Consider the following 133,419-nt stretch of genomic DNA (forward strand, 5'->3'; position numbering starts at 1 on the left):
CCTGTCCCCACAGACAGGCTCCCCAGCCCCTGCCTGTCCAAAGTCAGCTCCCACTGGGCACCAGAATCCATCACCTCTTCCTGCTCAAGGGAGAGCAAACAGTGATTCTTATCTTTCCACCCTACATCTTCCTGTCAGGCACCACCATTTCTTTCCTTCTCTTTGTAGCAAAATTCCTCAGAGTTGTTTGCATTCACCTTCTGCAATGGCCTCCAAGTAGATCAATCTTGCAGTCAACTCATCTGACTTAACCTATCATCATTATTTGATATTTGATAATTTTTGCCTCTTTAAGATACCGTCTTCCCTTGGCTTCCACTTCCAGGCACAGATCTCTTGGTTTTTGTCCCCCTTGGTATTCACGCCTCTCAGTCTCCTTTGCTGGCTCATCTTCTCCTTGACCTCTTATATTGACAGACTCAGTCCCTGGACCAATTCTTTTTCTTGTCTCCCTCCATTGGTAATTAGACTCAGTCCCTGGTTTAAATGCCATCTAGCTACCAACAACTCCCAATTTTATATCTTCAGTCCAGACTTCCCTCTCAAAATCCAGACTTATATATCCAGCTTCCCACTCGACACCAACCATGGAGGTCTAATAGGCATTTTAAATTCCACACATCCCCAAATATACTTGTGATCATCTTTTCCCATCACCACCCTCCAATCCCACCAAGCCTTCCCTATCTTTGTTGATTGCAACTACATTCTTCAGTTGCTCAGAGCAAAAATTTTGAGGTCTCACTCCCTCACATGCCACATCCTGCCCATCAAGAAATCCTACTGGCTTTATTTTCACATGTATCCAGAATCTAACCATCCTTGCTAACTCTGCTGCTACCACCCCATCCATGTGAGCCATCATCCTATCCGACCTTTTATCCTTGCCCTCCTGTCATCTACTCCAGACAAAAACCAACCTCCTAGAACTTGAGTCAGATCAGATTAGTGCTCTGCTCAAGACCATGTAATGATTCCTGATGGCATTCTAGAGTCAAGCCCTTCCAATGGCCTCCTGGCTCAGACAATCTGGCCTCTCTCCAAACTCCTTTCTCACTACTCTTCCCTTGGTTTTCTTCTCTCAAACCACACTGGTCCCCTTGCTGCTTCTCTGACATAATAGGTATGCTCCCCCACCCTGGAGCCTCTGCTCCAGTGTGTCCCTGTGCCAGGCATATCTTTCCCCCAAATACCCATTTAGATGATTCCTCCACCTCCTTCAAGTCTTGGTTCAAATCTCACCACCAGATGATGCCTTCAGAGAGTACCCTATTTAGTACCACAGTCTGCACCTCCCACCCCCCTTCTGCTGTTCCTTTTTTCCATAGCACGTAATACCTTTTAACATATTATATAAGCTACTTATTCCTTGTTTAGTGTCTAGCTTTCCCTGTTAGAAAATAAACTCAACAAGGGCAAAGAGTCATGTCTACTTTGCTTACTGATACATTAAAAAAAAAACAATGCCTGGCATATAGATGTTTAATATGTATTGAATGATGAACCATGCTATATAGATTAACAAAATAAACTGGATTAATAAAATTAGTAAAATGCTTTGGGAAAAAAAGTCATTGATGTTGGTATAATTCTGATTCTTTAAAAAAAAAAAAATTTCTAGTCTGAAACAAAGGGTCAATCCTCCCTCCATAGGGTCAAAGTGCGATGGGGTTAAAATAGTGGCATAAACTAGCACAGTAAAAATATCCTGTGCCACCAGACTGTCAGATGTTTTACATAACTCCTTTCACATTTTTATCATGCCTACTGCATAGATGCCCAGATTATGTTTCAGGATATTAAGTACTTAACAAAGTCACATAACTAGTCTGGGCTAGAAACAGGACTTGAAGGCAAGTCTCTTTGCCTCCACTCTTGCCATTTTATCACCCTGCCCCCTACCTCACCAAAAGACTCTTCCTAGGAAGTTTTTAAATACTTGGTTGCATGAGGATGAGAATAACTCATTGCTTTCCTATTCGATTTCCCCCCTATAAATGGTTTATCACTGACCCCATTAAACAAGCAGGACCTTAGGTTCAAACAGGGCACACACACACTGGTAAACACTTCCATTGGGCATAATGGGACATAGCCAGTGAATGTAAGCAGCAGCTGACTCGCAGACATTGTCCTAAAAACTTTAGTTATTGAGTCAGAGGAAATCCCCCATCCTCATCATTTCCTTCTTCTCTTCTCACCCAAACATTATGGCACCATGCTGATGCTGGTCATTTTCCTGGGATTTTTAAAAATATGTAGATTGATTCCTTAAAAACATTTAAGTATTGCATGGACATTTTTAAGTAGTAATAAGCGTAGCCTATATGGTAGGCAAAATAATGCCTCCTCCATGATGTCCACACCTTAATGCCCCAAACCAGTGAATATTAACCTTACATGTCAAAAAAAAAAAAAAAAAAAAAACATTGTAGATGTGATTAATTTAAGGATCCTGAAGTAGGAAGATTATTCTGGACTATCTGGATGGACCCCATGTAATCAAAAAATCCTTTTAAGAGGGAGTAGGAGAGCCTTTCAGAGGGTCTATGACAATGAAAGCAGACACTAAGTAATGTCCATGTTGTTAGGACACCACAAGCCAAAGAAGGAGAATAGCTTCCAGAAGCTGGAAAAGGCAAGGAATGGATTCTCACATGGAGCTTCCTTGCCACTACTGAGGTTTTAACTCTGTAAGACCCATTTTCAGACATCTCACCTAACATGCTCCTTTGAGCCACTAAAATTATGACCATTTGTTACAGCAGCAACAGGAAACTCATACACCCTACAAACATGATGCCACGGAAATGCTGAAATCCCTTGGTGCAATCAGTATTGAGTGTGCTTGCCCCTGCATTAGGGAAGCTACCAAAAACTGAGTCAGAGAACCACAGAAGGCTCCCAACTGACTCCAGTATTCAACTGTACACCCAGTAGAGTAAGTCTAAAAGACATCAGACTCTTCCCCACTTCGGTCCCTTCCACCCCCAGGAAGTAACGTCTTACATCATTGCTGACGTTCCACTACTGATGGGAATGAGGCGGCCCTGGTGCCCATAGAAAGAAACCCTAAAAAGAAATAAAATTAGTCACTGTCTCAAGTTACCTGTTCCACTGATGGATGAGAACCTGAAAAGGGCAGAATCAGTTTACTTGGCATTTTGCAAAAGAAAAAAGAGCCGTAAAGGGACCTCAGATTGTGAGAATAGCCTTTAATTTAAAACAACTGAAGCAATAAATCATCCATCTCTCTTTCCATCACAGGCAATGCTCTCCCCAAACAGTTGAGATATTTTAACAACAACTGTGACTAGTGCAAAATAAAATAAATACAAACTCTTTCAGGAGCCAGCATCAAAATCTGCTGGGCAGGTGGGCGCAGGCGACAGGCTCAGCCTCTGCCAAGGCCGACAGGAGTGGCAAGATTTATACCGTATGTCAACACAACCAGCTCAGAACAGACCAGACAATACCTGGGGGAGGGGAGACCACAAGAGAATGTTGCCTAAAGTGAAGCAAATATGCCCAACACTCTCCTGTTGCCAACATCCTTGGCATGTGGAAGATGCTGGAAAAATGAGTGCAAAGTTAGCAGCTTCTATGCAAAGCTGAAGGAATGAGGTTTGGGGTTCATTTGTTTCTGTTTTTTAAGTGGTGTCTTAAACATACTGGTTTTGACACAGGGAAATCTTCTGCTTTCCAGAAGGCATTCTGTGTCTCTCACAGGGCTCCTGACTCCAGCAAAAGTATGTACACTGTTTCTGTCTATCTGGATGCTTGGGAGAAGGACCTTCCACATGGAGCACCTCACTGCCTAACCCACACCATCTACAGTCCAGAGCAGTGCTGTCCAAGTGCAAAGCAAGCCACAGCATTTTTGGGTAGCCAGATTTTTAAAAAATCAAAAGTGAAATCTAATAATGCCTTATTTATCTAAAATATTATCATGTAAAAAATATAAAATATGGATGAAATATTTTATATTCCCTTTTTTTGGTACCAAGCCTTGAAAGTCTGGTGTGGTTTTGGTTTTTTTGTTTTTGTTTTTGTTTTTGTTTTTTTTACGTGAACAGCACAAATTCGATTTGGACAAGCCCAATTTCAAGAGGTCATGAGCCACACGTAGCTACTGATGACTGCACCAAATAGCACAGACCTGGAGAGGTTTAATATGATCTCTTTCAAGACATTTACAGAGTAGGGAATCTTCACCGTACTGGGTAGGTGCTCTTATACCCCGGCTTAAGAGTACGGAATCTTACTCTGTAACCTAGGATGTATGACCTAGGTGACGAGTACAATCACATTTCATCTGATCCTTTCCCCTAGTCCTTCTCGTCACCTGCCACCTCCCCAGGACTCCATAGGTGATGCGATTTAGCAACAGTAATGCCTACAAGAGGAAAGATATCCTTTCTGTGGTAGACAACTTTCTCCATACTTACTTGGGGATCCTAGCTGTAACTGAATTTGAGTAAGAACATATTCTATAAATGTTACAGGTTTAGCCGAAAGTGGTTCTGAGGTCTTTCATCGCAGAAGGTGTTCTAAACAGGTTTTTCATTTTTGAAGGGGATGGAGACAAGGTATCTCGTGGACTGAGAAGTGAAGCATTTCAAGAATGGGAAAAAAGTAGAATAATTACCCAAGAAAGTGGGCAGAGGGGTTGAGTGCAGACACTAAAAACGACACATTCTATAAGCTCGGGTGTACGAGCTGCAACGAACCAACACATTACAACAGACCCCTATGGGATCCCTCACATCCCTGCCTCTGGCCCCCGTGGTAACTGCAGGAAAATAAAAATAGAATAGAATGTTAGGGCAGTAAGGGACTTCTGAGCTTATCCAACTTAATGCATTCACTGTAAAGAAAAAAGCCCAGAGAGGTAAAGGGCCCAAGGCACTGGGGTGAGTGCGCAGCTCAGTGGGCCTTGCTGGTCTTGGAAATAAAAGATGTTGGGAGTCACAGGCTAAAGCGACTGGGGGTAGGCTTCTACAACCCAAAGTGAGCACAGGGAAATGGCAGGCACATTCTCCTATAGTTGAAAGAAAACAGCCAAGTCTGTTCAAAGCACTGAAGCAATGTTGATGTAAAGTGGCATTAAAATATGATTCTTCCACTAGTCCTTTCTGCATGCTTTTTGCCCTTAAAAAAAAAAATCCCAATCTGAACCAAACTGGATTTCTAATTAGTTATATGGGCATTTAGATGAATTGACAAAATAAAAACTTTGATACATTTTCCAAAGATACATTCATTGGGATTTGACACAAATGGATATCAAAAGATATTTACAGGAGAAAAAAAGTACACTCTTTCATACATACACCCACACACAGTGAGAATTTCACAAGGATACCACCGCACCTCACACAGAGGACTCCTCACAGGCTGATAGTTGACAAAATCTACACGTTATTCCAGTTTTCAGTCACAATTAATCTCATCAACATATGTGTGAAAATGGAGCAGTATGTTCCAGACTTTTATTCCAGGGAAACCTACCTTGTATATATGAAGGTATACATATAAATACACTTTTAAGCAAGAAAGAATCCCATTATTTGCTCTAGTTTTTCCCCAACTCTCAATCTGAAGTAAAGAATAGCACATATACAAAACTTTGCCTTGTAGAAATAGCCCTTTGTTTTGTGAGGCAGGAAAAAAAAAGGCAGCCATAGTATACTTTCTTACAATATGTTTAGGCATCGGAAGGGCTAAGTTTATTTTTCTAGTTAATGAAATTAAATAATATCTAGCCTATAGTCTTATACTGATTTTACGCCATTTTGCAAAGTTTTATACCAAAATTTTTATTTTGTTCAAAATACATATGCTATCTTCATCCACATTTCACTCCAAATCCCCAATAACCACCTCTCCCCACTCCCGTAGAAGGCCTTTGCTTTGTAAAAGTGTTGAGAACAAGTCATTGTTGACGTGTGTTTGGAGTCATTTTTCCATGACACTCAGCCCTAAGGTGACTGGATTTTGTAAGGCTGCTTAGCGTGGGGGTTTTTTACAGGAGTCAGAGATTCATGTGACAGGGAGGGGCTGTTTTAGGATATCCAAATCAACATTAAAAGAGGACATCAGTGGCCACAACCGAGTAAAGAGAGTATTACTGCACTATGAGCTCCCTCCTTATGCCAATTGTATTTGTTCCCAAATTGAAGAAAAGATCAGATGAGAGAAGGAGGGAGAACACTCTACTAGAACCCACGTGGCACGCGACGTGCTACTCTTTCGCAGGTCATTGTATCGAATCTCACCATATTCTCAAAGAGAGAGCAGGTGTCATTGTGCAGATAAGGAAAATGAGGCACAGAGAAGATGAGGGACTTGCCCATCTAGGGGCAGCACCCACATCTTGGCCCTGGGCCTCGGGCACAGCAACCCTCACAAACACACGGTGTAGCTGAACTCCCCAGAGAAGGGCCCTGATCATACCCAGAATCCTGACTCTTCACCGCTCACCATGTTGTAATCAATCGTCTGTGTGGCATTTTACCCAGCTGGTTCGACTTTATTTTCCTACAGTTTCTAGAAAGATCCTTGCTACCAATCAAATGCATGTTGAGCAGATTGCAATAGATCCTTCTTCATTTGACTGGCCAATCTGAAATAGAAACTCCAGAGACCTTGGAATTCAGTACAGCGCTGCAGGAAGACGTTAAACCACTTTTGTTGTACTTTTTCATCGCATCTGAAACTCTGATCTAATCCCAGGTTGCAATAAAAATACCAAGATACCAAAATGGAAAAGATGGTCTTTCATAATGTCCTAAAAAGTTTCTTTGCACCCGAGGCCCTTAAGGCACCCAAGATCACACTGCTATTTGGGAGGTGATTAGCCAAGAGAGGGCCAAGAGGAGACTCTAGCCCCAGGAAAACGGAGAAACGGAGGCAGGCAAAGAGTGCAGGGACAAGAAAATTACGGACAAATTTGGGGCACTTTGATTCCAGGGAGTTGTTACATGTTATGGTAAGATTAGCTATTTTAACTAAAAGTACACACTATGCCTTAGCGGGAAGGGCTGCTGAGAACCAGAATTTACCTACCTTTGTTTGGCAAAGAACAATATTGTGCTGCCGGGGGCATCTGGCCTTATTTCACCAAATGTCACATACCCCGGCAGCCCTTTTTACGCCTGAAAATCTAAGCGGGGAGCCAATTTTTAAAACTGTTCCTGAGTTATAGTTTCTTTAAAATAGTTACTCGCTTTTCCCAGCTATGCTTAATACCAACTGCTTTAACCTTTAAAAACCAGCCCGGCACAGATTTCCTGGTTGACGACAACGGTCTCACCCTCACACACTCACACAATCACGTTATGATTTTTGATATGATTAAATTAAAAATACCTTTCACTGAAGATGCTCTAATCTTCTATACATGGATAGGTCAGAAATTGTGTATAATGAAAAAATTGTGTCACAAATAAAGCCCATCCCCATTACTGATTTTCGATATGAAACAAAAATGGGCTTTTCATTTACTGTGGGGGGGGCAGGTGAGGCCACACCACTGGCCCCCAAATCATAATAGAGGGCTGGCGGCACTTCCCATTTTTTGGTGTGACAGTGGCAGATCCCCCACCAGCAATATAAATACTTTTTTTTTTTTAAATCATCCTCTCCTTGAACATTTATAAAAAGAAAAACTATCTACAGTAGTGTATCATCACTAATAGAAATTTCTTCCCAGTTCTATTTCAGAAAGCGTCAAATGATGTTCTTTAAATAAACTATAAATACCCCATGTATTCCTTCATGTCTGGTTGTCCCAACTTCTGCTTGCTTTTTTTTTTTTTATTTTTTTTTTTGGCAAATTAAAAAGGCGTGTGGCTTCCTCTCGCCGACTGACGCATCTGAGGCTCAGCGTGGCACCCTGTGGTAAAAGTACATGTAGCCCAGGTCCTTGGGGGGCCTTTCTGAGGCACACACTCTGTGGTCATTGTAGATCACCCACCTGAAAACAAAAGACAGAAGAACTCGATGGATTTCAGTCAGTCCCAGAAAGCTTTGCCGAAAACAAGTTACTGTGCCATACTTCAGCAAGTTGTTTTAAGATAACCAAACTCAAGCCTACTGTATAAAAAGAGAGAATGCTGGTGGGAAACTGTAACTGCCTTTTTTATTCTTGAGCGCCATCAAAAGGTAGTTACGAAAAGAGTCGCCAAACATTTTAAGCCCTTTGGTCTCAAAATCCCTTTTGTAGAAGTCTACAGATGGCCTCAGAAATTAAGTCAAAGAATCACGTACGGCGGTGTTTATTTCAGCCTGAGGTGTAAAACTAGGTCAAAATAAGAAGTAAAGAGCCATGCAAGTGAGCCATCCCATAACTATTAAAATGTCTTCAGAAAATATTTGGTAAAGTGAGAAAATACTCATAATATAGTATGACGTGGGAACAGGGTTAAAAAAAGTGTATGTGCCGTGTGCATACTTTAAGCTTTTAGAAAAGCTATAAATGCTTATGTACATTTGTATGTATGATATACGTGTATACAAATGTACACCCTTTCCCAGTGAAAATAATAAAAGAGAAATGTATCAAAACATAAATAATGATTATCTTTAAGTTTTCAAACGACATATTCTTTGTTCTATTTCTGAATTTTACAAATTCCTTACCATAAATTTTATTGCTTTTTGAATTATAATTAAGCATTTTTCTTAGGAAAAGTATTTTGAAAAGAGCATCATGCTTGGTAATAAAAAGAATTTACTATCAATCAGCCTGTGCTCAACTATTTCATTAATCAAGTTAAGACAACACTAAAAGACACACCAAAAGGGAGCACAACTTAAGTCCACGGTGGGAACCAGTGTCTCCCACAGTGTGTGGCATGGCGTGAGAAGTCAATGTCCCACCAGGACAGGGCAAGTTTCTAGGTTTCTCCAGCCTCAGGCTGCTCAGAGAGGAGCTCACAGAAGAGAAACCAGAGGGCTCAGTGGGGCTAGAGCCCCAAGGAGAAGGTCCTGAAGAGAGCAGCAGCCTTACATCCTGTAAATGGCTCATTCCCGGCTCACCACACATCCAGCGATTCTACCTACAGACCCAAGACACCTACTGCAAGACCACAATAGGGCAAAAGAATGGATGTGTAAGGAAGCCAGATAAAACACAGGATACCCAGTCAAGTTTATATGGCAGGGAAGTAACATTAAATAAGTTTTTGTATAAATGCATCACAGGGAATATTTAAGACATGTTTATACTAAAAAGTTATTCATTGTTTATATGAAATTCAAATTTAACAGGGCGCCTGATTTTTTTGTTTTGTGGGCTAAAACTGGCAATCCTATGGAGGTCCCAAACACACACACATTCTGCTGCAGGACGCATCTTTATTTTGGGAAGTCACTTTGGTAAGATGGTTGGGAGTGGCTTTGAATGCCAGCTCTGACATGGCTACTTCCGGGCTAAGTTATTACCGCTACTCAGCTTCTCTGAGCCTCAGGGTCTTAATGTATAAAATGGCTTTGAGAGTAAATCCTTACAAAACCATCGTGAGAACCAATGGGATATGTGCAACACCTCGCTGAGAGCCTAGCATATGTAGATGCTCAATAAAACATAGATACCATCGATTTTCTAAAAATGACTTACCTTCCTTCCTTTTTAATATGGCAAACATAATGGCCACTCATTGTAGATGTTCCCATGTGACTGATGAATGCAAATAATTCATACACTATGAAAGAGGAAACAACTCTGTTACAAGGCAGCATTTCTAGAAACCAAGAGCACTTCTGATCAGAAATGAAAGGCAACAATGGTGCAACCCAGCAACTGCTTACATTGAAAGGCAGTCTCTTTACCTTGCTATACTGAGAACACACACCCACACATACTCACCAACTTCAACCTGCAAATTCATAATAACACAGGACATAAACTATCCAAGCACAGCCGGCATTTAATTCCTATCTGGAAGAGAATTCGAAATCCCACAGTCGAGTATGGTGGCAAGCTCATGGTCTAAAGGGGCAGTCCCAGCTCTATCATTTTTAAGCAGCATGAGGATGGAGGAGCTGTTTCCTCTCTCCGAGTCCATTTCTTCACTGAGACGAAAAATCCACCCACTTCACAGGGTTGTATAAAGCGTAAATGAGCAATTCAGACTAAAATACCATACAAATGTCAGGATTATGAGGAAGACAGCAGATAACTGTTGTCATTTATAGAAAGGGATAACGCTTCAGAATAGGCTTCCTGTGGTTTCTGACTTGCTCACAATAAACTATATGGGACCAAAATTCAGACTTTGTTCTTTCTGAACAGGGAAATATATAGCCTTTGAGTGCAAGACCAATGTTTATTCTCTAACAAGTGCCTCCTGCTGTCTATCAGAGAATTCGGTACATACCCATTCCTGATTAATTTCAGCTCAGGCTCCCCTTGCCTGGGCTAGACCCACGCAACACAGAGTGGATTCCATGGACCCACAGAGTGGGTACCAGTCCACTCTGCAAACTCTTACAGGCTATGACAAGACAGGTATAGAAACTGAGCACCTTCTTGCAAACTTTCATAATAGTGTGTTTGTGAAATCTAATAAGGAAAAAATGGGCTCCCATATTCATTTTTCTAGTGCTCTATTTTTATTCCATTTTCCAAAGTATTGTTTCTGGACAGACCCTTTCCCTCAACCCTCTCTCACTCATTCCTTGTTTCCCTTGCTGTTCACCCAGGTTCTTCTACTTACTCAATGGCGAGTCCCCACCTACCCTCCCTCACCACACCACACACTGCTAATCACCTCCTTCTTCCTCAAGTATTTGCCCCCAGCCCATGACGGTCTCTTGGTTCTCTAGCTGACTCATTGGCTCCTCCTCACCTCCTTGACCTTTAAACACTGATGACCTGGAGCTCAGACCACAGACTTTTTCTTTTCTCTACGCTGATTTTTTTCGCTCTCTTTGGGTGATCTCATCTAGTCTCATGATAGTAAATGGAATGATTTTCTTAATTTCCTGAATGTTCTTTGCTAATGCACAGAAATAAAATTGGATTTTGTATATTAATCTTGTTTCTTACAATCTTGCTATACCCACTTATTAGTTCTAATAGTTTCTAGTAGATTCCTTAGGATTTTCTATATACAAAATTGTAACATCTGCAGAAAGAGATAAGTTATACTTCTTCCTTGCTAACCTGGATGCCCTTTATTTCATTTTCTTGCCTAATTGCCTTGGCTAGAAGGTCCTGTTACAAGGCTAAATAGAAATGACAAGAGTGGGGGTGGCTGGGTGGCTCAGTCAGTTAAGCATCTGACTCTTGATATCAGGTCTGGTCATGATCTCAGGGTCCTGTGATGGAGCCCCACATCAGGCTCTGTGCTCAGTAGGGAGTCTTCTTGAGATCCTCCCTCTCCTTCTGCCCCTTGCCCCCTTCCCTAAGAAAGAAAGAGAGAGAGAGAGAGAGAGAGAGAGAGAGAAGGAGGGAAGGAAGAGAAGAGGGAAAGAAAAGAAGAAAAGGAAAGAAAGAATGAAATGGAAAGAATGGACATCCCTGTCTTATTCCTGGTCTTTTGGGAAAAGCATTTAGTCTGTCACCATTCCGCATGATATGAGCTGTGGGTGTTTTGTAGATGCTGTCCAATGGAGGAAGCTCCCTTTCATTTCCAGTTTGCTGGGCATTCTCTACTCATCTATCTCAGTTAATGGGGATTCCATTCTTCCATGCAGGACACAATCTTGGCTTCTCTCTCACATACATCTTTTTTTTTTCCCCTTTCTGATACATTTTTTAAGTATAGTTGACATGCAAGTTACAACAACTTCAGGTTTTTTCATGCTCTTTACACACATCCAATCCATCAGCCAATCCTGTCAACATTTCCTTCAAAATATATCCAGAATCCAATCTCTTCTTACCACCTCCACTAGTAATGTGTGATCCTAGTTACAATCATCACTTGTCTGAATTTTTACAACACCCCCTTATCCGGGCTTTCTGCTTCCTTCCTTCCCCTCTACTGACTATTCTCAGTATGGCTGTCACAGTGGCGTTTAAATGGAAGTCAAATTATACCTCATCCTGTATCTCAGAGTAAACTCTTCCTTTTACAAAGATCTATGAAGCCCACCTCCTCCCAAATCCCCCCTCATTTCACCCCAGCTACTCCTGCTTCCCCTTCACTCCACCCCAGCTACTCCGTCTTTCCCTCTCACTCCACCCCAGCTACTCCCTCTTTACCTCTCACTCCACCTCAGCTACTCCCACTTTCTCCTTCACTGCACCCCTGCTACTCCTGCCTCCTGGCTGCTCCTCAAACACACCCAGCGTGTTCTGGCCTTCAAGCCTCTACATTCATTGTTCCCTCTCTGAAACTCTTCTTTCAGATGTCGTAAGACTTACCCCTCACTTCACTGAGGTCGTGGATGAAATGTCACCTCAGAGAGGTCTTCCTGTACCAAGTTACAAAAGAACAACTCTCCCTTCCACTCCCACCTTGACCCCTAACCTCCCCCCAACCTTGCTTTATTATTGACTGATAACATGAAGTAACTCCTGCCATGTCCAAACCCACCTGTGCATTTATTTATTGTCTATCCCCTTTATCTCTGGCTAGAATATAGCTCCATAAGGATAGGAAGTTGGTCTGTTATGTTTACTGAAATGTTCTTGGCACAGAAAATGGTGGCTCAGCATACAACAGGCATGTCATAAGTATTTGCTGAATTTATAAATAAATGTGTAAATTAGAGAATAGTTCTGTTCACTCCATTTCTTCCTGTGTTTTTATATCTTACATTGTATATATTTTATAAACCACCTACCAAAGTATAAAGTTAAAGTTAGTAAAATAATTATTAAAAAAAGAAATGACTCAGGGCATCTAGGTGCCTCAGTCGTTGAGCATCTGCCTTCAGCTTGGGTCATGATCCCAGGGTCCTGGGATCGAGCCCCACATTGGGCTCCCTGCTTGGTGGGAAGCCTGCTTCTCCCTCTCCCACTCCCCCTGCTTGTGTTCCCTCTCTCGCTGTATCTTTCTCTGTCAAATGAATGAATAAAATCTTTAAAAAAAGAAAAGAAAGATATGACTTAGAGGGGATTGTTTTTCCCATCATTAAGTTTTTGTTGCTGTCATACCAATTGATGACAAAAAACAAACAAACCCAAGTTCAAAACCAGAATCTAGGCAAAAACAACTGTGAATGACAATCGTTTTGCCTGGCACTTTGTTTCTGAGATAGTTACCAGGAACCCTATTCTGGTCTGCCCTCCCTGTTGTCCCCTAACACTAAGAACCTGCCCTACCCAGTAAGCGAGGGAGAGTGCAGGCAGAGAACTTTTCAGGTTGCTTGGCCCTGGTTGGTTTTTAAAACTCTTCTGGAATCATCTGTATCACAGCCCAATTCTTCAGCTTGAGATACAGTATTGGTCTCCCGAAATGAAGCTGCTCTCTTAGAATTTTCATGAAATAAAGGACATGACACCCCAACCAAGGCTTCCCTCCACCATGCACTGTTCCCCCAAAACAATGACTTAACTAACTGAACAGACTCTTTAATGAGCAATGTCCATGTCAAGCCAGGTCGTACAATGACACACTGCTTGGATACCAACACAGCCAATGGGTTGACAAAACAAGTAGACAAAGAAAGGGACAGATCCATACAGTCCACATGCCCAAACATGTCATTAAGCCCCCCGAGGCATTTCTCCTCTCTTTGGTTAAAAACAATTCAGTGTATACTCATAATCATAAAAATGAATTAAAGAGGGAAAAGATTAGCATAAATCTTGGTCCTAAATTAAAATTAAACATGTTTATCAATACAAGCAACCACCCCATGCATTACTCAAGATCTCCTGCTGGAACTGACAGCAAAAGAGAGCATCTCTCTCAACACATTTGCAAAAACTCAACAGGTAAGAAATCTCAATTAGTATTTGCTTCCAAAGAGAACACGAAGGTGAATAAACCTAACAGACAAGCTACTACTGATTCTTCTCCAAGTTCTCAGAGGGCCCCTTCTAAAAAAACAGCATCAGTGTACGCACTCCCAAAAGATGTGCAGACCCCTTTTCACGTAGATAGAAAAGACAGTTTGAGTCAAGGCAAATCACTTTTTTAAAAGATTTTATTTATTTATTTTAAGAGAGAGAAAGCATGTGAGCACAGGGTAGAGGGGCAGAGGGAGGAGAGAAAGTCTCAAACAGAAGCAGACAGGAGCCTGACACTGGCCAAGAGCATCTGACCCTGAGACCATCACCTGGGCCAAAACCAAGAGTCAGAAACCACCAAATGCACCACCCAGGGGCCCCTCAAATCATTTTTAAAATGCTGACCTGCATAGAAAAGTTAGACAACATTGCCTAAACCACCATGTCCCTCTAGAAAGCGAGAATTAAACATAGTCTGAAACTAGCAACTTTCCCCCTTTCCCTCTCCCAACAAAACGAGTCCTTCTTTGAACATAGGAAAATGGTTCCAACCTTTCTAATATGCAGAATTTTTTCATATCAGAATTTTACCACCCCTACCCCTACCCAACAAAACAGCAATGGTGCTCTGATTTTACTCTTTGAAAAAGTACCTTCAGAAAACGAATGTGACACTTGGAAAACAGAAGAGGCAGGCAGCCTGTCCTTTCATGTCCTATGGAGGAATGGCCACCCAAGGACTGTCTAGGGTAGGGGCCAGCATACTGCAATGACTCATAAGCCAAATCCAGCCCACAGCCTACTTTTGTACTACCCAGGAGAAAGGGGAGGAGGAGAGGGACAAAAATATGTCATGACATGACTATGGCCCACAGAGCCTGAAACATTATTAATATCTGGTCCTTTAGAGGAAAGGTATGCTGGCCCCTGGTCTAGAGGATGAAAGTTCATCTCACTGTTTACTATTTTTTTTTAACATTTGATTTATTTTTTGCATGCGCAAGGCGGGGGGCATGAACAGGAGCAGGGCAGGGGAGGAGGGGCAGAGGGAGAAGAAGACTCCCCACCTAGTAGAGAACTCAATGCGGGACTGGATCCTAGGACTCTGGGGTCATGACCTGAGCTGAAGGCAGATAACCAACTGAGCTACCCAGGCACCCTCACTGCTTACTACTGATTAAAGATACCAGAATTAGTCAAGTTACTCATTAACTTACAGATTTTTGTTTAGTAAAGGTAGAAAAATTTCTGTCCAGTAGAACATGTAACTTCAAGGATTTATAATCTGGAGACACTAATTTTATATTTAACTCAGCAATCAAATTATCTTTGATTATCCTAGCTTCTCAGATGCTTTGAACCGGTAATAACCACAGCTAGGTGGTTCCCTCATTAATTAACGAGTTGAAGAAAATCTGTGATTTGTGCTCAGTTTAGATGTACCTGAGAATCATGATTTTGCCTTCTTGAAAATTATAGTTTGACAACAAATAATGACCCACAGCAGCTCTAGATTCTGGAATGCAGTTCAATTAATTTATATTTTATAAACCCTATAGCATCTATGTATATTTGAAAAGTAGTAGTATCTCATACGGGTGTGACATTATTTAGTCAGTCTGGAGAGAGTGCACAGAATACAAAAACACCAAAAGACTCCCTGAAATGACCCCAAAACCCCAGGGGCTCCACAGCCTTCTGGTGAGAAACCCAAACTGAGTTTTCCAACTGAATCTTCCTAACTTCAATAATCTGTTCCATTACCCACCTCTAATTCCCTCTGTACAACGGAGGGGAAAATATCATTCTTAATTTACTAACGTTTAACTCACAAACACCTTCAATCTGCAAATAATTTCTACCCAGAACAGCTTGATTTCCCTTGTCCCTGCTCTGAGAAAAGACCAGTGGGAGGTAGGGAGAGAGAAATGGATGGATCTGGGTTTGGAGCTTTCAGAAAACTTCAGAATACCCTCAAAAAAGAGCAAAAGGAGCATTTGGGTAAATCAATAACAGCTTCAGGCAGCTGACAACAAGGACAGAATCCTTGTCCTCGCCTCCCCAACCCCACAAATTGCCTCCCCAACCCCACACAGCTCAAAATTACCAAAACCCTTTGACTTCTCTTTATTATACCACCTAAAACTCCAAATATCAAACAATTGCCTCCATGCTTCCTAGTTCTCAGTCACTCATACTTTAGTATAAATTAGCTTATTTCAGAGTGACTTCCACTTTACTTCTGATAACACCATGGTGGGGGGAAAGAAAAAGGAAAAGCCCATAGGAATTACAAACAGGTGCTGAAGTGGGATGAGCATTGGACCCCAAGTGCATTAGGAGGCTTTGCCCTCGAGGAAACCACTGGTGTTTAGCTCCCATGGAGCTGCACCCTCCTGCTCTGTGGATCCCATTCCTGCTGCATTCCTCAGGGAGCCTGGTGCATTAGGAGCCCCACCATTACAAAAATGAAATGTCTCTCTGCTCCCCTTCCTGGAAAATCTCTGCTGCCCTAGAAGCTCTCGGAGCCATTACAGTGATGTGGCTGAGAAGCCAGAGCAGCTTTTGAGTAATCACAGCCTAATCACATTTTAATTACACTGGCAATCAGTGAGTTCTGAACGAAAGAAAGAAAGAAAGATTAAACACTAAGTGCAACATAGAAACAGAAATAATTTTGCAAATGGCAGAAGCCCAGATAGGTCAAACTAAAGACCCAATTTTCCACTTTTACAATTTTTAAAAACTCAACAGAAAGGTGATAGCCGTCAAATGCGCAGAACGTAATGATGAAGAGAGCCTTGCGAAAAATAGTCCCACCTCCCTTGAGATTTAGCAGATCTGTGGTAAGATGAAAGAGGAAGTGCACTGCCTTCAAAATCACACAGACCTGAATTCCCAGCTGGTTCTTCCACCATCCAGGCCCCTACCGTGTTGGGGCCCATTTGCACATGTGAACACCGAGCCGCAGGAGTAAAGGAAAGCTGTCCAGGAAGTGCCTAGTGCACAACAGGCGATCAGTGAAGGACAACCACTACCTGACCCAGGGTCATTAGCACTAATTCTTCTGAGCAAACTAGACGACATGAAAATAAGTTTCATGCAATGACATTATTTCCTCATTCAAAAAACTGTAAGAGTGATTTTTAGTTAACATATTCCCTAAAGAATTTGATACAAGTGCTCCTTTAAACCGTGTACTTATAGAGTCACATTTCTTTCCCCATTCAAACTCCTATCTTGTCATTATTTTCAGTGTTAATATGGTGTAAGACGTCCCAGCAGCTACTGTCCTCCTTCTTAAGGCAATAGTAACCTCATCTGGCTTTTAGCACGGTGGCTCTCAAATTTATGCTGAATCAGAATGGCCTAGAGGGGCCTGCTGACCTCCAGATCACTGGGCCTACCCTCAAAGGCCCTGAGTGGGGCCCGACAGTTTGCATTTCTAACCAGTTCATAGGTGATGCTGTTCAAAGGGGATGCTGATTCTCCTGGTCCAGGACTACATTTGAACGAGCGTTTGAAGGGATCATGCTTCCCTTCTCTGCGCACAAGCTAGGAGGGAAGAGGTCTCCACCCTCAGGCTCCATGAGTGGGGCCAGTGACCAGGGGAGGGCTGAGCAGCCCGAGTCTCAGATTGCCAGGACCTTTGCTAGGAACTCCAGGGCGATGCTTGGCTGGATTTTCACCTGGAGAGATACATAGTAGGAGGCACTGGCAGCCAACTTGTGACCATTAGGAAGAGCCTATCTGAGACACACACCAACCCAGAGAAGTACAGCCAAGGGGAGCAACCCGGTGAAAGGGTTTCAGTCCCAGAATCAAGGGCCTGCCTCAAGTCAGGACTCCCGAGCACTGTCCAGCTCTTGTGATACAATACTTCTCTTTTTGCTTGGACACGTGTGGCTCGGCTCTCCCGCCCCTTACAGCAGAACCCAGGAAAGTGAAGTTGCTGGTTTTACTTGGTTTGACTATCTGTTTTGACTCTCCGTTTTGCTCCTAAAAAACGATTACTTAAGCTGTTAAATTGTCTTCACACACGCCAAACCAAATGCTTTCATCAACTCACCAACCCAAAAAAGAGGTCAAAAGCAGTGTTTTGGGAATGTAAACAACCTGCTTACACAGAATATACATCTCCTAGGAGAGAACCTAAATTCAATGTAATTCTAATGAAATCCTTACAGAACAGCTAATTACAAGATTAGGAACTTTCCAAAATTCAGCAGTAACAATTTAGAAAATATAATGGGAAAAATTTGTATTCATAAGTCATAGAGAAAATGTAATTCTGAGAAGAAACTCAACCAGAAATACACAGGAAGTTTATGAAGAAAAACATACAGCTTTGCAGAGGTGGGGAAAAAAAGAGAGATGAATTAAAAAAAAAAAAAAGGTAACGTGTCTCTGGCCTGAAAAATTCAGTATTATAGACTAACTACTAATGTGCAATATATGAAACTCTCATATAAATCAATAAAAAGCTGGTGAAAACCTCAAAAAAAATGGGAAAATGGACCAAACTAAATGAGGAAGTGATTAACACAAGAAGAAAAACAACAGCCAATAAATATATGAAAAATAAGGAGAGTTCTTAGCCTGACTGCACCGGTGGAGGGATGGGGAGCAAGAGAGCCAGCAAAGTTGCCTTTTGGGGGGGCAATGTAGTAATACTCATTAGTACCTCAAAATAGGTAATTTGACTCAAAAACTTCACTTGTAGAAATTTTTGCTAAGGGCCCAAGAATGTTCTTTATGGTGTCATTTTTAATAGAGAAAAAGAGAAAGAGGACAGAAAAAAAAGAAACTTATGTTTCTTATTTCTTATTCTTTTTTTTTTATTTTTTTAATTTATTTGACAGACAAAGATCACAAGCAGGCAGAGAGGCAGGCGGGGGGGGGGGGGAGGGGAAGCAGGCTCCCCGCTGTGCAGAGAGCCCTATGCAGGGCTTGATCCCAAGACCCTGGGATCATGACCTGAGCCGAAGGCAGAGGCTTCAACCCATTGAGCCACCCAGGCGCTTCTCTTATTTCTTATTCTTAATGTTTATTACTGAGATAAAGATTGAAGGAGGCATTCGTTATACTTCTGTCAACAAAATTCATCCTTTAAAAATTTATTACTTGGGGCACCTGGGTGGCTCAGTGGGTTAAGCCACTCAGGTCATGATCTCAGGGTCCTGGGATCGAGTCCCGCATCGGGCTCTCTGCTCAGCGGGGAGCCTGCTTCCTCCTCTCTCTCTGCCTTCCTCTCTGCCTACTTGTGATCTCTCTCTGTCGAATAAATAAATAAAATCTTTAAAAAAAATTGATTACTTAAAAATAATTGCTCTCAGTCATCTGGGTGGCTCAGTTGCTTAAGCGTCTGACTTCAGCTCAGGTCATCTCAGGGTCCTCAGGTGGAGCACCACGTGAGCTCCCTCCCAACTCAGTGGGGAGTCTATTTCTCTCTCTCCTTCTCCCTCTGCCATTCCCCCTCTTTCTCTCTCAAATAAGTAAATAAAATCTTTAAAAATAATAATAGTAATAATAATTGCTGTCACCTTCTGAATATAAAAATAGCCCCATTATCAGAAACTCTTTCTGTAATTGTATTTTTTTTTAAGAGTTTATTTATTTATTTGACAGAGAGTGAGAGAGAGCACAAACAGGGAGCAGCAGAGGGAGAAGGAGAAGCAGGCTCCCAGCTAAGAGAGAGCCCAATGGAGGGTTCAATCCTAGGACCCTGAGATCATGACCTGAGTCGAAGGCAAATGCTTAACCAACTGAGCCACCAGGCACCCATATAATCATCTTCTATTTAAATAACAATTAGATGACCTGTAATTAGGTATGTAAATTATGGTACGGCTATACAATGGGTATTATTAATACACATCCAGTGATCTAGACATATATATATGTGTATATATATATATATACATATATATATATATATATATATATATTCACAGTTAGGGGGAGCCAGATTATAAAATAACATTTATAAAATAGCATGTAGAGGGTTCCCTGGTGACTCAGTCGGTTAGGCGGCCCACTCTTGGCTTTGGCTCAGGTTGTGATCTAAGGGTCATGAAATCAAGCCCAGTCTCCAGCTCCGTGCTCAACATGGAGTCTGCCTGAGAGTCTTTCTCCCTCTCCCTCTGCCTCTCTTGCTCAAGCTTTCTCTCTCTCTCTCTAAAACAAATTTTAAAAAATCTTTACAAAATAGCATGTATAGAATGTTTTATTTTTATAAATATTTATATTTGCATTCATTTTATATTTGCATAGAAAGGTCTAAAGAATATACACAAGGCATTAACAGTGGTTATGACTGGGTAGTAGGGTTGGAAGTAGTTTTTATTTTCTCTTTTCATAAATCTGCATTTTCTCAAGCTCTTAAAATTATTAAATACACTTTTAATTATAAGAGAAAAAAAAGAAGTGACTGACATATGAATTCAGGTGCTAATGCAGCAAAGTACAAGAAATCACCTTTCTCTTTTCCTGTGACTTATGCAATGAACACAAAATGGTGCACTCCCAATTCCTCCATCTGACACTTGGAGGAGGCAGCACAAGACTGTTCCTGTGGCCACTACCTCCTGATCTTCAGCCATTCTTCATTTAATCATTAATTCTCTGATTACCTCTGGTGCGCAAGACACAGTGCTGGAAAGGCTACTTTAAAAACATCCATTCCTCTTAAAAATCAGATACAAAATGCATTTGATGAGTCAGGCTCTTTTGGATTTTGGTAATTAAAATTTTCACCTACCACTGCTTTTAGCTTCAGTATATCCTGTACTTGATGTCTCACAGGACATCTCTGTCTCCTTCTCTACCCTCACCCTAAATGTGGGGGACGTGAAGAGGGAGACCACTGAGCTTGGCCCGTAGTGCCTTTAAGTTAAAGGGTGCTTGAAAGCATCATCGTGACATCCCATTCAAGGGTTCAACTCAAAAACCAGCAGGGCCAGGAGTACCAGAAGATCACTCTGAGTTCAGCAAGCCCAAGGGGATGATGTGGCTGTTTCATATCATTATGACCATCTTCAAGAGAGTGGCTGGTCCCTCCACGTTCCATCAGAAAACAGGAAAACCTAATGATCAGACTCACCCTCTTTCTATAGCCATGTATCTTGGCAGCTTTACAGTGACCCCCATTGTGTGGTTTATTCCTTCCGTGAGGAGGACTCACCATCCCCAAAGAAAAGTCCATTACAGAAAATCAAGGAAGCCGTGAACCAAGACATGTAACACGTAATAAAACCCACTCATGAATAATCGAATACCATCCATTATGGCTTTTAGAATTTTAGGCAAGGCACTGATTTCCAAAAAGTAATACAAGGCCCGTTAGATGAATATGGAAGTTGGGAGAACTATATCTCATCTTTTTTTTTACCTAGTCGGGATTATGAGAGTTTCAGTAAAGAAATTCCTGTTTTATATAAAAGAAAATCTCCCTCGCACCCTCTATGTCTAGTGGCAGATCAATACATACATTTTAGATCTGGTTAAATGACTAATGCGTAGGCCATTAATGAGAGCCCACAGCTATCTGATTACTGGAACAAATGCTGCTAATGTAAAATTTAAAAAATAATTTTTTTTTTTTTTTTAGAAAGAGAGTGCGATGGGGGAGGGGCAGATGGTGAGAGAGAGAATCTCAAGCAGGGTCCATGCCCAGCACAGAGCCTGACATGGGGCTTGATCTCATGACCTTCAGATCATGCCCAGAGCTGAAATCAAGAGATGCCCAACCAACCGCACTCCCAAGCACCCCTATAAATGTGAATTTAATTAAATCCAATAATTTTTTACTTGGTACTTTCTATGTGCTAGACACCATGAGCTTTATGAAAGTAAAATAGCATCTGCCCTCTACAAGCTCCCAAATAGGAAACACAAATATTTATATAAATAATTTTATCACCAGATGAATTTGATGCTTTTTCTTTTTTAAGATTTATTTGTTTATTGAGAGAAAAAGCACAAGCACAGAAGAGGCAGAAGGAGAGAGTGAATCTCAAGCAGACTCCCTGCTGAGTGCAAAGCCCAGCACAGGGCTCAATCTCACAACCCTGAGATCATGACCTGAGCTGAAATTAAGAGTGGGATGCTTAACTGACTGAGCCACCCAGGTGCCCCTGAATTTCATACTTCTAATAACAGAAGAATAAACACTATGTCATGGGGCTTAGGGCACATGCTCTGGAGGCCAACAACCTGGGTTGGAATTCTGATTCTACCCATCACTAGCTAACTAAATGACCTTAACAAACTTAACCTTCTCTTCTACCTCAGTTTCTTCACCTATAAAAGGGAGATAATAATGATATCTACCTCATAGGATTATTGTGAGGATTAAACGTGGCACAAATGGAAGTATTGTGAATGTTGGTGTAATTATTACTAGCCCAAGATAAGGAAGAACTAATTCTGAAGGTCCTGGGAAAGCAATCCCATGAATGGAATCTGTGGCCAAGCTGTGAATAATGGTAAGGATTTTAGTGTGCCATGATGGGAGAGAAGGGCATTTCACAATCAAGAATTAACCCAAGCACAGGCCTAGAAGTAGGAAGAAGGGGGTTAGTGCCCTGACGAGGCTGGTGGTATGGCTCTAGTTCCAGGTGTCTGAGCTAGAGGTAGGGGGATACAGAAGAAATAACACTGAGAGATGAGAGATGCTGCCATCTGCCTTCAGAAGGTAACGAATGCCAGCTAACAAGCCTACACACTTTCCAGAGGTGATCACAGCCCAAAAAGCAGGGCATCACAACGGTGAAGAACATGGGATTCTAGATTTGAATTTTGGCTCCGACTCGTAAGAGCTATGTGATCTTGGGCAAGGTAATTAGCTTTTCTCTGCCTCTGTTTTCTCACACATAAAACAGATATGTTAAAGATTAAATGAGAGGTCATATGTGAAGTTCTTAGAACCAGTGCCTGGTGCATAATGACACATATGTGTTTCCTTTGAAAAGGCATAGTGCTGTGAGACCCTTGATCTTGGAGTTGTGAGTTCGAGCCCCATATTGGGTGTAGAGATTACTTAAAAAAAAAAAAAAAAAAAAAACTTAAAAAAAAAAGGTGGATGACTGGCCAATGGCATCTCTTCCACCCTCCTGATTGGTCCTTCAGAAAATTATCAGCAGTTGGTATGGTCAATGACGGTCAAGGATATAAGATTGTTTTTCGGTCATTCCAAAAAAATACTACCATGAAAGTAAATGTTCTCTTTTGGACAAAAACTTTCATGGTCCATGAAAAAAAAAAAACATCTAAAATGAATGGCAAAGTGACAGCAGGCACAAAACGTAAACATACACACTTCTAGGGGACATGACTGAATTTGTCCCAGACTTTTTCAGATCACCATGGCCATGCAAAGTGGCAAAATGCACCATTTATGAGAAGGTAGGATCTGGGTTAACTTTTGAATGACAGTGAAGGTTTTAATATGAGTAGGGGTAGGGAAGGGCGAGAACCAAATGCATGGTCATGACTGCTCAGATAATCTCTAAGGCAAGAACTTACTTCCAGATCCATCTTTGACTCTAGGTCCTTCAGGCTTGGCCTCAGAAATAATGTTTGCATTGGCGTTATTCTCCATCTCGATCACAAAGTCACTGTCCTCCTCAAACTCAGGGTGACTAAAGATCCAATCCAGTGCTCTTTCCAGGTTATTATTCTAATAAAATAAAACATTTTTACAATGTATGCAGCCCCAGGGCCTCATTATATCCTGACCACTTGAACCAGGATGTCAAGCAGATAAGACAGGAGGTCTGAATTCATTAGTCCTAAGTGCCTCTGAGAGCAAAGCTCTGACCCTGCATATGAAATGCACATTCAGCTGGCATTCTCCAAGTCTCCCGACTGAGGTCTGTAATTAGATTCACTGGGAAACAGATCTGAGCAGCAGACCAGCGTTCCAAAGTCCGTATCCATCTTAGCTCAGCATTTCTGCAGGCTGATGCTAATGATGGGGTACAGAACACCAGAGAGTCTGCCATTTGTTGGAGCCCAGCTCTTTCTTGGCCCCGCCAACTGCACACACTACATTCCCTATCAACTGTGTTTTCTGCAGAGAATGATGCCAGACAGAGGGGGCCCAGCACGAGGGCCATGTTAGTGCCTCCTCTCCCTCCTCTTCCAAGCAGAGTTGTTGAATTGCAGTAGAGATAAGATTAGCATCTTGATTAATGATGACAATACTGCTTAGTTAGGTACATTGTTTCAAACTCAACTCTGCAGTTCAAACCAATCGGCCATAAAAACATTGCCATCTTCCCCTGTTTGTGATATCACGGGCAGGTTAAAGAATTTGCTTAGACATCATCAGAATCGCCAATGAAACAGTCAGTCAAGAAAAATAAGTGGGGCAAAGCAAGTACCCTGAATGAAACTAACTCTGCTTGAGATATTTCAAGCGCATTAAAGGGAAACAGATTGTTCCAGCCACACTCCTGGAGTCAGTTGAGAGCCACTATGACAATGGACCCTTGCAGGCAACCGGTCAGGACAGGTAAGCAGGAATTAGTAGCAGACAACCCCTCAAAACTATACACAGTGTGGCAATTAAGGATGGGTTAAAAAAAAAACAAACAAACAAACAAACAAACAAAAAAACAAAAACAAGAACTTCCTTTCAATATTAAACAAATATCTACCTTGAGAAGGGAAGATTTCCACCCACCATCTAGTTTCATGGTCCCTTCTCTCCTGACAACATCAGGAAGTACATGAATACCAGAAGAATCTTCTCCCTCCACAGACACAGAAGTGGAGAATTCCCAGGAGCCTTTAGTCTTCTCTATGAGGACTTCTGAGAGACACTTCTTTAAGGTCTTGGTATCAGAAAAGCAAAATTTGTCCCAAAGAACTGCCTTATTGAATATGGACTCTCATGCATCTCTCTGTGCTCCAAGGCCACAAGGAAGCTCCAAGTCAAATCTTGGAGCCTTGCTAATAATAAACACTCAGATGATACGGAGTTTCTTTCAGTTTTGGTCTTTTGGTTGCTTTCATCTGTCCCAGCTGGCTCCCTGGGTTTTTTGTGTGTGTGTTTTGTTTTGTTTTGTTTTGTTTTTTACTCCTTATTCTTAAACTGTATCATTTCCCCCAATCATTTATTTTAGCTGTACGTAGAATATAAGCAAATAAATCTCTGTGGGCCATGGTGGGATACAGAGTGAGACAAACATAATTCAAAATGATCAAAGGACACTGGAAAGTCTCCACTGGTGCTGACAGAAAGACACACTGCCTCTAATAAGAGGAGGGTATTCACACAACCTCGGGTGCTTACTGTGGCTCGCAGCGCCTGAACAGCCTGATTTCGATGGAATCCCATGGAGGTAATGATAGCGACAATTTCCTCTGGAGGCTGGTTATCCAATCCGGTAGCACCAAAAACAGAGGCTCCAGCAGAAGCTGCTCCTCCATAACCAGGCATGGTCAGTGGTTCGGCAAAATCTGGGGAAGAGAGTCACACTCAGACCTTTTTCTTTTTTAGTCTTAAAATAAACAATACTTTTGCAGCAACGTGGGTGGAACTAGAGAGTGTTATGCTAAGTGAAAGAAGTTAATCAGAGAAAGACAGTTATCATATGATTTCACTCATATGTGGAATTTAAGAAATAAAACTGAAGATCATAGAGGAAGAAAGGAAAAGTAGAATAAGATGTAACCAGAGAAGGTGACAAACCATAAGAGACTCTTAATCATAGGAAACAAATTGAGGGTTGCTGGAGGGGAGGGTGGGTAGAAGGATAGGGTAACTGGGTGACGGACATTAAGGAGGGCATGTTAAGTAATGAGCACTGGGTTTTATATAAGAATGGTGAATCAAAGACTTGTTCCTCTGAAACCAATAATATAATATTGAATTTAAATTTTAAAAATTAATTTTAATTAATTTAATTAATTGAATTTAAATTTTTAAAATGTTTAATTTAAAAAAAGGAAATAACACCAGCTAAGAAGGAAAAATACCTAAAAAGTTATAATAATTAAGAGAGTTGGTACTGACATAAGGATAAATCTATAGATCAAGTGAATAGAATTCAGAGAGTCCAAAAATAAACCCACAGATTTATGGTCAATTGAGTTTTGACAAGGGTACCGAGACCATTCCAATGGGGACGGGACAGTCTTTTCGACAGATGGTGCTGGAACAAGTGCATGTCCACATGCAAGAGAATGAAGCTGGATGCCCATCTCAGGCGATATTCAAAAATTAACTCAAAACAGCTCCGTAAGCTCAATGGAAGAGACCTTGAGTTAGCAACATTTCTCAGAAATGATACCAAAAGCACAAGTGACAAAAGAAAAATAGATAAATTTGACTTTATCAAAATTAAAAGTTTTTGTGCTTCAAAAAATGCCATCAAGAAAGTGAAAACACTGACAGAATGAGAGAACATATTTGCACATCATATATCTGGAAAGGTGCTTGTATTCAAAATATGAAAAGAACCACTCAAAAATATAAAGACAACCTCCTTGAAAATGGGCAAACAGTTTGAATAGACATTTCTCCAAAGATACATAAATTACCCACAAACACAGGGAAAGATGCTCTACACATCATTAGTCATCAGGGAAATGCAAATAAAAACCACCGTGAGCTACCGTGTTCCCATCCACTGAAATGGCTATAATAAAAACATCAGTAACAAGGGTTGGAGAGGATGTGGAGAAACTGGAATGCTCACCCTTTGTGGCAGAATGTAAAACGGTATAGCCAAGTGAAAACCACTTTGGCAGTTCCTCAAAAAGGCAAACACAGAATTACTGTATGACATGGCAACTCCACTCAAGAGAAATTAAAACATGTTCACACAAAAATGTGTATTCAAATGTTTATAGCTACAGTATTCACAGTAGTCAAAAACTGGAAATAGCCCAAATGTCTACCAACAGATGAAAAGATAAATAGCTTGTGTGTCCCTACAGCAAAATACCCTTGTGCAACTCTAATAGTTGCACAACTCTGATAACTTACTAAAAAGCACAGAAATGTACACTTCAAATGGGTGAATTATATATGGTCTATGGTAAACTAAACCTTAATAAAGTAGACAGAGGCAAAATCTTACTAAACAGCCCCATTCCTTCATGTACATTTTTCTATTTCAAGTCCTTATCATTTATTAGCTAGTAGTATGGGCAGACCTCAATTTATTGCACTTCACCTGATTTCACTTTGCAGATAATGCACTTTTTACAAATAGGTTAGTGGCGACTCTGTGTTGAGCCAGCCTACTGGTGCCATTTTTCCAACAACGTTCACTAACTGCATGATCCTGAGTCACATTTTGGTAATTCTCACAGTATTTCAAACTTTTTCTTTATTAGTATATGATGCGATCTGTGATAGTGATCTTCGATGTTACTATTGTAATTGTTTAGGGGCACCACAAACTGCACCCATATAAAACAGCAAACTTAATCCATACGTTGTGTATCTATTGACTGCTCCACTGACCATCCATTTTCCAGTCTCCCTCTTTTTAGGCCCCCTTATTCCTGAGACACAATATTGAAATTAGGCCAGTTACTAACCGTACAACGGCTTCTAAATGTTCAAGCAAAAGAAAGAATCACACATCTTTCACTTTAACTCAAATGCTAATGTGACTAATCTTAGAGAGGAGGGGATATTGAAAATGAGATAATCCAAAAGCTAGGCCTCTTTACACCAAAGAGTCAAATTGTAAAGGCAAAGGGAGAATTCTTGAAGGAAATGAGAAGTGCTCCTCTGGTGAACACACCAATGATACAGAGCAGAGCAGCTTCATTGCTGATGGAGAAGGTTTTAGAGGTTTAGACAGAAGACCAAACCAGCCACAATATCCCCTTGAAACCAAAACCTAGTCTAGAGTAAAGCCCTCCCTGTCTTCAGTCTACGAAGGCTGGGAAGGAAGCTGCAGCAGGAAAGAATGAAGCTAGCAGAGGCTGGTTCACAAAGTTGAAGGAAAGAAGCCATCTCCATAACATAAATGAACAAGGTGAAGTAGCAAGTTACCAGCCATCTATTGGCAGAAGATGCCATCTAGGGCTTTCATAGCTAGAAAGGAGAAGTCAATGCCTGGCTTCAAAGTGTAAAAGGATTGCTGGACTCTCTTGTTAGGGGACAATGCAGCTGGTGACATTAAGTTGAAGCCAGTGCTCATAGACCATTTCACAAATCCTAGGACTCTTAAGAATTATGCTAAATCCATTCTGCCTCTGCTCTAGAAATGGAACAAAGCCTGGATGGCAGCACATCTGTTTATAACACGGTTTACTGAATATTTTAAGCCACTGTTGAGACCTACTGCGCAGGGGAAAAAAAAAAACTTTCTTTCAAAATAAGACTGCTCACTGACAATGCACCTAGTGACCCAAGATCTCTGACGCAGACAAACAGTGAGATTGATGTTGTTTTCATGAATACTATCACAACATCCATTCTTCAGCCCATGGATCCAGGAGTGATTTCAACTTTCAAGTCTTACTATTCAAGAAATACATTTTGTAAGGCTGTAGCTGCCACAGATTCCTTCGATGGATACGGCAGAGTAAACTGAAAGCCTTCTGGAAAGAATCCACCAATCTAGATGCCATTAAGAACACTTGTGATACATAGGAAAGAGCTCAAAATATCAACGTTAACAGCAGTTTGGAAGAAAATGCCACCCTTCGTGGGTGACTTAGAGGCATTCAAGACTTCAGTGGAGGAAGTCGCTGCAGACGTGGTGGAAAGAGCAAGAGAACTAGAATTAGAAGAGGAGCCTGAAGGCAGGACTGAGTTGCTGCGATCTCATGATAAAATTTTAACAGATGAGCATTTGCTGCTTATGGATGAGTAAAGAAAGCAAGCGGTTTCTTGAAATAGATCCCACTCCTGGTGAAGACGCTCTGAAGACTGTTGAAATGACAACAGAAGACCTAAAATATGACATAAACTTGGTTGACAAAACAGCAGCAGGGTTTGAGAGGATTGACTCCAATTTTCAAAGAAGTTCTACTGTAAGAGAAACTCCATCAAATAACATCACGTGTTACACAGCAACCATTTATGAAAGGAAGAATCAGTCGATGCAGCAAAAACAAAGTATTTTTCAATTAAGGTATGTACATTTTTAGACATATTGCTATTGTACACTTAATAGGCTACAGTATGGTATAAACATCACTCTTCTATGCACTGGAAACCAAAATATTCATTGGATTCACTTTATCATGATACTCACTTTACTGTGGTGGTCTGGGACTGAGCTAGCAACAACTCTGACATATGCTGGTATATCCTACATCTTTCTGGTGGTCATTGCTTGCTTTAAAAGGGTGAGTTACATTTCAAGAAAGCTAATAATTTTTTTTTTTGAGGATGCAATAAGATTTTTATTATTTTTTTTATTTTATTTTATTTTATTTTTTTCAGTGTTCCAAAATTCATTGTTTATGCACCACACCCAGTGCTCCATGTAATACGTGCCCTCCAGAATATATATTTTTTTAAGAGTAAAGACGAACATTGTGACTTTGCTCCACAAGCAAAGTGCCCCTCATTGCAGCAGAGAAAGTGAGCTGAGAGTATAAATTATGAGGGACAAAAGAAAGCGAGCTAAGAAGCTAAATTATGAGTTAAGTGTCATTTTCTGGGACCCATTCAGAGGACACCGAAGGACCAAGACTTAGCATCACTGATAACCCCATCAGATTCCAAAGCTATCCCCTCTTCCAACCACTCACCTGGCTCTTCCATGTGAACAATGATCCAGTTGAAGGCCACTTCGGCTCCCATATTTCCAGTAAAGTACACAGCCTTCCGACATGCTTCTAGAGGGAAGCCCATCTCAGCCAGCTGCATCACTGATGACTCATCAATGTCCGAGGCTACGGAGCACAACAGAACACTCTGGTGTAAAAACGTAAACTCTCTTTCTCCTCACCCTAGCTTCTCCTCATCTACCAGCACATGCTATCCAAAGAAAATGCTCTTCTGTTTGGTGTATAAATGGTGTTTTACCTCTGCTTTGTTTGAGTTCATCTAAATATTATACCATTTGAGCTTAAATGCCTTTGACCTAAATAGGAACCACAATAACCACCTAGACAATCCAAACACTGAAAAACAATTCCTTAAAAAAAAAAAAAAAGAAAGCAAAACAATTCCTTAATTTCATATGGGAGATTGGGTGTATTCCCAGAACCACTGCAGTCTCTCAGATCCTTCTCAAGACTTCTCCTACAGCCATCTCTCCTATCACTGAAAACTGAAAAGAAAAGCTTTAAATCTCGTAGGAAGTTATGCCAGGTCTTTAAGTATATCAGCAATCAAAGGAAGTAATCAGCTCTGGGAAATGGAGAGCCCAAATGCTAAGTATGGAAGGACACAATATGTTCTGTAATGGTATACATTTAAGATATTAAAAGAGATAGCTTTAGGGGGGCCTGGGTGGCTCAGTGGGTTAAAGTCTCTGCTTTCGGCTCAGGTCATGATCCCAGGGTCCTGGGATTGAGCCCCACGTCGGGCTCTCTGCTCCATGGAGAGCCTGCTTCCTCCTCTCTCTCCCTGCCTGCCTCTCTTTTCTACTTGTAATCTCTGTTTGCCAAATAAATAAATAAAATCTCAAAAGAAAGAGAGAGAGAGATAGCTTTATAAACCTAATGTGGGCTTAGACACAGAGGGTTTTTTTTTCTCATAATGACATATAGATACTGGTAAAGACGTATGTGTATGTGTCTGTATGTATGTGTGTGTATACATGGACACAGATAAGCACATGTATCTATACATAATGTATAAAACATACATAAAAACCTATAGGCATGTGTGTATATACATATATGTATGTGTACACAGATATACACAGAAATATGTGTGGTTATAATACACATGTACATGTGTATATATACATACACCTGTTACATTTTATGGAGACACTTTTGTATGTGTATATACATGTGCATGTTTATATGTATACATATACATGTATATAAACCTACACAGTGCTCTCAAATTATCCAACAACTGGAGGGGAACAGGAGCACAAAATACATCCCTTATGTTTTCTACATCCTGAGGTCTCTAATCTACTGAAAATTCTGCCAAAGATGGCAACTAGGAGAACTGAGTAGTAGCAGTGAAATGAGGATTAGAGGTATCTGTTCTATAAAAACTATATTGAAAATGTGTTTATCAGGGTGCCTGGGTAGATTAAGTGTCCAACTCTTGATTTCAGATCAGGTCATGATCTCCGGGTCGTGAGCTCAAGCCGCGCCTTGGGCTCCATGTTGGGCATGGAGACTGCTTAAGATTCTCTCTCTACAGGGTGCATGGGTGGCTCAGTTGGTGAAGCGACTGCCTTCGGCTCAGGTCGTGATCCCAGGGTGCAGGGATCGAGCCCCACATCGGGCTCCTGCTCAGTGGGGAGCCTGCTTCTCCCTCTCCCTCTGCTATTCTGTCTGCTTATGCTCTCTCACTCTATCAAATAAATAAGTAAATAAATATATTTTTTAAAAAAATAAATATCTTTAAAAAAAAAAAGATTCTCTCTCTGCTTCTCCCTCTTCCCCCTCCTTCTCACCACCATCCCACCCCCGGCACTCTCTCTTTCTAAAAAGAAAAAAGAAATGTGCTTATCAACGTTCTCTTTTACAAGAGAACATCTTTTCAATACCAGATTTTAAGAAAGCAATGATTTAGGACAGCAGTGATTCCCGAGTTGTGTTCTATGACAGCCTGATGTCCTAAGAAAGATGTCATTATTGAACCACAAAACAAGGGGTTTCCATGGCCAAAGAAGTCCTAAAATCTACATTCTCTACTCTCCCCTTAGAAATTTACAATGTGCGTTAGCACAGTGAAGACTTAAAAATCCTGTCATAAAGACTCCTGCACTTAAGGAAACTAGGAAACTCTTTCTACAGAACACCTTCCAACATCTTGAGAGACTCTAATGTTCCCTACAATGTAATTTAGGAAGTGCAGCTCAATAAGTGGTTATGGGGGTCTCTAATAACAGACTGAAAATGTATAATTCCGTTTTTGTGAAAAATAAAGTAAGTAAAGCACAGGCCAGCAGAAGGATATACACCAAGTGTTAACAATGGTTATGAATGAGTGATGAAACCATAAAGGACACTTAATGGTTAACCCACAGTTTGTAAATATCTTTTTACTCCCATAATAAGAAAACAATTAAAGTTATTCTTTAAAAATCTGAGAAAGGTGGGGTGCAAATGTTAAACAATCCCAGATAATTCTATTTTCTCCCTGTTGAGAGTACAGGTGGCTGCTGATAAGACAGCAGGCTTAGATCTGGGAGGAAATCAATGGCCAAGCCCTAAACACTAGAGACTGGCTGAGTGCTCTGGGTCAGAGACAGACTCCTCCCGCTCAGTCAGTGATAAAACCCCATCCCTTCCCCTGGGGCAAAAGCCTTACAGAACAGCTCTCTGCAGAAGCAAAAGCAGCCCGCAGACCTCTCACATTCCAGAAAAGGTCACATGGCCCGAAAAGCACACTTGACTCCCGGCCCAGATTCTGCTCCCAGCTCTGGGGTCTCTGAAGTTTCCTGAGTCTCAGTTTTATACTCTTCAAAGGTTACCTGCCCTGTCCTTCTTACTGTGATAATCAAATGAGAAGCTGGATTTTGTATGAACAGTAAAGTTATATAGGATCGGAAGGATTTGTAAAATAATAAACACAGTATGACTCATGGTAACCATTCCAGAGCAATACCAACCATTGTTATTATTATAATTAAATTATTCACAAAGGCAATGGTTTTCCCAAGACCCTCGCTAACCCTGACAGCTTATAGCAATGAGCAAATCATAATTGACCAAGGAGAGGAAATGTTGAGGTCTAAGGCACATGATCAGTCATTTGCAATGTAAAACACATGAACTTGTAAACTAACAATAGTTTGTCTCTGGAAGGTCTTTGTAGACAGAAAAATTTGGAGTATTTAGTGTTAAACATTCCCCCTTCCTCCTAATTATATCTAAATACTCATCAGAAATGGTTTATTGCATTCTTTTCAGAAAACGGAGAGTATCAACTCCTATAAGATTAAGGAACTAAAAATCTATAAAATTAACACACAATCCAATGACACTACTAACGTTGAGAGTATTAATTAATGCTACCATGTCCCATCAGTCATGAGTCATCTCTACATGTCCATCAGCAGGAATGGAAAAAAGTGCCTGGCCACTGTGCCATCACTGCATCAAGAGCCCTACTCCTGGCCAGAGTGGGAAGAAATGGCATCATGAGCCCACCTTCATACAAGTGGGCTATGGCTCAGAGACTAAGGCTCAGAGAAGTTAAGTAAATTTTTCTAGCTTGTAGTCATAAACGTCAGGGCCAAGTTTCCAGCCCAGGGCCGGTTGGCTTTCAGGCTGATGATCTTCCTCCTGAGCTACGGAGTCACTAATCACCATGTCACTGGTTTACGTGTGCTGCTAACTGAACTTGCAGACAAAGAATCCCTCCCACCGGGAAAAGCTGTGCACAACCACAGGGCAAGAACAATGCCCCTTTATTGAATTCCCACAGATAAATGTCAGACCAATGACACTGGTGTAGGACACTAAGAAAAATTTCAAAAGGTACATACGGTCTATCAGTTGGTTCATCAGGCGATCTGGAAATTAATGGAGAGGCAGAGAATGAGATCAATGCACAGCAAAGAGTTTTAGAGAAAGAAAAAGAGTCCCTGCAGGGCAATCCCTAATCCCTCACCCCTAAGGATCCCATGTTGTGGTCAACCCGCCAGCACCCCACCACACACACCACCCAGCCTGTACAACATGAAATCATTACAGTAGGGAGTAAAAATAAACAGGTTTCAAGCATTTCAACCAGATAAAACATGATGCTCTGGTTATCATCTTAGTAAACTAAATAATTTATCTTCCTGTATTTCTAAGGACTCCATATAATTACAAACCAAGGATTCTGTTAAGAACATCAGAGAAAGCAGGAACAAGGCTAATAAACCATCCTGTACTCCTCTGACACTCCTTATCTCTGCTCTCTGGCCCCTTCAGTGGACCACTCTTACCACATAACCCAGAGTGTACCACGTACAGGTCCCTTCTCTACTCTCCGTACTCTACAGTTTAACATCTGACTTAGCGTCCGAGAATAATGGAACATAGGTGCCAATCTCGAATCCTATCTTGAGTCTCCTGGATTCACCTTACCCTTCTTCTGCACCTGAACATGGTCACCAAGAATATTCAGTGCTCAACTGATAAGAAACCTTTGGAAGAGGGGCCCAGTGTGCTCTAGCACTTTTAACTGACCTAATTAACTGATTAAAAAGGTGAACAGTAAGTAAATAGGTAAGCAAATGGAAACAATGAAACTGATTTCATCAGTAACTGAGCTAAAATAAAACCAAGATTTTTTGACACTGTCCTTGGATCCACAAAAGTGAAACAATTATTATCTGCTTGTCCTTTTTCCTTAAAAAGTTAAATATTCTGAACAAAAATCTCGCTCCCTCGCTATGAAGCAGTGACAAAGCTGGGGAGGTGAAACGGGGTCAAGATGTTTAAAACCAGCACACACTACTGAATTTCCCCTTTGGGTTGTCCAGAGGACTCCCAAGATGACACAGCTCCTCAAGATTGAGAGCATACTGAAAACACGCTCCTTCTCTTCCCCACGGGCCAATTTATTTGAGGGAAGGAGAGGGGGGAAGGGAGGGGAAGCCAAAGGCTGCATAACCTAAAGACTATTTTGGAGATTTGCTGCCCTCTATTGCCAGTGATTTCTTTTTTTTTTTTTTTTTTAAAGATTTTTATTTATTTACTTGATAGAGAGAGATCACAAGTAGGCAGAGAGGCAGGCAGAGAGAGAGGGGGAAGCAGGCTCCCCGCTGAGCAGAGAGCCCGATGTGGGGCTCGATCCCAGGACCCTGAGATCACGACCCGAGCTGAAGGCAGAGGCTCAAACCACTAAGCCACCCAGGCACCCCTGCCAGTGATTTCTGCAGGTCCGTTTCAATTACCCGCGACGGGTCTGTGCATTTTCCCATGTCTACCTGAGGTTTACAGTTGCAGCCAGGCCTCCCTACTGTGCGTCTACAGTGGGTTACAACACAGGAAGATGGCCAAGGGACAACAGAGTGGAGAAAGATAAGAGACTCTTCCACTGGGGGTGGGGTGGGTAGAGGGGTAAGAGAGCAACCTCCTGGCAGACAATGGTACCTTTTGAGTCATCAGGAATGACTATAGGGGGGCTGATGTCCGGAAGTTCCTCTTCTCCTGGCTGTAACCCCCTGGCTCGGAGATGATTGATATCAAGTAGGTCTGGCATATCAATAGAAACATCTACAAAGTGAGAGAGATTACATTCACCAGACTCCCCCAAAACCCACAATTGCCCCCTAAAACCAGCACCTCTAGCTCTTATGTGCATGTGTCTAGGCAGAGCTAAGGGATGCTTTTCAGTCCCCTGGAGTAAATCCCTAGACCAGGAGACTCACTGAGATTAGTTACATTTAATGGAGAAGCAGGGGGAAGATACAGAGCATTTCACACTGAACAAGCCAGAGGTTGCAAACTGGGAGCCCAAAGACCAGTTGTAGCAAACAGAATGTCTGATGTTTCTAAAATGTTGGTGACAAATTCCAATTTTAAAATCAGAAGATTTCATTTAAAGATCCATATTTCCAGCTTATTTTGAAAAACAAATATTCTCATATGGTAACAACTGCCCTGGGGCTGATCTTCAGTTTCCACTCCAGACAATATGTGCCCTACAAGATTGTAGGGCACAGACCCCACTGCTCCCGATTGCCCCCATGGCCCTGACATCATATTTGCAATTCTGATTGTTCTGGTAAGAAAATGTCTTTCTAAGCCACGTCTTTATCCAAAGTGGAAATACCCAAGAAAGGTTAAGATAGCTAGACTACACGTTTCTTATATCCAATGTACTCTGTCATTTACCTTATCCCCCAAGCCATATGAGGCAGTGGCGTTTGCAACCCCTAGATTACACCTTTTCTCAGATCATGAAGGACCCTGTGATCATTCTCACCAAGGTAATAAAGAATGAAGTTTTAAAGAAATAAATCCAATCTTAAGTGTATTAGTCTTGGGGAATTTTTTTCTAACTTCTCGGGTCAGTTGTTACTGTGCTGACTTACTCAAATACAAAATTTAACAGTCTAAGAGCCTGTTGAAATTTAGTGTTATATTCAGATACAATAATAATGAAAAATGGGTCCAAATGTTGGTGTGGGATAGGTCTTCCAGGCTAGCAAACAGAGCTTGAAAATACTACCCCCAAAACCAGTTATGATGCCAGGTACGTAAATCTTATTTTAAAACAACAACCCGAAGAAAAAGCTTAGTTAAAAAAAATTTTTTTTTTCAATCTCAGGGAGCAGCAAAAACAAACATACTGTCTGACCCACAAAATCAATACAACTGTTCTCCACAGAGAAATTCAGGTTCATTAAAGCAGGCTTCGAGGCTCCTTTAAATTCAGCAAGTCTATGAAATCTGATCTGGAGTTTTTATCCTTTACGGAAATTCCAAGGACAGAGAAAAATAAGAATGCTGCTTCCAAAGCAGGTGAAAGCCTTTAGGAGAAAGCAGTTTTCTCTCAGGTCCTTCCTAGGTCCACAGAGGAAAGGCTGAGTGCGGAGCATGCTGGCCGCAAAATCATTCCACCAGGAACTCAAAGGTCTACTGCAGAAGCAGTCAGCACCCTCCATCCTGTCACGTGGCAAACAAGTGCCCTGACAACTGAGCGGCTGAGGTTCCCGGGGAAACCAGCCTGATTTCACATTCTTTTCACCTACACTCTCCAGAAGACCCGGTGAGTGCTTAATTAACCAGTGTAAGGCCTGAGTTTGTTTTTCAAGCACTCAGAAACACAAAATGTTTAAAAGCCTGGCAAACAGCCCGAGGTACACTAGCTTGAGAAACGTGTCCTGCCGTGGCACGGAGGACAGCCTAAAAACAACTTTGACGTTGGATCCTGATGGTGGTGAAAAGGTTCTTGTACATCCTCTGGAAAACTCAAACCTCTAACAAGGGTCGAGGGCCTTTATAATTCGCAAGAAAAAAGCCAAAGGAAGCCAAAAATCAAATTCCTTTTTTGACGATTTAAAGCACCTGGCTGTACTCATTATTAATAAAATCTGTGTGATGTAAGTGACTGCCATTAGCCACACCCACCTGCTTCAGAGGCCAAGAAGAGCTAATAAGAGGAGCATGTATCTTCAGTTACCTGCACCTCCACGTGTGGGCTTTGGACCAGCAGCACCAGCAGCATCAGTATCACCGGGGAGCTTGTAAGAAATAAAGAATCCCTGCCCCCCGCCCCCGACCTGCTGAATTAGCACCTGCATTCTGCCAAGATCCCAGGTGATTTGTATGCATGTTAAAGTTTGGAAAGTATTGTTGATTTGATAATGTGGGGATCCCATTTTGACTCTTAGAATCCAGCCATTCCAGAACGCATTTTTAGAGGGGTGGGGAACACGGGGTGATTTTTATTGTCAGTGCATATCATATACTCTTGACTTGAAAGAGAAAGGTGGAGACAATGGTAAAAGAATGAAATCGAACGATTTCTGACAGCCAATCACACGGGCCCCCTTCACATGCCATTTTTTTCCAATGGCCAATTTGATGTGTTAAGCGAAAGCATGCAAAAGATACCTACCAAATTTTTTGGGAACCCAGTCAAGACCAAAAGTGAACTTCTTTATCTGCACTACCAAGTATTCAGGGAATGAGGCAAAGCGAGATGTTCTGGGAAACACAAGGGGATTAGATCAATGAAACAAGGCAGTAAGAATCGTGACTACAGTTCATGAAGCACCACAAGCTTTGCCCGACGCATACCTGGCAGTTCCCGCGACTGCACTGAAGAGGAAGGACAGGCAAACACCATCAGCTGACCCACGCACCCACTCCCAGTCACTCACCCTGGCCTTCTCACAAGGACAAATTTTTTAACAGAGGACAACGGTGTCCTTTGAGAAGGATCTGGGGCATGTTACAAAATTACACTTTCACTTTGCTGTGGCACTTTGTATCTCTGAGAAAAGTCCTCTTCAACCATAGTCATCTGTTTTTCTCCAAAATCCTAGCTAGAATTTAGTACAGTGGGCCCTTGAACAATGCAGAGGTTAGAGGTACTGACCCCCCACCATGCAGTCAGAAATCCATATGTAACTTTTGACTCCCCAAGAACTTAATTACTTATAGTCTACTGCTGACCAGAAGCCTTACCAATAATATAGTCAATTAACACATTTTTAGGTTATATGTATTATATACTGTATTTTTACAATAATATAAGCTAGAGAAAATATAGCATTATACTGTAAAAAGCCCACTGGACCCACACAGCTCAAACCTGTGTTGTTCAAGGGTCAACTGTGTGTGTGTGTATACATACACATTACATTTGCAGGAGTGTGCAGGCATGCACTCTGTTTTTATACGTGTGGTTTGAAAAGCCCCCAAGTGATCCTGACATACCCCCAATCTCCCATCCCACAGAGAAACACTATCCTAAACCACAAAGTTGGCATGAGGAGGGTTCATTGGAACTTTGGTTGAGATTGACTATTGGAAATGCCAAAGCTTCAGGAAAATATTACTGTATCTAAAATCTATGGATCCTAAAGGGGTGTGTTTGTGTGTGTACATATGTGTATATACATATACATACATACACATACATATATATTTAATAATTTAAGGTTCAGATTTAGATATTTTAGCTAAGTATCTAAAATATCTAAATCTGAGCCTTAAATTTTTAAATTAATACATATGGTCAATATCTCGAGTTTCCCCTTCAAATGTTCAGGAATTGCCTGGACTTTGGTTTGACGATTTTATGCAGACTATTCACCTAGGACACCAAAGTCATGCCTGGTTCCGGTTCATTTTCTCCACGTTTATAACAACCATTTCTGTGTCAGTGTCAATGTGGATAGAGTAAGTACATGTAAGAAAGAAAATAAGCTGCAGGCAAATACTATATGTATCTTCTAAAATAATAGATTCTAGAACACCATCCACACGAACTCTATAAATCATTGCCTTCTACTTGGAATGTATCCGCCCAGAATTCAGAAAGCAACTACAAGTGCATTGCTGCCCCCTAGTGTACAAGAGCAGCCATAGTACAGGGACAGAGCACTATGCAGAAAAAGGGCCAAAGGATGTGGATTTGGGTCTAAGATATGCTACATGATTCACTCCAAATGCGAACAAATCACTGACCCTCCATGAGGATCACATCTACAAAACAGATTTACTAATAATAGCTACCTGCCAGGGCAATGCGATGTGAAATGATGTGAAACCACTTGGCACACTCTAGAATATACACTATGAATTCCTAGGGAATTAGTATGATGATCTGGTCATAAAAGAACTACAATCCACCAGGTGTTGGACACGGACTTGAGCTGTCAATGACCTGTTTTTTGCCCCAGGCAAGTCACTTAACCTCTCTGGATCTCAAATTCTCCATCACAAGGACAGTAGGAGGGTATAGGCAATAATGTGAGGGAGTTTTTTTCAAAATAAATAAATAAATAAAGGAGCTTAACCATCCTAAGGAATTCATCTATCATTATCCTGGTTCATTCTTTGGAAATTATCATACTATCTCTAACTAGGTTTTCCTACCTTCTGAGAGGCAATAATAAACATCATTCTTACTTAAATATAGCCAAGTCCTAATTTCCCTGAAACCCAACAAACTCCATCCAGTGTTTTCAACTAACATAAAAATACCACCTTTCTGATTGACCTCTTCCTCTTACCACATCAGCTTAAAAGCTGGAAAATATAGAACAGTGAGACCAACCAAAAGTCATCAGTAAATCAATGATCTCCAAAATGTGGTTCAGAAACCCTAAGATTCTTGCAGTTGCTCTGTGGTCCGTAACTGGGTGAGTAAAACAACTGGTGACAGCATGGGGCAAGGGGAAGTGCAGGGAACTGGAGGTGGGGTTGAATGGGAGAGAGGTGGATAATTTAACACACCCCTTTGTTATGGGTAACTCCCAACCTGAGAGTACCAGACTTCAGGTTAGAGGACACCCACATTTACATCCGCCCTGTTGGGTAAACACGCTTCATTCATTTCCATAGCCTCTACAGGGTCTCAAATTGAATCACACAGGTAGTAACTGCTCAATATATATTCGTTCAAAATAATGTCAAAAGTAGTAATTAGTGTCCATTAATTGCAGGCTTGGGACATTAACTCCTGAAATCTAACAAAGTTGTAAATGATGCACCACTTACTCTTTTATTCCTAAAATTCATTCCTGGAAATTAAAATTTTTCTTGAAAATTTCTGTATTTAATTAAGACCACTGGAGCATAAATCATTCAAAAGATCTAGGTAGACACACAACAAATTTGCCTCCAAAAACTGCTATTGGAACTAAATGAGTCAGGACACAAAGTGCTTAAAATAGTGCTTAACAATACTATTATGCTGTCTATTGACAACCCATTATCATTATCCTATCAATTGTTCACTAATTATAATTGAGGCAAAAACACCACAAATGTTTTAATAAGAAAAATACATAAGCTGTCCCTCCCCATGAAATTAAGATTGTCTATTGTCTTGAAGACCTGGCAACTAAAAAAATAGAGCACAGTTCTATCCTTTCCATTAAATATGTTGAAAATATGAAAATTAATTAACCATAAACTGTACAACCCAAGGTCAAAAAAAGGAAAGGAAAGATAAAAACAATGGCTATAACAATCACAGCACACGCTTGCTCTGCACAAGGCAGTATACAAAGCACTTTGCAAAGTTTCTCTCTCCTTACTCTTCACTCCGACCCTATGAAGAAAGTACTATTATCCCGCTTACAGTTAAGGAAACAGTGGCTTGGGATCACTTGGCCAAGATCACGTTTCAGTAAGTTCTACACTGGGGATTCAAAGCTTGTGCCCACCTAAAGCTTGTGCTCTGGAACCCCACACTGTGCTCTCCTCTTTATAAATGATAAAAGTCAAGACAAAATCTCTCCCTATTGACCTTTAACACATGAGTTGCTTGACAGCAGGACCTAGGTCTTGTTCGGCTCATTGCCTAGGATATTCCTGGTGAACAATAATACTTGCTGGGTGAATGAAATTTCCAAACACTAATATTGTTCCCAGAAACAGTCCGTTCAGGACTATTTAGGCAAGAGCCTTTATGTCTGGTCCATACTAGCCAAAACTCTATGAAAAGGACATCTTTTGCCTCTTCCTGGCCTTTCAGGCTCTGGGTCTAACACAAGAAAAATTCAAGACCCCAAACTAACATAGTGAAGAGATCTATATTGCTGGAAATAAGAAAAAGAAAAAAAAATTTTTAGGAACTCACTGAAGTGGTTTCCCCAAAACTAATATCTGAAACATGATAAGAACTAATAAGGAATATGCAAGGCTACATAAGGATTACAAGGATATGAGAATAAGCAAGCATAATCAAAAATATGGGATAATACATATAAGAGGGATTAAGGGTTTAAACGTTGAATTCAATCGATTTGAATGAATTCCAGGTCTGCCACCTACTGGCCTATTACTTCCCTTTTTATTTTCTTATCCATAAAATGGGGAGAATAGTAGCACCTACCCCTTAGTAATACCAAGAGGATTAAAGGTTAATTGATGGTAAGTGCTTAACACATGACCTGGAATGATAAATGGACAAATATGGTAGTTGCTTTATTAACCTAAAACATGTTTTCTCCTTTTCCACAAAGACCAGTTTTCAATTAACAATTGGATATATCCAATATTCATTTTTTTCATATACATAAAACCATGAGGACACATATACATATGAAAGAGGAAAAGGAAAAATCCATTGAATATCTACTGTTAAGGATTAGAGAAAGCAGAAACCCCTCTCCTAGACAGTTACATTAGCACTGCCTACAACTAAATATTTCATAGCATTTGAGGCGAAAACCAGGTAAGCAAACATCATTCCTCCAATACGGATAGAAGAAGAACATTGTGTGGTAACTTTGCCCTAGGATAGAACATACACTGGGAAGGGGACACAGGAGATGAATCCAGATCTCCCGGCCACTTGCCCCAGGGCGAGAGCCTCCGTCTCTACAAAGCCAATGTCTCCCTACTCCATTTTAATGATGGGCCTTCTGTTAGTGATGAGAAGACTCCTTCCCACAGGCCCAGAGAGTATGTCAGAACCTGCTTTCTAAGACATGAGGCTACTTTTCTGAAGAGCAGAAAAGGGCGGGTAAGTAGACAGGGAAATGAAGAACACTGCAGTTTACACCTGCTGCTGGTCACTTTCTAGGAGGTCAGGTCCCCTGATCACTTCTATGCCCCACTTGGAATCAGAATTCAAGTGCAAAGAGAGAAGAATCCAGGTTTGAGAAACCTACCTATGGTCAATAATTAAAGTAAAAAAAAATGTTGTACACCTTAATCGTACAACAATAGTATTTTCTCTCAATATGTATCAGTATATGTCAATATCTCAATACTGTCAATGATATTCAGTAAAGCTGGGGAGGGGGAATAATGAGAGAAATTGGGTCTACCACTGAGATAGTGCATAGATGTCTAACTGCCCAATGATGGCTCCAGGTTTCAGTGAAGTGAGTCTCATGCATTGAACACACCAACTCACTAACTCTTCTCTGTGAGGACACACACACACACACACACACACACACATCCCATAAATGAGCAACCCTAGGATGAAAACTTATTCCACAATGGATAATTAATAACTGAATGGACTATTATTAATCTCATTTGGATATGAACATTTTTATAAAAATTATTTTAAGAAAACATGGCCTTTTTTAACTTCTAAAATAAATTCTTTCATTTTCCCATTTTTACCATAGGAAATCGATCATCTGAAACAAAGAAGAATCCCAAGCGATGGCTATTGCTGGGAATAACTGATTTAAGTCTGACTGCGACTTGAGGTGATAAAAACATCCAGCAGTAGCTCTTCTGCCTTCACGACCCTGTGCATCAAAGTCGAGCTCAATTTTAGCTAGAAGGACAGACAGCCAAAGAATACCCAAAAAAAGTAAGATTTCCAGAGCCATACTTTCAGATCTACCTTCATTTTATGCCTCTGTGAGTAACTCTTTTTCTAATTGTATGATGTGCATTGGCTAGGACTTGACTGTATAAAATCAGTTAATCAAGTGCAGGAAAAAATGTTTTATGTGCCTGACAATGAGGCACAAGATGGGCAACAGCATTTTCTACGTCCCAAGCAGCTCATCGGAACGATCAGGAACTGTATGCCCACTTCGAGATGTCCCGAGAGCCCCGGTCACCAAATGCTAAGCCAAATCTTTAATTATGGAATTAAAATCTATCATAGGGGAGTTTAAATATTGAAGACTACCATAAGTATTTCTATACTCTCTTCATTAATAGACTCTTGCCATGTGGTGGGGGAGGAGTGGTTAGGAGGTCCTTGGCAAAAAAGAAAAAAAAAAAAAGCAAATTCCTAATAAAGGATAAACCACAACCTTCCTTAAAAAAAAAAAAAAAAAGAAAAGAGAAGAGAAGACATTCCCTTGCTAGCACACAACATAGATTATAAGCCTGGTTTCTTGGACAGGCCTCACACAAGTGAGCTCTGAAAATTAAGGTTGCACAAATCATAACCCCATATCACCACACCTGAGAAAGCGTGGGCAGACTCATACAACGCCCGCCACCTCACCCTGACCCAGTCCCAACTTCTCAAGCACCCCTCTTTACCCCACTACTGCCACACAAGCACAAACACACAAGCGCACACATATGTGTACTTACTTCACACCCGCAGATTTTGCTTGTAGGGCGCTGCTCCAGAAATCATCTACGTTTTCCGGTTCAGAAAAGGCCTGAAGGCAGGCACTAAATGGTATCTTGGCGCGAACCAACTCGGGAAGGGGTCTTCTGTTTGCTTCTGCTTCCCTTCTCGTTAACTCATAGGCAATCAGTTCATCTGAGTAAAAGAGCAAATGAATGACTCACTCTATCTTCCTGAAGTAGAAAACACCCAGTTTGGTCAATCTTCCTAAAGATGTCTGGGCCAGGCCATGATTCTAACCAACACTGCCCAGATAACTTCAGGTTGAGGTTACAAACAAGTTCAGATAGCAAAGCTACCAACCTAAAAGGACTTTCTACAGAATTCCTGCTCAAACGATTAAATACCAACGGAAAAAGAAGACAGCACACCATCAGCCTCCAAGGAGTCAGCAGATTTGCTCTTGGAAACTGCCTATAAGTCAAAATTTTATATAGTTTTGATGGGGTCTTTCTGGGAATTAATTTTGTTTACCAAAAAAAAAAAAAAAAATCACTCCTGATTTATCCGTTTTGGGGCACCCTTATGCACCTATGTATTTTCTTAAGCACATCTGAATATGGGTTTAAAATTCATTGTGCAGTCCACAACCAGTTTATGACGTACTTATATCTAGGATGCCAGTATTAGGCATCCCAATAATCAATTTCCAGGGCCTACATTATAAATCTCTCTGAAAAAGGATAGTTACTATTCATAAATTATAAACAGTGGGTTAGAGAGGATCACAGAACTGAGCAGAACATCCCCAAGGCTGGCAAGAGAAAGCAATTAAGCCTAATTCTAGAAAGGAAACAAACCACAGTCCCCTACCCTCATTTCTACCGTACATAATGGATAAGAATTTAGAAACTGGCCAAAAGCTGCAAGAGCATGTAGAAAATAGAAATCATTTCACCTTAAAATCATCATAATCATTTCTTATCTATTAGCACAACAAACTGACCCCCCTCCAAAAAAAGAGGAAGGAAGGCCACCCAGTGAGTTACTGACCTTTACAGAAATGAACAGTTCACAGACATAAGCAATATAGCATACATTTTACCTTTTTTCTGCTTTTAAATGTTAATTCTAAGAAATACCATTCACCTATTTTGCCAGGGAAGAACCAGACAGACTGACTGCAGGACTTCCCCTCAGATCCTAGCAGTTCCTGCACCTCCTTCCTGTTTCCGAAGTCCAAAGACCCTTCTAATGGGCCTCGCTCCTACAGGAGCCCTGCCGGCTGCATCTCCCACTAGGGGCGTCTCAATACTCACATGCCAAAGTCCGATTATTTCAGGAGGTCGCTGCTAGAACATCTCACCTCGAAAAATGCCGTTCTGATCATTTCCCCCAGAGTTTATGGCACAACTCATGAGTGCTAGCATTAAAGAATCTTCCACATCTATAAGTACAAATAATGTTCCCCCAGAGTAAGCTGACTCCAAGCCAACCAGCTGATCAAATTTATAGGCTCTAAAACAGGTTCTGCCCATAATCCCTCCAACAAACACCCATGATGTGTCTGACTCTTCTCACAAGAAAGGCACAGGAGGACTGGGGAAAAGAGGAAAAGAGAGGTGCGAACCAGACACCATCTGGGCTGAGTCTCCTCCTGACTCCACTGAGCAGTGAGTACACCGCGTTATCTCCGATTCGAGGGTTTGTTTGCACCTATGTGGAAGCACATTGCCAAGTTCCCAGTTTGGGACCATTACCCTTGTTCGTTGCTGCCTCCATGGCCACAGGTAACTGCATCAGGTAATCCACCCTCTCCGTGTAGCGGACTTTTCGTGTCTGACAGCACTGGATGCGTTCTTCCACCAAAAACCGAAAAACATCGCTTGGGTTTTCTGAGCCAATGCGGTTCCTCTGCAGATTCGATGAGATCAGGTCAGTAAATGCATGAATAGTAACTCATGAATAAAATTGGCACAGAAGCAAATATGTAAATCTGGAGTAAGGATCTGGCGTTACTAAGTGTTCCCTCTGGCATGGCCGTTCACCAGAGTACTTTAATAACAAGGCACGGGCATATATCCAAAAACAGGGGATTGGTTAAATAAACTATAGTTGACCATGTGAATGAACATGATGCAGCCACTAACAGTTTTGGGGGGGGGGGGGTTGCCCTGTAGAAATTAAGGCACGTATGATATGATCATAGAAATGCACTGGTATAAACTATACACAAAAAATAAATCATGCTACATTCAAATATGTCATGATATGGCAAAACATTCACAACACAGTAAGTGGAAACCGAAGCTTATAAAACAGCATGGAGAAAATCAATAAATGCACCGAGAAAGTGTCTAGTGGGTCAGACACCGAAATGTTAGCACTGCTTAATTGTAGGGGCTGTTACCACTGGCTAGTTTGATTTTCTCCTTTGTGCCTTTTTAATCTTCCACAGAGAACATTTTTGTAATCAGAAAAAAAAAGAAGTTGCTTTTTAAGAGGGAGAAGAAAGCTTTTAATCACAAATTCTCGGTAGCTTTTAAGAACTAGAGCACGGAATGTGACTCGGCTCTGCTGGGACCAAAGTGTGACCATCTCTGAGTGGTGGCACAAGGACACCAAATACCATGCTGGACTCTTAAGGGGCTTTGTCATGGAGACCAAAAAAAAGCTTTTGAATTAAATAATGGACAAACATTCCTTTAAGCACAAATTAAAAGGACGGGGAGATCCAGAAGTGCTAGAAAGGAGAACATGTGCAGCGATCACCCTAGGTGGGCTGAGAAGAGAAAGCCTCACGCTGATGCAGCACCAGCTGGGACTGTGACAGATTCAGGAAAGGGGCTGGGGATGGGCATCCCGGCCCCAGCAGAGGGGACCACCAGAGGGGACCGCCTCCAGGCGCTGGGCACCCTTCTTACAACCTTTTGAGCATTTCTGAAGACGGACTTACTCACCTCTACTAGATTCACCAGGTGCAAGAAAAACTCCTGGGCATCCTGCTGTCGGTTAGAGGAGAATTCCGGGTGGCTCTTGCTTACAAAGGCCTTAAACATGCGTGGAGAGATCCCATTCTGTTGAGGCTGAAATATAAAAGTAAAACCAACTCATCACACTTTCCTACGCGTTCACGGCACGAAGCTGCCAGCAGAGTAGGGATTACCATAAACCCCAATTTTCAGATGATACAACTGAAGCTAAACAACAAAGGCTAAACACTGTTAAGAGCCAACATTCACTGGATGTTTTCTGTGGAGCGGGCACCACACTAACAAGACATGATAAACATCTCCACTTTCTAAGGTCCGGCTTCACAAGGTTTGCTCCACAGTGGCCAAGGCAGTCTGTGACAGCCCCCTTCAGAGCAGGCTAGAGAGGCCTGAGTGGGGGTCCTGGGAAGGAAGTCAATGGAGAGGAGCACTCTCTACACCTTCCTTCCCTCCCCACAAGAGGGCAGGAGAGAAGCCCTGATAGAGACGGGGTACGGGCATACCTCATTAGATCGTGCTTTGCTTTATTGTGATTTGACCATATGGTGTTTTTTACAAATTGAAGGTTCGTGGCAGCCCTGCATCTAGCAAGTCTACTGGGGCCATTTTTCCAATGGCATTTGCTCATTTTGTGCCTGCGTGTCCAATTTTGGTTATTCTGGAAATATTTTGAACTTCATTATTATTGTATTTGTTATGGTGATCTGTAGTCAGTAATTACAACTCACTGGAAACCCAGATGATGGTTAGCAATTTTCAGCAATAAGGTGTTTTTAATTAAGGTATATACATTGTTTTTTTTTAGACATAATGCTGTTACACTCTCAATAAACCAGAGTGTCATGTAAACATCACTTTGATATGCACTGGGAAACCAAAAAACTCATTTGGCTCACTTGACTGCAACAGTCCCTTTGTTGCGGTGGCCTTGGAACGGAACCCACATTCTCTCCGAGGTATGTCTATTCTTGCAAGAGCAGGAAATGACACCCTAGTAACTGTCGTAGAGGTACGTAGGCGCCCACCTCTGCCCTGGGCTCTTTCTGGATCAGAGCATGGTTGTTCCCAGGAGCTTGCCCTTCGCCAGCAGACACTGGAGAAGCCTGGCAGCAATGACCAGGATGACAGAGTGGGAAGAGTGGGGGGCAAGGACAACTCTGGAGGACAAGGATATGTGAACTTCCTGGGGACCAGAAGCTTAGCTCAGAAGATCGTCAGGCTCCTTCAGAAAGCACACTGCCTAAGACGATGGAAGGCAGGCCGGCACAGAAGACTTGAGGATGGAGCCGAGGTGGGAGTTACAGAGGTCAGCTGCACAGAGCATCAGGGAGAGGTCCCAGGGGAGGTCCCTACGTGGACAAGCACGGAAGAGGGCTCTCTAAAGAGCCACTAATGTGCCCCTACAAAAAGGCTAGACATGGCAGCCAGGAGAGAGCCAAATGCACTAGCTCAGCAAAAGGCTCTGCCTCTTGTCTAATGTCTCCATCCCACAGAACTTGCTTGACTCTGGTGGGGCCAGAGTCGGAGGAAGCAAGGACGAAAAATGGCCAGAGAATGCCGGTGCTAACCCTTGCACACCACTGGTTTCCAAGACTCCCAAGCTAGGGAGTGGGGAAAAGCTTTCAACTGCCTTTGATGTGAACTGGACTTTTTTAAAACTGGTAATCTCCTGGAAATCTAGGCGATCCGCCTGCAATGCCCTGAAGAGGCAGAGTGGGATGAGTCCACAGGGCCACTGAGGCCAGAGATGGGCTCATGAAAAAGCTGATTCCTGAGTTCCTTCCAAGCTCATGCATCTAACAATGGTGTTACCTGTCATTCATTTCATACTCAACAATCACCATGTGGAGAAGGTACTGCCGTTATCCTCATTTTGCAGCTAGGGGAATGGAAACAGGCAAAGAAGTGCCAGAAAGGTCTTCCAACTCAAGGAGGTCCTGCAGACAGATTACCATGCAGCTAACACAGCAGAACCAGAATGAAGTCCAGGTTCTGATTCCAATTCCAGGCTCTCCCACACAAAGACGGGAATGGCAGCTGGAGCCTCTAGTAGGTCTCAGTGAGACACACCCCACCTTGGCAAACAAGCAAAGGAAGAAGTTCGTGTACCCCACAAAGTATGTAGCTGCTGCCCACACACATCTTCTCAAGACCTCCACTTGCTCAGTTCTGGGCCACATTCCCATCTAGATCCAGGAAGCCTGCTCCCTGGGCCATCACCGGGCACACAGCACAAAGTGCCCCCCACTTCCTCCAACTTTCAGTCTGCCCTGGCCCATCTCCTCAGCTTGACAGTGGGCCTTGGCAGGTGGAGGCTACATCTCACAGTCCTTCGAGATCTCCTGGACATCTAGGCAGTGCCTAGGTGTGCACAATCACACAGTCAGATGAACAGGGGATGGGAAAGCTTCCCTTATCCACCTCCCTGCAGCTCCCCACCACATGTTCTAAGAAAACTAGGGTGAAGTGTCCTGTCTTGCTGAATATATACCTGATCTTGTCATCCTGTATTTACTAACCACCTACTTCGCACAGACCCCTGGGGATTCTGCCTTCAGAGAGCTGAGAGACCATGGGGAAATGAGAGACAACACATGCATCTATGACAAACGCTGAGGGACACTGCCCAGGACCTGGAACAGTGCCAGCGGCTCTTAGAGGAGAACGCCCCGAAGTGACAGCGTGTGGGCTTCTGAGGATGCGGAAACCATACATAAATGCCCATCCTGCACACACCCCTGGCTTCTGATGAGCTTCCAGTGCTAGGTAAAGACTGCTATTTACCTGGCAATTAAATATTCCTGTATATATATACCTCCTGAAAAAGATGTAACAACTACAACTCTCTTTACTCACACTGCTGATGTCTATAACCTTCGCAGCAGCCAACACGAGCAAGCAAAAGTCATGCCTGATCTTTGCATAAGGGCTAACATTTATTCCGTTTAACAGAAATTTATGAAGTGCTCTAACATATCAGACATTATTCTAGGAACTTGGATGAACACGTACTAGGTGCCAGGCATAGTTCCGAGGACCTTATACATGTATCTTGCTTAACTCACTTAACCTAATGAGGAGGAGGAGGAGGGGGAGGAAGAGGAGGAGAAGGGAGAAGATTCTCTCCACTTGACAGATGAGGAAACTGAGGCAAAGCAGCGTTGAGTAACTGGCTTAGCACCACACAGCTACAAAAGTCAGTCACTTGCTGTCCCTCCATCTCTCTGTCTGTATGTCTGTCTGTCGGTCTCCCTTTATCCCATGTCTTAATATCACCTTCACATACTAGTTCTCATCTCTGGTGGCCCTGAGTCCATCTTACCAGTTGCTAAGAAAGGAAGACAGTATGTCTCGGCTCTGAATAAGCCCTCTTCAAACACACACACCTCACATTACAGGTCAGTCCAGCAAGTACTTCTCAGGGGCACTGCTTGGAATCCATCTTTTCACCTTGGGCATCTCTCTTTAGGTCTTCCCATAAGCACGCACTCACTGCCTACTGCAGATGGCATTTCTCCTGCCATCTGGGTTTCCACTTGATGGGATTGCCTGTCCCCATCAAAGCAGCTGCCTTGGGAAGTTCAACAAGTCAGGAAATTCAGAAAATCTGGCTGTCGCACTTCACCATTGTGTGGTCGTGTAACTGGAAGGAGTCTCAAGCAGGACTGTGGTGAAACCCCCAGAACCTTGGCCCTGCACCTGGACCGTGGTCCAGCAAACTTCACGAGCCATACCTCTACTCTTTCTCTACCAATTTCGTTTCCTTGTTTTCTCTCGACTGGCCTTTCTTTTTTTCTTTTTTCTTTTTTTTTTTTTTTATTTGACAGAGAAAGATCACAAGCAGGCAGAGAGAGAGAGAGAGGGAAGCAGGCTCCCCACCGAGTGGAGAGCCCGATGCGGGACTCAATCCCAGGACCCTGAGATCATGACCTGAGCCAAAGACAGCGGCTTAACCCACTGAGCCACCCAGGCGCCCCATCCTCCGCCAGCTATAGCTTGAGAACTGTTGATCACTGGAAAGCTATTTGAAAAGGCTTCTTAACCAGAGAGAAGCTATGTCTCCCTCTCCACGTCACACTGCAGACCAAACTCCTGACTTTCACAGCTGGGTTTGAGCCTTTTAATTCCAATTAGACTACTCCATAGTTAATGCCTTGATCATCAGCTGGGCTGGCTGCTGTTCCACGTCTATTCTACCTGATTGCAGAGGAGAAGTCCCCCCTAATTCCCTCACTCAACTAAGAGTACCTTCCCTTCATACCTAGTATAGTAGAAAATTTTCCAGATCTAGCTTCCAGCTTATCAGAGACACAAGCTGAACAAGGAAACAATCTTTAAAGTGATGCTGGGGCAAATGATTCAGCTCCTTCCACAAATCAACAGCTTGTAGAAAGAAAAGGAGGGGGAATTATAAAAGTCATTTTTGACACTGCAGGGGAAAATCCAGACCTGAACTGGGTATTAGATGATGCTGAGGAATAGTTACTAATTTTGTGGGTGTGCTTCTAACACTTGAAGCAACTTTTAACATGATTTTTATGTGGAAAAACAAAAGAAGGTATTCTAGTCACAGATGTGTGCTAACATTTACAGGTGACAAGAAGGATGCTTGGGTTTTGTGTAATACGCTGCAGGGAAGGGGAGGACAGAAGAAGGGGAAGAAAAGTTGAGCCTAGAGGGGATTGCTGAAACCAGACTGGCAGAATGGCAATTGCTAAAGCTACACAATGCTACTTGTATGCATATTGGAAAATTTTAAAAAAAGAAAAAAAATTTGAAGACCAGGCTCTGCATAAGAAACCAAAAGTCTAAATAAGAACCAAAGAACTAAGTCAAAGAAACCACATTTCCCAGTTATCAAAGCATCACTGATATCATCCCAAAGTCCCCTATGGGTCTATCACCGCACACGAGGAGAGGGAATGACCAGACTTGACCAAGAGTCAGACCTGCCTTCAGGAAGCAGGCACTCTCACCCACGAGATGGCTCTTACACAGCTGTAGCCATGGCTAGTCCCAACAACTAACTCTATTAGGAGGGAGCCCCAGGAGTCTCTAAAATAGCAACCACCTAAGGAACCTGTCATATTTATAGGATACTGTACTTACTTCCTCCATCAGCAATTGCAAAACAGATCAGCTAAAATTAGCAAGAGGACTACAGTGTTCAGAATCTTTCCCAAATGCTTACACAAGACTTTCTGTTTAGCTCTGCACTAAGAAGGTAGCCGGACACTCCTCACTCACATTCCTCTGAGCCTAATGCTTTAATTAATACGCACACAGCAAGAGTGGGGCTTTGTATCACATAGAGCAACACCTGCACAGACATTCACACAGTAAAACTCAAGGAATTAAAAGAAAGATAGACACATCCCAGCCTGCCCCTAATACACAGGTGTATGGCATCTGTTCGTTCCAACTTTTAACCTTAAATCATAAACCTTGGATCTAACCCAGTTCCTAACCAGATCCAGCTAAAGGAACAGAGTGCCTTCCCCCAGCTGTTTTTCATATTTCAAAAAGTGAGTTAGAAACGTTACATTTGGGGCACCTGGGTGGCTCAATGGGTTAAGCCTCTGCCTTCCGCTCAGGTCATGATCCCAGGGTCCTGGGATTGAGTCCCGCATCGGGGCTCTTTGCTTAGCAGGGTGTCTGCATTCCCAAAACCTCTCTCTGTCTGCCTCTCTGTCTACTTGTGATCCCTGTCAAATAAATAAATAAAATCTTTATAAAGAAAAAGAAATGCAGTTTGTTTGAAACATAGAATTGTTTTAAACATGTTCTCTTTGGAAGGAGAAATAAATTACAGAATATTCAGCATTAAAAATGTGTGAAAGCATGGTCTCAGACTGCATAAGATCAGGAGTAAATTTTTTGAAGAAATAAAAGTGTCCCTCTAGTGAGAGGTTTTATCTACTGCGGATGCAACTTAATTTTAAAAATCAATTCAACACATTTATGTAGAAACGGCAGTGCCCAAAACAAATACCACAAATCTTTTTATAGATGAAAATGTGAAGTAAGCATGCACATATAAAAACTAGATTTCACCTTGGTCTGTAGAAGACCAATTTAATACCAGGAAGCATGTAGCCTAGAAATGCAAGGCAGAGGCATTGGGAAACAAGATGACGGGCCATCTGGTAATTCTGCAGACTTTAAGGACCCCCTTTTGTCATGCGCCTATACCATCCACACACTGAGGCACTTCGACACCTGAAGTAAATGCTGGAACAACTGTGGGGTAAGCAGGATCATGTAGAGGCCAAAAGCAGACGCAGGGGCCAGCCCGCTAGGTATGAATCCCAGCCCTGTCACTCTCTGGCTGTGTAACCTCATGCAGGTTTTCTTTGCGTTAGTGAGCATACAGAAAGAGCCTGGCCCTTCATAAGCAATCTTAGTTATTAGTACCACAGCTGGCGGGGGGCCCTATAAAAAGCCACTCCCGCCACATGGCTCTGACTCCTCTCTTGCTCTCTCTCCCTTCCAACCCATATTCCTCTTGTGATCCATCCCCTTCTCTGGTCTTGTGTCCCTTCTTTCTTCTCTTAGGGTATTTCAGGCACATTACCAATCACAAATGCCACAGACCTGAGACAAAGTCACCTGACCAAAGGGCTCCTGACCCCTGAGAGAAGAAAGAGGCCCACGCACCGGTTTCTCTGAAACCAACTGCCAGTGAAAATCCTGATGCCTCAGAAAGTAATTCCCTCCGCTGTCAAGGGGAATGGAGATTTTACTGTGAATTACTTGCCTGTTCAAGTAACAGATTAAAAGTGATTCCTCCAGAGCCACAAAGAATATCATATGGTCAAGTCAAGCTCATTTTAAACACTAAAGGTACCCTATTGGTGCCTGAACCAAAGATGTATATTCCACCCAGCTAGATGGGTCTTCCCCACCACTCCCAAGATGCACACCATACTACTGGTCACATTCAAGGTTCTTCATTGAAGACCACTAGATCATGGCACCACAGAGCAGGAAAGGATTTTACAGATCATCTAGATCAAAGGTCGCACACCGAAATACAGCAGCATACCTGCCAAGTCATGAATCACAAAGGGACTAGAGCCAGCTGGGGACTGTGTGTCCTGTTTGAAGGAGGGCTGCTACTCAGCTCCAGCCATCTGCTGTCATGGGCCTGGAACTGCTACAGGGTCTGACTGTTTAAGAGAACCTGGAAGTTCTGGGGCACCTGGGTGGCTCAGTCAGTTAAGCATCCAACTCTTGGTTTCAGCTCAGGTGATGGTCTCAGGACCATGAGATTGAGCTCTGTATCAGGCTCCACACTGGGCATGGAGCCTGCTTAAGATTCTCTCTTTCCCTGTCCCTCTGCCCTCCTCCTCCCCACCCCCAACCGCCCACCAACTTGCACTCACTCTCTCTCAAAGAGAAAAAGAGAGAAGCTGGAAATTTAGATGTTTATGTGCAGGCCAAGCAAAACATACCTACAGACCAAATATGGCCCAAATGCTGCCATATTACCCACGTTGGACCACACAAAGCAGGAGTCCAGACCACATGCAGGCTTCAGACCCCAGGAGATCACAGAGCTACTGCACAACGATCACTAAGCCCAGTGGTGAGGAGGGGGCAAGGGCCTAAGCAGTCATTGTTCATAGAATGAAGAATGTGCCTTGCTCATAGAAGAACTATTCTTACTCTAATATAAAAGGACATTTTAATATTAACAAAACCAAACTTTACTTGCAAACATCACCAAATTGATGATTTTCCATTCCATATTTTCTTAAATGAGTAGATTCCAAAAACACAACCGCAGGTGTGTAATATACCGAGATTTTATTTACACTGGAGAGAGAACCTTCACACTTGCAACATTCACAACCACCACCTGGACTAATTCTGCCTGCTGGGACTGGAAGTTTATGTGACTCCTGACAGAGCCCAGAAAGGAAGTCAGAGTGCCCAAGACCCAGTCCAGGCTCCTTCTCCATCACCAAGGAAGGTGGGCTCTGACCCAAAAGCAGCCCAAGAAGTGGCACAGCAGGGATGAAAACCCAGGATAAATGTCATGAAAAGAAAATGTTGGACCAAGTTCTTTTCACCAACACCTCTTCCATGCTTCACAGGGTCTCAGAGTTAGAAGAAGCCTGGATGACCCCCAGCCCCCAGCCGCACAACCAAACATCCCTCCAGCTGCATCCCAGATGAGGGCCTTCCAGTCTTCAATGGATAAGGAACTTGGCATCTTGCCATGCTGGACAGCAATCCATCTTCCAGTCCCCATGCCACTCTATCCTCTTCAACCCCTTCCTCCTCCCCATCTCCAAACACCGCCTCTAGATGCTCCCTGCATACTCTCCCTTCTCTCAGTCACTCTATTTCCCCAACTAGCTGCGTTCATTATGAACAAGAATCTATTCCCTTTCAATTCCTGCTGTCAATCTAGTTCAGGATGACTGACTTCAGGTGGGAGCACGGAAGCCAACACTTGAGAAACAGACTTGCCCACTAAGTCAAGACAACGCCCTCTGAAGTCAGAGCAGGTGGTGGGGAAAAGGGCATGCCCTCCACGAGGCCACAGGCAATGCTCCGAACCAGGCTGCCAAATGCACAGCCAGGTAAGCTGTGCCCAGCAGAATTTCAAGGGCACCCCCTCAACAAAACCAGGTTGTGAGCAGTGCCCTCTGGAGCCATGCAACAGAGCCACCCAGGGAAAGGTCAACAGCCTATTCGCAGGCACATGGAAATGCAAGTCTGGCTATTAGGAGACGGAGTACATCTTTAAGTTATCCTACCATAAACAGTGACTGAGTGGCCAACTGAGTTTCTCATACCTGAGTGTGTTGACAAAACCCCTGGGAGCTTACCAAAAATGGGGACTGCCCAGACCTCTCCAGAACTTCAGAATCCTCAGCTCCTCAGTGGGAGTGGGGTAGAGAAGGGGGAAGAATAGGAATGTGTGTGCTGTTTTTTAACAACCAGCTTCTGGAAAAATCCTAGCAAACAAAGTCGAGGCTTAGGAGGAGACAGATATTACAAGGGCCAAGATTATGTTACCAAGGAGAAAATGTTTATATTTGTATAAAGCTTATTCCTCCCATCTCAGCTCTATGTTATATAGAACAGTGTTCTGAAAACCGTTTATGATGACACTCACTTATAATTCATAAAGCAACTGTCACTAGAAACACCAACCCTAGCGATTTCTTACCGTAAGTTTTAAGAGCACACAGACACCCTAGACTCCAAAATGAAACAGTTATTCTGACAGCTTGCTAAATTTATAGCCACCATGTGCCAAATCATAAGAAATCCACATTCTAGCTGGCAAAGGCCCCTCCTACCTGCATCTCAACATGGCAAACCCTGGGACACATACCTTGTGTTCCTCCTTCATCACCTGTTCAATGAGCTCAGATTTCACTGGAGGTTTTGAATACTGGCCCGAGAGAAGGCCATGTCCTAACTTAGTCCTGGACAGGAGGGAGAAAGAAAAACAAAAAGGTCATTGTTGTTTCCTCATAAAGACATTAGCATTACCTATGAATGCTTATAGGTGGAACATTTTAGCTTGATGACTCAAAAATAACTTATTTATTTGATTTTTCTCGATAAATGATGCCATTTCAAACCATCCTCGGTACTTTATAAATAACTATTAATATCTTTCTTCTTACAAAAGTAGCACATGCTCATTTTAGAACACTTTTATTACAGAAAAATTTTTTAAAAGAGAGAGAACTGCCTTTAATTCTGCAACCCAGCAATAACCATTATGCTCAATCAATGGGTATTTTCCTAAAACACTTTTAGATACTTTTCAATCAGTCCTTACATCTGTGTGTTGAAGTCCTGTGTTGGATCTAAAGGAGAGTAGTCAAATATTCTTGGAAGATTTCCTACATACCTAGAAAATGAGAAGGGAGAATCAAAACATAGGAACTGAAAGAACAGAAACAAAATAAGTGCCATCCTAGTGAAGACCTTCTTGCCTTTCATCCACGCACAGAAAACTTTTTCTGAGATCCCACCTCTGCAGCCATATTCATGGGCCTCCCTAAAATGCCCATGCTTCTAGCAGTGGGTCTCAACCCTGGGTGCAGGTTAGAGTCACCTAGAGAGTTTTTTCAGAAAATACCAAAGCCAGAGCCACCCCCAGATGTTCAAACGACACTGCCTGAGACTGAGGCCTGGGATCTGCCATCTTTTCAAAGTCCCCCAAGTGATTATAACATGTAGCCAGGATCAAGAGCCACCAGTTTATGCCATCACAATTACTATCTCAAAAACAAATGGTAAGGAGCACCTGGGTGGCTCTGTCGGTTAAGTATTTCCCTTCAGTTTAGGTCATGATCCCAGGCTCCTGGGATCGAGCCCCCTGTCGGGCTCTGTGCTCTGTGGGGAGTCTGCTTCTCCCTCTCCCTCTGCCCACCACTCTGCCTGCTTATGCTCTCTCTGTCTGTCTCTGTCTCTCTTTCTCTCTCTGTCAATTAAATTTTTTAAAAAATGGTAAGGCTAGGAATTATGTCAATCGTATCAAAGTGAACAATGATAATAGCAGTGACAAATGCCACTTGTTGGGGGCTCTCTGTATAACCTGGTTGGGTTTTCATTACAATCATACAAGGAAGACATGGGAGAGATGAGAAATCAGGATGCTTCCAAAGTTACTCAGGAAAGGAGAGATGAAACCCACAGTGCACCCAGGCAGCCTGGCTCCAAACCCCTGCTCTGAAACACTCTGCCCTGTCCATGCTTCCTTGAGCAGGCCCCAGCCGCCACCTTCTGACCAGCTTACTTGGACAAAGCAGTGCCAACTTCCACCACCCATCTCTAATCTCATTTCTTTCACTTCTTAAGTTCATTTCCTATTGCACACCCTCTGCTTTGTGCTGTCCATCTTTCCATCTTCAGGCTTTGACTCTCTAAGCGTGAAAGCTCTAGAGAGAAGAATCTAGAAGCAGATCCCTTTCCCTGGCACTTCATGCACCCAGCTCTGCCCACTTATCTGACCTCATTCCCATCCCTCTCCCTAGCCCACAGCACCCCAGCCACGTGCCCTTCTTTGCCAGGACGTGCCAAGCTCACACCTGCTTCAAGGTCGTGCCATCTGCGATCTCTCTCCCAGAATGTTCTCTCCACAGACCTTCGCTCCATCTCAGGTCTGTTTAAAAGGCACCTCCCCACCTCTCCTAAATCCCCAACACCTGACCCTGCCTGACTTTCTTCTTGGCATGCATCAGTACTTGCAATTTTATAACTTATCTCCTTGTTTATTATCTCTCTAGAGATTATATACTGGAGTATAATCTCAATGAAGGCAGATACATTTTCTAAATCACTGCATCTCCAGCTCTAGAATAGCATAGGACATGTAAAAGGCACCCAAAAAACATTCGTTGAACAAATACAATGTAATCATATAACCAATTCCATAATTGACTACCTATAAACCAACAGAAAAGGGATTATTGTGACAAAGCCCTAGAAAAGAACCACAACACACTAGTAGTTAACAATGACCTCTACTACTGGACACCTGCAGGTACCTGCTGTCTGCAAACTCTGAATTTGTACTCCAGATTATGTACCTATGTCAAAATTAACAGAGCCCACTTCTCTGCGACAGCCCCTTTCAAATTGCTTTCAGATATGTCACCTGATTCCTGTAACACTTGACAATAGTTCTCACCCAGCTTCAATGCAAGAAGCCACACCACGCAGTTATGGCGACATGTCCTGCAGCTGAAGACAGGCTTCCCTGGCACATACTGTGACGGACAAGGACAGCACTGTGTGCCCAGGTCCGTTGGGGGGGACACTTACGCTCTCTGGAATTCTGGGATGCTGAAGATGGCCTGCATGACAGAACTCAGGTAGCAGCTGTTGCCCAGGTTCTTGAGACCCGTGTACCCGGGGCCATACATGGGCTTCAGCTTTGTCCCGGTCTCCTGGATCACTTCCCACTCGCTGACCCGCGGCTTGATGTCATTGTCCCGAAGCCCGTTCTCCGTCTGGGACAAAGTCATTGAAAGAAACCAACTTTAGTTGTATAATTACCACCCAAAGCTCACATCTCAAGAATTACTTCTAACAGCAATGGATATTCCTGCCCCTTTGTTCCCCAAGCTAAGCAGAAAAATCATCTAGTTAAAGAGATTGATGTAGTGATGATGCATAAAACTGTCAATGTACTTAATGCCACAGACCACACACTTAAAAATAGTTAAATTGGCAGAGCGCCTGGGTGGCTCAGTGGGTTAAAGCATCTGCCTTTGGCTCGGGTCATGATCTCAGAGTCATGATCTCAGGGTTGTGGGATCGAGCCCCGCATCGGGCTTTCTGCTCAGCAGGGAGCCTGCTTCGTCCTCCCTCTCTGCCTGCCTCTCAAATAAATAAATAAAATCTTTGAAAAAAGAATAGTTAAATTGGCAAATTTTATGTTATGTATGTCTTTCCACAGCAAATACACACACACACACACACACACACACTCTTTAAAGATTTAAAAATGAAAGGGAAAGAGACTGAGAGGAAAGGAGATAGGAGGAAGAAAGACAAACAGGAATGGAAAGAAGCTAGTAATTTCAAGGGAAAATACAGTTCAATCCAGCAAACAGAAAAGCAAGGCCACTGGACAGGAAAGTGAAGGAAAATCCTCTGCCTTGGAAGTGCCTTGAAATAGGAGGGAGGCTTAAAGAGGAGCAGAGAACATAAATTAAAGGGGAACATGAGTGAGGACAAGGAGACAGAGGGGAGGAGAGCCCGAGGAGAAGGGCTGGGAGGGCAGGGCCCGAGCACAGCACGCGCACCGCAGCAGCTCCTCACAGGAACTGGCATTACATAGTCATGATACCAGCTTGAAAACACAATATTAAATGAAGCAAAGCTTTCCCCATCAACAACAACATGTTGGCTTATTCTTTCCACCCCCAAGCTCAGCTTCCCCTCCTGAAATTAATTAAAGTGATGTCGGTCACAGATAATTTTAAAGGTCATCTTCCAGTACCTTCTCGCTTCAGTGAACAAGGAGTGATTCATGCAACTCTCCATCAAAATAGACAGAAATTTCACAAGCAAACTCCAACTAAAACAAATGGTACTTTTGACGAGGTGCCATTTTTATTATAACATAAAAAAAATTTAAGCTGGTAACCAAAAGAAAATGCTAATTAATTAAATTCAAGAAGTGAAGGCAAACATTAAAACCTAAAACCTACAAAAGTAAGATTCCTGTTCAGCAATTACATATTAAAGAAACTAAAGGGTTCCTTCCCTGCAAGGTAGGAATACAGACAAAGTAGACCTTCTTACCCCATGCATATGAAGCATATCGATTCCAAAATGTGCTAAGTGCTTGGCCAAATGAGGATCCAAAACGGGTTCCTCTTCTTGAAAAGAATAAACATCTACAAGGTGAAGAGAAAACAAGGAACGAGATCTTTAATCAAGTCCTTCAATATTCAACATGTATCTGTTGAGCTCTCACTGTGCACCAGGCTTGGGATACTCTGGTGAATAAAGCCAACAGAAACCTCCTGTGAGTTACACTCAATTGGAGGAAAGACAGATGATCAACAACAAACAAAATTAATAGGTCTATTTTGTAATTATACCCATATATCAATTTTTTTACTTTCAGAAAGTTGATTTTTTAAAGGTTTTCTGAAACAAAAAAAAAATTTTTTTTGAGAAAGCAGTGTCTAAAGTTAAAATAATTGAAATTAGACCAGTGTCCATGCCTAACAATTGATTTTGTAACCAAAACCACAATGACATAACAACAGTGCAGGAGGAGGGAAGGGTGGGGGAGGAGAGAGTGGCACCACCTACCGTGGGAGGGAGAGCCTGCCAGGGGGCAGAGGGGACACACAGGCCCTCAGGAGCACCTGAATAGCTGGAGTGAGGTGTTAGGTCCAAGACAAAACAAAATTCCTCCTGTGGAATCCTCCACAGCCTCAGACCTGTCAGCTGGCCAGCTCCCACCTCCCACCTGCCCCTTCATCCCTTCTTTCCAACACTAGTGTCCGCCCCCAGTGGACTCAGTGAAGACTGTTCAGTACATCCCCAATGTGTCCACCCCGTAGCACACACAGCCAAAGAGGGTGCGCATGGCCCAGCGGGGTAACTCAGGCAGTTCCGGGCCCACCAGTCCCAGTGCCTGAGGGATTGGCATCTTGGCCTTCTTGGCAAATCTCCCCAGAAGCTCTGGAGTCCATCACCTTGTATGTCCTTACACAGTAGTGCAATGTGGGGGAGAGGACAGATATCTTCAGGCCCATTTTGCAGATGAGGAAAAGAGGCTCACAAGGTTCAGTCATTTGCCTCAAACCCCAAAGGTGGCCCAGAACTTAGGTATCCGGGCCCCTCACCCAGTCCTTTTTCTTCTACACCCGACTATTTCTTTAGCTCTCTCAGAAGACTCAGAGACTTGATGAAGCACCATTCCAAGTCCTTAATTGGAAGGGAGAGTCAAAAACCCCAATTTCTTCACTCCTAAATTGGAAAAACAAAATCTATTACAGGGAAAATAGATATCAAGATAGCAGGGGCTCCTGGGTGTCTCAGTCAGTTGAGTGTCCCATCCTTGGTTTTGGCTCAGGTCATGATCTCGGTGGTGGGACTGGGCCCCATGTTGGGCTCCACGCTGGGTATGAAGTCTGTTTGAAATTCTCTCTTCCTCTGCCCCTCCCACTTATGTTCTCTCTCTCTCTCTCTCTCTCTCTCTCTCTAGAATAAGTAAATAAGGGCACCTGGATGGCTAAGTCAGTTAAATGTCTACCTTCAGCTCAGGTCATTATCCTGGGGTCCCTGGATCAAGTCCTGCATCAGGCTCCCTGCTCAGGAGGGAGTCTGTTTCTCCCTCTCCCTCTGCCCCTTCCCCTGCTCCTGCTCTCTCTTTCTCTCTCTCTCCCAACTAAATAAATAAAATATTTTTTAAAAATAAAATAAAATAAGTAAGTAATTTTTTAAAAAGAAAAAATAGCAATTCTTGGGGACACTAAAAGATAGATTGTCCAATGATTTTCCTCCTCTTTAGAATAGCACCAGGAGGAAAAAAGAAATACACACACATACACACACAACCTATGGTGATCTTCTGACCCAAACCCAGATCTGTGGAGACTCACTGCCACCAAAGGAAGTTAGTCTTTCTATCATTAATAGATTAGATGTTGTATAGCTTTCTTGGCTGTCCCTCTTCCTCCAGGGCCCATTTTAACTTGTAGATAGGCAGCCTTCATTTATAGTCTTTTTTAGTATAATTCAGGGCTCTCAAAAGCAAAACAAAAGACAAAATCCCCAGCCCAATTAAGAAAAATTAAGAATTTCTTAAGAAATTAAGAAAAAGTTTAAATGCTAAAACCACCAACAAAAATCTTTAATAACTTGAAATACATAAATAATATTTTTTAATCTATGGCAAGTGACAAAAAAAATACCACTCAGATACTGACTAAATGTGAAAATGACATTCCCTAGGCACTTTAACTTCGGTTCTTATTAACGAGTGAAATAGTTTTGAAGACTTAAGACTTTAAGCCTCTAATTATTTGAGCTTCATTAGAAAATAACAAAGTTGCCAGAGCTGAACAGTTGGCATTGGCCTAGGATTTTGAAATAAGTGAAAACCACACAACACTCTATAATTCTTAATTTGTTAGACTCATGCCATATTGAGAAATTAATGTTTCCTCCCTCCAGTCATTAACTGCTCCAAAGATGTGACATGATTTGGTCAGACACACAGTTATTTTTTTTTACTCCAATGACAACAGTTGAATGAGTAACATACAAGAAATCTAAAAATGAACTGTGATCCTCAAATTTGGCAAGGATGAAGAACTTACAAATGACATGTAGTCACAGAAAAAAAATGTGAAGTGGACTCAAGAAAGAGCACCATAAGATGCTACTGAGCTGGTACAGGGGCCCCTAGGGCCAGGCAGTTTCACAGATGCTGTGGGCATCTCCAGAAGCTTCTCCCGCAATCACCAAGGCACTTAGGCTTCTTCTTAGGTAACCTAGTTTCACAACAGAAGAGCAAAACACCCTCTCCTATCTCTGTCCCTCCTCACTCCCTTCCTACCAAGAACCTCATCCTTGCTTTTGCCAAATCAATGTCTCCTCCCACAGAGGAAAGTTTTTATTTGTTTGTTTGTCTCGCGATCTGTTTCTTGGTTTGTTTGTCACTGTGCTCATGGAGACCCGGAATGGAATTTGATATGGGGGCCATTTTTATGACCCAGGCCACCACCATGACCTCGCCTAGGTGGTCCAGACTTCTTGGAAGAACCAATTCTAAGTTGCAACCTCAAGGTAAGTAGGAGGTCCTCACCGAACAGGTATATCCTTACTGGGGAGAAGGAAACCAGGATGATCAGATCACATTACCATTAAATAGTTGAGTCCACAACCTGCTTGGATTCCATGTTCACTAAGCGGTACTCTAAATATAAGTCAGCTCCCTGCAGGAAAGGAATGTACTGGTCAAGCCAACATCAACATCCCATTTACAGGCAGTTGTGGTTCTCACTATAACCTAAAAAATAAACACTTTCTCTCTTGCGAGTTGAACTAGCCTCAGTGAGCTGAGCAAATATGGAAATGAGACCGTTGGCACTGGTATCTTCACCAGGAGGTGGCCACCCGCCCCTGGACAGAGGGCACCCTGCGCTCCTGTGCCTCAATCTCCACCAGGCTCATCATCAGACATTAAGGGAAACTACAGGCATGTTTTCATAAACTTATTTGGCTTTAAAACAAATGAGTTATAGCTAGCCATCTATTAAACAGACTTTAAAAAAGTAAAATAAAATTGATGTATCCCATAAACTAATATGGTAATTAGACTGAAAATAATCATTAAACCAACTCTGCACAAGACAAGCAGAAATCAAATCCGGATCTTTCTTCAAAAAGTGAAAATTAGGGGCACCTGGGTGGCTCAGTGGGTTAAGCCGCTGCCTTCGGCTCAGGTTATGATCTCAGGGTCCTGGGATCGAGTCCCGCATCGGGCTCTCTGCTCAGCAGGGAGCCTGCTTCCCTCTCTCTCTGCCTGCCTCTCCATCTACTTGTGATTTCTCTCTGTCAAATAAATAAATAAAATCTTTAAAAAAAAAAAAGTGAAAATTACTTCAGGTAAATGAATTCCAAGAACTCTCATCACAGGCTAGATGATCTACATTGCTGTTGGTTTTACACCTTCTATGATTTTATTAAAAAATCTCAATTATATAAGGAAAAGTTCTCCCTCCTCTACAAACAAACAAGCAAAACAAGCAAACAAACAAACAAAAAAAACCTTAACTATAGCTGATAATGAATTAATATTCTTAGCAGCTGAAGAGTTTTTTATTTTAATCAAGAAGGAACACCTACACATAAGCCTACTAGAAAATCAACCTAAGAAATTCGAAAATAGAACTACAAACTGGCCAAAAATACTATGAAAAATGTTCATTCTCACTAGTAAAGCAAATGAAACCAAGATACCAGAATAGCGAGGGTTTTTAAAAACAACAAATACCCAAAGTTGTCAAAGATTTGCTGAAATGGGTATTCTCATACACTGTTAATGGGAATGTAAATTACTGTAACTGCTTAAAAGAGAAATTCAGCAATTGATAATTTATTTTTTTATTGTGCTATGTTAGTCACCATATGGTACACTATTAGTTTTTGATGTAGTGTTCCATGATTCATTGTTTGTGTATAACACCCAGTGCTCCATGCAATCTGTGCCCCCTTAATACCCATCATCGGGCTAACTCATCCCCCCACTTCCCTCCCCTCTAAAACCCTCTGTTTGTTTCCTAAAGTCCATAGTCCCTCATGGTTCATCTGGCAACTGAAAATCTAAAAGGTTCAACCCTTTGTTCAGAAAAACTGATCTTAAATATATTGTCAGACAAACATCCAAAGATTTCCATATATACAAGGATGCTCATCAGAAGAGCAAAAAAATTATAACAACTAACAGGAGAAAAATTAAATGATTTATGGAACTATCATGGGATACTAAAGAGTATTTAATAACATGGAAAATATGTATATGCATGTATATTTAATGTTAAGTAGAAGAAAACAAGGAATAGAACTTTACACAGTGTGATTCCATTTTTGTAAAAATGTGGGGCAGGGGCAGTCTGGGTGGTTGTATAAGAATTGACCAAGGCCAAGGAAAGGAAATATCCAAATTGTGAGAAGTGATTTGACAAATGATATTACTGGTGATTTTTATTTATATCTCTAAATTTTTCTGTTTTCTTAATATGTTACACTGAATATCGGCTCCTTGTGTAATCAAGGGGCAAAAATAACATGTTCCTTCCTCGAGCTGAAAGGAAAAAAACTTTAGATGAAAAAAAGAAAAAAGTCTAAATCATAGTTTGAAAATTAGTTTCATGTTCGAAAGAAAGCTTCTGGAAAATTAAAGACATGTAGAGAACAGAATTAACCCTTGCCTTTATTATTTGCATACATTTAAATGTAATCTAATTATTTAAATACTTACATACCAGTCTGTTTATTTAACAAAAGTATTCATGCCTACCACGTGTAAGATTTTATATGGAACCTAAAGATGAGTGAGACATAGCTCTCTGCCTTCAAACAACCGAAATTTTAAAACCAAACCATGTATACAAATAATGGTAGTCTTAGGTTGTTCTGGGAACTGGACTTCTAATAATTGGTCTTATCAAACCACTACAAAAACCAAAACAGAAAGGAGATACGTGCAGGGCACATGGGTAGTGCAGTCAGGCGTCCGACTCTTGGTTTCCACTCAGGTTGTGAATCTCAGGGTCATGGGATCAAGCCCTGCATCTGGTTCCATACTCAGGGTAGAGTCTGCTTGGGATTCTCTCTCCTCCTCCCTCTGCCTGCACCTCACCTCGCACCCCACAACCACATGGTCACAAACACATGCGCACATGCTCCCTCTCTCTCTCTAAATGAATATATCTTAAAACACACACACACATTCAAATGATTCCCACCCCTACAATGCTACCGACTAGAACTCCTATATTACAAACCCTTCCCTCTGTAGCCTTAGGATGGCTGCCTGGTACAGCATTCAACATAACGACCTGTAAGCAACTTGCTGTAACCCTCAACCCAGCAGCATGTCCCGACTTTTCCTCCTCCGATCGTGGTACTCATAGGGTTCACCCTGGACTGGGCGGAGGGTTATCCTCTTGCCGCTACTTTTCTCTAAGGAGCTCAAAATCAGCCCACTGACTCCAGAAACAGGAAGATTATCCAAAATGTGAGTCAAGAGAATCTTTACGTGGACAAACGGTCAGCCCTCAATTACAAAATAGACGAAAAACAAAACCAGTTCGGTGGAAAGGCATGGTAGACAAGAAGTGTGTCATCGTTAGAGAAACATCCTAGCCAATTAACTCTGAAGCAGGCTAATTCAGTCCGAGAAAGAGAACAGAAGAAAAGAAGAATGTCTTGGTACGTCTCCTAAAAAAAATCATCTGACCTTAGAATAAAGAAAAAATAGAGACTAAAACTTGGAAAGATGAAGAAGACTAACCTAAGGTGTTGGTGTAGATCTATGTTTACTTGATAAATGTTTTTAATGATGCTTAGATGATGGATTCTTATGGCCCTTGCTCAGCATTTAAGTTTCTCATTATTGATCCTGGTATTATTTCCCTTTTCCATCACAAAATGGTAGATGGAAAGAATTGTGCAAACATGGCCAAAAATTAACATTTGAGAGCATATGGTGTGAGAACATAAAGAAAAAGAACGAATTCTAAAGCTGGCAGTACAAGTAGGAACCAAGGCTAGTCCTTGGCCACCAGCCACTGTCAAGGACTCTGACACACAATATCATTTAGAATCCCCCTCCTTTATGACTCCATTTCTAAAATGATGCTAACTCCCATCATGAATTCTAGGGCTTCCCTCTACTGTTTTAATGCTGGACTTGATTATCCCTGCTCATTTCACAAGTCCTGGTTCCTACCCCTCTGTCCTCTTAGCCAAGAGATATACAGAAAGACAGTAATAACAGGTAACAGTAGCAACCTACTCGTATTAAGGCCTTACTGTGTGCACTGGGCTAAATGCTTTTGGTGCCTCAACAGACCTATGAAGGAGCTACCACAATCATCCTCCAGATGCGGAACGTGAGGCGGAGAAGGATTTGAAGACTTGCCAGTAGGAGGCAGAATCAGGATTCAGACCTGAGCTGCATCCAGAGCCTACACCCTCCAACCAGGAATGAAGGCACCATTTCAGTTAAGAGGAGCCACCACAAGTTCCCAAAGCCAATAAAGGCACACTCACCTGCCCCATCAGGAGTAATGGTTCCCAGCTTCACAGCCAGAGGATAGCCCATGTCTCTGTAATGCTCCAACGCATGGCCGTTGCCTCCAGAGCTGTCAAAGAACCACTTCCCACACAGCACGGAGCCATCGGTCAGATTCAACCAGAGGTTTTCCCGCAGGTCACACCTGGCACACTTCCAACCACTGAAAGGTCAGAGAAGAGCAGTTAGGATCACTGGAACGCGAGGTATAGCTAGAAAACTAACATCCAAGGGGCACCTGGGTGGCTCAGTGGGTTTGAGCCTCTGACTTTGGCTCAGGTCATAATCTCAAGGTCCTGAGATCGAGCCCCGCATGGGGCTCTCTGCTCAGCAAGGAGCCTGCTTCCTCCTCTCTCTCTGCCTGCCTCTCTGCCTACTTGTGATCTCTGTCAAATAAATAAATAAATTCTTTTCAAAAAAAGCCTCAGGTTAAAAAAAAAAAAGAAGAAAGAAAGAAAGAAAGAAAACAAACATCCAAGAGAATGGACGGTCTCGAGCTGGGGGTTGCAGGCAGCAGTGAGTAAAACAATGGAAACCGCCGCTTCCTTCCCTCCTTCACCCTTCAGAATGTTAGTGTCGCCACTAACCAATCAGTACCAATCAGTACACTGCCTGCCTCCATGAGGCTCTTCTACTTTAGAAAACTGACACAGTGGGGGCGCCTGGGTGGTTCAGATGGTTAGGTGTCTGCCTTCGGCTCAGGTCATGATCCCAGAGTCCTGGAATGAAGCCCACATCGAGCCCCGAGCTCATCCGGGAGCCTTTTTCTCCCTCTGTCTCTCTCTTGCTCTCACTTTCTCTCAAGTAAATAAATAATCTTTCTAAAGAAAAAAAAAAAAAAATGACCAAGCAAATAATCTTAAAAAAACACAGAACCTGCAGTCAGGAGGTGAGGTCATTTCCTTCAAATTCCTACATGAGGGACAATGGAGCTCAAATAAGTCAAAAACATGCAGGATCCCACATGCATAAACACCCAAAGTTCTAAAGCATTAACCACACCTAGTAAAGCTCATTTAAACAAAATCCTGCTACACAGCAGATCTGAATGAAGTAGAAAAAATGTCAACTTCACTGAAGTTTAGTGTCAGGTACATGCCAAGTACCCTACAGAAGTCTGATCATCTAATTCTACTTAACACCCTTCAGAATCAGTATCCCCAGCCACGCTGTCAAAGGGAGAAACTGAGGCCCAGAAGTAGGCTGCCTTCCCCTACGACCACACAGAACGTGAAGGCAGCACAGTCAGGGTTCCACAAGACAAGAGCACCCGCCTCTGTCCACACAACAGACCTAACAGGAGATGCTAATATGCCCAAAGAGTATTCCAGCCACAAGCGTGACAACCAAATGTTGTCACAAATGTAAATGTTGGGTTCCCCTAGAAGCAGAGTCTGAAACAAAGGTCTGAATATAAATGGCTCGTATAGGAGGTGATCCCAGGAAGAAATGGAGGGAAGGAAGACTGGAAAGGGCAGGAAGCCAGTCCAGGTATGTCAACAAGCAGATGACCACCATGGGAAACTCGGACTCCGTATAGTTGGGAGCTCCAGGAGGCCGCCGCTCGAGGAGTCAGGATCCAGGATATTCATCCATCCACACCAGTCACCGGTTGAGGGCTGTTCCAGGAGGACAGGAGGGAGCATTAACTCCGTGGCATTTCTCATTGTCCCATGCACAGGCCTACCTGGCCTCAGCAGGCAGAGAAAGCCCTCAAGCAAAGAGCACCTTCAAGCGGGTGCTTGCTGCTGAGAGCCGAGGGGTGGGGACTGAGCTCAGCAGTATGGACTGGCCATGCTCAGCCTCTACAAAGGTAGAGATCTTTTTAGAAAGAATTTTGAGCTTAGTTTTAATCAGCGGCATCTGGTAAAAATATACATAACTGCCAGTTCAGAGAAGAGGTAAAAACATAAATATTCCTTTGGTCAGTTTTAAGGGGTGAAGTTCCATTTCGCTATCTGACACTCACCTTGGAGGAATCCTGACTCCATTGTCCAACTGGGTAAGATTATTGGCATATTTGGATACTGGCAATTCATTTTCCCATGTGTCTGGGTCCTGCTTTCTATATGGAGATTTTGAGCTGAGAACCGCATCACAAGCAATTGTTACCTGTAATACAAACCCAGATGTTATGTGTAAAAACAGCTTGAGAGAAAAGCAACTTCTAGAAAGCAAGTTTAAAAGTTTATTATTATTATTAATAAATACAGCCTGATCCAAAAAAATTCAGACAGCGGTGACCATAAGAGCAAGATCCCAGTTAGCAGATTCCAGGACTTTCTCCATGAATCCAGCTCAATTTTGTCCCTAACCTGGAGTGTGTAGTATTGACAAGGATCGAAGATAGCAAGGAACCTAATCCAGTTTGTAAAGCCAAGCACAGGAGTCAGATTTAACTATTTCTTAGCAAGCACAGTGAAAAGTATTCGGTGAAGGATTTACAAGACTGAAATTAGCTACAGAAATGCCTAGGATTTACCCAAGTGAGTGTTTTCCTCTAACAAATATACACCCAGATATCCAATATCCTCAACTCATCACACAACAGCATGCGGTCAAGGGCATTTGAGTGGAATGCAAGCAGCATGGCTCCATTTCTTAATCTGGTGCAAATGTGACCTTGGACAGGGACATGCCTAGGTGTCTCTGGCCAGATCAGTCAACATCATGAGCAAATCTGTGATGTCCAGCTTGGCACCAACTGACCACAGGGGAAGAGGGTGCAAATTCTCTGCTTTCTCCTAAACCCAATTAATCCAGCACTTATGCCTATCACTACATTTGCTATTTGCCTAATGCTGTAACAACTATTCCTAACTGTCTTTAAAATCATATTCTGGTGGGAATGTAAAATGGGGCAGTGACTTTGGCAAACAGTTTGGCAGTTCCACAAATAGTTAAACTGAGCAATTCAACTCCTAGGTATATATCCAAGAAAAATGAAAACATGTGTCCATGCTAAACTTACACAAATCTTCATAGAAGCATTATTTAAAATACCCAGAAAGAAGAAACTACCCTGATGCCCACTAATGACAAATGGATAAATAAAATGTCGTATGTCCACACAATGAAATGTTATTCAGCAATAAGAAGGAATGAAGGCCTGATCCATGCTACAACATGAATGAATCTTGAAAATCCATGCTAGGGGCGCCTTGGGTGGCTCAGTGGCTTAAGCCTCTACCTTCATCTCGGGTCATGATCTCAGGATCCTGGGATGGAGCCCCGCATTTGGGCTTTCTGCTCAGCAGGGAGCCCGCTTCCTCCTCTCTCTCTCTCTCTCTCTCTCTGCCTACTTGTGATCTCTATCTGTCAAATAAATAAATAAAATCTTTAAAAAAAAAAAAAAAAGAATCCACTGGGATGGAAAATACTTCATTCCAAAAAAAAGAAAATACATGCTAAGTAAAAAAGGCCAACCACCAAGATGTACATATGTTGTATGATTCCATTTATATGCAATGTCTGGAACAGGCAAATCCAACGAGACAGAAAGTAGATTAGTGATGGCCAGAGGCTGGGAGGGATGACAGCTGGAGGGGTGATGAGAGTATTCCACGGGAGATAATGGCCATGGATGTCCAACTCCCAACACAAGAAAAGCCACTGGATGGTTTAAAAAGGTTTTTAAACCAAGGTTTGTATTCTACCTCACTAACCCCCCCCCCCACAATTAGCTGAATTTCATGCAGAGTGATTTCCCCCTGGGTAGCCCTAGAACTCTTTAAGAGACAGTGAGGGCTGCTCCCTCAGTTTCCTTCCTTGCCCCCCCCCAACCCCTGAGCAACTCCTCTCACTGCTACATCAAGAAGCTATTCGGAACCTTTCTCTTCTCAACTTCGGTCACACTCGTTTGGCCCCAGCCGCTAACACAGCTCACTCAGACAGCCACAGAGCAGCCTCCCACGGTTCCTTTCCCCCACACCCGCCCTCTCCACTACACGGCAGCCAGACTGGTCTGCTGGGAATATCAGATCCTCTCCTGCTCCTGCTTAAAATTCTCCACGCTACTACCGATGGGTGACACGGAGCAAGGCACCATCAGGAGTAAGGAAGAGGTCTCCACCCTCAAAAAACGTTATACTCCATGACACGCCAAATATCCATAAATATATCTAACCTTTTTAAAAAGAGAGTCCCACTCACCTCTCACCAAAACCACTTTTATACAATTAGCCTTTCTTTTCAATTATCAAAATTCATCTCCCACTTCCTTCCAGGAATGCCGCTGGAAAACAGGGTTCAGGTCACCTCAAATCCTTCCTGATGCTCCAGGTTTGGGCTACCTGAACCATTCCGTGCTGCCTTAGCACTTGGGCTGCACATCCTAAGCTTTTCAGTCTGGTCTGTTATTACAATCTCTTGGTTGCTACGACTGTCTCAATCCCTTCCCTGTCCTCCTCTGAATCTTCTCCACGATGCACAAAAACGTTGATCAAGATATGAATACAACAGGGGCGCCTGGGTGGTTCAGTGGGTTAAAGCCTCTGCCTTCAGCTCAGGTCATGATCCCAGGGTCCTAGGATCGAGCCCCACATTGGGCTCTCTGCTCAGCAGGGAGCTGCTTCCCCCTCTCTCTCTCTGCCTGCCTCTCTGCCTACTTGTGATCTCTGTCTGTCAAATAAATAAATAAAATCTTAAAAAAAAAAAAAAAAGATTTGAATACAATATTCTCTCTTTTCTTTGAAGAACATGTTGGTGACACTCAACAAAATTTCCTCAAACTTCCAGGCCACGACCAAACACTGATCTAGTGTTTTCAGCTGAAACTGCTTAGCAGCCCTTCGTATGGATCACAGCTGAAGATCAGGATCTGTTATCCTATAATTAGGCCATGAATTATCTTTCCCTGGATTGGTTGTCTTGAGCGAAGAGAAAAAAAACTTGGTACTAGTCCTGGCTCCATCCCAGGCCTCACAGTCCTCAAATTCAGTAGTGTTCTGGAATCGACTCAAACTGGCTCACAGAACTGATGGTTAAATTTTTTAAAATTCTGCAAGATGGTTGTGAAACACAGACATTGTTGAAAATCAAATTATAAAAACACAATCAGGTAAAATACTTATTTTTTAAAAAGTAACAGACATTCAAAACTCTTCTCTTCCTGTTCTACTGTATCTTACGATTTTCGGTGTGTTCTTGAGGTTATTTACATGTACATTATGTGACCGGTGGGAATTTCATACAATGGGGTGCTGCTACACACTCTCTTTTCAACCCTGTTTCCGGAGACATCCTGTTAGCCTGAAATCAGCCATGGTGGGAATATTGACACCATGGAAATCATCAAACATTACAAAGCGAGCCTTTCCCCCAGGGAGCTGGATGCTAAATATTTACAAGCAGTTTCTGAAGTCTAAAATGAGGCACTGGATTTCAGGCTACAAGATCCCTACTGAGCTCCAAATGCTGTCTCTGCGAACTTCACATCACTGAGAGGTAGTTTAACCTTCTGGTAGACTCCACAATGTTCCTATCTGAAACAGAATTTTTTCTGAGCTGAGACGCTCAAAAGATGAAGGAAGAGTCATCTGGTTGGGTGATTTTCAGCTCAATAATTTTTGTTATTCAAGAGCTTAAAAAAAAATTTTGCGGGACACCTGGGTGGCTCAGTGGGTTAAGCCTCCGCCTTCGGCTCAGGGCTCTCTGCTCTGCGGGGAGCCTGCTTCCCTCTCTCTCTCTTTCTCTGCCTGCCTCTCTGCCTACTTGTGATCTCTCTCTCTGTCAAATAAATAAATAAAATATTAAAAAAAAAAAAAAAGTTTGCCTTTGGCTCAGGTCATGATCCCAGGGTCCTGGGATCAAGCCCCAGTTCGAGCTCCTTGCTCAGTCGGGAGTCTTTTCCCACTCCCCCTGCTAGTCTCTAGCTCACTCTGGTGCGCTCTCTCTCTCACTCTCTCTCTCTCTCTCTCACACACACACACACACACACACACTTGCTCTCTCTCTCTCAAATAAATAAATAAATAAAATCTTTCAAAGCTTCAAACAAGAATATCAAACACCAAAAAATGTAGCAGAAGCACAAAAAGATAGGAACTAGCACCTGTTACATAAATAAATCCCATCAGCTACCATCAGATAAACCCAGACTTTTCCTTCAATCGCTCTCACCCCAGCTTTCGAATAACACTCCCTCTCCTTTTTAGAAAATGTTTACGTTATTTCTTGATTCTAGAAGACACTATATTAAAAATTATAACATATATTCTTGGGATTCAGATTTCTATGACCCTTCACCTTTACTTAAATAAAAGTATTCACACTTCGAATTATATTCTGAATATAGGATTAATGAAAAAACACTTAAAGGCTCCTTCACTAAATTTTTCACATAAAGACTTTTTCTTCATAAGTGAGTGAGAGAAAAATCATTTCTCATGATCTTTATTCATCGTGTGCTTCTTGATCTCTTTTCTGACGGCAGACGTTAAGAGTTACATGAAATGAGGGCAGACAGTAAGAACTCTCAGTATCGTGCAGATACAAGGTTTAGAATATAATTTCAGGTAATGGGATGAGGTAAGACCATTTGGCCCACTCATATATTTTATCCTTGGTAACAGCCACATGAGTCAACACAGGGAACTGGAGAAAGGAAAGGTAATTTAATTCTCTATGCACTGCTGAACACTGTGCACTTAGCACTAAAAAGGGTATGTCACATCTAGTAATTAGAGGAAAGAGGTACAGTAGCTAAATCAACAACATTTTCATTTCTATGGTCTTCTATTTAGGTAGAAAGTAGGTCAGGGGCAGAAGAGGTGGAATGGTAGAAACCTGGTCTCTAATGACACGGGAACCCCAAGCACAAACACCCCCTCCCTCCCCGTACTGGCAGAGGCAAGTGAGCAGGTGGCCGTAAATACAAAGTCACACAATGTCCTGAAGATTCCCAGACCTAAACACCTGGCTTTTGTTCTGGGGGAGTGCCAGGAGAGAAGCAGCGAGCTAGCATGTGTAAACTCCAGGGACCCTGACCTCCCTGCTCCCCAGGTGTTCGCAGAGAGGGAAGGAAGGAAAGAAAGGGAAGAGAACAAAGGAGAGGAGATGGGGTGGTAGAGATGACATAGGAAAGGAGGAAAGAACAGGGAAAACGCTTGGCGTCCTTGCAGGAGCTCCACGCCTCCTTACGGGCTCCAAGTACAACAAACACAACGTGGCTTCCTCACACCACCCCTGCCGCCCCCAGCTTCGTGCTGTTCAGGAAGGTGAATGTTGCACCACAAAAAACAAGGGCAGGGAAGAGAAAGGGAAAAAATTCACCACGAAATCTAAACGCCAAAACCTAGAAAGTAGCCTTAGCCTTCATGAGGAACAAAACTTTCAAGGAGTCTCACATTACCACGGAGCTCCCGCAGACCTGTGATTTGTAAGCGTTTGGTTATTTTTATAGTCGTGTTGCTGTTGCTTCAGCAGAGAAATCCTTATTTTTCCCAAACAAAATCTCACGTGGAAGGCTAACACGCAGAAGAGATAAAAATATAGCCATTCCTCTGATCAGAAAACACCCCTCTCCAATGAGCCCTGTACATCTCAGGGGCACAGTGTGAAAATCTACACAACAGACTGTGAATTATGGTGGCAAGAAACCAGATCACCAAGGACGGGGGGAGGGGTGGCGGGCAGCCTGCCGTGGGTTGGGGGGCAGGTCACAGGGGAGAGACCAGCCCAATGTTTATACACTTAGAGGCCCACAGAGCAATGGAAATACCTTGCAGCAGAGGGTATCTGGCCAAACGCTACTAAAACCTCACCCTGCAAGACCCTTTCACAGAGAAGAAGCTACACGCTCATGTTTGTGCTCATTCTTCTCCTCTTTGCTCATTCAACCTGTCTCCCCCGCACCCCCCCGCGTGCACACACACCACACACGCACACACACCTGACACAGAGAGTCACGCGCATCTAGCTAGCAGCCGTGCACACTCACTGACCAGGGCTGGTAACTCCTCAATATTTGGTAGTGCTATTTCATAGTGGTCTGGGAATATAACAAGTTTGGCTTCGTCTTCATATTCATAATCGTCGCTATTTAAATCGTCATCAGTATCTAGATCTGAGGAAAAAACAAAAACAAAGAACAAGAAGTGAAGAGAGAACATTCTACACCAAGGCAGCACTCACTGGGAAAGCCAGAAATAACAAACAAGAGCAGGACATTTATGATGCCCTCCTCTGACAACCCAAACCAGGAGTAAAAGGCCGACCATCTTTCCTAAGTTAGAAATACCTATTAATAAGTGACAGATGTATAAAGACTGAGACCTACCATACAGCTTTGCAATAAAATAGACACATGTGCTAGATATTCAATTTGTAAAGACTTTTAAAGGTATGAATTGTTCATTATGATCTGTTGGGTACCTGGCTCCTGATTGCGTAAGAATGGATTGGGATGTTTTTCACAACACTGTAATCTGGAAGATAGTACAAACCAATTCAATTCCAGCTCCAAAAGTTAACATAACTTTGAGCAAGCCACAAAGTCTCTAATCCTTAGTTTTCTTATTTGTAGAATGAAGATAATAGCTCCTATCTCACAAAGTTTATACGAGGGATAAATAAGAAATTGTAGACAAGGGACCTGGCACATAATAACTAGTCAATAAGTGACAGCTATTATTTAAAAGTGAAATCTCTATTTCCCTCTCTGTGTCTCTGTCTCTCCCTCCCCATCCCCCTCTAGGAGTTATTGAGATATTGTAGGGGATGGGGGAACCCCCCAATATAGTAGTCCTGTTGTCCTCAGGCTGTACAGAATTTTCAGTAACAGAACTGAGCTCCTCTAGCCTGCTATGTTATCAAGTCATCACCTGCTTGCTTGGCTAATCTCTGGTGAAGGTTAAGTGAAGGCTCAAGGAAATGTCTTGTCACAATATTTACATGGACATTTCATCCTTACATTCACATGGATGCCAGCATCCCAGATCAGGTTTGTATATTTAGATGTTTGGAACTATGGTGACAGGGAGCTACTGAACCTTATTCCACTCACATCACACATTAAGCAGGTGCACAAACACAGGTCTGTAGACAGAAAAAACTTATTTTCCTAGACAAAGTAACAACCTGAGAACTAAAAGATCTGGGTTCTGTTATTACCTTGTTGTTTGCCTCCAGTCAAAAACCTAGTATGGTTTTGGGACAGCTCTGTTTCCAAATTCTCAAAAGGAGGCAGTTTTAAGTGGAAAATAAGATAGAGTGAAAACATGGTCTCAACAATTTAATAAAATATTCCAAATAATATGAATAAAAAATGACAAAATAAAGAAATAGCCAACATTATCAGATAGCCATAAAAGCTAAGTGTGACAAAATGCAATGTTAAAGATGATTCTAAGAGTTTAAGAAGTCATTAAGATTTGCTAGATGGGATGCTGCTCAATTCATGAATCTTGTAACAAAAGCAATTAGAGCTTCAATTTAAAAAAAAAAAAAAGTAACGAAAGGTATTTACTTAAAGGAAATCATTCAAACAAAGACGGGCATTCTATATGTTATAAAAATTTAAATGGCTCAATATCTATAATTTTAAAAATTAGAATCTAAATGTTCAGTGAGAATGGTGTTCAACCCAGTAGAATATTATTTAAATGATATTTATTTAGACTATGTAGAAATATGGAAATATTTATGCTATGTCAATGTTAAAAATACAAAATTCATCTTCACTGTAAAGACAACTTTGTAGGTTGCCTGGGTGGCTCAGTCAGTTAAGCCTCTGCCTTCGGCTCAGGTCATGATCCCAGAGTCCTGGAATCTAGCCCCGCATCAGGTTCTCTGCTCAGCAGGAAGCCTGCTTCTCCCTCTCCCACTCCTGTGGCTTGTGTTCCCTCTCTCACTGTCTCTCTCTGTCAAATTAATAAATAAAATCTATTTTTAAAAAAACACAACTTTGTAAAATTTATGCTCATAGATGAGAAACAGAAGGAAATCCAAACAAATGAAAACAGTGAGTGGGTGAGCATTTTTCTATTCTTAAATCTTTATTATATCTTTTATAACAATTTTAAGGGATGGAATTACAACTCTTTTGTTTCTGTGTACAGATTCAGCTCATCTTACATATTATCTAAGCGTCTCTTGTCCACAGAAGACACACTCACTTAATACTAAGTCAGATCTTACCTGGACAAACACAATGATATACTAAGTCTAAAAAATCCTGCTCTGTCATTTGCTATGTAACCCTGGGACGAGTTCATTTTCCAAAGGAGTAAGCTATGAATAATGTCTGTCCCCACAAGATTGCTGAGAGCAGGGGTGGCTCAGTGGGTTAAGCCTCTGCCTTCAGCTCAGGTCATGATCCCAGGGTCCTGGGATCAAGCCCCACATCGGGCTCTCTGCTCAGCAGGGAGCCTGCTTCCCTTCCTCTCTCTCTGCCTGCCTCTCTGCCTATTTGTGATCTCTCTCTCTGTCAAATAAATAAATAGAATCTTTAAAAAAAAAAAAAAAAGATTGCTGAGAGCATTAAACAAGTTAAGGTTTTTTGGTTGTTTTTTTTTTTTTTCCTTTAACAGAGAGAAAGAGAGAGAGAGAGAGAGATCACAAGTAGGCAGAAAGGCAGGTAGAGGGGGAGGGGAAGCAGGCTCCCTGCTGAGCAGAGAGCCCGATGCGGGGCTCGATCCCAGGACCCTGGGACCATGACCTGAGCTGAAGGCAGAGGCTTAACCCACTGAGCCACCCAGGCACCCCAAACAAGTTAAGGTTTTAAGGCATCTAGTATAGGATCTCGCATGTATTAGGGGCTCCACAGAGAGCACCCACCACCGTCACTATCACCACCTTCTCTAGGCTCCTGACAGCCAACATAATCAAAAGTGCCTTCCCCTCCCTTTGGCTCGTCCCAGGAAGAGCGTGTACCATGTGGGGCTCCTCCTCTGTGATCTCAGTATGCAGAACATGTGAGCTTCAACAGCTTAGAGACTGTGAGCTGTCAGAGCAGGAAATGCATCTTATTCACCTTGCCTATATGCCCAGCCCCTGCACAGTACCCCGCCCACACCACACATGCACTAAATGTCTATGAAAGGAGACTCCAAGAAGTTTAAATACACCAATATGTTAAGAACAAGAGCAAAGCAGGAGCCTCAGAAGGGTAGTTGTGGGTTTGGGGGTTTTTTAGTTGGTAACAGGTCTGTGCTTAGAACTAAGCACAACTGCTATTATGCAAAACTTTTTGCACAATAATTAATTTTTTAAATTTAATTTTTAAATTTAAAAAATAAATTTTTGCACAAACTTTTTGTCTGTAGTTGCTTTTATTTTTATTTTTAATTCTGTGGGATAGAAGGGGACCATGACCTTTCCCAAACATTTTTATCCAAATTAAGGAAAAGTCAGCAGAAGTAACCTACCCTCTGGTTTTAAGGGACAAATCTAAGATTTCTAATCCTAAGTTCCAAAGTTCCCTAATTAGAGTCTTACTACCCCAACAGTATCTAGTTGAGGAACCTGCAGAGAAATTATACCCTATGGACCAGTAGGACTAGGACCCCCGACTTCTCACAGCAACTACCTTCCACTATGGCTATTAACTGGCAATACATGAATGGACTCTTTTTCTAAACTTAAAAAAAAAAAAATGTTTTTAATATCTCTTCCCAATTCCACTTCAATGATTTTCTCCGATTCTTGGGAGAAGTGGCTGGGACTCCAGCCATTTCCAAGAAGTGACTTGCTTAAGCTGTGAAGCAACACCACAGAAAAAAAGATCCTTAATTCAAACCAAGACTCCAACACCCAGCTCAGAGTCCTCCCTACCTGACCAGACTGTGTTCGAGGTGAGAACCAACCATTCACCCTCACAAGAAAGTACAGGGGAAACCTCCTTGAACACAGACCTTGTTCTGGGACCTACTTCAGAAGCAAGAGGCAAAATGGAGTTTACTAGAACCTTCTGACCATTATAGATACAGTTGAGTTTTCTGAACGGGCCCATTCCAAGAACCTTCCACAAACGCTCTCTTTTTAAGCTCTTTCTCATCAAGTATGAATGCTTGGGCTAAAAACAAAAAAGTGGAAATTTAAGCTCCCTGAGATTTAGAAGTAGTTCTTCAATGTCTCAGACTTCAGACAAAAAAGAACTTGACTCCTTTACTCCTATTTCTGAAAGTTGGTAGGAAGGTGGGGAAGTCAATAAAAATGTGAATATTTAAGACTGTTTTAATGACATACTGAAGATCTGCACTGAATGCCTTAGAAGGTATTTACACATCTATATACATTTGTAGCTTGACTGTAAAACATATGTAAGATTAGGCCAGAACCACCTCATAAGTCCTGGGATGTTTCTTGGAAGATCCTGGACTCCCTTATATTCCTCCTACTCTCCTTCCATCTCATAAAACAGTTTAGTTTTATAGTAGTTGAGTCCACAAATTCCAATCTCCCCTACTGTTGTAAGTTATCATTTAAAAGACAAGCTAACAGTGTCCCTCTCTAGCTTAAAAACATTGACACAGAGCTACCCACTTTCTAGGTGCATAGCAGCCCTAAGCCAAAAGAACTGCCAAATAGTTCTGTTTATTTAGTAGTTGGGTCCAAACAATTTAGTAAGTATTAACGTTCTGATGACTTAGTAACCAATTGAAAAAATAATATACATAAATGGAAAGGCAGAAATGTCTTACTTCACTCATAATTCACCATAATCCCTTGCTAACAGGATGTGTGCCCCTATTGGGCTCTGCACAGCTTCTTTCTGAATCAAATGGAACACAGCTTCCCTCATTTCCTGTTCCACATTTATTTTTCACATGGTACTTGCCTTTTACCATAGAAACCACCAAAAAACCAGCTCCACAGAGGTGAAGTCACTGAAAGGAATTTAAGGTACTCCAATAGTAAAACTACACCAGGCTAATAGTTCATGCAATGTTCCAGCATCACTGGTCTTCCCTTCAAGTGTTAAAATATCCATGTTGGACGTGTGAGTTCACTGTAGCACCCTCAGGTGCCTCAGGGCACAGTTTGGAAACTAAGTGTTAATGGTTCCCAACTGCCTCCAGGAAAAAAGTCTAAAAGCACGATATATATCCATACTATTGCTGGAAGAATATACAAGATACATAAGAATGTGCAAATAGAAAATAATATTTGTCTCTGGGGAGAGTAACCAAGTAAGCTAAGAGACCGAGAAGTGGCAAAGGCTTTCTTTTCATTATAGAGCCCCTTATAACTTTTCAATTTTAAGCTTTGTCCAAAAAACATTGTTCTAAAAATGTTTTTTATATCCTAAGTATAAAAAGCATAAAATTTAAGTGATTCAAAAATTAGTAATGGTCATTGTTGATTTAAACACACACACACACACACACACACACACACACACCAGCAAGAGCTAGAGCTGAGGGAAAAATCCTTAACTGTGACTTTACCTGAATGCACATCAAGGTAGTCGGGAAGAGTGACTTAAATGCTGAGGGGCAAAATGGTGATCCAGGGACTTGAGTAAGCCATTCAGCACCATCTAATGGTCTCAGCTTCCCTAATATAATCAATATTGAAGGTCATAATTGAATGATTCAATGGGCTCAATGTCACGGTTGAGCCCGTGAAAAACATATTGGTCATGAAATCATGAAGTGGCTGGAGAAAAAGAAGCTTCTATCCAAGAGAAAGCATTAATCAAATACATCTATTTTGTGAGAAGAAGACAGGCATCATGATGACCTTTCAAGAGCAATAAAAAAAAGAAACATCTTCCTAGTCAGAGAAACAAAGAGACTGCAAGGGAGTTCTGAGTTCTCTTCCTCTCCAAGAAGAGACAACCCTAAAGTCCCTTCTAGTAAAAAGTATGTGGCAGAGACTACTAGCTGCCTCCCAGTAGCCACTCTCCCCTTCTTCTTCAAACAGGCTTTACTCCATGAAGCCAGTTAGTAAACTGAATGTATCTTCCAGTTCCCTGCACAGCACGTGGTATGGCCACATGACCAACTCCTGACCAGAGAGGTGTAAATTGAGGTGTTGCTTAGGGATCTGAGAGAAGACTGACGAAAGGAAGCTGATGACTCCACTGGGAGAAGAGATTTTTTTTTTTTTTTTTTGTCCTTCCTCTTTGCTCTTTCTGGGATGGGGATGTAATGGCAGGAGTTCCAGAAGGCATTTTGGACCTTGTAGTGACCATGAGGTTGGAATCACAGAGCAGGATGGAGAGTGAAGCAGAGATAGGGGAAGAGTCTAGATCCTGATGAACATGAGGCCAATCACATCAGCCCAGACTTGCTGCTTCCCAATATCCTCTACACGGGAGAGAAATAAACAACTCCTTTATTTAAAATCACCAATATTTTAAGCTTTCTGTTACATAAGCCAGATCTAACCCTAATATGGTCCTTCACTTGTATGCACCAGCCTCATCAGCTTGAAAACAGCTGTGATCAGTGTAACAAGAGAAAAGCGACTGCTCCAAGGGCCATGAAGCATCTTCTCAAGGCAACTGTAAATCTGGGCTTGCAAAACCAAATTCTTAGTGGGATGAGGCAGCCAACATCAATTTGTGACGATTCTGGGTAAACAAACATTAGAGAGAAAGAGGGCCTGAGGCAAGCCCCGAAGTGTCAATGACGTTTACATTTAAAGTTTTTAAAAAACCGGTGGAATCCAATTAGAATCTATTTGCTGGACTGTGACTTTTCAGTATTTTCTGTGGTTTTCTAAGATATGGAATGCTGAGTGAATACAGACAGCAGCCTGCAGAAACAGACCCGCTGAAATGGAATGGTAGGTTAGTATTCCCAAGAAGCAGTGGAAGAGGTCCATACAGTACAAGGCACAAAATCTTAGTGTTCACTTTTGGATTAATTCTTAAAATAGTTATTTTACCACATCCTATGCCACCAAAATGATCAGTAGAGAAATCAAACTGCAAGGTCTTTCAAGCAAAAGACACAAAGGTTAAAGGGCAGGGGGGCAGCTGACTTCTCCATTCAGCCAAAGAAAATAATGGAAAATAGCAATAGTAATTCAAAATGTTTAATTATTTCCACCTTCAAAAATGCCCCCAAATTCAGAAGTTGCAGCATCTTTATCAGTGGTCGGGAGCCCAAGACTAATAACTAAAGCATCAGAATGCACCCAATCATTTCAGCTTTGAGGTCCATTCTGAGCTGGTTTGGGTTTTGTTGGTTGATTTAGGTTGTGGTTGAAAGACCACAGAGAGGTGAGAAAGATTGGCCAGGGTAGAAAAACCAGCTACAAATAAGCCTCTTAAAGAAATCCATGACTGAAAATCAGGACAAAATACCGCAAACATGAGCCTGGTGTAGAAAAATGGAGGATCAGAGCAGGAAGGACACTCAGCTCCATGACTGTTTCCAATGGCTTTACTTTTCAAATAATTAATGTGTCTTTTCATTATAACAGTAACACATGTTTGCTACAAAAAAATTTAAACACCAGATAAGCATGGGGTGCCTGGGTGACTCTGTGGGTTAAGCCTCTGCCTTCAGCTGAGATCATGGTCTCAGGGTCCTGGGATCAAGCCCCACATCGGGCTCTCTGCTCAGCGGGGAGCCTGCTCCCTCCTCTCTCTGCCTGCCTCTCTGCCTACTTGTGATCTCTCTGTCAAATAAATAAATAAAATATTTTTTAAAATAAATAAATAAATAGATATATTTTTTAAAATATCAGATAAGCAAAAAGAAGAAAATAAAAATCACCTCAATCTTGCCACGAGGAAAGAGTTACCATATCGACAATCTGCAATGTATTTTGCCAGACTCTTCTGGACTCTCAGTTATATATGTATTCATGTGTGTATATACCCACACATGTACATATAAACACACACATACATACACAAATACACATACACACATATATTGTGTGTATAATTTTTTTTACCAAAATGAAATCATAACATGCAAATGATTTTGAAATTTCTTTCAAACAATAATCCTAGGCATTTAGGAATATAAACTTACTTGGTCAAAAATTATTAAGTCCCTTTTTCTCCTGGCAAAAGCATGTCAGAAGTTTAATATGAAAAATGAGCATGATGACATGGTACAGAAACTGGTACTCATTTGCATGAACAAAACTGGCTTTTCTGAATGAGGGAGAAGAAAATCACTGTGAGGCACACACCACAGTAATCATTGCTGCAGGCAAGATCCATGGACGGATGATATAAGTCATGTGCAAAACTTTGAGGAGAAACCAGATACTAGCATAGACTCAACGTATTACTCCCAAAGTATTTATTAATTACACTGTATCATCACAGTGGAGAAACTCAGCTGAAATCACCTCAACAAGGGATCAAGGCTACACACCAATGGGAAGACATCTCAGCATTACATGATCCCCAATATCATCTGTGGTGCTCCTACCAAAAATGCATTACCTCAGACTTTGGAGGACACATCAGACAAATCCAAATTGAGGAACATTCTACAGAATAACTAGCCAGTAGTCTTGAAGAGTGTTCACAATTATTAAAGACAAAAAGAAAAACAAAGACGGAGGAACTATCAAAGATTAGATATGATTTTTAAAAATGACAACTAAATACAACATGGGATCCTTAAAAAAGGACATTAGTGGAGGGAAAATGGTGAAATCTGAATAAAGTCTGTAGTTGAATTAATATTTTTTTAAAAAGTCTCTACTTTCAAGGCAGTAAAAAAAGAGAGCAGAAGCAGAATCATAATTACTCTCCAGTCACTGTAAGTATAATTGCTTTAGAACACTAAACCCAACTCTTAGAGTGCTAGAAGCATCCTTCGCCACTAGGTAAACACAAAACAAAGGCAGGTCATCACAAGGTAAATGGTTTCCTCTTATCATTAAATTGTAGAGCAATAAATATTATTCCAAATCAAACAAGCACGTGCACACACGCGCGTGCACGCGCACACACACACACACACAAAATCTCGGCACACTATTGATAACTATTTACATTACCTAAAAAAATCTTGGAATTCCTCCTTTTTGGTAACGCTCCACCAGATGCCCCTCTTACCTTCTGAAAAGAAAACAAGAGATTGTTAAAATGCAGCCTATAAAATAGACAATGGGGAAGGGGTGGGAGAGTACATCTCACAGGTTCTTGAATTTTACAAAAGGCCAAGAGGAAATTCTCAACCTGGACTAGATTCCAGACTAAACCAGAACTTGCAGGTCACTGGAGGCAGGTGAAGGGCAATGCTATTGTTCTACCTGATTATTTTCACCAAGTTATCAAGACAGCACCTCTGGAAAAGAAAATGGAACCAGGGATCAAGGTGAACTAGACATTTCAACTTCCAATTGGCACATGCTTCCAAGAGACTGAAGTCCATGCCCAATGCTGGAATTATGCTGGAGAGATCATATTGGCTCCTGGAGGGAAGGCTCTGCTACCCATTAGGTCCCTGTGCTCTGTCCTGGGCATGCACAACAATCACTGTTGAAAGAGCTAATAAATTCGGATAATCAGTCACTGATAGTCTGGTCATATTAAATCTCAGTCTAACCTCCTTGAACATTTCTGGAGCACCAGCTAATGGCTAGCTGCCATCCAAGGCTTCGTGTATTTTCTACCTCTGGTGGAAGTCCCTGACAGCAATGAAATAAATGCCCACCAAGTGGTTAAGCTAAAGAAATCATTCATTACCCTTCTGACACACACAAAATTTTACCCTCAAATAGGATTATAAAAATTTTTGTTTTGGGTGCCTCAGTCAGTTAGGCGTCTGCCTTCAGCTCCAGGCACGGTCCGAGGGTCCCAGGTTCGAGCCCTGCATCGAGCTCCCTGCACGGAAGGAAGTCTGCTTCTCCCTTTCTCTCTGCCCCTCCCCCCGGATCATGCACTCTCTCTCTCTCAAATAAATAAAATTTTTTTTCTAATTTTATTTTTTTGTTTCAAATGGCCAAAATCTTATTTCCACCTTTTCTGTCCTCTGTTATTAGAAAAGAATACATTTCCAGCATACCATGGTGTGAGGGTCAAAGGCCGGCCTCTTTCCAGTTAGCCACGAGTTTTGGCAACATCAAGGCCTTAGTACTGCTTTAGTCTGTTCCCTTATCAGTCTTAAGTCTCCTTTGCCACATTTTATTACTTGGCATTGAAGGCCGACTCATCTTTGTGATTCTCACATTAAGTTTTTATAGATTCTACTCTACATTTATAGTTCACATCTTAGCATGTGAAAATGATTGAACACTTTAGCTCAAAACCCCGTCTCTCCAAATACTCATGCCAAATTTCATGTCCCCTCTCTTGGAATCCCTCTCCTCCCAAGGTCTCCGAGACGCTCTTCCTCTCCCCACCACATGCCTGCCTCAAAAAAGGGATGAAATAAACCAATCCTGGAGGTCACTTGGAATCTCTCTACCAACGTGTATGGCAGCTTTTAATCGTCCCGACCTCACTGTCTCCTCCACTCCTGCAGGATGGTGGACGGAGAAAGAAGGACAGGGGCCCCCCGAGCCCCTGTTAGAACACAAGGCTCTCCCTGATTCTGCCGTCCACACCTGAGACGTGGATTAGATCTACTTCCTTTCAGGAAAAACGAAACCAAAAAAATCCACTAGGTTTTCCTTTCAAAGACCATCACCTCTGTGCCTGCCTCAGTCTCCACTAGAAATCAACAGGGTTTGAGAAACAGGAACTCCTCAGTCATCAAACATGACTGGGCCCATGGGTCAGGCTCTGTGAGGCCCCTGAGACTGCAAAGTGAATGAAGAGACAGACGGTCCATCCCTTGAGAACTCCACCAGCAAAGCAGGGGAACATTTATGCAAACAAATAGCACAACAGATTCTGGTGAGTATTAAGAGATATGTGAAAAAAGCAGGATCATAAGGAGGAAATGACATTTCTGGAGGTGGAAATTGTGGGCAGGTAAGAAGGGCAGCATGTTTGGCATTTAGCAGCTGCTTAGCAAATATTTGTTCAATGGATGGATGGATGGATGGATGGATGAATGATTAATGGAGGAAGGAAGTTAAGGAAGGAAGGAAAGAAGGGATGGAGGGAAAGAGGGAGGAATAGACAGATAAATAGAAGGATAAATGGATGGATGGATGGATGACAGATAGATAGATGATGGATAGACAGATGGATATGCTGATCACAGAGAATACAACAGGTATGAGAGGAATCAGACATCCCAGAGAGGAAAAAATAAACAACATGTACAAAGGTATGAATCATAGTATATTTCAGGAAGAGGTGGTTTGATATACCTACTGCACAAAGCTGGTGGAGTAAAAGTAGAGTCAGTAAGGCTAGAAGGAGCCAGATTATGGAAGGCCTTATAATCTCATGCAAAAAAAAAAAATTTAAAATTTTAAAAACGTCTTCATCCTGCAACAAAGGGAGATACCAGAAATTTAAGATTCTGAGTCCCACAGATACACAGACATGTGCATTTGAAAACATCACTAGGAGTGCAGCATGTACATTAGGTGGGAAGAAAGGCATCAAGTTTGAAGGAAAGATAAGTCAGGAAGCAAAAGCATTAGTCCTTTTAAGGGATAAGGAGCTTTTAGGCAAAAACAACAGGATGGAGAGGACCGGATGGACTTCAGAGCCATTTGGGAGGTCCAAATAACTAGATTTGGGTCACCAACCAGCCATGGAATGACAGAAGAATCCAAAAGATTTCCAGGTCTCTAGAATTCAAGATGAAGGACAACTCTGAGAAAGAGTGTGAGCACACTGGCTTGAAGTACCTATGAGGTGTTAGTAGGAGAAGCCCCATCAGCCAGATGATCAGGTCTTTGGCTCTGGAGAGATACTGATTAGGAAGTCATCAGTTCAGAGAGAGTAATTAAACAAGGCAATGGACAACACTGATGAGGAAGAGCAGCTCCAGAGAAAGATGGTACCCTAGGGGGTCACCTGGGTGGCTCAGTGGGTTAAAGCCTCTGCCTTCGGCTCAGGTCATGACCCCAGGGTCCTGGGCTCGAGCCCCAAATCGGGTTCTCTGCTCAGCGGGGGGCCTGCTTCCTTTCCTCTCTCTGCCTGCCTCTCTGCCTACTTGTGATCTCTGTCTGTCAAATAAATAAATAAATAAAACCTTTAAAAAAAAAAAAAAAGGCAACTTGGGAAGTGCGCTATCTAAGGAGTGAATGAATGAAGAGATGCTAGTGAGTCAAAGTCAGAAAAGGCAGCCTGAAAAACAGGAGGAAGCCAGGAAAGAATGGTGCCAAAGAAAGCAGAAGAGCCATTCCAAGATGGGAACAAGTTCAAATACTCAAAAAGTCAAGTAAAATCAGGGTTGAAACGTATCCACCAAGTGTGACCATGCATGGTCACTACAGCCCCAATAGTTCCAGCTGGTTTAGCCGGAAGACTTACCCGATGGCAATGCTGAACCTCCAGCAAGGGAACAGGAAAGCTGTTAAAGACACTTTATCTGAGGGACAGGATGACCAGAGGAGGACACAAATTACAGGGACAGTTTTGTGGTATGTTCTTACTTAAGGTGGGAGGAAAAAGCCAGAAGAGGGAGATGTTGAAGAAAAGGGAATTAAGGAAGAAGCAAGTTTCTGGGGAGGAAACAGAGCTGTGAGGACAGAGAGAACATAGCTTTCTGCTGGGATATGGGAACCAGAGGCAAGGAGTTCCCAGGAGGCAAGACAGATGTTCAGGAAGTTCCTGTCCAAGGTCCCTGTTTTCTCAGGGACATACAAGTCAAGTCGTTCTCTGAGGATGATGAGGGGAGGCCCTGGTAGGGCACTGAGGATGACATCTGGAGTCTGGAGCGGAAGAAGCTACAGGCCAGGTTTGCTGGGCAGTGAGTCAGCCTAGCGGAAGGGGGAGGCCAGGAGTCTGACATGGCCCAGACCATGGTGGTGCAGGATTGCTCATAATGTGCTCCCAGAAGGCAGGATGAGACTGACAGCATGACTAACCAGAGCTCTCGGGACAGTTAAGGAGGCAAGACAAGGGGATAAGGGTCCCTTGAGGGCACCAGTGGTAACAGTACATTTTAAGCCCTGAGAAGCAGTCCCAACAAACAGGGGAAGTGGCCACCTGGACCAGTCACAGGACTGCAGACTGCAAGGAGGGAAAACAACAGAGTGAAATCGGAATAAATGAGAGCTAAACTGAGAGAGGGTTGTGGTCACAGAATGAAATATTTAACTGAAAATTTCAGAGGCACAGCTAACTGCACGAGATTACCAGCACTCTGCAATTCTACCACTAGCTTTGGGATCAAGTTATCTCAAGCCTCTGGGCCTTGGTTTCATTTCCTTAACCCCAACTCCCAGTTTCCTAAAACTTCATCATTTTACACTAAGATATATGTCCGGGACAAAGCGTACCTCATAAGAATTGCTAAGTCCCACATAACAGGAGCAGTGAATGTAAATCATGTACTATCAAGCCAACATTAGATTGTTTTAAAGCCAATCATTGAGTTGATGGTTTATCTGACCTCCTGGCCTTTCTTCCTCCTCTTCCTCCTACTCTGCCCACTGTCCAATTTGGGGATCTCTCCTTTGTCTGGAACTTAAACAGAGAACATATTAGGTGGGCTAAGGTGAATGATCAGATGAACTTCAAATCAGCATTTACTATTTAGAAGTTCCAACACAGTCTACAGACTATTAGGACTGAAGTGAAAGCTGAAGAGTATTGCTAACTATAAAAATCAATATCTGAATTTTAATAACATCCCCAAACATTATCAATAACCAATTAAAATACATGAAGAAGTAAAAATTAGCAGTAACAATAGTTACAGATAACCTAAAAAAAAAAAACTCACAAAATACAAGCTCTTTTATTGAAAATTACAAAACAGTATTGAAGGAGACAAAAGAGAACTGAATAAACAGAGAGGTATGTCATTTTGAATACTCACATTCAATAAATATTTCTGAAACACCTACTATGTCCTGGATTGTTAAGGGCTGAAGACATGGAACTGAACGAAACAGACAAAAATCCCTGCCCTCGTGGAGTTTACCCGCTGTTGTGGATTATAGAGTAATCTCCAAATTCACTGTGATATCCTCAAAATCTCAATAGGAATTTTTATACTAGTTGAACTGATTCTAAAATCTACATAGAAAAACAAATGTCTAAACCCAGAAAAGTTCTGGTAAAAGTGCTTGCTCTACCAGATACCCAGGCTTGCTGCACCAGTGCAGAGACAGAAAAATAAGATCAACAGAAAAGAACCAAGAGCCCCAAAACAGACCCGAGTATGAATGCCCAGTTAAAATGTAAAAAAAAAGATGGTGCTATAAATCATTGAGAAAGACTGCAATACTCTAGTAAGAGCAGGACAACTGGTTACCCCTAAGGAAAATAAAGAACAGATTCCCATACTTCATACAAATACAATAAACTATAGGTGGATTAAAGTCCAAAAAACGTCAAAACACACATATGCTCATGCAAACACACGTGCACTTCAAAAACAAAACTATTAAAAGAAGTATCATTATGACCTTGAGTTGAGAAACAACTTCATAGATAAGATACAAAAGGCACAATTCATAAGGGAAACGTTTAATAAATCTAACATCAAATTCAAAACTTCTATAAACAATAACTCATAAATGAAACAAAAAGTGAAGCTACAGACCATAAGGAAAAAATATCAGAGAAGAGAAAACCAGGATGGCCAGTAGACATATATGAAGATGTTTGACCCTTGAGGAAGGAAATGCCAATTATTTACATGCTACTTTGCACCATTAGATTGACAAATGATATTTGTCTGACCAAGTGTTTGTGATGATGTGAGAAAACAGTAATTGGTAATCAGTGCAGATAGGAGTATAAATTGGGGTAACCACACTGGGGTTTTTGGCAGTACCTCGCCAAAACGAACATAAGCACACCCACACGTCAGCATTACCACTTCCAAATGGTTGCATCATTTGTAGAAGCAAAAATAAAAAGGGGGGGGTGGACAGTCTAAATGTTCTTCTGTAGGACAGCAGGATAATAAATGACAAGGCACTCATAAGAGGGAATAACAAACAAACCATAAAATGAATTAAGTATGTTCTGACGCACTGGAACATGAACAGCTTTCAAGAACAATCTGAAAAGGGAACGCTCTACACAGAATTATATGCAACAGCATGATAGTCTTTATCTACACCCTAAAAACACGTAAAGTCCTTCCACATATTGTTCATGACTATCCGTACATAAATAAAATATAACGATGTACACAGGAATGAGAACAAATTTGCAGCCATGGTTACTACTCGGGAGGGAATCAAAAGGGACTTGAGCTTTCAGGAAAGCACTTTCTCTTGCTCAAAAGAAATATATAATAGGGACGCCTGGGTGGCTCAGTTGGTTGGACGACTGCCTTCGGCTCAGGTCATGATCCTGGATTCCCGGGATCGAGTCCCGCATCGGGCTCCCAGCTCCATGGGGAGTCTGCTTCTCTCTCTGACCTTCTCCTCACTCATGCTCTCTCTCACTGTCTCTCTCTCAAATAAATAAATAAAATATTTTTTAAAAAAAAAAGAAATATATAATAAATAAGAAGTCTGAAGCCAAAATATGCAAAATTTTTTTTATTTCTGATTTGGAGATTTCTGAAATTATTTTGTGTACTTGTCTGTATTTTTTACTTAATTTTTTTTTCCTTCACTTGACTCATGTCTGGTTAACACTAATGAGAAATTCAGAGGAAGAGAAAATTAAACTGGGTAAGGTAGAGTTTGGGGGAAAATCTATGAATTTCTGCCAAGGGTCATGCTCCTGTTTCCCATCACCAAAGGGCATCAGAAATCACGTGGGCAGAGAAAACCCTCCAGGTGATAATGAACCGCACGACGACGTTCCGGGGAAGATACCAAGGCCAGTTCTCCCAGCGTGTGTCTCACCTCTCGCACGTGTCTTTTCAGGTGCATGTATACACTCTGTCCAGTTTTTCGAAAATGTCTTTCGACATGTTCCCTTCCAAAGGCCAAAAATGTATTCATGCATACATAGAGTCCACCTTCAGAGTTCTAGGAGAAAGAGACAGGCGACAAAATTAACCAAAGATACCTTGTCAAGTCGTTTAGATACGAGATAGGTAAAGGGAAGAAGGGCGAACGGTGAAGACAAGACCCAGCAAAAGGCCACCTGGCCGTCGCAGTCCTCTGCGATGACCCTCCACCCACAGCAGGAGTTCCTGTCCCAACCCTGAGTTCCAGGTGCTCCCGGACAGTTGCGCACAGTCTCCCCCTCAGGAGAGCCTCAGAGGCCCCTGCTTGTCTGACTCTCCAAACTGGTGTAAAGGACAATAAGGGAAGAAGCAGCTTGGCAATTGATCCAACTACCAGCAGAGCCATCATTCTTCTTCACTGATCAAGGCAAGTCTCCAGGAACAGAAAGTTCTATACTCTTTTAGCAGGACAATTCGATTCAAAGATATTCTTCCCTTCCGTCGGTGACACATGATATTTGATGGTACCATTCATAAACTAGGACGATTTAATAAGCCAATAATAACTTAATGAGTAAATTATAAAGGATGGAGTCCTATCATAATCCTAGCTACGTATTTTTGCATGCTATTGTGTGTCTGGTACTTCTCATACATTATTTCAGAGTCTGACAATATTATCATTTCCATTTTACAGTTTAAAAAACTAAGGGTAAATAAGTTACTTGCCCAAGTTCACAAGGCTTGAAAGTGTCAGTTAAACTAAAGCCGTTTCTCTTTTTATCCTTCTAGGCCACATTTCAAATATTATTTAATTACAGACATCCTGGCACAATGAACAGTCAAGGATATTGTTCACATTTTTTTAAAAAGATTTTATTTATTTATTTGACAGAAATCACAAGCAGGCAGAGAGGCAGAGAGAGAGAGCAGGAAGCAGGCTCTCTGCTGAGCAGAGAGCCCGATGCGGGGCTCGATCCCAGAACTCTGGGATCATGACCTGAGCCAAAGGCAGAGGCTTTAACCCGCTGAGCCACCCAGGTGCCCCATATTGTTCACATTTTAGATGCTTGAGTTTCTATCCCAATTTCACCTCTCCTCTTTTTCTCACTTCATTTAATATGCTTCTGTGTAAATTTTGCCTATAAAATTAACCATCCTTGGGACACCTGGCTGGCTCAGTTGGTTGAGCATGTGACTCTTGGTTTCAACTGGTCATAATCTCTGGGTCGTGAGAGAGAGCCCCACATTGGACTCTGGGCTCAGCGCAGAGTCTACATGAGGTTCTCCCCTCTGCCCCTCCCTTTCTCCCCCTTCATTTAAACAAATAAATAAATACTATAAAATCAGCCATCCTTTCCTCGATGAAAGTAGATTTTTATTAAGCACTTGTCAGTCTCACTTAACCAAATAATTTTTTAAAACAATTTTTTAAAAATCTATCAGAATTACCAACAAATACCTATCAAAATTCCTTACATTATATTCAGTAGAACACAAATTCAATATCAAAACAGACACTGATGTTCCTACAAATATATGAAAAATAATTTTTAAGTTCCAATAATTCAAGATTGCATCTTTTTAAAATTTCTAATAAAATTCTCCAACACTGTATCTATGGTTAATAAGCCAGATATAAATGAGTTTTATCACAATGAAGATATTATAGCAGCATTAGTTCAGATACGTGCCTATTATTGGAACAAATAAATTGCATGAGGGAAGAAAACGAAAAAAGTATAGAGATAACAAAGAAAGAGGTAAAATAGTCTCAATTTGTTGATAACATTATAGTCTATATGGAAAATCCTTAAAAATCTACAAACTACTAACTAGTAAATCTAATCAATGAATTTAGCCAGGGTCTTGGAATATAAGTTTATAGGCAAAAATCAATTTCAATTTTATACTCTGGCAACAAACATCTCGCAAGTGAAATTTTTAAAACTTGACTATAAAATAGCATTCAGAAAAGCTTGTGCTTCTGGATAACTTTTTCTCTTTGATGAGATCATTTGAATAAAACTAGAAAGTTTCTCAACTAGAGGCAACATATTATATTCACTTGATCAATAGATTAAATCCTTTCAGAAGTTTTCAACAGACATGCTTTTTGTATAGTCATAACCCTTAAAAAACTTGTCATCATTATAATGGTCAGTTATTCATTAAGCCCATTAAATTGAGCACCACATATTGTGATTTTGAAAAATAACATTTCCATTCTCTTCCAACAAAATGTAATTCAGTCAAAAATGTAATTTAGTCAAAAAGAATTCAAACCAAAAGATATACCGGGGAAAATATGAGATTTGGAACCAGGGTCCAAATGAATGACCTAAAGGTTGTCATTCAGTCTCTGAGCCTCAGTATTTTCCTTCATAAGCATGTCTGCAGCAATAATTCCCATCTGACAGGTTTCATTAAGTTCAAAGGGGGTGACATGCTGTAAAGCATTACATAAACAAGAGCAATTATTTATTATGAGCTACAGTTTGTGTGCCACATGTATCTCCTATTATCTCAATTATTGTATAATTGGGGGAAATAAGCAGAAGGAAGAAAACAGTGAGTCTGACAGCCACACTGGCTGGAGGCAAAAAACACTAATCTATCAGAAAAAAATATATTAAGCAACTACTAGGTGAACCAAGGAATTAGCCAGTGGAAGATGAAAAATGTTCAAGTACAGCATTTTTCTGGAGAAAAATACAGAATAGCTATAAATGCAAGAGTTTATAAAGTAATCTCTAAAACAGTCATAGAGTCTTTGCTAATTTCATTGCCAAGAGTTTTTGACTTATTAGGGCAATTGATAAAAAATTTAATATAACCCTAAACATTCATTCGCAATTTCTGGAGTCACCTGATATTGTCAAAACGTCTATAACCTGAGAGGAAAATGCGTTAGCCCCACACAGGGAAGGATTCTATGACAAACATCCTGGGGTCTCCTCCATCCCACACACCATGTCCACCAGCAACTCTGAGATGGAGGTGCTACCATAGGATGTGTCAGCGGTGCTAAAACTTCAGGACACACTGAAACACAGATCCCTTCGAAAGCTACCCTATAAAGAACAAACGCTTCTGTCTAATGATCCATGCTTTCTTCCCTCTTCCCAACTTAATGTCTACGTATTGGTCCTATAAGACTCTTTCGTGTCCAAAGGCAGTATTCCATGCCATGTGCTTTGAACAGCTTCTTCCACAAGTGATGACAAGACCATGCTGACAAGTCTCTCTCTCCCAATTCCTTTGGTTGCTAGCCTTGGATCAGAGCTGAGCCAACTTTGGGTTTTCAAACCCACTATCTCCTGCTCTATTTAACCAGCCACACCCCCACTAAGATTAGTGTCCCGGGAAATACCGTAAAGCACTTGCCTTTCCGTGTCCAAAAGTGCAGCCACGAAATCGGACAGAACTTTATTTGTAGAAGTACTGGGCTAAAATTGCGGAAACTAGATCACATCTTGGGTTTTGTAATGATGCTAGCAAAGTACATACAAGAAGAACAGGAACTGCACTAGAGTGTAAAGACTAGGGTGAGCCTCTCTCTTAATGCCCAGTATCTTTGTCTTAAGGTAGGATGCACTACATTTTTAGAAAAAAATAAAATTAGGGGGCGCCTGAGTGGCTCAGTAGTTTGAGCATCCAACTCTTGATACAGCTCAGGTCATGATCTCAGGTCCTGAAATCAAGCCCCATGTCAAGCTCGGGGAGTTCAGTTCAGAGTCTGGCTTGAGATTCTCTCTCTCCTTTTCTCTCTGCCCCTCCCCCACCCTCACCACACTTTCTCTCTTCCTCTCTAAAAAAATAAAGAAATTTAAAGAAAGAAATCATGCAGGTTAGAAAACTACCAACTGACAGTGAAACACAACTCAAAGAATAAGAGCATAAATACAAAATAATGCTTTTCTCCAGTGATAATAGTAGAGCACTTTATTAAATTAAAACAGGTTACAAATGAAATTCAAGATATATTGCAGTAGTTTTTTTAAATAGATTTTTTTCATATCCATAAAGATTCCAAAAATATATTCATTCTACGTTAACTGCTTAATATATGTCAAACCACAAGAAGCAGAAAAATGGGGGGAAATCACTGATAAAAGTTAATGGGAGAGTTAGCCATCAGTATACAATAAAATTAACCTCAATCCACATCTTATGCCAAACACTGGAATAAAGTCCAGAGAGCTCCAAGAGATACGCATTTAAAAAACTAAAAAAGAAGAGAAGGGCATATCTATCCCACTTATGAAGGGGAAAATCATTTCTGGCCAAGAAAATATAGGATACAGAGATGATATGGTTGAGTATAAAAATGTAAACACTAATGAACAAGTTTTACACCACAGGGGAGAAAAAAATGAAACAAATAGAAAACCAATCATAACACAATGAGGAAATATGTAAAGTACAATGAAGAAAAGTTCATATCCAAATTATGTAAAAATTGATAAAATTACAAGATGTCAGCATTCAGATTCAACTTGGTAAGTTTTTAAGTTTGTTTAGTTTTAATTGTGAGAAAATATTACAATCAAATCATCACATTCTCACTACCTCCTGAAGTAATAAGCATATTAAAACAATCTCAAGGCAAGTGTAAGATTACTAAACTAGCAAAAAGTATTGAAATTACAAGGCCTGAAGCCACAGAGAAAACCTGTATATATACTCTCACAATATAAATTGGCTTCATCTTTCTAGAGATCAATACAACTACGACCCTTTAACACAGTAGTTCTCCTTTGAGTACAAGACTGTAGGAACCCAGAAGAAAGAGGGAAAAAATCTAATGTGCACGAAAATATTCACAGATGCACTATTTATAAGAGGAAAAAATCTCCCAAACAGAGGAGCTAAGAACTTGTGGCACAACAAAATATTATAATGTTATTTTTCTTGTTTTTCTTTTTTTCAAGATTTTCTTAAATTCAAGTTAGTTCACATACAGTGTAGTATCAGTTTCAGGCGTAGAATTTAGTGATTCATCAGTTGCATATAACAGCCCATGCTCATTACATCATGTGCCCTCCTTAATGTCCATCACCTGATCATCCCTCCCCCACCAACCACCTCTGCTCGCCAACCCTCATTTTGTTTCCTATGGTTAAGAGACTCTTATGGTGTGTCTACCTCTCTGTTTTCATCTTATTTAAATTTTTTCCCTCCCTTTCCCTATGATCCTCTGTTTTGCTTCTTAAATTTCATGTATGAGTAAGATCATATAATTGTCTTTCTCTGATTGACTTACTTCGCATAGTATAATACCCTCCAGTTCCAGCCACATCATTGCAAATGGCAAGATTTCATTCTTTTTCATGGCTGAGTAAATATTACGAATTGAATGTCGTGTATATAGGATGTAGTATAGAACTGTATATAACATGCACAGAAAAATAAAGCTCATGGAAAAAACACATGCTGATGACGAGGAAAGGGAACAGAGGAAGGGAAGTCTGTGCACTGACCAAGACCTGAAATGAAGCTGGAATGTCATCAGTGGTTTTATATTTAAGTTCTTCACCGTGGGGCTCACAGCCTTATCTCCCTTTACCTTTGTGCTGTGTCCAAAGAAGTGTTTGTCAAACTACTATCATGAAAGACCAGATTATTTTGTGTTGTGTTTCATTTTGGTTCTACTCATTAAGGAAAGGCACGTGACTCCACTGCACATGACTAGTCCCGGCTCCAGTCAGATGTGAACTTACTCCCACGTGTAAGTCCCACAAAACCCAAATGGGTTTATATGTTGTTCAAACAAACTAATCTGCTGCCCACACACTTGGATGTGGCTACAATGTCAAGCTGCCATAGAAATTTCTAAATGCTTACTCTCAATATTTGTACTTATCTCTTGGAACCAGTCAGCTGACCACACCTGAGTAGCACTGGTCTAGAGCTACTTGGTTGCCATGTCGACTCCCCATTCTTAGAACTGCTCAGGACAGGACAGTTCTAAGAATGCCTCATGGTCAAGAAAGCGTCGCTCCGAGGACCTTCAGAGATGTTGGGTCAGGCTCCAAACCTTCAGAGCAGCTGACACCAAAACCAGCTACATACACCAAAGCCTCCAAGACTGTACAAGCTCCCAGATCCCACGCCTGTCCACTTGTCCACCTGCCTGTGCCCATGACCAAGTCCCGTGTCCCCTGGCTCATCACCCTGTGCTGCTGGTTCTGAACCCCAAATCTACTTTTGTATTTCGTGACGGTTAACATCTCAGTCATTGAAATCTATGGCTGTGAGAAACCCAGGCTTTGTTGGTTTGAGGCCACCGGGTTCAGATCCTGAATCACACATTCGATCCTGGAGGGCAGGGAAATCACGTCATGTTCATTATTTAATTCCAACAACAGTACCTGGTACAGAGCAGAACTGAAGAAACATTTATGGACTGAGTGGTAAAGCTTGTGTGGCCCTTTGTCATTCAGTCACAGAGTTTAGACCCTCTCTGGAACTGATGTCCAGTGCCCTTCTGATCTGTATTAAGACCCCTTAGACCACGGCTCCATTTCAAGTCTTGGCCAAAACTAAAAAATGAGGATCACCAAAAGAAAACTGATGGCCATGCCTAGGAAAACAGCCTCTGGCATCTGCAGGAACACTAGTTTTTCAGGTTTGTTCAGCTAAAGCCAGGCTCTCAGCAGCTTAGACACTTGAACCCCGTGACCCCAGCTCCCCTACTTTCTGTGACCAAGTCAGCTTCACTGGGTCTTCAGGACAGTGGCTGCCATGTCCACATCCCGTCTCACCTTAGACCCTATCTGGCTTCTACTTGCAGGGGTCATCCAGGCAAGGACAGCCAGTGTGCGCGTCTCCGCATGCTCTTAGCTAAATAAGATTCTAGTGATCATTTTCATGATGCACTAAACAGAAACTTGACCAACATGTAAGACTTGATTAAGAAACCTGAAATCACAAAAAGCCAAGAAATACTATGCAGGGCTTCCCTAAAACTCTATAATGATCCCCTATGACAATTTCTCCCACCCCACAATCAAACCATGAGAGAAAAGCAACGTTGGAAGCTCATGTGTTGCTTAAACCCAGTCTTCAAAGCATTTTGATATAAATATGATATACACACAGCCTTTCATTTATTACTTTACATTGAATGGCCTACATACTATTCAGAAGTAACATCAAGGACAAAGACAACTTTTTTTACACCGCTGCCTTTTAAAAGAACATTAAAACTAAGGCGAAGATAAAGGTCAAGGTTACATGTTTTCAGAATAGCAAGTGAACAGTCATTTTAAATAAAAATACACCACATTGTCAATCAGTAGGTGTTCAGAGAACTTTGTTTACGATGGTGTGTTCTTGGAGACCGGCCTCCGCTGGAAGACAGGAAGGGAGAGCGAGCCCGTGTGAGCAGTGCACTCAGGAAACAGAGTCGCTGCGTAACACTTGTTTTTATAACCACAGAACAGTGTGGAAAACAAGCGGTCATTGCCACAAAGAGAAACATGATGTAGGTAGATGGAGTCACAACAAATCCATGTCCAGGACAAATTACATACTAACACCCAGGAAGGCGGTGACTCACACACTCATGCAAAAGGGAGATGAAAAGGACAAGAACACAGTATTTTCTAGAACACTGATTAAAAAAAAAAAAAGGAAGGGCGCCTGGGTGGCTCAGTGGGTTAAGCCTCTGCCTTCGGCTCAGGTCATGATCTCAGGGTTCTGGGATCGAGGCCCGCATCGGGCTCTCTGCTCAGCAGGGAGCCTGCTTCCCTCTCTCTCTCTCTGCCTGCCTCTCCATCTACTTGTGATTTCTCTCTGTCAAATAAATAAATAAAAATCTTTAAAAAAAAAAAAAAAGGAAGAAAAAGAAATGAACTGAATTAACTACTTGTAAGTGTGAAAGTAAATCACCTGAATGCTCAAGAACAGATTTCTTTAGTAATTTACACATCCGTGAACTGTAACACCCTTCAGCCATTGAAGATTGATTTGTAATGCATAGTTACTGATAGGGAAAGCTCTGCAAGGTATTTCTGAGTGAAAAAAGCAGGTAGCAAAACAGCAGGTGTGACATTACAAAATACACAACATACCGAGCCTGCACGGCGTGGGACATCATCTCTGCATGCAGACATCACGCGAGATGGTTTTCTTCATGTTGTCTTTCACATTTTCTGATTTTTCTTCAGGAAAATTGATTCATTTTTTAATAGTAAAAAATAATTGAATGTTTCTTACTGAATGTGTGTAGAACTAATTATATGTATGCGAAATTGAACTAGAGAGTTGTCCAAATGTTCCCTTTTCTTAACCCAAACTTTCTTTAGGCTTTCACAGCCAACCTCATAGCTCTAAGAGGCTGTATATTCTTGTTACTCACAGTAATTAAGATTACCTGAAATAATTATCTCAAATGTGTAGCTCAGGAAATTTGGGAACACACAAGTAAAAAGAGGAGATGAAGAGTGTAATCTCAGGGAAACAGATGAGAAAGTGATGACAAGAGAGAAATGATACAAAGTCAGGTCACTGTACCCCAGCCCAGGTAGATGACATCCGTGTTCACAAAAGGAGATTGAGAGATCATCTGTGTGAAGTGGGAAAAGCTATGAAGAAGAATGAGGCTATGAAAAGCTAGGAAGGAGAATGATGTCTTCTCTGGGGATTTAGAGAAGTTGGTGGTGTGGGGGGCAGGAGGAGTTGATTCAGCAGAGGGAGAGAAAGACAAGCACGGTTGGTGCTGTGATGACCTTTACATCTTACTACAAGATCACTCTGGCTACTGGAGGGAACTGTAGGGTGGGAGCCAAGAGAATATATGGTCACGAAGCTATTATGCAGTCTAGACCCATGCAACCACTGGCTGCACGAAAACATTTAGCTCTAAATTAATTTAAATTAGTTAAATTAGAAATTCGGCTTCTCAAATACAATGTACCCATGGCAAGTGCTCAATAATCACATGTGGCTATGGGTGACTACACTACAGATGCAGAACAATTCCATCACCACAGAAAGTTCTTTAAGACAACCCTTGTCTAAACAAGGCAAGATGGTGGCTCAGCCTGGGAGAGGTGGCAAGAAGTCAGGGAAGGGGAAACTTTGACAGATGCAGGTTATAATTTTAAGATAGAACCCCTGAGCTAAAAGGTTGATTAAGGGGAGCCTGGTGGCTCAGTCGATTTAAGTGTCTGCCTTTGGTTCAGGTCACGATCCCGGGATCCTTGGATGGAGCCCCACCTCAGGCTTCCTGCTCAGCAGGGAGCCTGTGTCTCCCTCTCCCTCTGCCTGCCATTCTGCCTACTTGTGCTCTCTTTCTTTCTCTGTCAAATAAATAAATAAAAACTTAAAAAAAAAAAAAGATGGATTAGGCACAGGGGTGTGTGGAAAAGGACAGAATCAAGGGCAACTCCTCGTTAGACTGCTAAGATTACCCACCTCTCTCTGCTCAACTCTTGCTTTCATTAAGCAACCACCTGCCTATTAATTCTGCCTCCCAGGTACTTCCACATCTGAATGGAACCTATAAATATTCCAATGACCAGAGGACAGATCCCCAGTACAGTCTGGTTTCTAGAGCCAAACAAAGTGACAAGGGTTTTTTAAAGCAAAAATGAAGCACAGGCACATGGGAAGTCAGGGGGCAGTAAGAAAGTAAAACAAGGTTCCAGATCAAGGGGGGCAATCATGCAGTCCACAGAAAGGGGAAATGGGATGAGCAAAAAGCACTATCAAAAAATGGGCTGGACAGCAAGGAAACACTCAAACAGCTCACCAGTAGAACAAAACTTCCAGAATACAATATTTGCAAAATCCAGAAACCTTGCCTCCAACAGCAAATCCACTGAAACAAAATTATCTATATAAACTAAGTAGAAAAAACAAAAGGCATATTATCCCAGAAGAGTGAATGTAGGCCCCTCTGCTAGACATCAATAAATCATGCTTGTGGCCATAAAGTGTTAAGAAAAAATAGATGTGTTGATGCAGTAATGATTCTTCCAGTTTGCTCCAAGTTTGCCAGTTTCCTCTCTGCGGAGGACTCCCACATACGACTTAGAGCTGCACAGCCAACCCAGACAGCTAAGGGCAGACTCCAAACAGCTACGTTTTGACACACTATAAATTTACTGTTCCACCAACCCGTCATTTAGGAACCTTTTTCCTAAGGATAAAACCACATCCTTGTTCTGGGTATTTGAAGCAGTGAGGATGCTGTCACCCAAACAGCCGGGGAAGGATTTTGGCAAAAGGCATGAAGAGCGGCTACCATAAGGTTCACAGGGCAAAAATGCAAAATAAATCCCATCGGAGTGAGGACACTGAGGTGAGCACCTTCGGCAGGGCCAGACTGAAGCTGCAATCCACATAAGCAGTTCCCAGTTTACATATAAATAGAATGAGAAACCACCTTGTCAAAGGTAAAAACATTTTACAGTCATTTCTTCTCATTTATAAAAAAAAAAAAAAAAAAAGATCGTTTTCTTCAGGATGCATTTCCCTGACAAACTATATTAAACATGAGGGTTAGGTTTCCAAGCTAACCTGAAAAACGCCCATCACCACAAGCTGGGTTTGAATATGAATAACAGCCCTGAACAGAGCCCCCCTCCCCCAAGGAGACCAGCAAAAACTCCTGCCCGAAGTTCTACTGCAGGGCAGAGCCTCATACAGAATTGCCCAGGACAGGCAGTCTCTCCTGGGCAACCCCAAGACACTACAAATCCCATTTCACATTCTTCTCAGAAGGATCCCCCCACTTGGGGCTCCTGGGTGGCTTGGTTGTTAGGCATCTGCCTTCAGCTCAGGTCATGATTCCGGGGTCCTGGGATAGAGCCCCGCATCCCTTTCCCATTCCCCCTGCTTATGTTCTCTCACTCTCTCTCTCTCATCAAATAAACAAATAAATAAAATCTTTAAAAAAAAAAAAAGGATTCCCTCCCCCACCCCACCCCACCCCCTGCCAACTAAATCCCATTAAAGAGATGGCTGGCATTAAGTAGTTTTAATGGGAAGCCATGATTATAACAACCTGCCGGGTAGGTTACTACAGAGGGAAAAGCCAAGGCTCAGAGAAATTCAGTGAAATTGCGATACCTGTTGAAGTCTTACCGCTACTAAGTAGCAACCGGGTAGGGTGAGGGGCCGGAACCCAGGCCAGTCTGGCCCTCCACACCCTGCCTGGTGTACCTGAGAAGCACATGTTGCTTTGATGGCAGGAGCCAGGTGGGCAGCTATGCCACCATGGAGGTTTGGGGAACAGAGCAGTTTCTTCCTTTCTACTAAGGTTGTTTCATTCCAGGAAAGCAGAAGAGGAAGGCAAGGGAGAGCACGCCACACAAGAAGCTTGTGGCAGGGGCTCTGTCAGGATCTCCTGAACGGGAGGAGAGAGGCTCCAGCAGGACCGACCAGCTCCACTTCACAAACTCCAAAGGACAGCTGGAGTCCCTGGGAGGTGGCTGCCCCAGGCGGACATGGTCATGTCCCCAGATCCCACCCAGCCTCAACAACCGATGCCAATCATAGGCTGGATCTGTCAGTGAGCCTGCTCTCCTGGTGCAGGCCTAGAGACAGAGTACATATATCGGCTGGGGCTCCTTCCAAAGCTTCTGACTGAGACTCAATGAGAGAACATGCCCAAAGGCGCACGTCCAAAGGAGCAAATCAGCAGCTGGACTTAAAGGACACAATATGTGAATTACTTTCACCCTTGTCCCCTCCCACTCCTCTCTCCTCCTGGCCAGTCAATCCACGGATCCCACTAATAGTCCCCCAAGCCTATTTCTAAGATCTGCTGGGGACAGAGACATCTGTGTCCAGGTCACCACTTTGAACAATACCTAAAGAATTAACCAGGGCCAAGAAAGTGACACGTGGTTGGATTAGAAGAAAGTCTTCATAATTGCATCTCACAAGAGCCATCAGCCTCTGGGCCAATCGCCCAGGTACTCAATATGGGGCAGATTTACTCTAGAGTGATTTCATTTCAAACAACAGTCAAGTCTGCATGCATTCCATCTGTAACTACTTGTGCAACATGATCATCTGTTCAAATTTCTAATTCCTGGAGGAAATACTGCCCCAACTCCTCTCTGGGTTTCTCTACACAGCACTTGCCCACCTAATTTGATAGTTCGACCCTCACTGATGCCCTTGATGCACTCCATCTGCCCGGCTACAAACCCTGAAATCCCCTTTAGCATCTCCCACTCCTTCATCCGCTGCATATTTGGTCATTAAGTTATTGTGTATCTTTTTTTTTTTTTTAAGATTTTATTTATTTATTTGACAGACAGAGATTACAAGTAGACAGGCAGGCAGAGAGAGAGAGGAAGGGAAGCAGGATCCCTGCTGAGCAGACAGCACGATGCGGGGGCTTGATCCCAGGACCATGGAATCATGACCTGAGCCGAAGGCAGAGGCTTTAACCCACTGAGCCTCCCAGGCGCCCCATCCTTAGTTTTCCTAAAACATGGTTTATCATGTCATTTTGCTGCCTATATATTTTCAAAGCACCATTCAGGCTTTCCTAACATAGCACCTCAAATCAGTTTACCAAGTTGATCCAACTTTCCTTGCCAGTGTTGTCACTTAGCTCCTAACCTCTGCTTGCATTCCCTTTGGCCCAAGGGACGTTGTGTTCTATATGCTCCATGCTTTCAGCCTCCATGCATTGGCATATGCTTTTCCCTTGGCCTGGGATGCCTTCTCCCAACCCCCTACTTCTCCAGGGAAAACCTGGCTGATCCTTAAAAACCAGCTCAGATGTTCTCTGTAAAGCTGTCACCACTCCCCCATCCCGAAGCTGAGTTAGACACTAATTTTCCTGTCCTCACAAAGCACTTTGTACAACTCTGTCATGGTTGGGATACTGATTGCTGAGGACATGGAACAGTTGGGGTCTTGTGCACTTGTGCTAGTAAGGCTGCCTCTTTTCTGTTTTTCTATCTTTTTTATTTTTATATTTTTTAAAGTAGGCTCCATGCCCAGCATGCAGCCCAACAGGGGACTTGAACTCCCTGTGAGATTGAGACCTGAGCTGAGATCAGGAGTTGGACTTTTAACTGACTGAGCCACCCGGCATCCCTGTTTTTTCAAAATCATGAACATTTATTTTGGAATAAAAAATGTTATTAAAAATAACCAATGCCATATTTTTATTTTGTCATGTTATAATCTAAAAAGTCATAAACTTGACCCTTGACAAGCTAGGGAGAGGTGTCTTGGGTCCTTGCTCGGTGTTTTTTGTGTTGTGACTCTGGGCGCCGGAGAGATCTTGGTGGGCATGATCACACAAGGTGCCCCTTGGGGAGATGACAAGAGGGCTGGTCTCTGTGGAGGTAGCCTGGGCCTCTGGGCTGCCGCTCATGTTCAGTATTATGGGCAGTCAGCCCAGGACTCCTCTTGTCCCCAAGCACAGGGAAGATGGGAACAAGAGCACCTATTTTTAGGGCTGGAACAGCAGGTCAATGCAATAATGACAAGAATGTAATGAATCTGAACATGCCTCCAGACTAGAGGTGGTGCTTGAGGTGCACAACAGTATGTGTGCTTCCTCTGAGGAGATTAAAAATAAAATGATTTGTTTTGTGTTAATTAGGAAGTATTCACACTTACTTAGAGCCTACCAGGTACCCAGCACTGCCCTGGGAGGGTTTGAGTATTTAGGAGGGAAACAGAGGACCACAGTAAAGAAGAGTATGACGTGGATGTTTCTAGCATAGTATGGAGTATGAGCACCAATTTTGAGTGTGTACTAGGAGTCAAACACGGTACTGGGTACTTTTAAATATATTATCTCAGTAATAGTAAGCAGTAGTAATTGTCACCTTGTTTTACAAAAGAGGAAACTGAGAGTCAGGGAGGTTGGCTCAGGGACTTGTTCAAAGACTGGTGCATGGCACAGATGGGACTTGAGCCCTGAGATGTCATGGCGTTAGACCCTGAAGCACTTACAGAGTATTATATTCTAAACAGTGTTGCACTTACATGTATGAATGGAGATTTCAGATATAGGAATAATCAATAAAATCTAGAAAAGTTAGTGGTCTGGATACCTGGATGGGATCCGAAAAGTGGCATCTTGGGGTAGGAAGGGACAGAGACCCGGAGGTGGCACCAAGGTTGGCACGTACGTGAGGAAGAGAGATTACTCAGGCAACTGAAAAGTGAGGCTGGATCCTCTGCGGGTTATAAAGGTCAGCCTTGGTAAGGTTAGACCTATGGGCTGGCGAGTCAGGAGCCAGGGAACAGTTTGAGGACAGTGGTTATTTGCTGTGGCTGTCCTGGAAGGAGAATGAGGACTAAGGTTGGGAGGTGGGAGAACTTGAATAGGAATAAGGCTAGGGCTCTTGAAATATTGAGGGAGGTGCTTTCACGAGGGTGACGACAGTGGGGATAGAGACAGCATAGTGGTGGGACTAAACTCAGTAGACATTTTGATGAAAGATACACAGCGGGGCGCCTGGGTGGCTCAGTGGGTTAAAGCCTTTGCCTTCAGCTCAGGGCAGGGTCCTGGGATCCCAGGGTCCTGGGATCGAGCCCCGCATCGGGCTCTCTGCTCAGCAGGGATCCTGCTTCCCTTCCTCTCTCTCTCTGCCTGCCTGTCTACTTGTAATCTCTGTCAAATAAATAAATTAAATCTTTAAAAAAAAAAAAAGATACACAGCAACTTAATGACTAAATATGCAGCGGATGAAGGAGTGGGAAATGCTAAAGGGGATTTCAGGGTTTGTAGCCGGGCAGATGGAGTGCATCATCCTGGGATGGAGCCCTGCATCGGGCTCTCTGCTCAGCAGGGAACCTGCTTCCCTCTCTCTCTCTGTCTACCTCTCTGCCTACTTGTGATCTGTCTCTCTGTCAAATAAATAAATAAAATCTTTAAAAAAAAAAAAAAAAGAAAGAAAGAAAAAGAAAAACTAAGGACGCAGTGTGACAGACTGAAGGAGGGCAAGGTGGTCAGTTAAGAAAATTCTTGTGCAATAGGCCAAGCAAGAAATGATGTCAGCTTGAGCCTGGGCTGTGGGTAAGGAGAGAGGAGGCTACCCTGGAACCTGGTTTCTAGTCGGATGTGATATAAAAGAGAGGGAAAGCTTTTGGCTTTCGGCTCGGAGGCGGCAAATGTGTGACTCTCTTAGGTGGTCCTGAATCCGGGCGCATCCGACACCAGCAGCCTCCACCATGCCGCCTAAGTTCAAACTCACCGGTGGTGAAGGCAGAGCCACGTCTGCCCTAGCCCCATAGATCGGCCTGCTGGGTGTATCTCCAAAAAACGTTGGTGATGACATCACCAAGGTAACCAGTGATTGGAAGATCTAAAGATTACAGTGAAACGGCCCATTCAGAACAGACAAGCCCAGACTGAAGGGGTACCTTCTGCCTGTGTCCTGATTATCAAAGCCCTCAAGGAACCACCAAGAGACAGCAAGAAACAGAAAAACACTGAGCACAGTGGAAGTATCACTTTTGATGAGATTGTCAGTATTGGCCAACAGATGCAGCACCAATCTGTAGCCAGAGAACTCTCTGGAACCATTAAAGAGATCATGGGGATTGCCCAATCTGTGGGCTGCCAAGTTGATGGTTGCCACCCTCATGACATTATAAATGACATCAACAGTGGAATGCTGTGGAATGTCCAGCTAATTAACTACAAAGGAAAATATTTCAAAAAAGGATCATTTGACCAAAATGTAAATAATTAAATAAAAGATGGGGCACCTGTGTGGCTCAGTTGGTTAAGCATATGCTTTTGGCTCAGGTCATGGTTCCAGGGCCCTGGGACTGAGTCCCATATTGGGCTCTCCATTCGGTGGGGAACCTGCTTCTCCCCCCCGTCTCTGCCTGCCATTCTGCCTACTTGTGCTCTCTCTGTCAAATAAATAAATAAAATATTTTTAAAAAGAAAAGAGGGGTGCCTGGGTGGTTCAGTGGGTTAAAGCCTCTGCCTTCAGCTCTGGTCATGATCCCAGGGTCCTGGGACTGAGCCCCACATCGGGCTCTCTGCTCAGTGGGGAGCCTGCTTCCCCCGCTCTCTCTGCCTACCTCTCTGCCTACTTGTGATCTCTGTCTGTCAAATAAATAAATACAAAAAAAATCTTAAAAAAAAAAAAGAAGAAGAAGAAGAAAAGAAAAGAGAGGGAGATACACGCATCTACACAGCAGCGTTATTCACAATAGGCAAAAACGGAGTCAAGCCAAGTGTCCATAAGCAGATGAATGGATAAACGAGAGGTGGTCTACACATATTATGGAATGTTACTCAGCTTTAAAAGGGAAGGAAATTCTGACACATACTACAACATGGACAAAACTTGAAAACATGGTAAGTGAAATAAGCCCATCACAAAAAGGTAGCTACTATATGGGCTTGCTTACATAAGGTACCTAGAGCAAATTCATAGCGACAGACAACAGAATGGTGGTTGCCAGGGGCTGGGAGGCTGGTGGGCTGGGGAGATACTGGTTAAGGGAGACAGAAGATCGGTTTTGCAAGATGAAGACCTCCAGAGACCTATGGAGGTGATGGTCATGCAACAACATGAATGTCCTTTAATGCTACCAAACAGTACGCTTAAACATGGTTAAGATGATTAAATTTATGTTATGAGCAATTCATACAATTTTTTTTTAAGTAAGAGAGGGATAGGGAGTCAGAGTTGATAATTTTGTACATCTCCCAGCCTGTAGCCCTAAATGAAGGGCAGCACCTTTAACTGTGCTCCAATCCACAGCAAGAACAATGCAGGGGAGTGAAAACAGAATTCAGAGCTGTGCAGATGTCCGGGCTCAATACAACTGAGGACACAATCTTTCCCGAAATGCTCCCTGACAGGACAAGCATTGTCTCTTACATTCCTAGACTCTAAAAATGATACAACTTGAAAGATAATTAATGTCAGCCAAAAAGAAACAGGAAGTGACTTCTTGATTATTCATTTGGAAAAGCGGGATTCCAGTGTATGTGGGGCAGGTTACACAAATACGTCAATTTCACTCCTTTCTGAAACACAAAGAAAAGAACAGTAAAGACATTATGTTTTTAAAAAACATCAACCTGAGCCACAAAATCTGGAAACCAGACTGCAGATGGAGAAGCAGTACAAGACTAAGATGACAAAAAGGAACCCTAGCTAGGCCTGCAGCAGAAAAAACCAAGATCCGATCTGATGTCCGCCCCAGAACTTCCAAGAGACTCCAGAATTAGTAGCCCTAGGTAACTCTGCAAGCTGGGATGAGACCAAGGGCTGAAGAGCAATGCAGGGCAGTGAAAAGAGAATTCGCTTTCAAGAAGGAAGGTTTGAAAACCCATCTAGGTAGCAATCAGAGCCCAAATCCTTCCTGCACTTACAGTGGACTCTCCCACACGAGCAAACCACTGGAGATTTATTACCTAGAGCAGGTAAAAACATGGGACTCAGGTATGTGGGACAATGAGCTCAGTTAGGGACAGAGGTTCCATTCTAAATACATGGAGACTTAGAGGTGTGTGTGTAATGCATGTGTATCAGTCCAGATGTGAATCAAAAATGCCAACCATTATAGGTTTTTCAGGCAAGAAGGGATTTAATACAGGGAATTAGAGGGTACATACTCATGGTTAGAGCTGTGAAAGCCGAGTGCAGAGAAATCACCACTCATGTTCAGGAAATCTAGGCATACAAGCATCGTAAGATACTGCATAGATGATCCCGGTTCCCCCATGGCTGAGGTGGCCTTGAGTCCCAGAAGGATACTCTGAAGCTGACAGGAAAATCCCGTATCTGCCACCGGCTACTGCTACAGTAACAATGTGGCTTCTCTTTCTGAAATTCTCACTGGCAGAATAGAAATCCGAATCCTTCTGTTTGGGAGGCCTCGGTGGCTCAGTAGGTTAAGCATCTACCCTCAGCTCAGGTCATGATCCCAGAGTCCTGGGATTGAGTACCGCATGGAGCTCCCTGCTCAGTGGAAGTCTGCTTCTCCCTTTCCCTCTGCTCCTCCCCCCTTGTGGCTCTCTTTCTCTCTCCTCTCTCAAACAAATAAATAAAAATCTTTCAAAGAAAAAAAAGCATGCTTGGGTGGCTCAGTAGTTTAACTGACTGCCTTCGGCTCAGGTCATGATCCTGGAGTCCCAGGATCGACTCCCGCATCAGGCTCCCTTCTCAACAGGGAGTTTGCTTCTCCCCTTGACGCTCCCCAATCTCATGCTCTCTCTCTCAAATAAATAAATAAAATCTTAAAAAAAAAAAAAAAAGAAAAAGAATCCTTCTGTCAAAAGATTCAGGCAACTATAGCATCCAGGTTCCCAGCCCCTACAACATGCAGCATAGGAGAGGGCCTAACAAAACAGGGATAAGATTAAGAACCAAAAAAAAAAAAAAAAGATTAAGAACCAGAAGACCATATCCAGCCATATCCAATATCCAGATGCCAAGACCACCCTCCCCCTCTCCTCCCACTGTGTTACCCGCTCCCCCAGTATTGGCCGATAGACCTTCACCTTCCAGGCAGAAGACAAAGGTCTCTTAACTAGTCGCCAAAGGGAAAAAATCAGGATGCTAAAATTTAAGGTTCTCGAGCAAACAGACCAGCCAGATCACCTTTCAGTGAAGTTCACAAGTCAACAGAATACGGAACTCCCACCTCCAAAAAGCCCAATGATTCCCAGCAAAGTAACTGCAATTTTTTTTCAAATGTCTCAAATTCTCTAAACTTTAATTTGCTTCAAAAAGAATGTACATGAGGGGCGCCTGGGTGGCTCAGTGGGTTAAAGCCTCTGCCTTTGGCTCGGGTCATGATCCCAGGGTCCTGGGATGGAGCCCTGCATCAGGCTCTCTGCTCAGCAGGGAGCCTGCTTCCTCCTCTCTCTGACTGTCTCTCTGCCTACTTGTAATCTCTGTCTGTCAAATAAATAAATAAAAATCTTAAAAAAAAAGAAAAAAAAAAGAATGTACATGAGGGGTGCCTGGGTGGCTCAGTGAGTTAAAGCCTCTGCCTTCAGCTCAAGTCATGATCCCAGAGTCCTGGGATCTAACTCCACAGCGGGCTCTCTGCTCAGCAGGGAGCCTGCTTCCTCCTCTCTCTCTGCCTGCTTCTCTGTGATCTCCATCTGTCAAATAAATAAATAAAATCTTGGAAAAAAAAAAAAAAGAATGTACATGAGACATATGACACCGATAGCTGAGCTAAGATTAACAACCAATTATTCAATCACCACAAATGTGAAACTGTGAACCCAGAAAGGCCACAGTGCAGGAGGGATGTGTCACTAGAGTAACTGGTTGCGCCCACACTGTAGAACTCTCGAACCCTGGTTTTCAAAGTATGACCTGGAAACCTTCTCGTGCACCCAAGTCCCTTGGAGTCATCTGCGAGGCAAAAACTATTTTCATAACATGAACTTATCTGCCTTTTCCACTCCTGCTCTCTCCTGAGCAGACAGAGGCATTTTTAGGAGACTGTATGACATCTGGGTGACACCACCACTCTAACAGCTAACAGAATGGAAGTTGCTTTAAATTTTTTTCAGTCTTCATTTCTAACGGGGTAAATATCAATAGACAGAAACCACAAAATAGCTCTCTGGCATCCTTGAAACTATGTAAGAGTATATAGGGGCCAAAAATCTTGAGATTCATTGCTATAAAACATTTCAGTTAGTTGCTTTTGGAAAGGAACTTTTAATATGTGAAACTAATTAGAATGAGTTTAAGTTTATATCTTCAAAGGGAAAAGAAATAGGAAATGTTTTACTATCTTAAATCTGTTGATCCCTTAGGAGGAAGATTTTTCCATATAGACCCCCAAATTAAATTATTTTTCCCCTACAAATAAGCACAAAGATGCAAGTCTCACTTCTGGAAGGTAGCATGCACACCGCTACAGTAGGGAGCCCCTAACAGGAGCTGCTCCTACAAGTAAATAATCTCAAAGCCTTTCCCAGTGGCTATGTAAACCAGCCAGTACCATGAGGCCCCAGCTCCCCAGAGTTTTACAAAGGAATGTGTCCTTTGGGATTGCCAAGGGATCTCAAGAGCTTCAGAGAACAGGAAACAAGCTCGTTTTTACAAAATCATGCTGATGCTGCAAGGGAAGGAGAGGTGTGAGGGACCGCTTATGGTGGTGTCATATCCTCTCAGGCCACCTTTTTGGTGTGTACAGCTGCTTGTCATAGCAGGTGTGGCCAGATGTCCGTGGCTCACTGCACTGGGATCTCTCTCTTCTCAGCAGCTGCTGCTTGTGGAAAGGCTTCTCAGGAGTCCCCTCTGGCACAAATACAAACCTGGAAGAGGGCATTTCATCCCTGGAGCACCCCTGACCACCAGACCAGTGGATAAATACTCTCCTCTCCATGTCCCAGGTGGAGGATATCAAGGCCCATCCAACAGTTCCCCAAGAGGTCCCTGGCCTGACTGAGCACCAGTGGTCCACCATGGCAGCCGGCTCAGTAACTCACTCTTGAATTGGCTTTCCTTCCTCCCCTTTGTCACTATTCCCTTGGATGTTCTTCCTTTTATATTCCCTGGGATACCTTTCCAAAATAAAGCGCCCATGGTAAGTCCTTGTCTCAGTCTTTCAGTTGACCCCAGCTAAGAGAAGGAGTAAGATAAGCTCTTCACCTCCAACCAGGTGGGAAAGGGGCATGGTCAGCACAAGAATGGCCCAGCTCCTCCCTGATCCTAAAACTTGGTAGAAGGCTTCACATCTAGCAGATGTTTTAAAATGACTAGTTAAGTAAAAAGAGAATGAAATCATGGCCAGCTGTGGAAGAGAAACTACAACTTACTCCTGTGTTGTATGACAGACTCTAATGTGGATTTCAGAGAAAAAATGAAGTCTCAAGCCGAAGATGATCAAGACAGGAGGGTGTTTCTGGAAAAGGAGATGAATCTTTGCTACTGGAAACCCAGAGACTGACCTTCCTGGAGCTGGCAACCTAGAAGGTGAGGGGATGTGGGAGGGCAGAGTATGTTCAGATGAGCGAGGGGTTCAACAACCAAGGGATGAGTAGATTTTACATTGTGGGCCATGAAGCCTTGTGAGAAAAAGTATGGACCAATGTTTCCACTTAACCACACCAAACTTTCTACATACCCCTGACAATCAAACACTTGGGCTTGACTCTTTATCTCTTTCTTTTCTTCCTAGAGTGATTATGATTTGTCCAGGCATACTTTACATATTAATTTATTTATTCCGCAAAACAACCTTATGAGATAGGTTCTATTATTACCCCCACTTCACAGATGGAGAACCTGGAACATAGAGAAGCTACACAGGTTGGAGACAGAACTGGGGCTGAACCCCACCAGTCTGGCTCTTTCTCATACTTTGTCCCCCACAGTCAATAAACTCACCACATCCCACATGAAAAGCCCACATGATTCCTTTCGCACTGTTTCCCATATGTTGTATCCTTAGCATTTTTGGAACCTATAACCACAGGTAATTCATACATTTCCTAGGCATTAGTTGGGTTCCTGGTATATATATGTATCAGATGTTGGGCCATCTGCAGGGGATAAAGATGCAAAAGACTCACTCTCCAGGAAGGTCCCATTACATACCTTGCAAGATGAGCCATGTCATGGAGAGGTGAACCTACAGGTCAAGGTGGGAATGTGGGCCTGGGCTGAAATTGGGATGAATTGGTAGGCAAAAAGCACAAATTCTCACTCATCCCAAAAGTGTCACTGAGAATCTGCCCTGTGCTAAGCCCTAGAAGGTAGGAAGGAAGGAGAGGGACACTGAAATGAGTTACTACACATTCCCACTCAATCCTCATACTCACACAGGGAAGGAAGAGCAAAGCTGGTCACACCAGGCCTTAGACACGATCTGTAATAAAAAAATGATCAATTCCGTCTCCCTCTAACACCACTTTAAGTCACATAACTTACAGTAGTCTTCCATAACTGACCATATTAAATCAAGTTCCTGTTTTAGGTATTCAAGGCTCTAATCTACTCTCCACTTGGTTATGACCTCACTACTCATTAAATCAATTTTTTTCTTCCCAGTACATTACAAGTAAATAAGAAAATATTCACACTTTATGTGTTTGTCCACATGTGATTTACCTTTCTAGATGTTGGACTTATTTCTTTTTTTTTTTAATATTTTATTTATTTATTTGAGACAGAGACAGTGAGAGAGAGCATGAGCGAGGAGAAGGTCAGAGAGAGAAGCAGACTCCCCATGGAGCTGGGAGCCTGATGCCGGACTCGATCCCAGGAATCCAGGATCATGACCTGAGCGGAAGGCAGTCGTCCAACCAACTGAGCCACCCAGGCGTCCCTGGACTTATTTCTATCCGTCTTTATCTATGGCCGTTTTCAAAAGTATCCAATAGTTTTTTTTTTTTTTTTCCCCACTCACATGGCTTTGGTCGTTCCTCTACCACAGTTCCATGGCACCTGTAAACTAAAGTCTCTGGGGTGTTTGACACCATTGGATTTTACTCTTGCATGGTTCTTACAGCCATGTGTGTATGAGCTGGCACATAGTAGGTGCTCAAGAACCTGTATCTGATTCATGATGAAGTGTTAAGTACCATAGGGAAAGATCTCCCACGATCACACACTGTGCTTTAATATAACTTGTTATAAAACCTTCTTTCTCTTTCTCCTCATAGATAATGAAATACACTGATTCATCAGCCTTGTAAATAAGCCCAGTCTCCCGAAGGAACTACTGCGATATGAATGAAATCATCATTTTATGCTGGACATGATGCTTCTAGAATAGTGTTTGGCACACCATTAACTCCCAGTAACTATTTGTGGAAGTGAATTAAAATAATCAGCTTTATTTCACACCTACCACATATTTTATAAAACAGTAAAGATTTCCAATAACAAAGTTGGTGATGAATTTGAAGAGCAGCCCTGATCAAACATAGAAAAAGTAGTTTCACCCACTCCACACGTTGTACTATTCTAAAAGACTAGGCCACTTTCTTTCTCCTGTTTCCTGGACTTCCCAATCTATGACTTGCTTAAGTTAGTTAAGACCATCAGTCCTCTCCTAAGGGTGGATCCTGCCCATCACTGGACGCAAAATCTGAAAATGGCATTTTCAAATACTCTGTGGAGAGTATTTGAAAATACAATGACACTCCTGACAGTCACTTTAAGTAGTGTGATCATAATATACTAAGTATATAAATACAACCATCTCATTCCACTTAGACCTTTTGAAAGAAAGTAAGTAATCAAAAAAGTTAAATTTTTATCCCCCAAATGATCCGGAATTAACATAAAAGAAAAGCCAAATATCGGAGGGAGGATACAAATTCTGGGACTCTAGTATATAACGAACAAAAACGCTTTGAAATCAGTCAATATCAATCTAGCAGACAATGAATTTGGAAAATTTGTCTCTCGTTTGGGCTTTTTTTCCCCCCTCCAACAATACTCTACATAAATGTGAGTAAAATGTGACAGACTATTGTTTGAAACCTGCCTCAGTCCCTCTAATCCATGCACCTCCCGGTTGCATTGAGATCTGCCGGGTGACACATGAGATCTAAAGTGGGTGGATAAAAATAACCTGGTCCTCAAAAAGACATGATAAACGCCAGACAGCTGAGTCACTTTGAAGCCCATCTGACTCTGGAAAGGGACATTCACCCTCCTTTTCCTTGTCGCACATATACATGCCACCTGGTGAAAAACACCACCAACCGCCCGGGGTGGAAGGCGGTGATCTGTCGTAACTTCCCCCCTCCGGTCTCAGGTCACAACCCGGGGCTAAACTTTTAATAATTTATACTAATGCATTTCAGCCCAGGCGATGCACATAGAGCAGTAAGGGGAACGATGGAAAGAACCCGTAGTAATCCAGCAGACCCCCTATTTGCAGCCCCGCTGGAGGGACCCGAAGGTTTCTTCTGACAGTCTAACGGGAAGAACAGGAGTGGGGAGCAATGGAAAGTGGAGGAAGAAAAGCCCAGCGAGGACATCAGAATTGCCCAGGAGTGGGAGTCCCCGGGCAAAGCAAACGGTCCCAGAAAAAGCAGGGCTGTGTGTGTCGGGGGCGGGGGGGGGGGGGGATCGATGCGGTCCACCCAGCCGCCCTCCGCTCTCGCCCCCAGGAAGGACGCAAACCATCCGCAACGCGCGGCTGAGCTCGGGGAGCTCTTCCATTGGATCTGTCTTTCAAACGGTGGCGGGGCTGGGGCCGGGCAGCTGGGACCTGGGGCCCTGTCAGCCTGGGAAGGCTGGCGGAGCAAACCCCGCGGCGCCCCGGTCTTCAGCTGCAGCAGCCTCGGGGAAAGCAGCGCCCCGCACGCAGGAGGCGCTCCCAAGCCTCTGCCGAACTGCAGCGCCCCGGAGCCAACTCCGCCGCCGGGGGAGGAGGTCCCGGGCTGCCACTGCGCATCTTCTCCCCCGGCTTCACGTGCCGCCCAGTGCCGCGGCTCGCGGCCGCCACAGGCCGCGGGCACCGCGACCCTCCCCCGAGGCGCCGCGAACGCCGCCGAGCCTCACTTACGGGGGAGTCGTACGAGAAGGCGCACTCGTTCTTGTACACCCTGTCCCCCGACCTGGGCACGCGGATCGTGGGCATGTGAGGCACCAGCAGCTCGCCGATGTCTCCTGCAGCCATCTTCCTGCTGCCGCTGCCGCCCGGCATGCCGAACAGGGCGCCCCGGCGCTGCATGGCCGCGGCGTGCACCCGAGCGGAGCCGAGCCGGGTCGGGCCGGAGCGCTGGGTCTGCCCGCAGCGGCGGCGGCGGCGGAGGCGGGCTGCGCGGGCGACGCGAGCCGAGCCGGGGCTGGCGGGCGGAGAGGGCCGCGGGGCGGGAACGGGCACCGGGGGCCTGGGGCGGGCGGGCGGGCGGGGGTGTGGGGGACGCTGCTATTTTTAATCCAATGGCGAATCGCCGGCCCAGCTGCAGCGTCAGGCGGGGCGCTGGGGAGCACCAGCCGCAGCGCGCCGGGGAGGGGGCGCTGGAGAGGGGCCCTGCGCCGGGATCCGGCTCGGCGGGGGGCGCGGGGGGCGGCGAACGAGCCCCCCACCCCCGGCATGGGAGCTGGCAGCGAGCTGGGTGCTCCCCTAGCCCCCGACGGCGGGCTGCGGTGGGGCACCCCCACGGTGTTTTCGACCCTAGATCGATAGGTTGCGAAAGGGCAACTCCGAGGCAGCTAACACAAAGAGCAGGATTTGGGGGTTTAAAAACCGCTTGATTTTAAAACAACTGCAGATAAAAGCGGGGACTTCCCCAGCCTGGGTAGGGGTGGGACTCGATGTGCAAATCTGGATTGCACAGTGTCGGGCCCAAATCTAAATTTGCGCTGTGCACTTAGGTGTTACCCTCACTAAACCTTGTTCCCCACTTTTTTTTTTTTTTTAACATCTAAAGCTTATTAAAAGAGAATAGAATAGGATCCAGTGAGGATGGACGTAGATTTTTGCAGTAATACAGATTTCCTTCTTACGTATAGTGAGGAGGATCAAGATCTTTTTCGCGCGGGGAGTAGCTTTATATTTTTCTCTTTGGAACGTATTTTGCTTGATTTGTGCGAGGCTCCACGTCGTACGTTGAACAGCCTGATTTGAGCATCTTATTCAGACGCACGATTTCCTGTGTTGCAGGTCCAGTTCCTCAAAATAAACAATGAATGGGGTAAGGAGGAGGTGAATAATTTGCCGAACAAAGCTTGCAACACAGCGTACTCTCATTTTCTCCAAAAAAATTCTTAAAACACAGGTTCAATTCCGCTGAGGTTTCCTAACTATACCCAGTGGAAAGGACAGGGTACCCACGGATTCCTGCCAATTAATGCAACGCAGTAATGACAAAAAATAGTGAATAAAATTGTTGGTTTCTATAAGACTCTCCTAAACAAATCAGACTGTCTTTAAAATCATTTTCTCCCTCCCATTATCTCTGCAACTCTGCCTGATTTTGCAGATGTGCCGGTTTCCTCTGGGAGATGGCAAGGGTGCCTAGAATCTGATGTGAAGTAGGAAGATGAGCCCCTCTCTTGCCCTGCCCTCCTAAATTTTCATCCTGTCCAGCAAGGCTCAAGCACACCTCACATTCAGGTTCACCGATGATGCTTGCTTGCCCAATTACAAAGAAAAAGTTTTTTCAATGACATTCAAAACCTACAGTTCAAAATATTTCTAGATTAAATGCAGTATAAATCGAGACACCGTTTTTCACCCTTTAGACTGATTAAGATTATGTTGAGTTGGCCTACCTATGGGAAATAGGCTTTCATATTGTTGGTGGGAATAAAAATAGTAAACAGTAACAGTATCAACTTTAATTTTATATGCACACACTGTTTCCCCAGCAAGTCCTCATCTGGACATTTATGTTACAGATAACTTCACACTGTGTAAGGATTCTTGTTAGAGCATTGTTTATAGTAACAAAAGACTGGGAATAGCCTGAAGGTGCCTGTGTAGGAAGTGGTTAAAATATAGCACTGTTAAGAAGAATGAAGCACCTGGTGTGAGCTGATGTGGAGCAGTTTCCCCATAGATGAAATTTCCAATAGATGAGAAAAGCAAAGTGAAAATCCACGTGTAAAAGCAAGGAATGCATGCAAGGCACTCTGGTACACCCAGGATGCCACAGGTGTTCTGTCCAATTGGTTGTATCTATGGTAAACATTGTATTTATTTACACACACATACATACACACACAGAGGCTACATTGTGTGTGTGTGTGTGTGTGTGTGTGTGTGTGTGTGTGTTTAGACTTAAGATGTCTCTAAAAGACTACATAAGAAACTAATGTCAATCAGGCTCTGTGGAGAGGAACACAAAGCCTGAGAGTACAGAGGAACCTACTTCCAGTCTTTACCTTTCTGTACTATTTACATTTTTATTATGTGCAAGTGTTGCTTTAAAAAATAATTAAAACTCAATTATGCAAACACTCTAAATTCAATAACCAGTTAACACGTTTGTAGTGTATTAGTCTCACATGCTTACAATGCTTATACAATACTGAGCTGGGTAAAAATCAACATACATTTTGATAAGACTGGAAAGATATGTAAAATTTAAATGGTCATGTTTAGAATTTGGTTATAAGATTTTGTTTCTATTTTCAAAATTTCTTCAAAGATGTTATGTTTGTTTTGTAATAGAAGCATTTTTTTAAAGATCTTTAAAATTTATTTATTCATTTGAGACAGAGAAAGAGAGATCATAAGCAGGGTGAGAGGCAGAGGGAGAGAAGTAAATTCTCCACTGAGCTGGGAGCAGATGTGGGGGCTCCATGGGGTAATCAATCCCAGGACCCAGAGATTATGACCTGAGCCAGAGGGAGAGGCTTAATCATCTGAGCTACCCAGGCACCCCTGTAATACAAAAACTTATTGAGACAAAAAGTTAGAGAAACTTGAATGAATTTAAACAATGTCTTCATCATGCCATTTTAGGGGGAAAAATCTGGCTCAATTACTGGAACTATTTGACTAAATTTTGCAAATTCTACATAAAGACTACTTTATTGGAATAAGTTTCCAATTAGCAGTAACGGTGCTCCAGATGAAACCTCATTGACTCCAACACTGCCACTGCGTGAAGTTCAACCAGACAATCTGACTAACGGACGGGTTTCTACATGAGGAAAGACGGGTTTCTCTTGAGGAAAGAGCAGGAATAAAGTGAGGATGGGTCAACAATTCTCACTTCCAACACAAGCCCATAGTCTTGCTGAAGAGATGTCAGAAGACCTAAGACTAAGAACTAACTTTTGCCACATCAAGTGTTGAGGTCACCACATCACTCTGCTGCTCAAAAGCCTCCTCATAGGGCCCCTGGGTGGCTCGGTGTGTTAAGCCTCTGCCTTCTACTCAGGTCCTGATCTCAGGGTCCTGGGATCGAACCCCACATTGGGCTCTCTGCTCAGTGGGAAGCCTGCTCCCCGCCCCCCCCCCGCCTGCTGCTCTGCTTACTTGTGATCTCTCTCTCTCTCTCTCTGTCAAATAAAAACAAATTTGAAGAAAAAAAAAAAAAAACCGCCTCCTTGCATGTCTTTTGAAGTGAGCCCACATCCAAGGACCTCGCTCTTGGCACTCTTTCAGAATTCAGTCCCCCACCTACTTCTGGTAAGCTCAATTATATTGTCCCCGAGAATAAATGCGCTTGTCTCCTAGCCTTGTTGAAAGCTCTCTGCTATCATTTCAATCTTCTCAAGCCTTTCAAGCCTTTTCTGATATAGGCTCCAAACCTTGGGGACCAATCTTAAATACAGACCAGCCCCTGTTGCCTGTACGCATTTAGCTTTCTGCCATATGACGTCTTTTGTACGTTATTTAATTAGTCAGGGTTCCATATCTTTTCCCTTTATATAGATAACACACTCTGAAAGAAGCTAATTCTCTTAGTATCCTTCCACAATGTGGACTATTGCCCACCCAGAAAGGTACTGCTCTGTTTATTTTAAGCACTCAATAATAAGTACCTAGCAAGTGAATGACTCACATCTGTGACACTGTAATAGATATGTTTTGCAGTCAGTTTGTGTCTTTTAAGTAAAATTCGTGGTTTCACAAATGTTCCCCGAACTGACACAGGTTACATTAAGACGTGACATGAATGTTGCTGTGACTAATGCCAAAAGGGGAAATTGGGAAAATCTACAGAGAAAATAGATACCTTAACTATTTCAATTAATGGAATAGCTCCTGACCTCAGATGCCTTCCGATAGTGTGCAGTGATCTAGTCAAGCCGTATATGGTGATAGCTTGTTGTGGAGACACAGCCTTCAAATGCTCTATCCTGGCAGATAGCCTCTGCAGGAAGCACTGGTTATTAAGTGTAAAACAATAGGTCACTGCTTAAGAAATGTAATACATTTTCCATTTGAGAAAATTCTGTATAACCATCTAAACTCACATGATACAAGAATATTCATTGACATGGAAAAATGTTCACTATAATGCAAACTTCAAGGACAGGTTATAAATGAGCATATACACTAATATTCTATTTAAATACATACACACACATATATATCCATAGTCATAGCAGAGAAAAGACGTTCGATTGGAATAGACCATATGTTAATGGTGGTTATCTCTAAGTGAAAAACAAAGTTGTTTGTGCTTTTCTGAGTTATTTAGATGTTTTGCATTAGCTATCCATTTATTTTTCTTAATAAGGAGAGATGTTAACTTTTTACACTACCACTGTTTATGTCAATTTCTTTTTCATCTGCCCTCTTTCTAACTTGACTGTCCTCTTCACCACCCATATATAAAACTAAGCAAGTTCTTCTGTTAGGTTTATGGGCAATCTGCGTAACTAGAAGATAGGTTCACACTGGAATGAACGAACTCCTTAAACAACTGTTAACGTCAAGATTAGGTAAACTGTTAATCAGTTTGAGAGTAAATCTGAGATCCCTGTTCATCTTTTTGGGTTTTGTGATGTGTAATACTCACCACAGTTCTTCCAGAAGCCCGACTCATGAGTTACTCATAGAGATAGGTAGGCATAGCATACAGCCTTTCAGGCCAATCTGACATAATCCCTACTCATGCCCACTTACCATTTCCATGTGCACATAAAAAGACATGGCCTCCGTTCAGGTGTAGAAAACCCTGTTGTAAACACAGTAAAAAAAAAAATTATATATATATATATATATATATATATACACACACATACATATATATGTGTGTATATATATACACACATATACATACATACATATATACACAATATATATATATATACACACTACAGACAGACAGACATATACACACCATGGGGCCACATGCCACTTTTCAGGTTTGCTAGTAAAGCAGGTTACCTAAATATGGTATATATTGGCTCCAAAATCCAAAGAAATTCATCAAACATTGTGCCTCATTCTTTTTTTTTTTTTTTAATTTATTAGAGAGAGAGAGGGAGAGCACAGCCTGAGTTGGGGCAGGGTATCACAGAGAGAGAGAAGGGGAAGAAGGTTCCCTGCTGAGCAAGGAGCCCAAAATAGAGTGGGGGGTTCCATCCCATGACCCGGAGATCATGACCTGAGCAAAAAGCAGTTGCTTAACCAACTGAGGCACTCAGGTGCCCTATGCCTCATTCTTAGAAATAGGGAGCTCAAGGTGAAGAACTTGATCTTCATTCTATTATCAAACTCCCCTCAGGAATTTCACTGGGATGGCAAGCCCCTATATTTCTCAGAATATATCTTATCCTCTGTCACGGGACCCCTGCCTCTTCCTGCTCTCCAGGTCCTGTCTGCACATTGTCATCACTGTAGGTATTAATATGATGTCATATAGATGTTGATGGCCAAGATTGGGAGTCAGCACACTGCAGTCCGTGGACCAAATCCAGCCTGCGGTTTGCTTTTGTAAATAAAGTTCTGTTGGAACCTAACCACATTCATCCATTTACATATTGTCTATGACTGCTTTTGTATTACATGACTGTTTTTTGTATTGTGTATGACTGCTTTTTGTATTACAGAAACCATATGGACCCAGGATGTTCATATCCGACTCTCTACAGGAAAATTTTGGCAACCCCTGGTCAAGATCTTAACAGGTTATATGTTATGATCCATAATTGGAGAATTTGCATGACCTTAGACTTGTGCTGCTTATCCTCCAGGTGATGGCAGACCTGTTTGTCTGAACAGAGCAAATACCTTCACCAGATCGGTAGTTGCATACTGAATGCCAGGAGATGTACTAATTTGCTTTGGTAAAGAGATCATCTCTGGAATGTCAGCCAAGTTGAAATCACCACCTTGTTAACTTTACCACAGTTCACCATCATTCTCCATTCTAGTGGGGAAAGTAATAGAAATGATGGGGGTGGGGAAGGGAATATGACAGCAATCCCCAGTTCCATCTTCCTGGTCTTTGATACTGGCACGGATTCCTGCAGTTCCACTTGAAGAGCAGCTGTGTTTCATGTTTAGACTTCTGTTAGAGAAAGAGAACATCAATGGCATCTCCTTGGTCTTTTCTTCTACAGTAATGATTACTCCACAGGTAAGGGAGTCACTATGAAGATTCTAAAACTCGCTAAGGTTACGTATTCCCATAATACTTTCAAGAACTGGAGTGCTACCCACAGGATGAGCTGGGGCCCCTCCACGCCTACCACAAGGTGAGCGGGATCAGAAGCTTGTATATCATCTATTCCCATAAGCCTTCCCTCTGGCAGGTAGGAATGGCGTTCCACCAGGCTGTAGATACCATCAGAATACCATTTCTATTAGTCTCTATTTCTAATAGAAATAGAAATAGATATATTTCTATTAGTCTCTAAAAAGTTTGGGTATTTCTCATTCTCCAGGGCACAGTTACTAGGGGAGTGGCTGCAGGGACAGCCAGAAGGTAGGTTCATAGCCATATTTGGTAATACTGGAGCATCTTTCCTGAGGAACCCAGCTTCCTCTTCAATCAGGAAGCTCTATGGTGACAACTAAGTCCTATCTGTAACCATGACTACTTAACATGGTGGCCTGATTCAGGTCTTTGCTTGCTAAACTTCTAGATGGGGAGGATGGGATATATCTTAGTGGCATGCCCACTGCATGTACTCCTGGGAGCCCCACAAGAAACCATAGCCAGAGTTATCTGTGAATTAGTCCATTCCCTGAGATCGTTCATAATGTTTGGACTGCTGCCTATTACCATAACAACTCCTGCTTTGCTCTTGGCAATGAATTACTACCACCTGAGATCCATCTAGGATTCCTCCCAGCCCCACAGAAATCAGAAAGCCCACTTTAGGGCTGCCGACTCTTGTCAGCAGCACTCAGAGCCACTGGAATGATTAGTAAATTGTCTTTGAGAGATTCTGAGCCCCTCTGGAGACATATTTGATAGATCAAATTCAGCATTTCTGTGTCTTCAGTCCCTTCATCTATGTTATGCCAAGGAGCCCCTAACTGTCATCATCTAGCATGAGCCAGCATTTGGGCAACCTAAGTTTGGCTTAGGATCATGCCCATGCTAATATATTTTATACAGAATGACTGCTGGGTAGATCCATATTGATCAAATTGGCCTGTTCCAAATTCATATTTTGCCCTCCTTGATCAAATATCATCAGAATTCATTCCCACAAATGTTGTGCTATTTTATAGAATTTGCTAATTCCTCTTACTCCTTTGATTATAGCTGCTGAACTCCTTCCACTCTGATTTTGCGATCTACTCTTAGGGACCATGTGGAGTTATCAGTGAAAGTGGTTATCAGTAGAAAACACTGCAGGGCTGGACAATGGAAAATGAGCTAATGAGGCTGGAAAGTGTGTTTGTTGACAGCGGGGTGGGGGGGGTAGTTCAGAAGGATTTCAGAACTGGGGACTCTCCAAGCCTCCTACATACTCATAGATTTCTCTGTTTCAGTCATGGGGATCCTACTTTTTTCTCATCTGTGCCATAACTTGAACATAAAATAAGTGGGAAAAAGTAAGTGAGACAGCATTTTCAAAAGTCTGATTTGATTTTCAGGAATCTCATTCTAGAGCTGCAAGCAGGAAGCGATCATTTTATCATGGTCACATGAATACTTCGAGATTCATCCTATTCCTTAAAGACTATAAATATTTGAGCATGCCCATCCCTTGCATGAGATTATCTAATGTCTTTTAAAATAGAGCCCTGACATTTCCCTCTCCCTGGGGTCTAGGGCAGCCACCTTTCCCCAGAACTACATGGCTCTGGACACGCAGTTGCAGACAATACAAGTGCTAACTTGGTTGATTTATTTCACCGCTGAGTATTATGGGCTGCTATTTTCTATCTTGAAATTTGAATGGAAATCTAACTGCCTTCTATCCAATTTGTAACTGGAAAGCAATCCCAATACCACCTCATATCCTTCAGGATCTGCTGCTTGCAACACATTCTCCGAGACTGACAAAGTTAGAGTTCTTCTGTTGTAAGCAATAGATACTAGCTCTGACCAACGTAAGCACTAAGAAGGAATGTCTTGGAAGACCAACAGATGACTCCCAATACTGAAGGATAGGCTTAACTACCAGAAACCAAACGTCCCAATTCACAGTGGCAGCCACTTATAGACCTTCTTTCCAGATGCTGCCACCTATTGAGGTGACAATAATTTCATCCCATCCATGTGTCTCTACTCAGGATCCAGATTTTTGTAGTGGGAAAGGGGCCATTCTAGAAAGAAGGTATGCTGATCAGTGATAAATAAATACATACATAAATACTGCTATAATCATCTTGCAAAATATGCTACAAGGATATGAAATATGCATAAAGCACTTAGCAGACTTCTTGGAATGAGCTAACCATCCTTATTATTTCTATCATTATCCCCAAATCTGACTCCTTCCTTCCTCTCTGTGGGAATGACTGCAAGCTACTTTGGGGAACTACTTTTCCCCATATGTATCTCTAAGTCGGTCTACTCAGTATTCACTGATCACTGCATAAACATTCGTGCTTTTTATTTTTGCTCATGATGAGCCCCAGTTGGAATATTTTCCTTCATTCATTAAATTTCTCTGGATCCCACTTGCCCCGTATTTTTCAGAAACCCTATCACATACATTTACTGCCCATATCACCCATTAGCTACTAAAGTATACATACTCTAAAGTATGTATTTTCTTAATCTTTTGTTTATGTACATCCTAACTAGACTGCAAGTTGCATTAGGCCAGAGGTCATTGTAATATGTTTTTGTGTCCCCAAACCTAAACCTTGCTTCTACATAGAGAAGTTGCTCAAAAAAGTTGGTTTTAAGAAAGTTTATTACTGTGAAAAGATTGCTAATTGATTTCTGACACTGATCTCTCCTTCTCCCTTAGAAAAATAAATCAGTAAATGGGCTTGGGGGAAAACTAAGTGCTCCAACTTTGCATCTCAGTGCCTCTAGTATGTTCTAGACTTTAAGATATAAGTGGAAGGTTAGGGCTTTCTGATGCCTGGCAACTGGATGTAATGCCTGGAGCTCCAGCAGCCATCTTGGAAAATGAAGTGATCCTAAGAACGGAATCCAGGTGTCGCAGAGCGTAAAGATGGAAAGATACTGTGTCTTTAATAGTTTCTTAGAGGCATATACCAGTCCTGGGCTGCCTACTTCTTAATGGTCTTACATAAAAGAAAAATAAAATTTTATCTTTTTTAAGTCACCTTTTTTGAAAGGTGTAGTCAGTGGGGGATGCTCTGTTACAAGTAGCTGAAAACACGTTCTAAATTATACAGCTACTATTAGAAAATATAGATCAACTTTTAAAAAATTCTTATCACTTATTATTTAGTACTAAGTAATTATACTTAATTAAAAGCTCTTATGATCTCTTGACTTGTACAGTAGGCTGAAGAACAACCCCTTAAAGATATTCAAGTTCTAATCCCTAGAATCTATAAATACTATCTTACATGGCAAAAGACTTGTGCTTGACATATGTGATTAAAGTTCCTGAGATGGAAAGATTATATTAGATTATCTGAGTGGGTCCTAAATGTGATCACAAATGTCCTTATAAGACGGGGGCAGAATGGGCTTTGACATACAGAAGAAGAAGAAATGGTGATGTGATGACACAGACAAAGATTGGAGTGGTATGGCTACAAGCCAGTGAACGCAGACAGCTACCAGAAGCTGGAGGAGGCAAGGACAGGCTCTATCCTGGAGCCTCCATAGGAGCAAAGCCCAGGCAACACCTTGACTTCAGCTCAGTGATACTGACTTTGGGCTTGACTTCCAGAACTGTGAAAAAATAGATTGTCATTTTATGCCACTATATTTGTGGTCATTTGTTCCAGCAGCCATAAGAAATTAATACAACTTGAATTTCCTTTCTACTCCTCTTCTAAGAAGGAACAATACTTTCTTCTACACGTTACCTGTTACCTTTTCAACTCCCATCTCCCAGCATCTCATGCCGGATGCAACATAGATGCCCAAAATATAGTTGATAAATGTGTAAGTTCATGCATTTTCCCTTGGCCTACCTAAGATGCAATATTCCACGAACAATATACACATGGTTAATTGTCAACTGCATGACACATAATAACCATCATACTGGAGGAATGCACAAAATAAATTTAAGGGACAGACTTGTTTGGCAAGAATCAAGGATCCAGGAAGTTTATCACTGAAAAGAATAGGACATTGTGGGCAGATTGGAGTAGGGCAAGGACTTTGGGTTTCTTCCTTACAGGCAAGGGAGGGCCAGTGAAAATGGTGGGTAGGAGAGTGACACGAATCTGACCTTTGAGGAAGATGGGGCTGCTTAGGTGGCAGCGGGGACAGCTGCCGGTAGAAAGAACCTGTGGGGGGATACCGGAAGAGGGTATGAAGCAAGAAACGACTGAACCAGGGCGGAGCCAGTGGAAATCATGTTTGAGAGAATTTGCAAAATAAAAATGAAGAGGACATTGATTTGGGACAGTGAAGGCCAGTGACTTATTCCTAGCTATGGCTATCTAGCTGTACTTCCTACCTCTATTGCCTGAGAGAATTAGTTAACACCTCCAGACTGTCTTCAGAAGATTAAAAAAGAAAAGATACTGTCTATGGATGAAAAAAATTATGTAAGAATTGCTCCTTCACTTTTCTTCCTCTCACTTTCATTGCTTCCTCTATTTTTTAAATTTATTATTATTATTATTTATTTTTATCTCAGATATCTCCAAAACCCTCCTGAAAGGATGCCATAACAAAACCCCACTGGGAGAGGGCTCCAAAATACGAGGAAGTCGATGTGCTAATGAAACTTCTAACAGATACACATAGTGTCACCCATTATAAACTGTGTTGTATTATTTTCAGTGTCACATTGACAGCCACATCAAATTAAGTAGTTTGCAAGAACAGCTTAAATATATGAATATTTCTCAAGAGAAGAAGGTGGTAAGGGACAATAAAAGGAGGAGGGGGAGGAGGAAAGGGGAAAGAAAAGAGAGGGAGAGAAACAAGAAAAGAGTAGTAATGTATAGAGCTCCAGCTGCAGCAGAGGCTACGTATGTGTTATGTCATTTAACCCTTGCAAAACCCTACCTTGGATGATTCTTACGTCTTTTTTTCCACCATCATAGTCCTAACAACAGAAACAATATGAAGACACTGAGACGAAACAGGAAGTAAAGTACACAAATCATCCCAAATTTTTGCACTCAGAACTACCGTGGTTTGTAATAGGTGAACTTCTCTCTCTCTCTATCTCTGTATGTCTACAGATTAAAAGGTGGATGGACTGGCTAGTCGGAAACAATTTTTTTTTTAACATGTAAACATGCGATACTTGAAGTTTCTACCTTACAAATTATCTGATTTTTCTACCTGGAAATTTCCCCTACCCCCATTTTATTTTATTTTATTTTATTAATTTTCTAAGTGTAATACAGTGTTATCAACTACAGTCACCTCGTTACACATTGGATCCTCAGTCTTTATTCTTCTTATTGCTGAGAGTATCTTTTTTCCAACCTCTCCCTCTTTCCCTCATTTTTAAGACCTAAATGCTATCACTGACCAGGATATTTTTTAGCATCTATTTTTTCATTATTTCCTAGAACATTGTATGTCCTTTTTATCATTGGCTTAGATTCTTCCTTTATTTCTTAGGAATTTCCCTTCTTGGGGTGCCTGGGTGGCTCAGTCAGTTAAGCATCTGACTTGATTTTGGCTGGGGTCGTGATCTTGGGGTCATGGGATCAGGCCCCGCACTAGGCTTCACGCTCAGTGCGGTCTGCTTGAGATTCTCTCCATCTCTCCATGAATAAAATATTTTTTAAAAGAAATGAAAAGAAATTTCCCTTCTCGCATCCCCATCTCCGGGATTTCAGTGCTTTCTCCTACTTCCCATCTTGTCTTCAACATGACTTGGGCAACAGGTGGCAGAAGCAAATGCAAGGGAAATCCAAGACTCACAGTAAATAAACATCGGGCACACAAGAAAAAGCGTGATTAATGATGACAGTGGAAACAACCAATACAAAAAGACATACCTGGGAGACTCCAGGTACTTAAATTCTCAAACACAGACTATAAAATAACTCCGATTATCATGTTCAAAGAAATGGAAGACAGATTTTTAAATACCAGCAGGAAACAGAGGACTACTTTCTGAAGAAACGTGTTTTGTTGGCATTAATCATCTTTTATTGCAATTCAATGAGGACATCAAACTGTTTAGTAAACAATGTCAAATGCCGAAATCTGGAATGCTGAGCAAAGGTATAAGGTCTGTGCTGAGTGTGAAAGAATAGGTTGAGAATTACAGTGGTGAGAGGAACTGTCACAAAGTCGTATAATCAGGCTGACAACAGACTCGCAGTTGAGAAAATTGATGCTCTCTTATGAGGCCTGTGGGTGTGTGAATAGGCCCAACATGAACAGGAGGACAGCTTTGAAACATGTATCAAAAGCTTGAAAACATACTCTTTGGCTAAAAATCTCCCTTCTGGAAGTTTATTATAAAGAACCAATTAAGAATGCATGGAAAGAGGGACACCTGAGTGGCACAGTTGGTTAAGCATCCAACCCTGCTCAGGTCCTGATGTAGGGGTCATGAGATCGAGCCCCAAGTGGGGCTCTGCACTGAGTGCAGAACCTGCTTAGGATCTCTCCCTCTGTCTCTCCCTGCCTGCTCATGCTCTGTCGCTAAAAAAAAGAAGAAAGAAGAATGCACGGAAAAATTTAATTATGATATTAGAAGCAATACAGATGTCCAAAAATAGGGGATTATTAAATAAGTTATGCACATCCAAGGGAAAGAAGGAGACTGGACACTTAGAACAGATTAAATGAAGGTTAAATGAAAGTCACTTTGCAATGTACCAAAGCTGAGTCCTGTCACTTCCCTGCTGAGACTGATTTGCTTTTATTTATTTATTTTTAATTCCTTTTGAAAAATCTGGTACAACTTTTATTTGATGCAGCCTTAGGCTACTTACTTTATTTAACCTTTTGGGGCCTCAGCTTTCTTATTTATTTAAGAGAGAATAGTCAAATCTACATTGCAACATTATTGTAAGAAATAAATAGGATTAAATAGACAAAGTGTTTAATTAGTGTTTGCTATGTATTGGATTCAATAAGGGGTAGCTACTTCTAATTCATTAAAAAAGAAATGTGAAAAACAGTAACACCATATCACAAGAAGTTGGATATTTGAGGAGAAATCCTCCACCTTAAGTCAATCATTTTATCTTTTTTGTTTCATTTTTAGGAATTTTTCACATTGCAATTATGGTGGACATATACTTACTTTTTAGACATTATTTTTAAAACTTTTCAACTTGGAAGTAATAATAAAGTTGTATAATAGTACAAGGAACATTCACATACTCTTCACCCAGATTATCTGTAATCCTTATGCTTCATTTGCTTGAATTTGCTGTCATTCCTGTGTGTATATAAGGGTGTATACGTGAATGAAATACACACACGTACATACACACACATATAGATACATAGATACACAAATATATTGCATTAGTCCACAAGGGCTGCCAGAACAAAGTACACAGACTGGGGGACTGAAACAGCAAAAATTATTTTCTCACAACTCAGAAGGCCAGCAGTCTATAATCGAGGTGCCAGCAGGTTTGGATTCTCCCGAGGCCTCCCTCCTTGGCGGGAGGATGACCATCATTTCCCTGCATCTTCCCATGATCCTTCCTCTGTACATGTGTGTGTTCTAATCTGCTTCTCTTAGAAGACCAGTCATGTTGGATTAGGGCCTACCAGTGACCTCATTTTAACTGAATTACCTCTTTAAAGACCCTACCTTCAATATAGTCATAGTCTGAGGTATTGGGAGTTAGGACTTCAACATATGAATTGTGGGGGAGACACAGTTCAGCCCATAACACACACACACACACAAACACAGATCTAAAGCTATATAGATACACATACATAATACATATACGTATGTGTATGTATATTCATATCATGTATATATACATAGTTTCCTATTGATATGCATAGACACATATGTATCTATGTATATACACATTGATAAATATAAATGATATTTTTTCTGAACCATTTGAGGTAAGTCACACACATACCACATATATCACCTTCACCCTAAATATTTCTTTCTACCTTTAAATATGTCTATTTCCTAAGAATGGGGATAGTCTCTCATACAACCACAGAGTGTTATCGACTTTTTATATTCACTCTATTGTAATACTTCCACCTGATCCACCTTTCATACTATGATTTTGCCAGTTGATCTGACAATATCCTTTATAACATTTCCTCCTGCTGAAGTACAGTGCAGTATCAAGTATTGCATTTACTTGCATGTCTCTCCATCTGCTTTTTATGTGGAAGATTTCCACAGCCTTACCTTGTGTTTTATGACATTCATAGTTTCATAAATACACTTCAGGATTTTCTTTAAATGAAATACTTTACCATTCTTGTTAGGTTGATCTTTCCTTACAATTAGATTGAATTACATTGAGATTAAACATTTGTGGGTGGCATACTGCTTGGGTCGTGTTCCTCACAGGGCACATCCTTATGTCCCTCAGATCTGATGTTAACTTTTGTGTATGTGATGTCAATTTTGCTCCTCAGGTCAAGATGTTGCCTGACTTCTCCACTGCATAATTACTGTTTAGCAGGCAGTTACTCTTCCATCTTGTTGTTTTCACTTAGCATTATAGAAGATTGAAAAGAGCTGCGCCTGGGTGGCTCAGTCATTAAGCATCGTTAAGCATTTGCCTTCGGCTCAAGTCATGATCCCCAGGTCCTGGAAGCCCGCAGCTGGCTCCCTGCTCAGTGGGAAGTCTGCTTCTCCCACTCCCCTGCTTGTATTCCCTCTCTCGCTGTGTCTCTGTCAAATAAATAAAATTTTAAAATTTTTTTAAAAAATTGAAAAGAAAGATAAAACATCGAAGATTGGCAGAGACTCTACTTTCTCTTCAACATCCATTCTCCAAAATTTTTAGCTGGTTATAATCATGTGACTTGAAACTGATTATAATCACATGACTAAGTCCTGCCCAGCAATGTGGGAACAAAAGTAACATGTGATTTCCAGGCATATGATTTAGAGGGAAAGAATATTTCTGTTACACTTTTCTATTTCCCTCTTCCCATTGGCTGGGATTTAATCATGATAGGTAAGGCTAGATTAGTCATCTTGGACCGTGCAATGGAAGCCGCATGTGTAGAACAGTAGAGCAACAAGTTAGAAGGAGCCTAGCATCCTGGGAATTTCATGGAGGAGAGCCACCATACCAGTTGACACTTCTACAAAGAGAGAGAAGTAAACTTCCTCCGCATTTGTGATATATTTGGGGGTTTTCTAACAGCTTCAGTACCTGTAATTTAACTAACATAGCTGTTTCCCCTCATTGCCACAGTTTTTATAATTGTTAATTGCTTCATAATATTCCATTGTAATATATATAATATACATATTATATAATATTGCTTCATATTTCATCAAGTGATATGTTACTAAATTAACAACTGTTCTCAATATATTAAGTACTTATTGCATATGTTTTTCCACTATTATATATATAACTATATTCTACTATATTATATATATAGCATTATATATAATCTAGCATTACATATAATCTTGCATTATATTTACTATATATATATTAGCTATATATATAGTGCACTATATATAAAATATATAGCAGTATATATAATCCAGCATTATATAATGCTATATATAATCTAGCATTATATATAATATAGCATTATATATGTGTTATAATTCAGAGTTTAGTGTATATAACTTTTTCATTTTTGTGGATTATTTCCTTAAGATAAATTCCTAAATATGTGATTAGGCTTGAATTAGAAAAGAGATCATGGCTCTAAGTAGGTTCTGTTCAAATGCTTTCCAAAAAGAAATTCTGTGGTTGGATTCTGATGTGCAGTACTGAACAACTTTGCTTCTAGATAATTAACTGAATGTGATGCTAAGTGATATGCTTTAGCAATTAATATAGAACTTAAAAAAAATCAAAATGTGAATTAAAGTTAATTATAATTGATATGTTAGAAGATACTTATTTACATATTTTTCAATGTCAATAGTGGTGCCATCTTAATAAAATATGTAAAAATTTATAAAATGTGGACATATGTAGAACTACCATACAATCTAGCAATTCTACTTCTAGGTATTTATCCAAAAAAAAGTGAAAACACTAATTGCATTACTATGCTATCACAGCATCATTTACAATAGCCAAGATATGAAAGCAACCTAAATGTCCATCCATGAGGAATGGATAAAGCAGATGTGACACTTATATATAATGAAATATTACTCAGCCATAAAAAAGGATGAATTCTTGCCATTTAAGACAACACAGACAGACCTAGATGGTATTATGCTAAATGAAGTAAGTCAGACAGAAAAAGAGAAGTACCATGACTTCACTTTTGTGTGGAATCTAAAAAACAAACAGAAACTGACTCATAAATACAGAAAACAAAGTGATGGAAGAGGAAAGGGTGTTGGGTGGTGGACGAAACAGGTGAAAGGGATTAAAAAATACTAATTTATAGTTATAATAAGACACAGGGTTATAATGTACACCATAGGGAATATAGTCAGTAATACTGCAACCACTTTAAATGGTGACAGATGATAGTTAGACTTATTGCAGTGACCATTTCATAATGTATATAAATACTGAATGACTGTTATACACCTATAACTAGTACAATATTGCATGCCAATTATTCTTAAATAAAAAATGATAAAATACAAAACCACTATGATGTGGGCATGTAACTAGAGGATATAATTCATCACTTCATGACTAAGTTATTGCTTTTTCAATTCTCCATTTGATTACATCAAGGAAAGACTCCATTTGGTACTGGCATGTTTTTAACACTAATTTTCTTTTTAAATTCTTCATTTTCAACAAAAAGAGAGCCAGGCCTTAGGCCCACAACTTTGGTTGGGCAACAGAATCTAGGGGGAAGAGAATAGTTATATCTGCGATTACTTCTTAATTATGACAAGGGGCTGATTTCCTATTCATTGTCACGATGTTAACATTTCTTTTTTCAACTTAAAGTTTAAAAAGGTCAATTTAAAGAGAATATTTAGTATATACCATACCTGGAGGCAAAATAGAAAATTAAAATCAAGGACTGAAACTTGAAAAATAGTGATTTAAGGAAAGAGACTGAGCCCAGGAATTTACTGCAAACTCTTTTTTGATCTCCAGCAGAGTATATTTCTTTGTTTCTTTTTTTTTTTCAAAGATTTTATTTATTATTTATTTGACAGACAGCGACATCAATAGGCAGAGAGGCAGGAAGAGAGAGGAAGGGAAGCAGGCTCGCTGCCGAGCAGAGAGCCCGATGTGGGGCTCGATGTAGGGCTCGATGTAGGGCTCGATCCCAGGACCCTGGGATCATGATCTGAGTCGAAGGCAGAGGCTTTAACCCACTGAGCCACCCAGGTGCCTCAAGTGTATTTGTTTTTAATGAGGATAGTCTTTAGGCTTTTTCCATGGTTTGAAAATAGTGTCAAAAACATTACCCATTGGCTCTACTTGTAACTCTACCACTCTTTGAAGTGAAGCGGAGACAATATGGAGTATTTAGTAATTTTTTTGAAATTTCCATCTATAGTTGGCAAAGAGAAGTCTTC

The 133,419-nt window shown here is 42.0% G+C and overlaps 1 protein-coding gene and 1 non-coding gene across 2 annotated transcripts; one reads left to right on the forward strand and one right to left on the reverse strand.

The window, feature by feature from the left end:
* Positions 1-3,207: 3,207 nt before the first annotated feature.
* On the reverse strand, positions 3,208-115,556 carry USP13 (ubiquitin specific peptidase 13). The gene is made up of 21 exons (XM_059391488.1): positions 115,328-115,556; positions 90,822-90,947; positions 83,934-83,994; positions 74,957-75,078; positions 68,983-69,125; positions 66,992-67,176; positions 59,993-60,087; positions 58,505-58,692; positions 56,514-56,585; positions 56,058-56,151; positions 46,673-46,798; positions 45,473-45,626; positions 43,733-43,907; positions 37,593-37,681; positions 35,120-35,242; positions 33,520-33,546; positions 29,642-29,785; positions 25,209-25,375; positions 23,435-23,588; positions 9,623-9,707; positions 3,208-7,978 (listed from the first exon to the last, which is right to left on the reverse strand). Exons 1-21 carry the CDS (start codon positions 115,493-115,495, stop codon positions 7,885-7,887), a joined length of 2,592 nt encoding a protein of 863 aa, XP_059247471.1. The 5' UTR covers positions 115,496-115,556; the 3' UTR covers positions 3,208-7,884.
* Positions 94,296-94,471, forward strand: LOC132012771 (small nucleolar RNA SNORA81). Its single transcript, XR_009402749.1, has one exon. It is a non-coding gene; the product is annotated as a small nucleolar RNA SNORA81 (small nucleolar RNA).
* Positions 115,557-133,419: the final 17,863 nt, after the last annotated feature.

The sequence above is a fragment of the Mustela nigripes genome, chromosome 2, assembly GCF_022355385.1.
Source record: "Mustela nigripes isolate SB6536 chromosome 2, MUSNIG.SB6536, whole genome shotgun sequence".
Taxonomy (NCBI): domain Eukaryota; kingdom Metazoa; phylum Chordata; class Mammalia; order Carnivora; family Mustelidae; genus Mustela; species Mustela nigripes.

Coding starts and splice junctions, on each gene's coding strand:
- USP13 (XM_059391488.1), bottom strand. CDS start 115,495: ATGCAGCGCCGGGGCGCCCTGTTCGGCATGCCGGGCGGCAGCGGCAGC. Junction 90,948..115,327: donor CCTTCTCGTACGACTCCCCC/GTAAGTGAGGCT, acceptor TCTTTCTCCTAG/AACTCTGAAGGTGGACTCTA. Junction 58,693..59,992: donor ATATGCTTCATATGCATGGG/GTAAGAAGGTCT, acceptor ACTTTGTCCCAG/ACGGAGAACGGGCTTCGGGA.